Source organism: Spea bombifrons, chromosome 2, assembly GCF_027358695.1.
Source record: "Spea bombifrons isolate aSpeBom1 chromosome 2, aSpeBom1.2.pri, whole genome shotgun sequence".
NCBI lineage: Eukaryota > Metazoa > Chordata > Amphibia > Anura > Pelobatidae > Spea > Spea bombifrons.
Window position 1 is genome coordinate 67359198 of NC_071088.1, and position 117353 is coordinate 67476550.

General features: G+C 41.1%; 1 protein-coding gene and 3 long non-coding RNA genes across 4 annotated transcripts; 3 read left to right on the top strand and 1 right to left on the bottom strand.

Annotated features, from left to right (window-relative positions):
* Positions 1–1266: 1266 nt before the first annotated feature.
* On the top strand, positions 1267–3597 carry LOC128472701 (uncharacterized). The gene is made up of 2 exons (XR_008346200.1): positions 1267–1557; positions 3441–3597. It is a non-coding gene; the product is annotated as an uncharacterized LOC128472701 (long non-coding RNA).
* LOC128472703 (uncharacterized) lies at positions 3509–4038 on the bottom strand. Its single transcript, XR_008346202.1, has 2 exons — positions 3884–4038; positions 3509–3638 (listed from the first exon to the last, which is right to left on the bottom strand). It is a non-coding gene; the product is annotated as an uncharacterized LOC128472703 (long non-coding RNA).
* An 860-nt stretch (positions 4039–4898) lies between these two features.
* Positions 4899–5606, top strand: LOC128472704 (uncharacterized). Its single transcript, XR_008346203.1, has 2 exons — positions 4899–5031; positions 5135–5606. It is a non-coding gene; the product is annotated as an uncharacterized LOC128472704 (long non-coding RNA).
* A 6774-nt stretch (positions 5607–12380) lies between these two features.
* On the top strand, positions 12381–116022 carry MACF1 (microtubule actin crosslinking factor 1). Its single transcript, XM_053454613.1, has 100 exons — positions 12381–12592; positions 30040–30101; positions 30596–30685; positions 31445–31522; positions 31624–31716; positions 33948–34114; positions 34203–34315; positions 34398–34504; positions 34586–34705; positions 34795–34890; positions 35189–35316; positions 35391–35484; positions 35707–35861; positions 36145–36412; positions 36645–36773; positions 37059–37136; positions 37257–37418; positions 37518–37622; positions 37876–37971; positions 38068–38193; positions 38278–38430; positions 38520–38674; positions 38779–38905; positions 38982–39165; positions 40015–40178; positions 40265–40443; positions 40765–40903; positions 40999–41192; positions 41430–41592; positions 41870–41953; positions 42241–42348; positions 42426–42524; positions 42801–42938; positions 43183–43271; positions 43350–43485; positions 45247–49737; positions 50517–50675; positions 52587–52802; positions 52890–53045; positions 53707–53940; positions 54676–54825; positions 55053–55286; positions 55426–55620; positions 55936–56466; positions 56867–57043; positions 57159–57282; positions 57378–57586; positions 58204–58521; positions 58768–58934; positions 59005–59161; positions 59653–59767; positions 61403–61465; positions 61581–61816; positions 62193–62322; positions 63184–63383; positions 64183–64678; positions 64922–66393; positions 83851–84012; positions 84376–84546; positions 85439–85605; positions 86099–86258; positions 86535–86861; positions 88358–88442; positions 89384–89625; positions 90072–90278; positions 91371–91490; positions 91814–91921; positions 93677–93895; positions 94228–94431; positions 95382–95613; positions 96908–97134; positions 97216–97338; positions 97484–97585; positions 97702–97803; positions 97914–98087; positions 98176–98331; positions 98693–98890; positions 98983–99111; positions 100158–100328; positions 100594–100749; positions 100844–101050; positions 101228–101347; positions 101551–101720; positions 101964–102123; positions 102284–102478; positions 103534–103662; positions 103769–103912; positions 105457–105645; positions 106457–106571; positions 106793–106956; positions 107119–107281; positions 107425–107579; positions 107663–107737; positions 108264–108281; positions 109378–109495; positions 110077–110127; positions 111314–111525; positions 112019–112129; positions 113326–113434; positions 114594–116022. The coding sequence occupies exons 1-100, from the start codon at positions 12499–12501 to the stop codon at positions 114833–114835; spliced, it is 21492 nt and encodes a 7163-aa protein (XP_053310588.1). The 5' UTR covers positions 12381–12498; the 3' UTR covers positions 114836–116022.
* Positions 116023–117353: the final 1331 nt, after the last annotated feature.

Genomic DNA, 117353 nt, shown 5'->3' on the forward strand with positions numbered 1-117353 from the left:
CCAAGTGTTGAGGTACACGGTGCCTAAAAGTCACCAATACACCATAGCTGAAGAGTTTCAAACTTCCATAGGCATTAATATTGGCCCCTCTCTTCCAGTGAAGGGAAACCTTAATAATTCAGCATACCGAGACATTGTGGACAATGCTATGCTTCCTACTTTGTGGAATGTGCCCCAGCGCACAAAGCAAGGTCCATAAAGATGATTGGATGAGTTTGGTGTGGAAGAAGTTGACTGGCCGCACAGAGCCCTGACCTCAACCCATTGAACATCTTTGGGATGAACTGGAATGGAGATTGCGAGACAGGCCTTCTCACCCAACATCGGTACCTGACAAATGCTCTACTAGATAAATGGGCAAACATTTCCACAGAAACACTCCAACATCTTGGAAAGCCTTCCCAGAAGAGTAAAAACCTGTTATAGCTGCAAAGGGGGGACCAACTACATATTAATGTCTATGTATTTAGAATGCGAAGTCCCCGTTGGTGTCAGGATGTCAGATGTCACGTTTTCCATATAGTGTATGTGTGTGTATGTATGTATATATATTTACATATATATATATCATATATTGATATATATCAATTGTGTTCATCTCTATATATTTATATATCTCCAATGTGTGTTTGCGCATAAAGATACACGATAGAGAGACATCCACATGAAAGAAAAGGATAACCAATGGGGTAGTTGAAGAACATGCAGACAGCTCGTTGATAAGGTGTGTGTTTAATGGATGGGGATCTCCTGATTTCCTCACAGCTGGCCACGCCCCTCCCCATTCCTCACACACAGCGCTGGAGCGTCTCACTGCAGTCACTGGTACCCAAATGGAGCATGTATGTATGTGTCATATGTGTGCAGTGACGAGTCTGTGATACACACGTGTGCCGCTCTTTCACACATGTACACGGACGACGGGCACAGATCGGGGTGAGGCTCTTTGTACAGCAGCCCCTCCCTATCGGGAGCACAGACCGGCTCTGGAGTGGGGAGGTCTCCGTCTATCCCTGGACGTCCTTTTTATCGAACCTTCTGTAAATACCTGGATGTCGTAGCTTTGGCGATTTCCCTATTGTACATCGTGTGGATGTCTCTCTGTGGATGCACCGCAGTCACACACACTGGATGTGATATGCCTTTGCTGATGATGGTGCTGTCAGTGTAATAACGTTCTGATCTTCCGCCTGGACATTCATCTGTTATTTCTTGCTGTTCCTCTGTATCTCTTGTTATATATTGCCACTCTCGCAGGAGCGCCTGTCTCCGGACGTGACAGTGGCACTGGCTGTCTCTGGATGTCGTATCATTTGCCTGGCTGTCTCTTCATTTGATGTTGTGCCTAGACTGAATTTGCATTCTGAGGCTTGCTCTGGATGTCATATTTGTTTCCTGGTTGTAAGCGGTCACTGGCTGTCTCGCTGGGTGAGACATTGTTTCTGACAGCCACTGGATGTGACAGTGCCCTCTCGCCTGGATGCTTCCTTTCTTTGGGGGATTTGTGCACAGAACACATCACACCCCCATAGTTTAGGTTCCTTCTGTCACAAGGGGGTAAGTGACTGCCACACTAGCATGCAGGATCCATTCACCATGTACCATGTTGGGTCATATTACATATAGCGTACCCCATAATACTATATAACATGCAACAGAAAGATGAATCATCATGAAAGGTGCATTCATATGCAATGACTCGTCATCATATAACACCCACAACCTTGTCATCATATAAACATATATCGGGTGCTTTCATTATGCCATATCCAATGTCTTCTTCTCATTAAACTGTTGTAAGGTTATGTCATCATGTTAATTCCCGTATTTCTTATGGTTGCATGTCAGATCTCTTTTCCTAGCTTTTATCAGTGGGCCTTATTCAAATAGAATATGTTCAGGCGTGCAGTTCTGTAATACGATGATGTGATATGCAAAGTCAACAAGGATCTAACTTCTGCATTGCATTATGAGTTATTATAATGTATCAGACCTCTGTTATCACTGAATAACCTGCAATGAAATGAAACCACAGACCTGAGATTACATCATCTCAGTTAATGTTTTAATGCAAAATAAGTGTAATGTGATGTCATGCTGTCTTGAGGCACATGCAATTGTGGGATCATTCAAGATGACAGGTCCTCTCATAAAATATGTGTTGCTGGTGTTCTTCCTCCATCAGCTGTAAAAGAGCCAGTGTATCTCACCTGCTCACCGCAACTCACACACTAGCACGTTAATCTCAATGACAAACTATGATGTCACCGTTAATTTATGGTAGCATTTGTAACAATCCTTGAACCCCAGTTTCCTTATTGTATAAAAACATCATACCTCAATACACTGGATTGCAATAACTTAATTTCACTGCTGTCCTCAACATGTTTACCAATGTCCCCATACTCATTTCATTTTAGACCTTGTTCCCTATCATTTCATGTCTACTTTCTCATTATGATGTGCAGACCTGTTCCAAGTTAAGGGGCTGTGTGCCACCACAAAAGGTAATTAAATGTTTAGATTCTAAGCAGGCACGTAACATTGCAAAAGAAGTATGCTTATTTCAATTGACTCCGCTGATATATGTTGTAGATCTCCATGCCATGCCATGTTTCTTCCATTACACTGTTGCCTTATGCTTGCGTGGGCATTACAATTTAGGGACCATCTTAATTAGTACTTAAGATCCTCTGCCTTTAAGCACATATAAAGAAAGTCCATCTCAGCTCGCTATGTCATGCATTATGGGAAAGCATACTATAGTGTGGGAAGCTGGACAAATTTCATTCTCATTTTATTGCGAGAACCTTATATGATAATGTGGCTTATGTACAGACATGTGTAGCATGTCCTACATCTAACCTGTGATTAGCATAAACACAAAACAGTCAAGTAAATGGAACCATGGGAATCATGTGTTTATGGGCCCCACATGCTTCCCAAGCATTGTAACTTATAGGGTCCTTGTCCTAGGATCCTTTATCTTCTCCTCTGTCATCTAAGTAGCTCTTAGTCACAGCATCCTTCTTCATTACATCTCAATGCTTTGTTTTTTGTTCCACTCTTGTCTTTGCTTTTATCCATCTTAGTTGGTTTAAGTCTCTGTGAAGTGCATCTGGCCCATTTGACCTACCTTAGAGAGAGTCCTAGATTCTTGTCTCCTATACTTTTTGTCCAGCTTGTTCCTGGTATTTTGACACTTTTCATGCATCCTGTGGTCACTCAGTGAATTATGTCCCGTGTTCTGTAACATATGTCATCCCACACATTATCACTGTGTTGAGCCACATTATTTCACTTAATCTTTTACCTGCACACTATATTATCTACACATTACAGTGCAATCATCAGTACAATCATTGTGTTTGTATTAGACTCGAGATTTACAATAGTAGATTTCCTTTGCAATTGAGACCTAGTTTTCTTTCTATACCTAGAGAGACGTATGCACGCCTGTACAGCCATGTCATCCTCAGATGAAGAAACTCTCAGTGAGAGGTCATACCGTAGTGAAAGGTCCTGTCGCAGTGAGAGGTCTGGAAGTTTGTCACCGTGTCCTCCAGGCGATACTCTCCCTTGGAATCTGCCACGCCATGAACAGAAGAAGAGGAAGAGCAAGGACTCAGTGCTGGATCCTGCAGAGAGAGCTGTGGTCAGGGTTGCAGGTGAGGAAAGTGCACACTGTGTAATGGTTGCTATGATAACCTGTAGCTACTATGTTATCCCTGTAAAAGATGTTACGGCCAATAGCTGTTGTGGAGCTGTAGGTTGTCAAGTAGATAATATATTAGTTGATGAGTGCCACCTTGCAATGATAACTGGGCACTGACTGCCTACTATGTTTGGGTCTTTGACTACGGATATACTAAAACATACTTACAGTTCTCTCCATCAGCCTTCAGAGGCTGACAGTTTGACTGCTCTGCCCTCAACACTTAAATGCACACCTGTCTTGTGCAACATTTAGCTATTACAAAGCCAATAACCTACTATAGGCTGGCATTTGTGTGTGCTCAACAAAGTCTACAAAATCTGATGCTGGAGCTAAACAATTCCTGTCCTACAGCATACTACACACTTAATTATTATAAGTCCCAGCTGCTATTCATTATCCCGAGAGAGTATCTAGTGAGGTCCTCTTCTGCAGGGAGATGTTGCTGCATCTGGAGTTATCTCTTATACCCACTGGCTATATAAGGTTGATGTCTTGGGTGAGGTAAGGTACCTCCTCTTTAATGAGTTTAAGGGAGATGATGTCAGTGTGACTACCATTGCAATAAGTTCACACACGTTTTTGTGTCTTTTATGGGATTAGACTGAGAAACTTAAAAAACCCCAAACAATATAAAACAAAGCATTACTTGGAGAAGTTTGGCAGGGCAGCCTATATATGTCATACATAACTTGTAGCAGCATACGTTGATATATATTGAATGTGTAACATGCATTCCTTACCTTTGATGTCATGATCCCCTCCCTAACAATACTTCATCTAAATGATTTGTGTGTTTGTGCTTTGGGAAGGGCTGTGTATGTAATATAAATATGCATTTGTTTATACAAAAAAAAACAGTAGTGTCCTGAGGATTAAATACTGATGGGAAGCTGATTTTGCATTATCTGTTGCCATGGAAACTCCTAACCATGAGCAGCCATTCTTCTGGTTGCCATAGTAACAGAGCTCTTTTTGAGGATATCCTTGCATGGGGGAAGGGGTTCTCTGGTTCACTCCCGCTTCTCCTTGCCTTTGTTCTAGGGATAACATCCATGTATATATTTGGTGTTCAGCTTGTCTTCAGATGTGTGGGTTTCGCCCATATCACTGCTCAGTGTGTGTGATGAAGAAACATTATCCTCTGCTCTGCAGCAGCAGGAGCTCTGCAGAACCTCATACTTTTGTGAGCTAAAGCTGCCTATTTAATGCTTAGGAACATCTGCCATTTCAGTAGAATTTCCTGCTGCTTTCCGCGGCCATCAGCCTTTCCCTATGTCTGCTTGCACAGCGTTGAACTGTGGGGCAATTTTAAAGTGGCTAGGCATTCAAATTTGATACAATAAACATATTAACCATTTTTTTCTTAGCATCTAGTGAAGCCCAGGAGTATGGGTTTTTTCATAAGTATCCTGTGAGCTCTCTGGCAGTGATAGGGTTAAACAGGGAGATTATCGTTACATGATCTGAATTCATGAATAAGCAGTTTGCATCAGTCACACTTCTGAATACATTGTTATTAGCTACATTGGTTTGATCGTAGGGGTGGAGGCATGGTAACGTTGCTATGATGAGTGCTTACTTTGAGTTGCTAATACTGAGGCATCTTGGAATGGAGAGCCATTAGTGCAATAGTTGTACTTAAAAGAGAGGCACAATACACTGCTGTGAAAGTGTATTCCCAATTTCTTCTATTTTTGCATCATTGCCACACATGAATGTCTCAGATTATCAAACGAATTTTAATATTAGACAAAGATAATCCAAATAAACAGAAAATGTAGTTTTAAAATGATTGCATGTCCCTTGGTTACTAAGTAAATCAATTAACCAAACTGAATTGTAAATTGAGTTCAATTTCATTAGACACACCACGGCAAGATTATTACAAGCAGAGAAGATAAAAATGTTGTTGCGCTAAGATCAAATAATACAAATGTGTAATACGAGGCCTACCAAACAGGTGTGAGCATGCTGCAAATTGTATTGTAAGTGTATTAGCTGTACAGTGTATACAAAAAACAAAAAACTGTCTGCGCTTCTCACCTAATAAAGTTGGCAACAAATATATAAACATAATATAAATGAGAGGTTTTGTTTATATGAATTGGCCAAAGAATAATTAAGCTGACTGCCACGTCAAGGCACACTCTTAATTATTATAAGCCCTGAATCTGAACATCAATTAAATGGAACCTGTCTTGCAAAGTGAAATAGGCTAAAAGGTTTCAAAAAGCAACAATGAAGCAATCTAAAGAAATTCAAGTCTTAAAGGGTAAAAAAGCCATCACTCCAGTGAAACATGGAGAGAGCCAAATGGAGAGAATTTGAAACAGTAGGGACCTTCACAGGAGTGGCTGGCGCACCAAAATTCTGCCTAGAGCACATGAAAGACTTATCCAGGAGATCTTAAAAGATCGCAGAGTAACATCTAAAGAACTGCCGGCCTCACTTGCCTCAGCTAATGTCAGTGTTCATGATCCCACAAAAAATGGGACCCAACACAGCATTCTACAATAAGAACATACCAACAGGGAAACACGACAGGGGGTATTGTGATGGTCTGGTGTTGCTTCAGGACCTGAGCTACTTGCCATAATTGATGGAACCATGAGTTTTGTTACCCGAAAATCCTGAATATCCAGCCATCAGTTTGTGACCTAAAGATCAATTATACAGCAGTATGATGATCCGAAGCACACAAGCACGTCCACCACGAAATGGCTCAAAAGAAACAAGTCTTTGCGATGCGCGTAGACAACCTCCGCTGCTGCCGGCACTTCCTCTGGGGCTTCTATAACGGAGCGCCGGCATCACATGACCTTCCGGTGCTCATTCATAGAAGCCCTGGCGAAAGTGCCGGCAGCAGCAGCGGAGATTGTCTGTGCACATCACACATCAGAGAGGCAGAGTGGCATATAGGGGGTTAAAAGGAATATCAGGGAGGCAGAGTGGCATATAGGGGGTTAAAAGGAATATCAGGGAGGCAGAGTGGCATATAGGTGGGTTAAAAGGCATATCTGGGAGGCAGAGTGCATAAAGGGAGATATAAGGCATTTCTGGGGGGCAGAGTGCCATATAAGGCGGTATAAGGCATATCTGGGGGGTTATAAGGCATATCTTGGGGGCAGATGTACATAACCAGGGGCAGGTTGGCAAATAAAAGGAAATAAAAACATGAAATGCATTTTGTCTCAATCATAGTTTTTATTAAATATGAAAAAATAGTTTACATATGATTTAATATTTACTACTAAAACTTTTTTCTTATAGGGTAGTCCTATATTGAGGCTTTTTCTTTTTTTCCTTAATTACTATTCAAATTTTGGGGGGTCATCTTATAATCGAGCAAATATGGTACTCATTGCCAGTTATCACAAACATTTGATTGCAGTTGCCGCCAAGGGTGGCAGGACCCGTTATTAAGTTTAGAGGGACAATTACTTTTTTACATGGATGTTTTTTAAATAACTCTTTATCTTAAATGACAATTTAAAAGCTGCATTTTGTGTTTACTAGTGTTGTTTTTGCCTAGTGTTTGCCTTATATTAAAATTAGTTGGATGATCTAAAAACATATAAATATGACAAATAACAAAAATTGATTAAATAGAGAAGGGGTAAATACTTCACAGAATGTCCTTAGTCTTCCTTAGTTACCACACAACATGGGTCTTTCTGTTACATATCACAACTGAGAGCTACTTTGCATATGTATTGAATATAAAAATGTTTAGGGACTACAGATATATTTTCAGCATTGTATTCCTTTTATGTGATGTTTTTTTTAAGTTTTTTTGATGATTAATTGCAATAATAATAATGACAAGAAAAAGTAAGTAAATCCTTTGGAGCTACCAGGTTTTCTGTTCATAAAATGTGATCTGATCGACAAGTATAGACAAACACAATGTGCTCAAGCTAACGCACAAACCATGATAATCTTTAATGTCTTTATTGAACACACCCATTAAAAATTCACAGTGCTGGTGGAAATTCTAAGTGAACTCTTAGATGTAATAACCTTTGGCAGCAATAACCTCAAACAAGAGCTTCTGGTAGCTGTGGATCAGACCTGCACAACAATCAGGAGGAATTTTAGACCATTCTTCCTTACAGAACTGCTAATACAGGTCAGCCATATTCCTAGAGTGCTTGGTGTGAACGTCTCTCTGGAGGTCATTCCACAGCATCTAAAATGGGTTAAGGTCTGGGCTCTCAAAAAGAGGTATTTTCTTTTTTAAACCATTCTGTGGAAGGCTTACTTTGATGTTTAGGGTCATTGTCCTGCTGCATTACACAACTTTTTCTGAGCTTCTGACTTTATCCTGTATGATACCTTGATACACTTTGGATGATGGCTAGCTACCCAGGCCCCAAGGCAGCAAAGCATCCCTAAATCATGATGCTTCCTACATTATACCACCATTCAGATGATCTTTTCATGTGGGTATGCGGTGCTCTTTTTACGCCATACGTAGTGCTGGGTGTTCTTCAACTTGGTTTCATCAGTCCACAAAGTATTTTTCCGGTAGCTTTGCGGATTGTCAAACTTGAGGCAAACAACAGCGCAACAGCTTCTTCCTTGGTGTCCTGCCATGGTCTCCATGTGTTTTCAGTGTTTTGCATATGGAAGACTCATGAACAGATGTTAACCAGTCCCAATGATTTCTTTATTATGCCAATCCAATTTTATTGATTGGACTCCAGGTTTGCTAACTTGTGACTCAAATTAACTAAGAGATTAGCCTAGGGATTCACATACTTTTTCCTGCCCACATTGTGAATGTTTGAATAATGTACTCAATATGGAGAAAAACAAAACAATAATTTGTGTGTTATTAGTTAAAATCTTGTTTGTTCATTATTGTAAGTTAGATAAAGATTACCGGTATATCATACTTTAAGACAATTTTATACATTAATTCCAAAGGGTTTACTTTTTCTTGCCACTGTACGTACATCTCCCCAGGCTGTATATATATTTTTTTCTGAAGCCCAAGGTGTTGTGATTCAATTCGTTGTGTGATGTTAGGTGATCATGCTCCAAGGTGCCAAAAGTAAGGCCATGGTGGACACCGGGTCCTCAATATTCCTCATGTGGAACTGCACTCCCCCATAAGATAAACTAGAGGAAGGGCCAGATTTTGTTTGTCCATTGAAGTCTTCAAAAGAAATCTTCGGTGGCACAAAACATCAAAAAGTACAGTGTGTAAACAGTGTTAAAAAGAAAGCTAAATTGACCCCACAGGGTCACCTTGAAACGTTTTGGGGCCCTTTACAGAACAAATGGTCATGCCCCCCCCAGTTGACCCTCCCTCCACACCACCAGGATTTCCTCTTCTACTCATGTTTTTTGGTGGCAAAGATGAAGCAGACAAGCCATTTGGGGCATTGACAAGATGTTTGGGTACAAAGATGGCGCAGGCAATGTTTTTGAGCGCAAAGATGGTGCAGACAAGCTGTTTGAGTGCACAGACAAGCCATTTGGGCGCAAAAATGGCACAGACAATCTGGGGGCACTCCTAAGCTGTATGGGCACAAAGTTTAGCAGAGCCTGCACTGCAGACCTCTCATGTGCCGCTCACAGACTTCCACTGGGGCCGCTGCGTCCCTCTGTGTTGCTTGGGCTCTGTGCGAGCACTTCGCTTGTAACGCATAAGAGAAGCTCTGCTGGGTTTCTGCTTCCCCTGGGCGGTACAAGAGCCGTTGCTCACACGGTTTGTCGAGCAACGCACAGGTGAGCAGCACGGCGCTGGCAATCCTGCAAGGTTTTGCCCCGCATTAGAGACAGCGTGGACGGCCCACCGGGACTGGGCCTATTTTCAGGTAGGGGCCTGGAGCTGCAGCTCCATCAGTCCCTATGTTAATCCAGCCCTGATTGCGACCCTTTTGCTAGTGCATAGGGGTGTTTGCAGAATCCCCTATATGCATTTCACCTTCCTCCCACTCCCCCAGCTGTTTTCCTTGCATGTGAAATACTGCCAGTCAACTCCAACTCATCAAATGCTGAGGGCAGGGCTCTATTCAGACGCCTTGCACTGAAAGTGCTTTTCATAATTTAAATTAGAAGAGGGCAACTTGCAGAGCTGCAGCTTCTACCTTAGGCAAGTGATTTTTTTAAGAATGTGTATTAAAATAGTACTTTAATAAACATTCTTCTTTAGTGAGGTTGTTTTTTTAAGGCCAAATGCCCGAGACTGTTAACAGTCTTGTTAATAAGATCTCATGGCTGCATCTGTGTAAAAACCCAGGAACTGTCTTATATATTTCTTAGCCAATTTTAGAATGGATAAGAAGCATTTCAAAAATGCATTTAAACTCTGTTCCAGGGCGTTGGTTCTGATGTGAGCACACAGTGCAGGAGCTTATTTTGGATACCCATTAACATCATTTGTTCTCTGATCCTTCTATTAAGAATATCATTCTATAGTTATTTTTTATATTAATATTATATACTGGCAGTTATATTATGAACATGCGGTATAATCCCTCTTTATACCGCATTCCCACCCATTCTTAGCAAAAACTAGGGTGGGAGGAAAAACTGGCTTGATCTGGAAATCTCTTTAATCCCAACTAACACAGCGTGGATTTTACTGATGGTTTTTCGACAAAATGATCTTAGGAGAAAGTGGTTGGGAGTGTTATTTCATCTAAATCTGTCTGCAGATTTAGAGCAATAAGCACGTAACCCTCATGGAGACTTTTAGGTTTGCTTGCAGGGATAGACCAAATACAAAATTATGTATGTAGCTTGTAAGAGAGCTTCAGAGATATATAGGTATAATTTGCAGTAATGTAGAAGTCAGGGAAAAGAGCCTTATGTTTAGTGGAGGTCAGATTAATTCAGAAGTTTTATAGGACAATCTCTTCCAAGTGCCCTGCACCCCCTATTTTTATAGGTTACATGCCCACTTTGGATCACGGATTTTATTCAGTATTGTGAACTTTATTTATAGGGGGAGTGCCAGGAGCTTTTTTTGGGGGGGGGCAGTGATGGCACAGACAAGCTGTTTTAGGGCAAAAATGGCACAGACCAGCTGTTTGGGGCAAAGATGGCACAGATAAGCTGTTTGGGGCAAAGGCACTCACAAGCTGTTTGGGGCAAAGGTGGCACTCTCAAGCTGTTTAGGACAAAGGTGCCACTGTGGGACATGTTGCTTTGTGAAGTTGGGGGCCCGCGGGCAACTTTCGCACCAAGGCCCTGTGGTTTTCTAGGTTCGCCCCTGGTATTGGACACCAGTAGATTGTACATATTCAACACATTGTCTGTAAAATGTGCTTTGAGTCATAGAAGCCGGGCTTCTATGACTGAGCACCGGAAGGTCACGTCACACTGGTGCTCCGTTGTAGAAGCCCCGGCGGAAGTGTCGGGCAGCAGCGGAGGTTGTCTCAGCGCATGGCGCAGACGTTCACCAGGTGCATGAGAGGAGGATCCTGCAGCGCTGTGGAGCACCAGAAGATCATGTCGCTCACAGCAGCGGAGGTTGTGTGCGCACATCGTGCAGAAGTCCACCGGCTGCCAGGGAGACTTCTGTTTGAGCTCTGATTATAAGACAACCTCGACTATAAGACGAGGGGTATTTTTCAGGGCATTTGAAATCTGGGTGATCTTTCACCTGCCTTCTTGAGTAGCGCTGAAGAAAGGGCAGGCCTGCAAGGGACTGGGATAAGAGCCATCCCTGTATGCACTGTTTATGCTTGAGCCCAGAAAGTGTTCACTCTACTCACTTTTAGTTTAGTGAGATAAGTGAAACAGCCTCTTAGCAGAAGTAGTAGAGGTTAATGCAGTAAGGGAATTTATACGCATGGGACAGGCATAAAGCTATTCTGAATCTAAGACAAGACTAAGGACTGATTAAGATGTGAGTCTTTACATCAGGGAAAATGGGTAGACTAAATGAGCCCAATGGTTCTTATCTGACGTCAGATTCTATTTTTCTGTGTTTGAAGTTTAACTGTGATATGTGTTGTGTATCAGCCCTGACCTTAAGGTCTCTGTAAAAGAAATGATCCCGAGGGCCCCTATTTGTCCTAATTTCTGGTCTATTAGATATTGTCCCATTAGATGTTTGGCAGCATATTGGTCCTTGGTTTGGATGCAGGTGAGCGTGGCGCTTTACTATTTGATACTCCTCACACATGTAGCTTCAGATATTTTTTCGTATACTTTATGTATAAATAGTTATAAAAACTGATCCCTCAAGGGCCTGGTTCCACATCAAAGTTTGCCCATAGATCCAAGCGATTGTGCTTTTCCTTTGACTTCTGTTGTGTTTTTCTAGCAATAAGGCTGCGTAAATGACGTTTTTTTTTTATCAGCAAGCTGTTTTTAAGGAGAAATGTTGGTGGAAAAGCACATTTTCTTTGAGCTTCACACCTTGTGCGATTAGGTACATCTAACGACGATGAGATGTCAACTACCCCACTAAGTTATACTTTCGAATGTGGACTCATATTCCATGTTGAGCACTACTATTGTCATCGGTTTACCTGTCGACGTGTCGACGTGGTGCAGTAATGGACGCAGCCGTTCTTCGATTCCAATACTCAAGTCACCACTAGATGGCCCTCGTCTCCCAGCCTAGGTCCAGGTTGCGGTTCCGCCAATGGCCACTGGGTGTCTGTCTATCACTGACTTCCCAGGTGTAGTTCCCCCTCGACCAGCAGGGTGTCCTCCTCGGTTTTTCCTTACGGGGCGGGGACAGGAGCCGGAAGTTGGATTCACAGACACCCGACTGTCCGGCGGGTACCGGGCACACAGCTGGCGGAGCGGGCGTCATGTCGGGGTATATCCCGGGACAACTCCCGGCGGATCGGAGCCAGGAGAATGAGTTTGTGCGCGCTTATGAAGGAGTGCTAGAGAGATACAAAGGTACCGGGGCAAGACGCGTCTGAGGAGGGAATACCGAGGGCTGATGTGCTGCGCGTCCTAAAGGTGCTCGGGGACCTCCCGGCTACCCTGTTAGGTGGAAGCAGGACGAGCAAGCAAAGAGGCGACACAGCACTGTGATATGGAATAAGAGACAGTATAGCTAGGTGGCATGTGATGGGGGAGAGCCTGTGACAAGAGCGTGAGACATCGTAGCGATGTTTACTGGGGCCGGTCTGACAGCAGAGCTATAGGTCCAGCTTGTGACAAGGACTAGCCAGCCACTGAACAATAACAGCTAGTGCTGGGGTGTGACAGGAAAGAGGGGGCATTTTGGGGCTTGGGGGGACTGAGACTGTTGTGAGGTGTTTTCTGAGGCACCGTCTGCGGCTTAACTGAGACATGAGGAGGGGATTTCTGGCATGTGTCAGTGTTACTGTAAATGGAGTCACAGTCCTCCTCCAGCATAAGGCACAGTCTTCTCTGCAGTTATTATTTCAAGGGATAGTCCTTGGGGTGTAACAGTGGATAAATATGGAACGTTTCTGGGTGGGACAGTGACCGGGAAAAAGTTATGGGTGTAGTAATGACATAGATAGAAGTCTGTGATATGTGACAGCCCAGCACGCACGGCAACCTCTGTTGTTTCTTAATGATGGCTCTTTTGATAAGTTAGGGGGTATTGACAACGTTATAGCATAACACTTCCAGAATGTCTGGCCGCCTATTGTTTTATATGAATAAAAGGAGTAAGCAGGTCACATGGGTGTATCAGGGGCAAGTGTAGACAATCTTGGGTGTAACAATGACACAAGTAAACCAATTACTTTGACAATAATAATATTTTTGGGTGTAGCACTCTCCTACATCATAAAACTCTATATACATTATTATATTTATATATTGTTTAAAGCTGTTTTTACATGGGATGTGAATAGAAGATAAAGAAATACTTAAAGATGATCTCATGAGATCGGTGCCACAGGAATAACTAAACAGAATGCTTTGTGCTTACGGAAGAATTTTCATTGCCAAAGGGGTGGCACACATATTGTTTGCTCCTCTGGAACTGGGTGAGCCATTGAGGCTAGGGGAAGATGCAGTCTCATCGTGCGTTATAAGACATATTGTTTGAGAAGGTGAGTAATAACACTTAAACTGAAAAAAGTGAGAGCCCTGGAGGTGTGCCATTGACTTCAATCATTTATACAAAGTTGGAAGTCCTAGGCTGTAACCCAAGTATATCAATGCATCTCGGTATTGATCCGGAGATTTGTTTTGACAGTTTTGATGTCATAAGATGACTGTACAAGATGATGCCATTGTATAGATATAACAGAGATTGGAAGGTAGAGGCCTGAGAACAGTAAGGGGCAGTGTTGGAGTAAAAAACGCACAAGGAGGGATATGAAGCAGCAGTTCATCTTGTAACAGCACTGTGAAGTGGTTAAATTAAAGCGTTATCCTTGGAACACACAAATGTAGTGAATACTCTGCTGTATGCCTAAGAGAAATAAGGTATACTGTTATTCTTCATCTCCCCAAACCATTACTATTTGTGATGAGAATTGCAATACAAACCCCCAATGAAATCTCAGACATCCTAATGTTCATGTTGTATATGTTTCCCATTAATACATGTTTAATGATCAGATAGATGAGAAAGAAGAGAATCTTTTTTTGCCCATGCTAATAGGCTGGTAAAACATGATAGCTGGCAGCGAATGAATACTGGTGTGTATGCTTTAAGGGGGGCTCCCTCTGTTTTTAATGCCAGTATCAAATTTAAAACATTTTCAAGAATGTTGTCCCTTTTTCTCTTAACGGTTCTAATACGACTTAGCATTATTATTATCTTGGCTGAATCTAGAACACAAACTCCCCAACTCCCCTTATTGTACCTCCTGTGGTAACCAATAGAATAGTCTTAATCACACAGCCAAATGCTCGACTTATTAACTAATCAAGTCTACGGCGCAACAGAATTCATTCATTTCCATTTAAATGCTGGTGTGCAACCTATACATATATAAGTATGACTGGCTAGGAGCACATCTTTTGCTGTGAGTGGCCAGGTATTTTCATCTATATAGTGCTCTGGGAGTCTGTATAAGAACACTGTCTACATAAAGTGTTATACACAACCCTTAATGGATCTGATCCATGTATTTGTGGGAGATAGGTCCACTCTCTATTAGGAATCCTGATAGGCTAGTAAAACAAAATACTAAGGGTAACATAGGAAGATGTTCCGACTCTAGAACCAATATATTTTCTGTTCCCTGATAGTCGTTTATTAACTATTAATGATAAAATTCCTGTTCATCAATGTGATTCAGGAAAAGCTGCATACTTAAGGACACGTGTAATTTTAATAAAGTTGAGAATTGAGCTTAGAGGTGTCAGGCTGGGAGGAAGTAACGCACGAGAGAGGGTGTGTCCCCCCCCAGGATAGACGCTGTTAGGACAACCAGGTGTGTCCCAGACATAAGCTTCCTTCCTGCATCTCTTTAATCTATCATGGGATGAGGACAGACCAGGGGTGCGACTCGTGGAACGCATGGTAGAGGCATGCATTGAGGCTTGTGGGTTTTCTCCCACATACTTCAAAATTACCTTTAAAACAAAGGGTCTTTAACTCAAGCTTGAGTTTGAAAGATGGTATCTGTGAGAATATGAAATGTTTACAGAGAGTGCATTGTGCATGGAATACCTCGCCTGAAATCGTGGTAGAGCCAGACAGAATAAGGGAATGCAAAAGCAAGCACACACTTGCGTTGGTCATGGGGTTTCTGCTCGTGTGGTGATCAATCATGAGCAGATGGATTACTTGTTAATAACAAATTCCATGGATGTCTGCAATGGGCAGAAACTGTGTAAAATAATAGTTGACATTGTAAGTTTAGATGCACCAAAACATGGGCAGTATTTGGACATTTTCCTAGTGCCCACCAGCAAAAGGCAGCCAGCACTTACAGGCCAGGTTCTAGGTTGAATGGAGCAGGCAGCATCTTGGGCAACAGCCAAGATTGGAGCTGTAGCACCAGTTGTCTTTTGTTCTCCATTTATTACAAGTTAATTTGTTCTGTCTTGATGCCTTTCTCTTTATCATCATCTCTCTCTCTCTCTTTATCATCATCTCTCTCTCTCTCTCTCTCTCTCTCTCTCTCTCTCTCTCTCTCTCTATCTATCTATCTATGCTATGAGTGGGATAAGAAGCTTCCTTTTTTCCTTTTCTTGGGCATTCTGAAGACATTGATTAAGGTTGGATGGTTCAATTGGCTAAGGGTTTTTTTTTGGAACTGGCCACAGAAGCATAGCCAGGGTGTGCTGAGGAAGTGCAACAGACTGGGGATTAAATGAGCTAAGCTGTTGGCTCTCCTTTATTGGTCATTTTCTTACAAATAATGAACACCACGTGATCTCTAATTAACATACATGCGTATAAGAAGAAAAGAAAAATTCAAATATGACAGAATGAAAAAGTGCTTTTGGGCTACATTGTTTTTGATGTTTTTTTTAAAAGTGGAAAAGTTTGTTTTTTTTTGCTGTATACACAATGTCAGGCACATTTACAAACATAAAACTCATGTCTGGTGTAAAAACGTGACTGTTTACACATGTATTAGTGCTGTTATGCTTCAATGAAAATTGTGTGCTTTACTTATGACTAGAACCATGAAAAAGCACTCCCAATATAACGGTAGAAGTCAGGGATTACATGGTAATGTATGGATATAAACTGCATTCTGTGAGTATCTATCCTATAGGACTTTTCATTAGGTGGAATTTTAAAGCACTTTTCCCTTAAACTGATAAAATTATGAATTCCTGTTTTAAATTCCATTTGATTTCCTCAACTTTTGCAACAATCTGTAGTTATGGTCCAGCTTTTATTCCCTCTCATAGAAACCTGGTTTATTTACTAAACATTGGCACGCTAAATCCTAGGAGCCAGGTAGCTGTGATCCTTAATACATTAGTGTTTAAAGAATTTATCTTTTTAGTTTGATTGTTATAAAAGGCAAATGCTTTCACCGAACAGATAATTGTATCCTTCTCGAGTTCTTAGTGTTTTCACATTATAGTCTCATGGAATGCTAAATATATTCGGGGATTGTCTTTGTCTTCACGAAACGGGCTAGATTAAGATGCTTGGCTCATGGTACAGACAAGGAATGCTTTTCAAATAACATGCCTCATGGTGTTAGAGATAGAAAGTACCGGAATAGTGGGGAAAGTACACATGCAGGGAGAGCTTGAATGAAGGGTGCTGCTCAATTGAACTACTGAGCGGCAAGCGGCATAAAGATATGACAAGGATGAACATAATGAGCGCTTGTCACACTGATTATTTGCACAGAGCTCAAATGTAAACGAGGACTGAACAGACAGGAGCCCTGGACACTGGATACAGGGACAGAGAAATGATCAGACTTAGATGCTAGGAGAAGAGAATGTGCCTACCTGGGGTGTGATCATGTTTATTGTATATACCCAGTAATCTGTGAAATATTTCACTACTGAAGTATTCCAAACATCCACCCATAAAAGGATCACGCTCTGCTGTCTTGAGAACGTTGACGGGTATATTTCAGTGGTCTGATTAATATGTGTGCGACCAGTTACTCTTTAATAAGGTGTTTCTGGTTTGAGGAACTGGTCATGCTGGGGTGGTTTGTTAGGGGACTGGTTTTACTGGTGCAGCAGCTGGTTATAAGATTTTCTAGCAACTGGTTATGGGATTCCCAGCTGTTCTGTCTCTCCCCCAACTGGAATTTCTGGTGTCTACAAAATTTGCTTTATTAACCCTTCACATGTTCCAAATCTGCGAACAACTGTGTTTCATGTGACCATAAGTTACCGAGACGCGAGTCAGATGCTCGGATGTTCTCTGTGCTTGTTGTAACGTGTTTCTCAGCCTGTCTGCATTGGGAGAGATTTTATGATTCTGTGTTGGACGTGTCTCCTGAATGCCTGAGTTATGAATGCAATGTGTGCCTCCTGCATTGCAGGGATGTGTGGGACTGCTGTGTTAAGGAAGCAACAGAAGCAGGAATGTGACTATAGCCCAACCAGAAGACCATTTTCTACCGGCTAAAATACCTTACGCATTACTTGGTACTTGGCTTCATCATCTTTTCAGGATACTCTAAAACTGAAATTCCCTTGCCGTAGTAACCGCTACCTCTCGTTCTGCAACCCTTTCACTGAAAAGCTACTTTCTTACATTTTGCGTATTTTGACCCTCAACAATGCCCCCTTTCAAAGCAATAAATGTCTCCATTACCTGCACTGCAATATTGATTATGAAACTATGACCTAGTGAAAAGCCTTTATAAAACCAAGTGATCTACCTGTATACACCAGGCATGCACCGCTATACAGTGGTGTGCACCGCATGCTTGCCATACAGCATCCTGTTCCTCCTTAATGAATAGAAAGACATTGAAAGGATCAGAATCCTACAGATTCTTGACTCGCATACTATAAAGTAAGTGGCAGTGGTTGTTGTGTGCGGTTGTCTGGGTTACTCCTAATGACCCCCAAGCTACAGGTGATAATCCGGTGCTGGCCACTAATAGATTCAGAGCAAGGTTAAAAATTGACACGCAGATTAGAGAGGAAACTGCCCCAAGATCTTGCCTGGAAGCAGAGGTTTACCAAGCTATTTTGAATCAGAGGAAATGACTTTCAATGTCGACTATTATTCAATGTCAATGCAGGACAATAAGCTATTAAGAAAAAATAAAGGCCATGTGCCAAAAAAAAAAACTTTGCACACAGTCACAATAATGTTCTGTTAGAAGTGACAGTATTAGACCCGCATGCTTACATTGGTCTAACACAGGGGGCTGCATCTCCTGACACCGGCCTGTATGATCTGCATAGTTTAGGTATCAGGTTAGGTCCTATCATGTATACACACACAATGGCTATTCTTTTTTGTCGTGCAGAAACATTGATAAAAAGATGTAGCAGTTGGAGGCATGTTGATAATGCACCAGTAAATGCATCCTCTGTTATCAGGCTGTGCGATGTTTGATTCTTTTAGCTTTATGTTGAAAATGACTCTAATATAATAAAAGGCTACATGGCTCGGAGCTATGTGTTTTAGCATTGTGGGCAATTATGTTAACTTCCTCTATTCCTAGTTTTCTGTAGGAGTTAAAATTGCTACCAAGATTAAAAAGCTATTAAAGAGCGAATCTGAAATGAGAAGGTCTGTTGCATGCTGGGATACATTGTCACGTCAGTCGAAGTGATAGGAAATCTAAGTGCATGTTCACAATGAATAATGAAGTGAGGGAGTTAGAATTACAGCTACATTAATCAGACCGCTAAATATAAAAAGGTAAAAAAAATAATAATAGTTATGAGAATTAAAAAAAAAAAGTAAATATCAATCAGTAAGTAAATGGACTCCAGGGATGGCACCATGACATCATAAAGGGTACTATCTAGTTACAAGAGAGATCCTTGAGTGTTTTAAAGACTTCCTGTTAAAAAAAAGTCTAAAAATAAAATATAAATAAAAAATTGTAAAATTAAAAAAATGCTATGCAGAGAAAGTCGGTACACAAACCTGGAAAAGAGGAATAACGGTTGAACAAAGATATGCTACAAATGGCAAAAAAGCTCTGGCCACGAAAGGGGATATGTATACATTTGGGTAGCGCAGTGAATGTATAGCATACATACGATTAGTGGATTTTATCATCCACGTGTCTCACCCGTGTTAATACCAATGAATTCTTCATGCTTTGGCTTTGATGATTGATGGTTTTACATCAATCCCTCAAGATTGTAAGCTTGCCAGCAGGGCTCTCTCCACCTAAAGCAGGCATGTCCAAACTTTTTTCGAAGAGTGCCAGATTTGATGAAGTGAACATGTGCGAGGGCCGACCATTTTGCCTGACATTTTCTGAACCATTAAAATTAAATGCAAATTAACTATTTTATGCAAAGTTTATTGAAAACGGCATACCACATCTATCCCTTTCTCACTATCTCCCCTCCATACCCCCCTTCTCACAATCTCCCCTCTCCCTCCCTACCCCCCTTCTCACAATCTCCCCTCTCCCTCCCTACCCCCCTTCTCACAATCTCCCCTCTCCCTCCCTACCCCCCTTCTCACAATCTCCCCTCTCCCTCCCTACCCCCCTTCTCTCAATCTCCCCTCTCCCTCCCTACCCCCCTTCTCTCAATCTCCCCTCTCCCTCCCTACCCCCCTTCTCACAATCTCCCCTCTCCCTCCCTACCCCCCTTCTCACAATCTCCCCTCTTCCTCCCTACCCCTCCTTCTCACAATCTCCCCTCTTCCTCCCTACCCCCTTCTCACAATTTCCCCTCTCCCTCCCTACCCTTCTCACGATCTACCCTCTCCCTCCCTACCCCCCTTCTAACGATCTACCCTCTCCCTCCCTACCCCCCTTCTCACGATCTACCCTCTCCCTCCCTCCCTACCCCCCCTTCTCACGATCTACCCACTCCCTCCCTACTCCCCTTTGTAGGTCACTTACCGTCAACTCCTGTGTTGGGAGCGTGAGGCGTTTGTCTCGGGTGCCGGCGCTTCACTGCTGAGTGCCGTCATATGCCAGCGCTCAGCGTGAAGCGCCGGCACCCGAGACAAACACCTCACACTTCCAACACTGCACTCTGGGCAGCGCAGAGGCAGGCGGCGGCGGCAGCGGTGAGCAGAGGAGTCCTGGATTTCTGTCAGTCAGGGGGGCCCAAGAGGTGCCGAGCGGTCGTTTTCAGCAACCGCTCGGCACCCCTTGGGCCCCACTGACTGGCAGAACTCCAGGGCCCGGTCGCAGTCGCGACCCCGGTAGTTCCGCCACTGCCTACAAATTTCTTCATTAGATGCCCTTGTGGCTGTGCGTGCCGGCGCAGGGAGAAGGAAAGCCCAAATCTAGCGACGTCCGAGATCGCAAGATTTGGGCTTTCCTTCTCCCTGCGCCGGCACACACAGCCACAAGGGCATCTGATGAAGAAATTGTGTAGGGGAGGGCAGGGGCGTACCTAGAGTATTTGGCACCCGGGGCGGATCCTGTATGTGGCACCCCCCCCACACACACACTTCAAAACTACCTGGCCGAAACTGAATATGACCCCCCCACACACACCATAAAAAAAATCTAACACTTATTTAAAGTAAGTAACACACCAAAATAGGACAAAACAATTAAATAACAATATATATATATATATATATATATATATAATTGTTAACAGCAATCACATTCCTATCATGCCCAGGCATACCCAGATTCCAGGAGGCACTCGCAGACTTGGCATGATAGGAGTATGATTGGCCTATCTACCCCTTCTCGCTCCCTTCTGCCCTATCTACCCCTTCTCGCTCCCTTCTGCCCTATCTACCCCTCCTAACTATCTACCCTCTCCCTCTTTGAAGTTCACTTACCTTTCAGGAGTCCTGCGGTGGGGGTGCAAGGCCTCTGTCTCCCAGCTCTGCCACTGTATGGAACAGTATAGAGTGATGGGAGTTATGATGTACTTTAGAGCATAATTATATAATGAAAAATACATTGGAAATGGTACAGCATAACACCCATCACTCTCACACACTTACCAATCCACACACACCAATCCACACACACATACCAATCCACACACACACCAATCCACACATACACCAATCCACACACATACCAATCCACACACACATACCAATCCACACACACATACCAATCCACACACACATACCAATCCACACATATACTAATCCACACACATGCCAATCCACACATATACCAATCCACACACATACACCAATCCACACATATACTAATCCACACACATATACTAATCCACACACATATACTAATCCACACACATATACTAATCCACACACATATACTAATCCACACACATACACCAATCCACACACATACACCAATCCACTCTCACTGTATGCTTTCTTACCTTTCCTCTTTTCTCGTTACAGCTCCTTTTCCTGCTCTTCGCTCCTCTTCTTCTTCCGTTCTTCTGTCTTCTTCTGATGGCACGGGGGTCAGAGGGCACGGACAGCGGTGGGCGCGGCTTCAGTGTTGTGCGCCGGGATCTAACAACAAACCCCGGCGCACAACAGCTGTTGCCGCGCGGATCGCAAGGGAGCGGTATCGGAGGTCTTTAACAGACCTCCGGCTCCCTTGAGTGATTTTAAGCCGGGTTCAAGGGAGATCCTTGAACCGGCTTAAAATCACTCAAGGGAGCCGGTGGTCTGTTAAAGACCTCCGATACCGCTCCCTTGCGAGCCTGCTCCTCCAGCGGCGGACATTACTGTCCGTCTCTGGAGGGGTGCCGGCAAGTTGCCACCCCTCTGATGAGCGGCACCCGGTGCGGACCGCCCCCCGCTCGGTACGCTACTGAGGGGTGTGTGCCGGCGCAGGGAGAAGGAAAGCCCAAATCTCGCGCTTTCCTTCTCCCTGCGCCGGCTGATGACGCCAAGTCCCGTGGCTCACTTGGGGGCCGTATCAGTCCGGAACGCGGGCCGCAATTGGCCCGCGGGCCGGACTTTGGACATGCCTGACCTAAAGTATCTGTTTGTCAGTCTGTCAATTCTTGTCTTGTCTTCCCCTTGAATATATGTATTGTATTAAGCGCTGCGTAATTTGTCGGCGCTATATAAGTAAAAGATTAGAATAATAACTAACCTGACACAGTGTTTGACAAATGCTGCAGACAGTATTGTTGACGTTCATAGACTGTCCGGCGTAATCTTGAGTTCATGGATATTTTAGATGGTAAACCCAATAATACTTTTCTAGATATACTATTTAGGATAAACATATGGTATCTAACAGTAACATCTCTAGTAAAATCCCTGACACTTAAAACCGCTTTCTTATCGACACTATTTTCCAAGCTTAGAGAGCCTGGATGACCTCACATTACAAGGCTTTCAAGGATCACAGCCGAAAGCGAAACGAATGCATTTTAGTGTCGCTTTCGGGTTCATGGTGCCAGCATGTATATAATTGAGTGTTCTTATTTCTTATGAATCTTATTTCTGTCTAACTTTTTTAAATGGGAATTGGGACAGTTTAAAGAGTAATAGACTGTTCCTTTAAATAATGGAATTCGGCAGAGGAAGTGAAAGCATAGACTCCACGCAGGACGGGGAATGATTCATATAGAAGTATTAATAAAAAGTATACATTGCTACTTGGGGGTTGGGAGGTATGGCTAATGCCCGGTTGTTCCTGTTACTGAATTGGAATTAATTGCTGGAACTGAGGCCTGTGTAGGCCAACTGATATCTTGCATGTTTGAGAACACAAGAATAAGTTGAGGTTTTGTGGAGTACTGTTTCTAATGAAGGGGTTAATCATGGAGTTGCTGTTTTTGTTTTTTTTTATATGTGGCTAAAGTTCTCGGCTGTTTAATCCACACAGCAGGCCTGCATTTATGTGGGACACAGAGAACCTGACTTTGGCACCTAGTAATTGCTTTTAGTGTTTGGTAGGATGGCTAAGCCTGCTGGGAGTTGTAGCCCAGCAACCACATGACACTTGCTCTTGGCCAACACTGTGGCATCCTACTGTGCCCCAATTGGGAATGCGGCAGTCTCCAGCATAGGGATTACTATGCCAGGTTCTTTTTAACTGTTGCAGGGGTTGACAAATTTGGAGCCAACCATAAAAATCAGGAGTCAGCTTTTTGTTTCTTCTCCAATCATGTTTTAAAATTTTCATACATTATCCAACCTGGTACCCGGGGTTTGTCGAGCCTTGCCATACACTAACGTACATTTACACACTAACAGACAGTAACAGACACACACTAACATCTTATGCTACACCGAATGATGGCAGCCCTGCAAAAGCCTTGATGCCAGGAGGCGGTTTGTAGTCGCCCAGTGAAACTGTGTAAATAAAAACAGTCTTCTCAATCATTAATAGGTGTCAAAGTAACAACCAAATATTAGTAAAGACCTTCCATTGAGCACATCTCTAACCGCTCCCACTAAAAATAAGTATCTTTGGCTGTTGGAAATGCTTTGACAAGGAATAGATACAAAGAAACCAGTATAAGAAACAAAGTAATTCACTAGCCGTAATGATTTAGGATCCATGACACTAAGATGTTACCCCTTCTTAACATGTTGCACTGGCAGAGCTGTATAAACAAATGAGATGAAGGGGTTTTAACTCTGTATTCGTCTAAACTTTTTGTGTCGGATGGCTACTAACTTTCATTTAATTAAGACATTTTACAATTAATGCATGATTTGAGAACTCATTTTAAATGTAGACCTTTTTCTGAGATTTTTATTTTTTTAAAAAAAACCTAATGGTTTTATGTGTTTTGTTTGGTTATTTTTTTAAACTTTGTTTCTAAGGGTTAGCGTGTGTGTGTGTTGGTTGTTCAAGTCCTACTCAGCCATACCCACTTATAAGCTAGCAGCTAGAGACGCTTGATTTTATATTCTGTGGTTGATCAATGGATTTCATGGATAAAACCATTATTGAATTTGTTGGCAGGATTAGTTCTGACGATTACATATTCTTACTTGCCATTGATAATTTTGGTTAATTATATTCTGGCAAACAAACAAAGTTATATCAATAAAGGGCTGAATATGAGACTTCACTGTAGAGAGGAAACAATGGCTGATGACTTTTATTTGGCAGTGAGACTGTGGTACCACAGTGTGAATATGAGACTTTGCTGTAATCCAACTGTCTGATGGCCATGTTAATGTCTTACTCCATCCTGAGTCTGCCAGCTGTCTGGGAGCAGGTGAGGAAATCCAATCCTATAGCCCCCTCCCAGCCCCATCATAGCATATGCAGCCCCTTAATGTGCACAGTCTTCTTCCAACCTCAAACTCCTAACACAGGGGAATGCTCACAATACTGCGCCATCGGAAAGATAGGATGCTGATGCGCGGAGGTGCATGCTTTTAGTTTCCCCCCAGCTGACCGGGATACAGCATCCTAGTTTCTCTAGTATAGATGTTTGCTTTGTGTCATTTCAAGTAGGCAGCGATGTTTATGATCCGTTTGTTCAGAGGACACTGATACTACGGCTGGAGGGTTTGACTGGCTGGGTTAGTATAAAGTTCAGCACGTAAGAGTGAAGTGACTTCCTTGTGTATATCATGAGCAGACAAAACCTGTCAATTTGAATTATAGGTGTCACATTTTGGTGTAAATCAATTCTTGATAGCTTTATATATCCAGGTGCCTTGCACAGTTTCTGTGTGTAAAAAGGACCGGTATTTATACAGCAGTGGGGGAGGAAGGGCTGCTGGCTACCGGGATCATTCACCTCTAGGTTACAGAGGTACAAGCAACTCACTAGGTGACCACTAATACTTCACTGCATAAAATGACAATGACTGTTCCCAACTACAAGAAGTTCCTGCAAGATTTAAATAATCTCCGAGGTATGTGTGTTCTTCACTTTGCCTGTTCTTGTTATATTGTAAATGCATTACTGTTGTACTTGTTGGACAAATCCTTTAATTCTTAGAGGGTGTACTAACACTACTGGCTACGCTTTTTGCGATGTTTTGGTCACTTGTGTGCCTGCAAGGGTATCTCCTTGATTTCAAGTGCATCTTGCTATTTTTGTAATAATACGTGCTATGTGTAGTTCTACTTGATGCCGTTTACAGCATATACTAACATGATTACATTGCACTCTGTGATGCAGCTGGTTCTGTGTCCCAATCTCCAAAAGGCTTCAAATATAGCATCATGGGTAGATGAGTACACGCATGAAACGTAGAAATTAATTCAGAAGTTATTGTTTGACTTTTTGTGAGAGCTATTTCATACATATGTTCCTTACAAGCACAGGACAATAACTAAAGAATATACAAGTATGGTGGGAGTTCCTTTTAAAGCTTAAGTTGACATTATAAGTGAACAAGTAAAACCTGTAAGTTCTTATTTCTATAAATTCAAATTCCTATTGTGTGGCACTAACCTATCATCATCATCAGACAGTTGAGTTTGCTTTATAGGACTAGTACTTGTCTTATATTGTAGGCCACTGTTGTATATGTTTTTAGGACCTGTGTGTGCATTGGTGCAGTGTATGGCTTGGTATATGTCACCAGTAATTCTGTACCCCCCTCCTCCTTCTGCTTATCCTTTTACGTATATGCAATGTTCAGTATACCTATGCCTTTTCCATTACTCCCTCCCCCCCATATCACACACATTCTAATATCTGTGTTGCTTCCTGCTTTTCCTCCCAAGTTCTCCTCTACAGTGTTCCTGTCTCCTTTGCTTCCCCTGCTCTCTTTTGTGCGATAGGCCTCTCTGCTGTCTCTCGTCACGTGCTGTGGCAGGCAGTGCAGAGCAAGGTGTCCCTGCATGATAAGCGGGGAGCTCCTCTCGCCATGCTTCAGATAGAAACATTATAGCTAGTGTTTCAGAATTGTCATTGCCCTTGTATATAAGAAAACATTGTTTGCGCTGTTGCCAAAGAGAAGTGTTGTTATTAAAATAACGAAATCTGCGTGCCATAGTGCAAACTTCAAACAGGTCCCAGTATACTCCATAATGAAGTTTTCTGCTAACGTTCTTATGCTCCAGTCTGACTTTACCCGTTTCACTTGTTTTTCCTTGTCATTATCCCTCAGTAACCCTCTAAGCTCATATACTTGTTGCTTTCCTTGCTTGGGTCACCTTGTGCACATGACCTTCTATTTGATGTTTATATATTGTTTGCTGACCTGGCATTCATAGAGTATACCCCCACGGTTAGCCTGTGGTGGGGGAGGGTACATCTTTCCCCTCAGTGACCTCCCAGACTCGCTCTGTTAGACCTAAGAAAGCCTTTCATTAGTGCTGGCCGCTTTTCTTGCTGTCGCCAGCAGAGAGTGCTGCAACACACCTGTTACCAGACTATCATTGTCTATGCTTTATGACTGTATTTTATCAGCTTTGAAGGTGGAAACCCCTTAGTTCTCTTGTTAATTCTCATAAGTGTTGGTAAAGATACTGGTGATAAAGGATTCTACAGCATTCAAATCCCAAAATGCAAAGTATTGGCGCTGACAACTCTGCACTTTGCCACACAGCAGCTTTCTAAATATTTGCCATTGTTTTTTCTTTTGTATATGTTAATGTAGGACAGGGCTCGACAAACCCTAGGTTGCCATGGAAGAGGGGGCTGCAAGGCCCCCATTGAGGTCACATAAAGTGCATTAATTTACCCCAAGGTAGAAGAAAGGCAGCAACATGGCAGGTCTCTGCAAGGCAAGAGAGGGGCGAGTATAAGAAACAAAGTATGTGTGTGTGGGTGTCAGACTTAGTGTGTATGTGTGTAAGTGTATAGTGCCAGAGTTGGTGTATTTACTGTATTGTAGTGCCAGATTCAGTGTGTGTGTGCATGCTTGCGTGCGTTCATGCGTGCACAGGCATACCCCACGTGCACTGTACAGATGTACTGCCCTGCAATCGTCGGGTCATAGTAGAGTAGAGGTTGTAGCCATATTGGTGTCAATATAAAAAAACAGATGGAATAAGTATCTTGTGATAATACCTTTTTTATTGGACTAACAGAATTTTGGAATGACAAGCTTTCGGGAGCTCTTCTCCCTTTTTCAAGTCTAAAACATCCATTCTTTATTAAATGGATTATCATTGATATATTTGCCAAATACTTAATGCATTGTTCAATACTTTATTACATATATTTTGTGAGATATCTTTATCTGTAGGATAGTACATTTTTATAAGTTATCTATGTGTACTGAGGACAACATATGATGATGGATTAGCACATTAGGACAGGGGTAATATTAATAAAACCTTAAATAGATGGGGAAAAAAAAAACATGATTGGGGGAAAATGGCTCCTACGTTTTTTGGCTGCCTCTTGGAACCAAGCTAAATTTGTCGACCCCTGCTTTTAAAGCCTTCGAGTTTTGTATGTTCTCTGCAACAAGGACTTTGTTTGAGGCAGATGGTCCTTTTTCTAAGCTATGGGACAGGCACCGATATATCCTCATTCTACATAATACCTCTGAGCTGTAACCAGAACGTAAAGTATGATATGAACCATGGACGCCAGAGAGTGATTTCTAGTTGCCATGGCGATCAGGGTTTATTGAGCTCTGGATTAAAGTCTCTTGGGCAATGGTAGACCTCTGAAGGGCCAGCATGGGTTGGCAGAGCCTCTCACTGAGCCCCATGGCAGCCTAGCATAACCATCATTGTATACGACCATCTGATGCCGTTCGCTTGGATGCCTCTTCACCAGCTGGGCACCCGCGTTCCCACTCCCATCACACATCCTCTACCCTGCCTCCGCACTCAACAACAATACCATTTATTGTTAATGGGTGAGCTTTTTGTATAATGCATATATGTTATAGACGCCCTCCTTCTGTCTCCTCTGTGTAGTTACACTGCTGCATCTATAATATGCATGCTGGGGATGGCCTGCAAATCCTGTGGGCAGGATGGAAGTAGTTACTAGCGTGAATGTTTATGTACAGTGCAGCCCAGGCATATCTAAGGCCTCTTTTTTAACATTAACGCTGTAAGAAATTGGTTGTGTGGATGGTTCAGTTTGAGGCGTTTGGAAACCCCAGGCCTAAGTAGTCCTACAGAAATCACACAACAGGAGGAGGTGCACGCTTGCTGGAGAAACAGTCTGAGTATTTAGTGGTAGCAACTGCTAGACTAGCACCTCTCAGCCGTTGTTTCCCCTTTAGTACACAAAAAGCAATAAACGCAGTTCAATAGTTCCAAAATTGCCCCCCCCCAACTAATTCTATGTGAGCTACCAAGTGTCATTTTATACCAGAACTTGTAGGGTGTGTGAGTGATTGTATGTTATGCCTGTGCAAATCATGGAGCGTAAAGCACACATTACAGAGTTTTTTTTTCTGTTTTTTTTTAAATACTTTGGTTGTTTGCAGCCACTAATATACGTTAAGCTTGTGACATAGTATGTGGTCAGATGCCCTGCCTGGACGTTTGGGTTTCTCACAGCTATGACGTGAGCCCATACTTACAAGGATGGAGGTTTACAAGTATCATTTATACTGCATGCTGTGAACAGTGACTACATTGTTCCTCTTCTGTCTCACTTAGTAGTGCTGCTTGTTTAGCAGGATCTAGGTGTCCATGAAAATTGGGGGTAGTTACATAAAAGGCAGAAATTGGGCCATTGCCAGATGTTTGGGCTTAAATGGTGCTCACCGCACACAGGGCCTTCAGCTTGGGTTGCTGTGACTTGGGTTGCCCTGGTAGCACTTGAGTGTTTAATGGGAAAGTGTCACTGTCTGATGTCAGAGGGACCTGGGTTTTGTACCTTGCTATCAGCTCAGTGTGCTGACAGATGGATATGTGGCTTTTGTAATGCTGGAATTTCAGCATGTGACAAACTGGACAGTGGATTGCAGGTTGCAGTCTCCCTCCCCCTCATTTCTGTATGGAGAAGTGTCAGCGCTCGTTCTTGTCTCTCTACTTTACTCGAAGCAAAGTCTGAGCTGGGAGAACTAAGGTGGAGGTGAGGGGAGGGGAGAGCGAAGTGGGCTTTCTTGGTATGTCCCAGTTAGTGAGGGGCGGGTCCATACCTGAAGATGATGTGGAGTTTAGATGGCCTCAGGCTGCTACAGCTTCCTGACTCGCAACCAACAGTTCTCCAAGAGGGAGCACCCTTCATCTGGCTGGGTACGGCTTCCTTGCACCCTAATAAGAAGCCCCACGTGCGCGCTCTCCCGTGAGCTATTTGCAGGATGTGGGAGGAGCCCGTGAGAAATGACTTGCTGTCACCAGATCCTGTCATGACCGGTACCCTGACACGGAGCCAGGTGCAGGGACTTTCTACTATGCGACAAATGGTGGACCAGCTTGCACCCCGTACCCACCTGGTGTGTCTGATGTGCTGCATGGGTCAGTAAGTTCCCATGAAGGGTAGAGATGTAAGATGGCTGTCTGGTAGAAGTGCTGTTGTGGTTTCAAAAGTTCTCACTCTGTTACTTCCCCCACCGAAGTCTGATCTTAGTATATTTAGCAATAATCCGTTTGCTGAGCTAACATCCGCAGGATGAAGTTGTGTATGCGTGTTCTATGTTGCAGGTAGAAGTTTTCTAATGTAATGTGTGCAGTCAGTCCTTTAATGTGCATCTAGTGTTCTGGTGCTGGACTAAAAAGCATTTTGTGTGATACAGCTGCCCCTCAATCAGAAAGTATGTCTAGTTTTCCTATCTTCCTTCTAAAATCAATCTGTATTTCTGGATTATGCAGGCTGTCTGTTAATCCTGGCAGACACTGGGTTGCACTGGGAATTTTGTTGGATTATGGTAATCTCTTTTCTGACGGACAGGAGACTCTTTTATCTAGGGTGAGAGGTCAATTGCTCCCACCTTAGAAATAAAAGCCATTTTTTCCCTTTTGTTCTCCAAGTATATAATCATGCCTCAATCTTCCTGCTATCCCCATTCTTTGCAGATGAAAGAGATAGAGTCCAGAAGAAAACGTTTACCAAGTGGGTCAACAAACACCTTATCAAGGTACCTTCACCTTTCCTAGAATTTGCTCATTTGAGCAGGGTCCTCTATACTTTTTTTTTTTTTTTTTTTTTAATAAATCAACTTAAGTTTTGAGTTTCTTGTTACTTCCCGTTTACCCGTTGTACAGTGCTGCAGTACGTGATGGGGCCATATAAGACAACAAATAAAATGGTTTATCAGAAATCATATTGCATCACATTTATTACAGCAGATTCTGTAGCGCTGGGAGGAATTGAAAATGAACAATAAAATTGACTATATACAATTTGTCAAGATTAGCGCACGTTGGGACATAATGATATATCACTTTATCATGTATGCGTTTCTTAGCCCCACGTACATGTATCTTTTGTTTTTTGCTCTTGCTTATTTTCTCTAGCATGTTCTACTACACTTTCAGTCCTCCTTAATAAATCGTTTCATCAATCTCATACAATCATTTGGTATTCTCCTGTTAAACCCCCACCCATGTCTCCATATTGTTACTTGAACAGGTTCGCAAGCACATCAATGATCTTTATGAAGATCTCAGGGATGGACATAATCTCATCTCCTTGTTGGAGGTTCTGTCCGGGGTCAGGCTGGTAAGTAACTCTTCCTTGCTGCCCTTACATGCACGGTTAATAGACCATTCCCATATCCCTCACAGTGTCATTGCCATATCCATCAGAACAAGGACCCAGAGGCTCCACGGAGCCAGCGACTCAACCGGGTGCCATCCCGCCGCCTTCTGATGTGGGAGGAATCACAGGACAACCCTGACGATGCTGTATGTCACCAAAGCTGTCACTCTGTCAGATAACCTATTCAGGCCCCAAAAAATGAGTTTTTAGGGGTGTTGCAGTGGGTTATCTGACAGCCTGCACATTGGGGAAGGAGAGTGATGTGTGCTGTTTAATGTTCAGCATGAGGGGACCACACTAACCATGTTTATAAACTCACGTGTGTGCCAGATGACACTCTGCATGTGTTGAAATGTAGTGACTTGGTGCTGTATATCTGCAAAAGGAGACACTGGGTGTGGAGTGTCTTTTAACACACAAAGTTTTTTTACAGCACTACACCCTTCCAATAACCCCCAAATATTCAAATATTCTCACTTGTTTCCACTCTTTGGAACCCACCAACATGTCTTCTCATGCACATTCCTCGTCTCTGTTGTTCTCCCTCTTTTTCTGCCTTTCCCCCCACTCTGTGTTCCTTCCGTTAAACGTTGTTACCTTTAACTTCCTGGCCATCTCGCTCACCGCTTTTGTACTATATCCCTCATTTTTTCTTGTCATGTTTCTGGCTACTTTTGATCCTGTACATGTCATTATCTCAGTTGCCTTTTTGCTTTTCAGCCCAGAGAAAAGGGTAGGATGCGTTTTCATCGTCTGCAAAATGTACAGATAGCGCTGGATTTTCTCAAGCAGCGTCAGGTAATGGACCTCGTCTACTGGGTCCTTAGTATAAACAGCAATGTGACGTTGCCTGCAAAAGGCCAGCATTACCATAATGAACCTGATATTTGTTGATTTAGGTAAAACTGGTAAACATCAGGAATGATGACATCACAGATGGAAACCCAAAACTGACCCTGGGACTGATATGGACCATAATCCTTCACTTCCAGGTATGAAAATGGCATATGAATTTAATAAACTGTACTGTAAATTATGGTTAGGGTTAATTTAGCTGACTCAAGGAGTTTGGAGGAAAGGCGAGTGATTAAATGATGACGTATAATAAAATATGAATTTTACTAAATGTTTCATCATCTGACACTAAGCTTTTGCACTGTTTTTTAGCTGGGAGACTATACCATATATTCACAACCTAATGCTAATTTTTACCTGGCATCAAGCAGCTGATGCTATTGCAATCCAGCCCTGGGTACCATACACTTACTATGTCATCTCCCCAAGTGGCTGGGTCGAGGATTGAACCCAGCTGTGATCGGTCTAGTCTGCTAGACAGTGTGATTGATATTTAGTGACTGTGTGTGTGTGTATAAATGTGTGTTTGTATATACACACACATATACACACACACTGGTAATGGTGCATGACATATAACAATTTGAAACCAAAAGGCGAGGTACCTGCTCTAATGAGCTTACAATCTAGAAGGATGCGAGGATATATCCAAGTTCTTTTGATTTTCCCATGTATGTTTCCCATGAAATTGTTAACATTACATTTTGTTGACTCTTTCTGTGTTTTCCCCATTTTCCCTGGCTTCGGCAAGGAAACTGATATAGAGTAGACTCCTGGCAGAGGTTTATGCCCAAACCTTATGTAATATGTGTCTAAAAAATATAAAAATATCTGCTCAGTTGTATTTTTCGTAACAGAACAGAAGGTAGCTGTTGTTCATTGTATTCTTCTATTCTGCTGCTTTTTACATTTGATGTACAAATAGCATTCAGTAACGCTTTGCAATGTAACATTTCTTGTTAAAGCTCTGCACTGCTCCCCCCATAGAGGCTAAATTTGCCTGCTCACTCCGTTTTACTCTACGTTCCTTTTCCTTCCACTAACCTCGTCCTTATTCCCCCACCCCGTCTATTCCTAAGACTCCCTCCTCATGCTGGGTGGGATTTATCTACCTCACGAATACATCGGAGCTGCATCCAATCAGCTCCAGGCTTGGTGTAAGGTGGCTGTGATCTGTGCACTGCAGAGAGATGCAGGGAGATGTCTGAGTCTGTAAGATGTCTGTCTGAGGCAAGCGACGAACCCTTGGATGAAAGGGGGATGTGTGGCCCTCCCTCTCTGTGGACATGTCTGTGCTGAAAGCAGAGACTGATGCTGTGAGGGGTGGATTCTGTTCTGTGCTGGATGCCTGGGTCAAATGTAGCACATCACGGCTCTAAAGACATGGGGAATACTGTCAGTTGTGTTAAAATGCCAAAGGAGCCCAAAAAGGAGCTGCATCCTGGGAAGAAAAAAAGACGTTTTTGGAAGAAAAAAAAGGTGCACAGTAGAGAGCAGCAGGTCCAGGGGGCTTCACAGAAGGAAAAGAGGGTGGAGGTAGATAATAATAATATGGAAGGTAAATGTATGTCTGCTGAAGATCTTGTGAGCTCCAGTAGCCATCCCGAGGAAGATGGCCAAGTGATTCAGGTTAGAGAAACATTGCACGGAGAGGTGCAGAGAGCTTATCTGCTGAACCCAACACTTATCCCAGGATCTCCACTAACTGGAACCACAGTCATAGCCCGCATAGTAGAAAACCCAGCAGACAGCCAGCAAAGGTCAGTCAGTGCCGTGGTAGAATTCGGCTGTGCGGGCAAAAGCAGAGCAATATTGTTACCTGTAAGGGGTGAGGAACAGCAGAAAGCTATGGTCACGGAAATCTGCCCCAGCACAGTCACCAGCTCTGGACTTTGCTCATCTTTCATGTTACCGGTGGAAATGGCAGAAGACACCGCAGCAAAAGGGAGTGTAGCTCCCACACAGCCATGGGGGCCTGATCATTCTTCCTCAGGATACTGCATTGCTAACTCTTCACAGCCAGCGCAGGTGGGACCTGGTCCTGACACCTTTTTAGTGGAGCCCTCTCCATTGTGCACATGTTACATAGATGGTGTGGAGCAGAGCACAGAAGGAGGCATTATTCCTGGTGCGGATACATAGGAATTAGTTCATTATAACCAGTTTCTGAATTAGTTTCTTCAGATTCTGCTGCTCTTGCAGATGTCTGCCGAACAAAACTACAGATCTGCATGTTGAAGAGTTTTTGTGAAAATGTTCAGGATGCGAAGCTGCTGTGAAACATCACACTTTCTATATTTATGCACCATGAGGAGAAACTGCTTTTCCAAGTGTTTGTAGTGATTGGATTTGTGATCTCTTCCTGCAGATATCTGATATTTATGTCAGTGGGGAATCTGGAGATATGTCTGCCAAGGAGAAACTGCTCCTATGGACGCAGAAGGTGACAGCTGGGTACATTGGGCTAAAATGCACCAATTTCTCGTCCTGCTGGAGTGACGGGAAGATGTTCAATGCACTTATTCACCGGTACAGGTAAGCGATCCCGGTTCTCTGGATCTTGGAGAGTTTCAATGGACACTAATTTTGAGATCAGGTCTTCATGCAGTGTCTTTTTCTTCAGACCTGATATGGTGGACATGCAGAAGGTGGAAGTCCAGAGTAACAGGGAAAACTTAGAACAGGCTTTTCAGATAGCAGAAGTCCTTGGAGTCACCAGGTTGCTCGATGCCGAGGGTGAGTGCTTTATTTTCTGTTTTCCCTTAGCTTTGTTGGCATTTGTGCATTTGTAATGTTACATTGGTTTCTCACCCTGTAGATGTGGATGTGGATTCTCCCGATGAAAAGTCTGTTATCACATACGTGTCTTCAATATATGATGCCTTTCCCAAAGTCCCAGAGGGGGCAGACGGTGTCAGCTGCACGGTATGTTTGGTATTGGTACTTTCTAGCAGTGGTTGGGACATCAAGCACACAGAGCTCCCTGACAATTACTTCTTGCTGCAGGAAGTGGATTCACGCTGGCTGGAATACCAAGAGAGGGTTGTCTCCCTAATGCAGTGGATCCGTCAGCATGTTCTTCTGATGTCTGATAAGTCGTTTCCGCAGAACCCAGTGGAGCTAAAGGTATGGCAAAGCATGCTAATGTATAGAGAAGGAATCTTACATCATATGCAGGATGAGAAAGGTGCTCATAGATGTCTGATTATTTCTAGGCACTTTATAACCAGTATGTGCATGTGAAGGAGACAGAGATCCCAGCTAAAGAACAAGAAAAAGGACAAATCCAAAACCTATACCAGATGTTACAGGTTAATAAACACATTTTCTTGCAAACAAAGCAGAGCATTTTCTTTTGCAACCAGTTTGTTTAGTTATTTATCTTTCCTTGCTTTCTGTACCTCTTAACCCCTTCTTGTTTTTTCGTTTTTTTCTCCGTCCCCTTGCAGTATTGGTTTGCTTTTAAAGTGTTTTATTACTTTACTATAATTCTCATTGTTTCATTTATTTAACATACCTCTGTTTTTTTTCACTTGGTGTTATCGGTTTCATATTCTGGTCTGGTTTTCTCGTGTTATGTATGTATATTATAACTCTTCCTCAATTTAGGCCTGGATTGAATTTGGCCGGATAAAGCTGCCTTCATCATTTCACCCAAATGATGTGGAGGAACAGTGGGGGAAGCTGATCCTTTCTATGCTGGAAAGAGAGAAGGTCCTTCGGCCGGCTGTAGAGAGGTAATTGTGCGTTGCTTTTCGTTGAGTGTTTGTTGTATCTGGGCATAGAGGTCACGGATTCTTTGCTTTCACAGGTTGGAGTTGCTACTTCAGATTGCCAACAGAATTCAAAATGGGTGTCTGAGCTGCGAAGAAAAATTAACATTGGCAAGGAATACACTACAATCTGTAAGTTGCTTTGGGGAGTTCATTATTCTTATTTTCATTTGGAATCTGTTTGCAGTTGGTGGACACTGGTCTCTAAGTGGGGTATCTGATCTGTATCAATTGATCATGTTTCTCTTGTTTAGAACATTTAAATTGTTTGCGCTACGTTTGTGACATGCGGTATATCCCCAGCTGCTGTTTTCATGTGTTTTTGAAGTAAATAACATATAGACTGTATTTTAGGATGCAGCCAACGTTGAATGTGGACAGAGGGTTCAACAAGAGACAGAAGTGGTACAGTTCTTGCAAGAAATTGAGTTGCTCCTCTGTCAGCTGCAGTCAGATGTTCAAATCCTTCGAGATGAGAAATACTTCCAGGTGGAGGAGCTGGCTTTCAGGTATTTCTTCAGCGTTATTGAATGTGTTTGTTGTAGGAAACAGTTGCGAGTACATTAGTATCAAAAAACTAATTCGCCATTCAAATTAAATGAAGCTTATCCATGTTTGTCTTCTCAACCTTGGTTTTACTTGCAGTTTCTCAAACTTTCGAGTACTTTGATGCAAGAGGGGTACCTCAGAACCAACTTGGTTTCATATGTAAATGGTGGATGACACTTACTTTCTGCTGTTACGGATATTTGTGAAAGAAACGCTTTAGCTTCTGATTTTTATTTCCACCAGAGTTCTACGGATTCAGGATGAACTCCTTACCCTTAGGCTGGAATGTTCTAATCTGTACAGGAAGGGGAACTTTACCACCTCAAACCTACAAACATCTGTTTCTTTAAATACGTCTTACCAACAAAGCCTTCAAACTTCACACACTTCTTCTGCATCTTGGTTCCGGAAGCCAATGAGCCGTACGGAGTTGATTGCTTTGTCTTCATCGGAAGATGAAGGCAGCCTGCGATTCGTATATGAGCTCCTTGCTTGGGTGGAAGAGATGCAGGTATGGAGGTGGAACAGTGTAAGGTTTCTTGGTACTTGGGTTGTAAGATGCAGACAGGATAACGAAGGGAATTAAAGTAGCTTGATTGTGGCAAGACAATAGGTCCTGCAGATGTGAGTAAAGAAGATGCAGTTCTTTTGGAATTCAGTACATTTTCGTAGGCCGTGTAGTTTTATGCTTACGCAATCAGTGCTTTTAAAGACTGGTTACTGTATTTGCGTGCGTTTCTTAGATGAAGTTGGAGCGAGCAGAGTGGGGCAGCGACCTTCCAAGTGTTAAGGCTCAACTTGAAAATCAACATCTAGTGCACAGCAGTGTGGAAGAGCTGAGCTCAAGTCTTGGAGAAGCCAGAAGTTATGAAGTGAGTGTGTTAACCCCTTAATGTACATGTACGGGCTTTGTCATTAAGGGGTTAAAAGCAGATGTATGTATACATTTTGGTTTGTTCTGATTTCAACTCAAACAGTCTAGTGTTTCTACATTGAGCTCAACCACTATGCAATACTATACTAGGTGTAATAAGAGTTTCTTCATGGGGACATGCCTCTCTTTTGCTTACCTGGCAATTAGTGTTTGGAATGGACATTCTTACATGGGGTTGTTTTGGTGTTTGCTGTATATTATATGCTGCTCTTTTTTTTGGCAGGCTAAAATGTCACCAAATTTCCATAGCAGTTACCGAGAGACCCTGAATAAACTTGAAATGCAATACTGCAAATTAAGGGTGAGCAAATTTTGTAAAATCAGTACGAAACCTCACAGTGCTTTTCAAATCCAGTCCAGCTTAGACTGGCAGTGACATTTGGCTCTGTATAAAATAACTGAAAGGTGTTCCCTTGCGCAGGAAACATCCAGTTTTCGTCTACGCCACCTGCAGAGCCTTCATGACTTTGTGTCCAGGGCAACGGCGCAAATCATTTGGCTAAACGAGAAAGAAGAGGAAGAGCTGGCATATGATTGGAGTGATTCAAATTCAAATATAGCTTCTAAGAAAGATTACTTTACAGTAAGTAGAAATAATTGAGCGTGCCGTTTTACTGCACAAGCCTGCTTTAAGCTATATGGTCATATGGCGGCTGCATCACCTCTCTATTTACTGTCACAGGAACTGACACAGGAGCTGGATGATAAGCAGGATGTGATTCAGTCCCTACAGGAAACAGCCGAGTTGCTATCGCTAGAGAATCACCCTGCAAAACAAACAGTGGAGGTACAATGAAATGGAATCTGCGTTATGTGTTATGATCTCTGTCTGCTGAAAGTAAAGAGTCACACTTTCTAACTTGTGCTGTGTGGTTGCTCTAGTGTATATGACCGTAAAGTCCAAGATAGAGCCCTTTTGTCTGTGTAAACATTTGGTGAAAGTAAATTCTTGTGCATGCAAATTTCTTATCATGTAAAAAGTTGTCTAAAATCTACTGTTTCTCCAGAGTGCCTTTAACCCTTTGATGTGGTTTTTTTAGGCCTACAGTGCTGCTGTTATGTCCCAGTGGCAGTGGGTCCAGCAGCTTTGCCTTTGTGTAGAGCAACATGTGAAGGAAAACACTGCATATTTTCAGGTAACTTTTGTTGTTGTATACTGCCAGACTTTTCTCCTTTTAGTGGTGTATCTGTTGTATCTCTGCAATGATTGGCCACTTGTTTTCTTCTTACAGTTCTTCAGTGATGTACGGGAGTCAGAGGCTTACCTGCGAAATCTGCAGGATTCAATCAAGAGGAAATATTCCTGTGACCGGAACACAAGTGTTAATCGACTTGAAGACATTCTGCAGGACTCCATGGTAAGAGACTTCAAATTTCTCCTACCAAAATTTTTCTTTCTTTTTGTAACCCTCATATATTTAAGATGTTTCTTTTCTACTTAGGATGAGAAGGAGCAGCTAATTCAGTCCAGGAGCTCAGTTGCTAGTCTAGTTGGAAGGTCCAAAAACATTGTCCAGCTGAAACCCAGGAATCCAGAGCATGGTCTCAGTGGCACATTGCCTATCAGAGCCATATGTGACTATCGTCAAATAGAGGTATGGGTTTGTGAAACACTCCTGCCAAGGAAATGGACAAAGCTTTTATTGTGCTCATCTTCTGATTGGTAATATGTTGCTGTTCTTAGATAACAATTGCAAGGAATGAAGAATGTGTATTAGAAGATAATTCCCAGAGGACAAAGTGGAAGGTGATTAGCACTTCAGGCAATGAGGCTATGGTGCCCTCTGTCTGCTTCCTCATCCCACCTCCCAACAAGGATGCAGTAGAAATGGCTAGCAGGTAAATCAAGTTTATTTTCGGATGTAACACATTCTCGGTGACTCTGTTTTCTACACCTGTGCAACACTACAGAGATAGCTTCTGATACTACTTGTTCTGTGCAGGGTGGAGCAGCTGTATCAAAAAGTGATGTCTCTGTGGCACCAATTACACATCAATAATAAAAGTTTGCTTTCCTGGCACTACCTTCGGAAAGATGTGGATATTGTGCAAGGATGGACAGTGGAAAAAGTGAGTGGTCAATGAGTCTTGATTGAGCACCACTGGTGATTTGTTAGATCGACAATTAATGCTCTTCTGTCTTTAGCTTAGGGTTCTGCCTCTGGCAGAGCGTCTTCAGACACTTTCACTCCTCCAGTCACATCTGGATGACTTCTTGGAAGACAGTAAGGACTCGCAAATTTTCACACAAACGGATCGGCTAAGCATGGAGCAGGAAGTGGACAATTGTAAAGAACAGTGCCGGAAATTTGTGGATCTGATAGAGACTGGTGAGAAATGTGAATCAAGATTGCGTGCTTTTAAAATGTATTATCTTTTCGGGTTGAATCTAACTTTTCTTGTATGGAGTCATGTAACCTTAAAGGACCTCACAGGTTTCTTTAAATGGCAGTTGCTAATCATCTGACTAAGGAATCTCTGAGGTCCTGAATCCTGAGTTACTCAAAATATACCCAGCTTATCACTAAGTCTCTTACTGTCTCTGGGACCATGATAAATGATAGGGACCCATGATAAATGATAGGGAAAGTTTAGTAGAGAACTGTTGTAGAGGTCATCTGTATTCCATAGATAAATTGACTGGATTTCAGTCCTATTAACAGACCCAGATTTGTAAATTTGGGCCTGTTTACCACATCCTTATGCCACTTTATAGCTGATTGCTTCCTGATCAATGGTAGCAGAAGATGATTGTGATTGTGTCAGGCTCTTTATATACATGTACATGTGTTGCAAGAGGACAGTGGAATAACTATTTTCCTAAGGGCAATATCCAAGTACCCTCTGACTAAATTTAATTTAATTTTCAGTCTGTCCTGTAATGGCAAATGTTTTTTAGCAGTGTCATTAAATATCAGGTCGAGATCTGGTGTCCGAAATGCTGTGGTTAGAATGGGCTTCATTGAACATTGGTTAGTGCAGCTGCATCACCAGGCAAGCTTGAATTAACTTAGTATGTTTATTTTCTGTGTTCTGAGCTCACACTTTTTTTCTTGTATTTACAGGAACTGTTTTATTGACTACTGTATGAAGTTATTTTATGTTTAGAATTCCCCACTTTAAGTTGTGATTTTTGAATAACTTTATGTTCTGCTGTTTGTTTTTCCCTTTCTGTATAGAAGATAAAGATGAATGTGTAGCTCAATCCTATTTATCGGAGCTCCAGAACATCCAGTTGCATCTGGAGGATTGTGAACAGCGGCTGGTGAAGAAATTACAGAGTCCATACAATAGTGATGCTGATGCTATGCATGACAACGCTATCCTTATATCAGAGCAAGAGGTCTGTGCAATCTTAGAATTTTATATATTTAGAATCCTCTTCAGTATCAAATACATAACCGTAATTATTCCTGTGTTGTACCACAGAGGATGCAAGAAGAGTTGAAGAGATTAAAATCCGAGTTGTCTATGGTCTCTGAGCGGTGTGATCATTTCCTGCACAAGTCACCTTCTGCCTCAAGCACCCCAAACGTCCGCTCCCAGCTGGATCTAATTGTTGGGAAGATGGAGAATGTGTATGGGCTGTCGTCTGTGTTTCTAGAGAAGTGAGTATGTTGAGCTAGACAGCTCCATAGAACATACATAGCGGTATACAGCTTTGTACGCTGGTAGTGCACAGGGAATAGGATGCTTAAGTGATTGTCTTCTCAGTACACCACAGCATTTAGTTTTTCTTTTTTTGTGGGGTTTGCTTAGTGCCCCCCTTGTATATTAAATCTACTTTATTTAACCATGATTACCGAGAGTGATGTTGGGCTGATTTACATCAAGTTTTATACATTTTAGGCAGCCCCAAAGACTTCCGGTTAACATCTTTTTTTTCTGCTTATTGTTCATGTATGACTTTGTCTCTTTTCATTTGTCAGGCTAAAGACAGTAGATGTGGTTATCAGAAGTCTGCAAGGAGCAGAAGCCCTGGTTAAAGGATTTGAGGCAAGATTAACTCAGGAGGACTCTATTCCCGCAGATCCTGCAGCTATTCAGTGCCAGCAAGATACACTGCAGGTATGCTATAATATGATACAGATATAATACAGATAATACAGATGAGCTGCAGAAACTGCTTTATTAATTGCACCATTCTCTTTAATATAATGCAGTTATGGCTTAAAGAGGCAGAGGAAAAAGAGTGCATAATCCTTGCCCTTGAGGAAGATATTGCAAAGTCTAAAGGAGTGAAAGAGCGTTTGCAAGAGAAGAGCCAGGAGCGCAGTCTAGATGTGGAGCACTACCAAGAAAGAACAACCAAGCTCCGGGAGCGATGGAGTGGAGTGCACACTCAGATGGAGACACGGTATAATCGCCTCGTCTTTCACTCTTTCTTTAATCCCTTCTTGCTTATTGCCAAATGCCAAACCATAAAGTACATTTTCATTTACTGAGCGAAAATAAAGTTGGTGTATTTTGTAGAAATGCAATTTTAATACATGAGTTATACATTTTTATGTAGCTGTTTACCCTTTATAAAATAACCTTTTCTCCTCCTCATTTGCGTTATCTAGATCATCCTGTCTTGTTTTTGTTTTTTTAGCCAAATGGAACTGGCTGGAATACAAGAAGTGCTTAGAAATTACAGAGACCGCCACAATAGTCTCATCCACTGGCTTGAGACCACCAAATCACAGCAAGAGATGATGAAGCTCGGACAGTCTGAGGACAGGAGGGTCTTATCGGAGCAGCTGAGCCAGCAGACGGTAAACACGATATAGGGCTATCATTTTATCTCATTATTTGTTCTGATACTTTCATGTTGTTACTCCATAAAGTTTTTTCTGTTATCCCCTTCTGTATCATCAGTCGTATAGTTTCATATTCTACTGTTAATATTAGTAAGGTGTCCAAAATCAGTTTCCTTAAAGAGTACATCATCCTGCTTTATTTCCTCTGCAGATTATCAAGAGATTGCCGACATGCAATTCCATTAATTGGTTTAACATTTGTTTCTTTTATTTGCTTATATTTTGCCTCCAGGCTCTAGTGACTGAAATTGAAAAGAATCAGTCCCGCCTGGATGAATGTCAGTCCCTATCCCAGCAATACTCTGTGACTGTAAAGGTGAGTTTGAGAATCTGATGGTTTCTGTGCGTGTGCAGAGACTGAAATTTGATTTCTCCTTATTAAAAATATATCTGCATTTTTCAACTTGGATAATAAACATCTAGCGTTTTTATTTTTAATTGAGCCTGCAAGATTTATCTACTCTTTAACCTAGATATCTCATTGCAAAATGGAAGCAGAAATCAGCAATAAACAGATTGTATGGTCACTTTTGCTGTTTACCAGACATTTTCACGTGTCATGCGAGAGTCCAGCAAAGACATAACATTTTTTTTGGGGTGCAGGATTATGAATTGCAGCTGATGACGTACAAAGCATTTGTGGAGTCACAGCAGAAGTCACCAATGAAGCGCAGACGGATGTTTTCATCCTCTGATGTCATTACACAAGAGGTAATTAAATTACATTCCTGCTCTGGTGGTGTTTTCCTGTTCAAAGTAAGTTCTAATAGCATCTCTACTTTGCGCAGTTCATGGACCTCCGCACTCGCTACACGGCCCTTGTGACTCTGACTACACAACACGTCAAGTATATCAGTGATTCCTTGAGGAGGCTCGAGGAGGAAGAGGTGACAGTTCTATTTCAGTCCTTCTTTTTTCCTTGTGTTCACTCCTAGCACACACTTTTTTCGCCTTCTCTTCTGCCACTTTGATAGAAACGCCTTGGGCAGCTGTATTTTTACTATTTTTAAGTTTATTTTTCTAAAATTATGATATATTTTTTGTGGTGGGTAGGGCCATTCTTCTTGTTTTTACTTTTTAATACATCATAGCCTTTTAAAAACCATATGATTTCATATCCTAGATCACTTGCATTCTTAACCTCTTCTTCTTCATAACTGCAGAAACTTCTTGAGGAAGAAAAGGAGAAGCACGTTGAGGGTCTGAAGGATCTCTCCAGCTGGGTGTCTGGCCTGTCACAGGTGCTATCACCCCCCCGAGGTGATCGGGTTGATATAAGGAAGTCCATTTCTGAACAAAAGGTATGATAAACCAATTAGTTTAAAATGCCACCTTTTTACACTCCTCAAGCCCTTAATTGTATTATGTCCTCTGTACTTTGTATAGTATGCCTCTTTTAATCCATCCTCCATTACATAGTCTCTCACTTTTTTATACTGATCCATAATCCCCAAATTTTAAAGTTTGAATTGGTTGTATCACGTCCAGAATAATAGTCATAGAACCCTGTCCTAAAATTTCTTTTGGTTTCATTTCTTTCCACAGGCTCTCCATGAAGATCTTTTGTCTAAAAAGGAGCAAATTTTGGATTCTGTGAAATCCATGCAGATCTTCTTGGCCAAAAACAGTGATAGGTAAGGGCTTATGTCCAGTTTCTACTGACTCTGTTCGCCAAGCTTGAAATGCCCAGCAAATCCCTTCTCTGTCTACAGGTTGTCAGCTGGGGAAAAAGAAGACATCTCAAAACAGATTCAGGAATTGAAGGAAACCTACGACAAGTTGTGTGAGGAATCTGATAACCAGATACAGCAGCTACATAGCCATCTGGCACAAGAGGCAGAGCAGAAGGTACACAACACTTATACAGATTTATATGCATATAATTTAATGTATTTTTTTATGTACACATGTATATGTTTTCTGATATATTTTATATTATGTGTAGACATGTGCTAGTCCATACATATTCTATAATGTGAAAAGTCTGGTCTTGTTTTGTATGTTCTAAAAGTACTTCTTCTCATTCTGTTGCCTGTTTGGAGAGCGAGGAGTAGAGGCTACATCAGTTCAACGTGAACAAGACAGTTAAGTGTAATGATCTTTAAATGTTCAGTTGATAGCTAATTGATCTTTTCCCCTCTAAAACTAAATCCCTGTGAATCCATAATTTACCCAAGTCTACGTACTTTTCATGTTTGGGTGTTGTATCACCCATAACATTAATATCATGATATAAGCCATGGCACTTCCTACTCACTCTAATATTTATGTCCTCCGGATGAAAACTGAAACTCATTTTCAGAATAGTTTGGAAAATTTGAAACAATTGACCCACTTTTGCAATAAAATCAACGCCACAGTTCATGTTGAATTGCCAATATCTTTCATTATTATATGATATTTGGTAATCCAGTAATTACAGTAGATTAGCAATATTTTTGCTTAGTAAGTCATACCGAGTAGTCTTGTTAACAAAGCTGTTGGCGCACTTTAATCCTCCCACTCCTCACAGGCTACTCTCATATCAGTTTAATACTGCCTGGACCGAATGCTGAGTTCATGTCTTGTCTCTCATTCTAACCCCATACGCCTGAGTTGTTTAAGACACTTAAGTGTTTGCACATTTGTCTGTTTTGCTTTTAACAAAACTTGTTGAAAAGAGGAGCACCATTAACCAAAGTGGAAGGTCACTGTTTGTACTGAGCACGATGTGTCCTCTTTATGTCGTAAAAAAATAACTGGCTTCCCTGCTTATGAGTTTAACTAACAGTCCAGAGTGTACACTTATACCCCGTGTTACAAAAAAAAAAAAAGGAATGGAAGATCCCCCACATGTGGGGTTCCTTGTCGCAAACAGTGCTGGCATGCTGGACGCTAACACCCAAGCTTTTCCCGTGTGTTTTACCTCTCCGCATAAGGTTCTCTTGTTTGTTACGTTGCAATGGCTCTCGCCTCAACCTTGGTAAGTAAATATCCTTCTTTCCTTTCTTTAATAACATCTCTCGTTGTGCAACGTTAAGATGTTTCTTCCTGTTTGTTATGATCTGGGTGTCTAATATAATAATTTAATTCACAATTAATAAAATAAAACTAACACGATCATAGAAATTGGTTAGAGGAAAACGTAGTCCTGTCTTTTAAGGTAGAAAAGAAAGTTGGTGCCTATAAGTTGCATGGAATTTGCGGAAAAGGTTTTAGGGTAAAGGAGGGCTTCTGCTGATGATGGTTTTTGGTGATGGGTTAGCAGGGTACCTGCTGATATCGGTTTTGGTGGTAGGCTCAAGCAGAATCTATGGGTGGAGTTCTCCAAATCTTTCAATGCTTTCTATTTCAGTCTATTCACCAGTACTACATTTTTTTAGAGCTTCTATACTAATCAAGATGATTTCCCTACAAAGAACCTTTGGGGTCCTGCTGCTTTCAGCTACGCACCTGGGTGTATAATGTCTTGGCCTAAAATTTATGCTCATGTAGTCAATGCTTTAGCAATATAATGCATGACAGAGTTCTTTACTGCTTTGTAGCTATAGTTTTGTGTAATTTGGGCGGATTTCAAATTGTTTGTGTTTGTTTTGGGTTGAGCCTAACTTTGACCTTGGCTTCTTTCAGGAGGATCACATAATAGCTGGTGTAATAGACCTTGGTTGCATGGAAGTCTTCTCCATATTCCATGCTATGCAGAGAGGACTCATTGACCGCGAAACTGGCCTAATGCTTTTGGAAACCCAGACTGTTCTGTGCGGTTTGATTGATCCCAAGGCAAATGAAAGACTGACATTAGAGGAAGCTTTGCAGAGAAATCTTGTTGATAACTGGCTTTTCTTACATCTTCAAAATATTAGGCATGCTCATGAATTAGTGGACATCAGTAAAAGTGGAATGCAAAACCTCTTTTCCATCACCACAGCAATACAAGAAGATAAAATACAACAAAATGTGGGTCTGAGAGTCTTAACGATATGCTTTGCAACAGGAAGACTGAAGCTGACATCCAGAAACTACCTTGCAGATATTGATAATGCCTGTAAGGATGGGCTCATTACTAGAGAGCTACAGCGAGAATTGGAGGTCTCTTCTAAATGTCTTATTGATCCAAATGCTGCAAAGAAAGTGACATTGTCAGAAATAATGGAAATTTGCATTGTTCAAGAGTCCACAGGACTTAAACTTCTTCCAGTTAAACAGCTCACAGGAGGTATGATGTGCCTGAGGTCTGGGAAGAAAGTCAGCATTTTCAGTGCAGTTCAAGAAGGCTTAATTGATAGACAGGTGGCAATCAGACTTCTAGAAGCTCAGATGTTTGCTGGTGCAATCACTGATCCCAAAACAGGACATAGATTGACTATAGAGGAAGCAGTGGAACATAAATTAATGGATCAGGACATCGCTTGTTCTCTTCTTGTGCAACAGCTTCAGAATGGAGGCATTATAGACATAGCAACCGGACAAAGAGTGACACTGGATGAAGCAGTGAAACACAGTCTTGTCTCGTCCAAACATGCTTTACTTGTTTTGGAGTCTCTAGGGATTTTCAGGGGCCTCCTTCGGCCTGAATCAGGGGAAGTACTAACCATTGCAGATGCTATTCAGGAGCAAGTTCTTTCTGAGGAGGTGGCTATTAAGATTCTTGAACATAGACAAAGAATTCATGGTCTTTATGTGCCAGAAAACAGAGAAATCCTGTCTTGGGAAGTTGCTGTCCAACGTGGTATTTTAAATGAAAATGCTGCCAGTATTTTACAATCCACAGTGATTCCTGACATACCAGCCATCCATACAGCAGGATATATGAAGAAGACTGGAGTCCAACCCGCCTCCGCATCTTTGAATAGCAGCACATATCCTACTGAGAGCAATGTTTGGGATATGCACAGAAATCAACAAACTGAATTTAATAAAAAAATTATGAACTTCAGCTACATAAATATTCACAGTGGACTATTGCTTATCAACAGTAAAGAAATCAGCATTTCAGAATTACTCCCAGAGGCCTACAGAAAACATTCCATTTCTAATTCTATTTCGGTTGGGAAAGAAACGTCCAGGAAGGAAGATCATGTTGAAAAAGACACAGTAGACCATACAAATCTTAAAAGAGCGGATCAGCAAGAAACATGGAGCAGTGTATCTGTGGAATCAACTCATCCTAATACAAGAGAGCCAACAGCTCCTTCCTTTCAAAAGTCTTTAGAAAACCAAAGCCAACAAGTCATTCAAACTAATTTCAATGAGGACAAGCCATTACAACACCCTGAGAGGCCACTAGTGGGGAGTCCTTTTAAAGAAGATCCATGCTTGCAAGATATGTCCAACTCTTTCATCAGTGGGATTGAGAATTCTAATGAAACATCACAAAGTTCTGCTAATGCATATGTAGTTGATACCCAGCCACAGACTCTAACAATTTCTCAAAGAACACCTTCATTTTCCCCCAGGGAAATCATGCTGAACTTGGAAAATTCTGTACCAGAGGATTCTGACAGAGGAGATTCGAATTTTAAAGAGCAAGATGTCTCAATTCAAAGTATTTTGAATCACAAGGGTGCTGCACAGCTGGTGGTAGAACCCATGCCTTCTGAAATAAAATCAGAAGACCTGGAATTAAAGAGTGTGTCAAAGGAGCCAACTAATTCCTCGAATGTAGTGAGAGATTCTGGTGCTGCTGGTAAATATAATTTTGGGTTAGGAGAAGAAGATACGTTGACTCTCCTGACTGAGCAGTTGATGCACGGTGGTATAGTTGACGCAAACTCCAATCAAAAGCTGCTTCTCAATGAGGCGGTTGCTCTTGGCACAGTTTCTAGTCACACAGCTCTAAAGCTCATGGAAAGACTTGGTCTGTTTTCAGGTTTCTTTGACTCAAAGACATGTGAGGCATTAACCATTCCAGATGTAATAGATGAGGGGCTTATGGATGAAACACTTCTACAGAGGGTCTTTACATCTGACAAAGCAATTAGTGGTATTGTCGATGTCCAAAGCAATACCCTTTATTCTGTGCATGATGCCCTGATCACTGGCTTGGTAGATGAAGATACCGCCAGAAGAATTTTAGAAGTTCAAGTGATCACTGGTGGTATATTTGATGTCAAGAGAGGTAAGAGAATATCGGTTACCTTGGCCTCCAGTCTCAATTTGGTGAAGTCCTCTGACCAAGATGACCTCATTAAGCTGGAGAAGGCTTCCAAAGGAAAGAGCACAGATAAAACAACAAAACAAAAACTGATTAGTCTGCAGATTGAAACAAGTGGAATTACAGATCCACATTCTAAGAAAACCTTGTCTGTGGTTGAAGCCCTTAAGAAGGGTGTTATTAGCAGAGAGGACGCTATTCTTCATTTGACCAAACAAATAGCTGATGGAGGAATACTTCACAATTCATCAGGAATGAGGTTTTCGGCAAGTGATGCTCTGAAACACAAAATAATTAACCATGATTTATTTAAAGGTCTTGCTGAGCATGAATGTCTAAAGCAGTTAGAGCCAGTCATATCACCTGGTGAAGGTCTGAGAGCATCTAAAAATCAAGACGAAAGACCCCTGACAGTTCACCATAATGTAACAGCCTCAACGCATTCAAGTATGGCCAAAGGCAGCCAAATGATTCCATATATAGATATTGTAAAGAAATGTAAAATTGACGTTATTACTGGACAGCGATTTCTAGATCTTAATTTCCTCTCAGAAGTCAAGTTTACGGATCATGCATCCTCAGCAGATGCAGTAAAACACCCAAGTCAAGACTGTAACACTAGCACAAAACTTCAGTTTGAGAGTTTGGGAGCAGACACTGTAATGACAGGAGGTAAATCGATTGCTCCTCTGCAAGAGTATATGAAAGATGTAGATCATGATTCATTAGAGGTTGATTCAGCAAACAGTAAGCTGTACAATGTGAGAAATGTAAAGCTTTTGGAAAGTCCATCGGCTGATTTAACATCGCAAAAGCTACTTGTGAGACGTGAACCAACTGCTTCTCCTTTACTTTTTGCAAAACAAAAGGGAAATGTTTTTGATCTCAATGACGTGACTGAAGAAATAAATGGCACACCAGAAGTTTGTAAGGAGAACATAATAAGTTCTCCAGGATCCGTGCATACATTAGTGCAAACTAACTTGGGGAGTGTGTCCTCTGAGGACAGATTGCATTATGGGCAAGGCGCACTTATTGAGAGGACAAGTCCATATGACAAACTTTTGCACTCATCTGAAACCAACAAAACTCTGTCTCAGCCTGAAACCATCCAGGAACAACGTTCTTTAAATTTGACTACAGATGATAGCCACCAGCTTGATAAATCCTATCTCCAGGATGCAGTGTGTGGCGTAGAAGATCATGTAAGCAGGCTTTCAGCATTTTCAGTACTTGACACAAATGATTCACAGTTTACTGAATCCGATCCTACTAATCAGATCCCGGAAGTCTGTGAAAGTTCTCATATCTCTGAAATGGATGAAAACCAAAAGAATGCCACTCTTGTGGAAGAGGTTTCAGTTAAAAATAAAGGGAGTGAAAACCCAGTGCCTAGTGCAGAGAATGAATTTTCATGTATGGGAGATGTCACTTTAGCAGCTGAACCGATAGAAACGGATCTAGAGAGAAGTGTGATGGAGGAAGGTTTCTTTGATGAAACTCCAAAACCACAGCCGTTATTCTCAGACCAGTTTGCTGTTGTACATGAACAGCTACTTAACCAAAGCATGACGTGTAATGGAGAGAATTCTTCTACAGCTAAAACTTTAAAGGCTGTAGAGCTTTTGTCTTCAGATAGTACTCTAGGCCAGCTGGATACGTCAGCAGTTAACAATGTCCTTCAGCAAGTGGACAAAGAAAATACAAGCAACACAGTTCAGGATCCAGAGAAAATAACAGAGTCTCTTCTTCAGAATGTAAAAGAGTCCAAGGATAACAGCCAAGTAAATGATAAATCTTCATTGACTGAAAGTGGACCGGATACTGTTGGATCCAGCTTAAGCCAGCTTCCGCCACAACTGACCAGAACCACTCAAAACAGAATTCCTCTACCTACCGGAGATAATGTTCCGCAAGTTTCAGAACCACTTCATACTGCCAGAAAGACGACAGAGGAAACGCCCAAGGTAAATACGTTTATTGTAGACTACGCCACATGCATTTACAATGTCCATTTATAGATTTCACCATGAGTTTTGAGATTAGACATGCCAAGGTCAGTAGTTTGTTTTACAACAAAATGTTTTAATAAAAAACTGTGTAAAAAAAAATGGGATGTCATACATCATTTACATAATATGCACCAAAACAAAAACACATTAGGTGTGTATTGCACTATTGCATTATCGAAGACACACTGCCAGAAAATTGAGCTGCAGTGGAGTTTGTAAACACATCCAAAGAATAATTTGTATTGCTTTGTGGCTCACTATAAATTCCCCATTTAAAACATCTTCCAAAAAATGTTTCTTTAAACCAAACACCATCCCAAAGTGGCTGTTTTGTGACAACACTGTTGTTCATATAAGCTTTTTTTTAAGATAACAGTGAGCATCTTAAAACTGTAATAGCCACCTCTATGGTATATTTCATGATTATATAGAACATGTAAGAAACTAACATCATAAAGTTTCACATTAAAATTAAAATAGTGTGACTTTATAAAGGCATATTTATTTACACAATAAAATTCCACATGGAGAGTACATTCAAGATGGAGCCACTAGCACCCTGTCTATGTCATTGACATGGAAGCCTGTGAAACAGGAAAAAATTCATGGGTTTTTCATAGAAACATTCTGCATGGTATAGGGAAGCTGGGGAACTTCAATATTTAAATTTTAACACATTGCGTTAAAACAAGAATTTTGAAACTGACTGTTCCCTTACGGTCTCTTTAATTTAGGATTCTCATGCTTCTTCCATTAAACAAAGTTGCCTTGAGCACGAGGAGAACCTTGTGTCTTATCTCTCTATGCTGCGGGATATTGAAGTGAGACTGGGCCCCGTTTGCCCTGTTCCATTGGAGCTACAGGAGGTGCAAGAGCAGCTGAGGCAGACAGAGGTAAAATGCTGATATTAGTATTACATTGATGATATACATTGTGGTATTCTTTGCAAGTACAGAAAAGTTGCCCCCATGTATCATGCCTCCAATGGTCAGTGCGACTAGTCTCATTACTGGATACAAAGTTGTACACTTATTGTAGGAACGCCTTTCCCAGCTTGGGCAAAGTGACAAGTAACATCATTTTCAATATCGGTCTCTATTTCTGATTCATGATTTTACATTATTATATGGCAAGTGTGTTTGGACCTTCTGTTCAATATTTTATGTAGTTATAAGTTACGTGGCACACATGCTTGACTTCACTCGCAACTCTTACTGATGTTTGTACGATTACACATCCCGTTGGCTATGCCAACCACGAGATAAAGCAGCAGTACGATCTACCTCCTTAACTGTGCTACGCACAAGTGCTTGTTATACCATTTATCAATCCTGTAGTCTATTTCCCAAGGTGTCTTTAGGTTAGATCTTTTTTTTCTTGTTTTTTTTTTAAAGGGTCTACTGTAAAAATGATGGTTACATGTCAAGCTGCATGGCTTTTATGTTACTGTATTTAATAGTCATAGCGGTCACACGAGTATTCACAATATTCATGTTAATAAAGTTAACACGGCTCTCTCTCATGATATTGCATATATAGCAGTTTTGTTGTATTTGGTACATAAGGTACAGATGAGCTTTATCTGAGTTTCTACATTAATTTTATTTATATATTACCATCAGGTGGGCTACATGAAATTATGACATCAGACCACTGACAGGCAGTTTTTATTACAGGCCTCAGTAGAAGTTAAGGATTTACGTTGGGTGCCAGTTGTGATGGCTTCACACCTTTCCTCCCATGTAATGTCTTAAGAGGTTATTCTCCACCCTAAGTTACCAAATCTCAATTTTATACATGTGGATAGGTCTCACATTCAATAAATGAAATTGTGAGCAGAATTATAAGAAAGGACTAAGAATTCAATCTAGTAATTACTTTAATTAAAGATCACAAAAATTACATAAATCCGAAATTAACATAGAATCCCTATTAACCCCTTAATGACAAAGACTGTACATGTACGGGCTCAAAATGCATTGTTTTCAATGGGTTTAGAGACCGCCTATTGTCCTTAAGGGGTTAACGCTTACATGCATAAAAAACAAATAAACATACCAGTCAGTCTCAATATGAAGTCTAGCTTCTGTCTCTCGGTCTGCCCCACATTATAAGCAAAGATCTGTGTATATAAAGGGTATTATAACTAGACCTGCGTATCGCTACCTCAAAAATAGTACTAATGGTCAGAAAAAAAATCAGGAGAGGAAAATTACCACCACGACCAAGCTGTTAATCGTTTTTACAGAATAGCAAAAACATTCTAATTTTTGTAACTTTAAAAAAAATCTTATGTAACAGAAAATACTAGTTCTGCATAGTTAAAGCCTTAAGCTTAACTTCTACTGAGGCCTGTAACAGTTTGGTAGCATAGAATATTATGATATATTCTGAATAGCATTCTAGACCACTTCAGTAGTAGTGTTTTAGGAGCACATATGCTGCACTGATGAGAATGAGTTGAAAACAAATTAAAACACACATGGTTCTGTTCATTAAACCCTGAGTTTTGTAGACAAGGTGAAACCTTTAAACGCAATGAATTCATTGCTGTATGAAAATACAATTTTCAGCAAGCTTCGGCAAGAGAGGACTAGATTGGACCTTCATAAAGGAATAGTCAATGCAAAACCCGCTAGTTACTGAATACATGTTAGAATACTGAATTGAAAAACTGCCTGTTGTATATGACCTAAAAAAGCTTTTGTACTTTTGAAAATATGTAGTTGTTAACTAATCATCTCATACCAGGCAATACTATGATTATTCATGACCATGGCTTTCTAAAAAAATTATTTGTGCAGATCTTGGACAAAGAACTGAAAGACCTGTTGTCTCCGGTGAGTCAGGAGTTGGATTTGGTGAAGCAAATCGTCTCTAGGCAGCCCCGAGAAGTCCCAAAACAGCTCCTGAGGGCTTTAGAGAAAGATGCCAAGAACCTGGAAAAATCACTGACTTCTGTCAGAGACGCGTCTGAGTCCAGGGTCAAGCAGCTTAACTCTGCTCTGGAGATGGCAAAGGTGAGTCTTATTCTGAGGTGATTTAAGTGATTTGTACTTCTTGGGTGCTGTATATTGAATGGAGCTTATCTGCTTTTCTACTTGCAGGCTAAAGTCGTAGCTGAACACGAAGGCTTGGAAAGCAAACTTAAGTCTCTTTTGCAGTGGGTCAAAGACGCCACAGATTCTTTGGACAATTTGAAGGCCAGTGATGACTTAGCGCTGGATCCTAATGCGTTTAAGAGTGATCTGGAGATTGTGGAGGTGATTACCAAAACCCAGATTAATGGACCGCTGTCTTGTCCTTTTCACTGTCATTTGTTATAATTGAATGGGGAGCTAATTAAACTACACATAATACAGGGCCAGCCAAGCTCTTACTGCCGCTGAGGGACAATGTGGATGGACTTTCATGTATAGTGAAGCGAAAGAGCTGAAACACTCCTGCTAGCTCCTCTTTCAGCGCTCTGGTGAATAGATCTCCGTGCTAAAAGTACAAATACATACAGTTGTTCTATTACTTGCCAGAGGGGGAGATTACAAGTCTCTGCTGATGAGATATAATCATGTAGAGGCAAGAATATTTTGGCATATGTATTTGCTACCAGTGTCGTTAGCATGATAAGCACTAGACTTGTGCATTCGGATTTTTACAAATTGCAAAGTTACTGAATTTTGGTAAATTTGGCGCTTCATGTTAGGTCACAAAAACAAGGCTGGTCCCCCCAGGAATCAGATGAAAACAAAGCAAAAAGTTCATAATTTTCATCCTGAAATACGTAGGCCCACATTCACTCACACATTCACTCACACATTCACTCAGACTCTCGTTCTTCACTCTTACTCTCCCCATATATACGGACTTAACCCGGCAGGAACTCCTGCCACAATGTGAATAACTCTGTTCCCTCATTTTCTGTTTCAGAGCTTGAAGCAACCTGTTGCAGATACCAGACTAGAACTGGACAACATTGCCTTTGAGATTCAGCTATTTATTTCAGAAAAGGCTCAGGATTTGACCCCGCAACAGAGCCGCGTTCTGCTGCGTCTCTTGAATGAGCTGCAAAAGTCCTTCAGGGGGTTGTCAGAAAGGCTGTTCGCAAGAGATGAAGTGATGCAGCTGCGGCAGCGGCATGCAAAGCACAATGCTGAAATAAAGGTTAGACAGCATGCGTGCAGTTCCACATTACTCACGTGCGCTGAGAAGGAAATGTATCCATGCACAATCTCTTTTTGTCCTTCTTGCCTCGTGTGACCACGTGTGGCGTACAAAAACCTGGATGAGTTTTTGTTCTTTTGCTTCGGATTTTAGGCTTGAAACATTTTCTCACTAACACATTGGAAAGAAATGTGTGTTCAGTTTGACTGAAACCCCTTGGGTACTACGTGCTCTCGGAGCCTTGTTAATGTTGACATGTTTGTATTAACCTTGTCTGTATCGGTCATGTTGTCTGTCTGTGTTTAACCTCTTGTTTGCTTTGCTTTTCTAGGTTTATCTCCCCTAACAGTGAAGAGTTTCTCTCACAGGCCAAGTTGTTGAGCTTGGTACATGCGTACATATCCACTCTTTGCAGATAAAAACTATGACTTGCGTAATAGGGAATTGTAGACAGGACACATCGTGCTCAGCCTTTATCCAAAAATTGCTTAAGACAGAGGAATAGGCATTGCATGGCTCAGACTCCAGAATGTGGTGAACTCTACAGTACTTGCAACTTAACTTAATCAAACTATGTAATTATTTTCGATTGTCTTGATTTGCAAGGAAATGTTCTTTGTTTGGGTTTAAAAAAAACAATTCTGGAGTCTTGCTTTCTGTGCCGTTTCCTTTGTTTTTTTGTCTGCTGTAAGTTCATTAAGAATATCCATGTTTCATGTAAATTATTCCCTTTAGACACTACAGGAGCAGAAAGCTGTCTGTACTCAAGGACTAGAAGAGCTGAGCTTATGGACAGAATGCACAGAGAAAGCTGTGAGCGGTCATGGCGCCATTCAAGGGAATCAGGATCTGTCTACACTGCAGGACCAGCACAGAAGCATGCAGGTAACGTACGACACTGACCACATCTGCCTTCGGTTGTATTCTTCACATCCGGCTCATTACTTGAGACATTTGGAACAAAGGTGGTGACCAGCCTATTAACATATTTTGTAATAAAAGTTGTCAGTACTACAAGGGTAAGTTTAGAAGTCATATTGCCCAGATTTTTTAACAGAGGAAATATAAAAAATGACATGAGCTAACTGTATGAATTGTACTTTGCCCCTTAGAATCTCCGTAAGGATGTAAAAGCTCAAGGTGATCATTTTGCTAAGGTACTTAAAGCAGCTGAGGATTTCCTAGAGGAGAACAAGACAAAAATGGATCCAAAAGAGCTAGAAGCCTTCCAGAAGAAACTTCAACAGGCAAAAGAACAATATCATGGTTTACTTGAGAAGACCGTAGACGCAGAGAAGCAGCTAGAGACTGCAGTGAGCACAGCTGTTCTCGAAGAGACCAAGAAAGTAAGACTGCTGAGAGCAGATCAGTTGATGCCTTTATAATTCTTGATTATTTCTGTCATAGTAAAATTATTTTCTACCACTACTTTCTTGGCTTGGGGGTCTGGGTTGAATGTTGACTTTTTTTTATTTTTTGTTGTAGTCTAAGACTGCGGAAGAGCTGAAAGTGAACTTGGGCAAGATTGAATCTCTCCTGCATCAGGTTCTCCCTACTATCTCACAGCAGCCAGCCACCTTGACCGATGGAAGAGAAACCAGTAAATCAGAGATGTCCAATTGCGGTCCTGCTACAGACCAAGCCATCGACCTGATTAATAACCTCTATGAGCGGAAGAAGGTGCAGACAACAAAAATGGGGGTTTGGGGTTGGCAAGTGTCAGAATCAACGGCAAAGGCGGTATACTTTGGTGGCAGTGATGGGATTGTTATTCAGATTGTTGTCCAAATAAACCTTAATAAAGAAAATGAAAATGCTATTTTTTGCCAAAAATTATATTCCTTAATTTTAGACCAGACTCTACACTAAATCTACTACTATTAGTAGATATAATATTAGTAGACAAGAATATTGTGTTCTTAAGATGTATAACTTAGTAGATTTGCCATTGCTGGTAGCTAATGATGTTTCTTTATTCAATGTCCTTACCTGTAGACCCAGCATCAGGAGATGTGGGCCCAGCAGCAAAATTTTATCTTAACCATTCAGTCAGCGCAAGATTTCCTGGACAAGCATGGCAGCTCCCTTCCAACAGAGGAGCGGCAACAGCTGCAGGACCAGCTGGCCCGGCTAAAGGACGAATACTCAACATCTCTATCCCAGGCACAGTTACAATTGAAGCATGCTCAGAGCCTTAAAGATGAGCTGCAGAACTTTCTTCATGATCATGGAGAGTTTGAAAGTTGGCTTCAGCGAAGCGAGGAGTTGTTAAACAACATGCAAAAGGGCAAAGTAGACTCGGAAGCTGTACAAAACTTGCTCCATCAACAAGCAGATTTTTCTGAGGATGTTATTTCTCACAAAGGAGATCTGCGTTATATTACCATTGCTGGCCAGAAGGCCATAGAGGCAGAGAAGGCTGCAGCCGACCAGTGCAAGGAAGATGTTGAGGTGGCAGTTGCAGGAAGTCTAGTGAAAAACAAACTTGAGGATGCCTCAAAGAGATACAGCGCTTTGCACTCAAAGGTAATTGTATATTTAAAAAGGTGCCTTATGTCTCAAGATACCGAGACCCTATCTGATTCATTTCTAGTGCATACCAAGCTGTGATCATGAAAATGCAGAAAACTTTTAATTTACAAAATAAATTCTGGAAAGCCTTTTGTGACTGGAAATGTTATTTTTCCCTCCTTAATACATTTCATATACATAGCTTAAAAGTTTTCCCTGCACCAAGAATTATTTTGTACCCTGTATGAAAAAAATAATTTAAAAAAAAAAATCATTATACCAGTCTTTGCGACACATGGAAAATTAGCTGAAAAGTAAAAATACTACAGTGTATCTTAATTGGTTTACTGGTGTTTAACATATGTGTTCTGCTTCCTAATACATTTTGTAAACCTTTTTGTTTTACCCATCACAGTGCTCAAAACTGGGCTCTCATCTGAATTCTGTACTAAGTCGATTCCAGCAGTTCCAGGAAGGGTCTGATGCGACGTTAGCGTGGCTGCAGAATACAGCATCTGCAGTACAGAATATCCTATCTGAGCCGGTGGCATCCAAACCAGACGCATTGCAAATACAGTTGGAGAAGGCCAAGGTATAACTGCCTGATGAGTTTGTTTGTTAGGTGCTTGCGTTTAATGGTATGCAAAATACATATTCTATTGCGGAAGTGTAAAAATTCACCCCCACCTTTCCCACTGTTCTAACAGAGCATGCAGGGCGATCTTGCTGAACGTGAGGTGCAGGTGGAGAAAGTTCATAAGGCTCTACGGGCACTGCTAGAGGTTCAAGAAGACCCATCTCCAGACTGTGAGAGCATCCAGGCCACCGCAGGTCTGCATGAACCTAAAATTATGGAATTACACTACAGGATATCTCCAGTGTATCTTTAAGTATTTAAAGTAATAGTACTTTTTTTTTTTTTGCAGATTCTATAGACAGTCAATTTCAAGATCTCTCTACCAAAATGTCTGCTCATTCTGATGTACTGCAAAAATCAGTAGCACAGTCTCAGAGTGTCCAGGAAGGCCTGGAAAATCTTCTGCACTGGCTTGAGGGAATGGAGAAGGCAGTTGAAGACCAAAGACAGATTCCTATGTCGTCATCATCCATTCAGGAATCTCTCGCTACGAACACGGTGAGACACAAAACTAATTACTGTCCTTTGCCAAACAAGATACTCCTATATACTCAACTGAAGTTACATTTTAAACTATTAGTGTAAAATATAAGTAGCTCTCTGTTCATCCTAGGTTTTTGGCTGAATTAGTCGTACTTGCAAGCCTCTCCTTGGCAGAACAAACTATTCTTTACTGCATACATATACATTTTAATATGAAGTTCATAAGCAGACTTACGTTGCTCTTCACTTTCATCCCAATTCCGTTTACATCTATCTGAAAAAATGCAGTATTTTACTTTTTATAATACTGACACATTTTTGTTATTTTTTATTCTCAGTGATGGCCTTTTTGCAAAAAAACCCTCCATCTAACTGATTTCAGTCTGTTAATGAATCATACCCGAGAACACAATCGAAAAGTTACCTAAAAACATAATCCAGGCCTGACCTGACATCTTTAGCAATCTGAATGACATGCTATATTTGCATAATAAGTATATGTAGTAGTTTTTTAAAACATTTTTAGGATCGCAAGTTTTATGTTCAATCAATAATGGATGCTTAATGTGACTGTGATATTCAGACCCATCTGACAGACCATTTTGGTTCCCTGCATGTATGTCTGTTTCCAGAAATTGAGACAAGATATCGGCAGTCGGAGAGGCAGCCTTGATGCCACTGGAGAAATGGTTGCGAAGTTCATGGAAACGGCAGACAGCGCCACAGCCTCTGCCCTTCAGAGCAAGCTCTTGGATGTCACTGAAAGATTCAATAAAGTGTGCCTAAGACAGAGCCAGCAAGAGTCTGCGCTGAAAGAAATATTACCAAAAGTGGAAAAATATGAACAGTTATCGGACAACCTAAAAGATTTTAGCGTAACCAGATTTCAGCTACTGGCCTCTGGAAACCAACCAGACAAAGACATCGCTCAGTTTTCTGAACAAATCCAGGTTTGTTTCATGTACCATACAAACGTATATGTTTCATACTATGTATTTTATTACGGGTCTTTCAAACACATGTGTACTTTATCACGTGTACTCTAAGTTGTTAGAAAATGTGTGTGATTATTCTGATAGAACTCTACAGAAGCAAGAATGTAGGTATTTTTCTCCTTTTTTCATCCCCATCCACCATTTCATATATAGGATTTGTGGTATTTATTGCTAAATACAATTATTTTTTTTCATCAATAGGAGCTGAATTTAGAGATAAAGCAACAAGAAGAGCATCTTATTACCTTGGATACATTAGCAAATGAGCTAAGCACTTACCCTGTTCTTCTTGATGCCACTGAGCATTTGCAGAAGGTTCAGGCGCTAAAGAATGACTTCTCAGAGCTCCAGAAGGCTGCACGAGAAAGGTAAGCCTGAGTACTGACAGGTTTTATCTGGTTACCACGAACTATCATTAATAATTGTTTGCTCTCTCAGGGAACGCGATGCATTGTCCTGTCAGGAAGAATTAGAACACTTCAAGAAGTTGGTTGGAATCATGAGAAAATGGCTGAAGGACAATGATGAAAATGTCCCAGCCGCAGAAGACTCCCTTGGAACACAAGAGATCCAGATCAGGCTACAGAAAATACAGGTAACTGATCTTCAGAGACAAAGCACAATACCGTGTTCTTTACATAGAAAGAGTTCTGTGTCTGTATGGATGCTGCTTTTTCTGAGACGGTTCATTCTGACGGTATAAAAATTTGGTAACTTTAAAAAAGATAATTATACAAATGTTTTAGATTCTTCTATTAATAATACACTGCTTTCCTGGTTATACTAAGACTGAATACTTAAGAATTCTTATTCAGAACAGTCATTAGTTGTAAATGTTCCAAATCTGCTTGTAGGTTGTTATTGCTTGTAAAATATTATTCTAGATAAAAACTGGCGTATTTCCTTCCAAACTGGAAGCCAATCCATTCTAACTATATTCTAGAAAAGTGCTTAAAATGGACTAAGTAACGTGATTATATGAATTGGGGCAAATGCATTTTGATTTAATTTGCATTTGAAGTTAACTGAATTTATGCCTTATTCTGTCCTTTTATTTTTTTTTTCCTTTTTATTGCGTCCCTTTAGGATCTTCTTCAGGAATGGAAAATGAAGGGTCCTGACATGGAGGCGATCACACAGAAGGGATCCGAATTAGAGAGACGTATTATGGAGATCACTGCGTCAGAGAGCCAGCTGCGAGGTAATGAGCCCCTTACGCGCCCTAACAATGTATTCCTTTGGCTTCCTATGGCAGGGTGTGCACACAGACAACACTCACGCTCCATCCTCATCCTGATCTTACTACTACTTCGCTTCAAGTCTCCTCATGGTGTAGTTTGTCTTCAGACAAGTACCTGGGCTTTTTGACTCCCTTCCCAGTCTTCTCACCACTCTGCTTCCCACCCCTCCTGGATTTGTTTATTTCATAATCTCTCCTGGTGCAATTTTCCCATTCCCTGGTTTTACTATATCTGCATTTTCTGTGTCTCTTTTCAACTCTATTTTTTTTGTCTTTACTCTTATCGTTTCTTCTTGTCCTTTGCTCTTGTTCTGACACGATCCTGCCTGTTCTTCCCTCACTGCTCTTTAAAACTTTGGTCTTCTTTCCTATTCTTATTTTCTGTCACCTCCTTTTTAGTTTGACTTTTACCTTTTTTTCCTTTACCCACCACTTTTCCTGCAACATGAAAAATATATATGTAAGAATCGCTTCTCTATATTATAGATTTTCTAAGAAGGGATACAGGCTTTCATACTGATGGCATGGTCAGTTGCGCTTGGGTTCATTGCTCACAGTCTAGAGACAAATTCACCAGATTCCACTCCTGATAATGACCACGTACCTGGGGCTTCTTTCCTATTGATGTCAGGGGGAATCACTGTGCAGGATAATAAGCTGTTTGTTTTCTTGGGCACCACAAAAGTGACACAAACCTAACTTGCCTCACTGTTCTCAGAATAAAAATTAGGCGTGTCTGCCTCTTAAACGTTATATTTAAATTTACCCACAGTCCTTTTAAAACCTTTGCTTGTTACAGAAGCCACACTTTTGTGCTTGACTCTTGTAGAACTCTTACAACAAGTTTCTGTTTGTTCCAATGGCTTGGGCTGCTGTCACGCAAAAACTGATTGTATCTCTGGCTTAGTGCTGCTATGGGTGTTTTTTTGTGTGGAATTCACTGCTTTGAGTTTGTCCTACTGCTTACTCGTGTTGATATGTTTATAAAGTATATGTACGTGGAGCAAGCTCCCACGTGTAACCTCAGTGGAGGGCATGGTAGCAGCAAGAGCTGGGTCTTCAGAGTAAGCAGAGGATATGTGAGGAGAAGGAAACCAGAAGACTGAGTTAGACAAGAATGGAGGATCATGAATCACAAACAAAATAGAGGTGTTAAATCTGACTTTGAATAAGTTGAATAATATATTAACCAGAGGCTGGATGCATGAAGACCCTTGGAACTTATTAGAATTCTCACCTCTTAACACCAGCGGGGGGAAGCATCCAAGTGTTGCTCAGCTATATTATTTTCTGGTCATCTACCATGTCACTTATGAAACTGATTTGCAGGTAGACAAAGAAAGTTTTACCTAATGAATTGGAATACCCTATAAATTATTGGATTTAAGGATGCTGTAATAGTACATATGCAGATAAGCAGTGGTGCTATGTGAAGATTGGATAGAGATGGTGGTGATTGCTGCCTTTCTGTTATGGGTTTGATTTTGAGAGTGGTACAGGGTTATAGTAGCCGTACACATATTTTCTGCGTGCGTTTTATGTCTGCAATCTTAATGTGGTTGTGTTGTTACTGCTTTGCCTCCTTGTCCTGCTCAGGTTCTGTGCTGATGGCTTCATTGAGTCCTGTAGGGAATGTTAATGGATACCATACCTGCCAAGGTGAGGATGCAGATCTACTGTGTTCCCTGTGTCATCTCACATATTTTAAAAATACGTATATATGTGTAGAGATATTGCACACAGGCCTGTCATCTGAACACTTCTTTATTTCCAGATCTGACTGGCATCCAGTGTGACTTATCTGAAACCAGTCAGAAATATGAAGATCTTGGTCGTTTACTGCAAAGCCGTGAAGAGCGGCTGTCCTCAGCATTGGAAAGCATGCAAAAGGTTAAGCAAGAAGCTGACTGCATGCTGAGCTGGTTGGAGTCTAAAGAGGATGTCATAAGTGCAGTCAAAGTGTCTCCTACAAAGACCGAGATGGTGAAAGCCCAGGCTGCACAGAACAAGGTAAGGGAACAGAAAGCAACTACATTGTCAGCTGCAAATATAAATTAGAACAATTTTAGTGTTGCTTGTCTTATAGAAACCCTTTTAGTTATTTTGTAGACTTTTTAGAAGATGGTTTCACAAGCACATAGTTGCTTTATGGAAAGAGTGTACAGAAATACATTTCCACAGGTTGAAGCAGACAATCTCAATGCAAAAATAACCATTTTTTGCCTTACTCAATGTTTTGATTTCAAAATGAATTTCATTTTGGAATGTTAAATTCACCCTTGCACATGCAGTTGCTATAAAATATATGATGTAAAAATTATGCTGTGCAGATACTCTGTGTTGGCATGTTGTCAGTTGGCTTCCACCATCCTATTTTCCATTCCAGGAGTTCATATCTGAACTGGAGAAGAGTTCTGGAAAAGTGGAAAGTCTGAAAGCTTCCCTGAGAGAGCTGCTAGAGAAGTATCCAAACTCTCCAGAGGCAGAAACCTGGAAAAAAATGCTGGAAGATCTTAGTAAGTATCTGGCAGGCATCAAGTCGAACGAAAGAGAGCCCCTGTGTTTATACAGTATATAGCCACTATGTACCTGTGAGGTAATGCACGGTGTAAAGTCTAACACACTTGCCTGTCCAAGTTGTACTAATAGGGAGGGAAAAAGCTCAGACTTTCTGAAGCCAGGTTCGCTATTAAATCCCTGTAGGACTTGGTGCCAGTTTGATTGTAATGGTTATATGGGACTGGAAAGGACAGTGTGCGTACAATTCTTTAGTTAAATGGCATTTAGGCATCAGTCAATAAAGTGAAGGTCCAGCTTAGTGTCAGAAAAGTGGTACACTGGGTGGCTTCACTCTACCCTCCTTCACTTGTGCAGCGTGTGGCCATTTGTATCCATACTGTGCTCAAACAGGACTTCTCCGAGAGCGGCAGAAAAGATACCCACTTGCCTCTGGCCCCAGCCAACCTGGCATTTGCCCAGTTTGCCATATAGGCACTCTGGGGCTGGTTCAGCTTCTACCCAAGTTACCATCACTAGGAAGAATAAGGAGATTAACCACAAAACCCAAATCATTTTGAAAATCTTACCGCTGGGCTAATGTTACGTTTTCTCCATTTCTAAAATGAAAAAAGGCCATACCTCAGTGCTACCTCAGACTGATCCTCTGTAAAATTAGAGCCCTTTAGCTGTTGACGTGTAAGGTTTATTCATAGCACGAGTGCCAAATTTAGTCAAATAGGACTTATTTTATCAAATTTCCCATGGCAAAGGTGTGTTAAGCTGTCTTTGTCACCGCTTTTAGCATAACTATGTTGGTGTATTTAACCATTTAATGACAAATGAAGAGTATACAGGTGTTTTTTAACCTTCCCACCTAGACCAAAAATGGAACAGAGCCAATCAAGCAACGTCAGAACGTCAACAAAAACTTGAGGAGTCTGCCAACCAGCTGGCAACCTTCCAGACTGCAGCGTCCCAACTGCGCCCGTGGCTGACAGAAAAAGAGTTAATGATGAGTGTTCTTGGACCCCTTTCTGTTGATCCCAACATGCTCAATGCACAAAAGCAACAAGTTCAGGTAAAGGGGAGCATCTTACTGGATGAGGCAACAGTCCCTAATAGTTAACAGACTCTCTGCATCTACAGAAGGATTTATCCGTTTATGCACAGGACGTTTCTTGTTTAACTTGCTCCACCAGAGAGGTTACTTGACTGGGGCCCAGAATTATTTTAAATATGAGAAATGTGGTAAACATGCCCCCTTATCTGTGTAATGTACAAGGGGTGAATCATGTGGGCTGACATATGTGCCATGGGATGTTTCTGGCCGGTAAATGCCAGGAACATAAAATTAACAAGATGAACCCTTTAAATATAAATGGGGCCTATGTAGAAAGTGTAGCCTGCAACTAGATAAACAAATCCTTGGAATACTGTTTTGAGAATTAATGTATGTTTTTGTATTTTAGTGTTTCTATGATAAGATCGTTATAAAATCCATCATGTTTCTTTATATGGTGGTTTATATTTAGAACAATTGTCATGGGTTATGGGAGGACACTTTCTATCCCTTTTTTTCTTGTTGATCCTAAATGTTCTTACTTGCCTCTTAATATTAACTTTGCTAATGTAAATTTTAAACGGTATGTTATTCATAAGTAGGGTAAAGAAATAAATCCACTTGTTTAATGAAAACTTTGATCGAAGAAGAGAAGTCAACATATTCAGTTGATACAAACCATGACTTTGAATCATAGAACCGTTATCCTCTTGTGGATAGAAGCTACTGATTTATGTAGTTTGCTCTGTTGTGTCTTGATTTTGTATATTCAGCCCTGTCACTTTGTACAAACACTGCCATGTTATTTCTATTACAGTTTATGCTAAAGGAATTTGAAGCACGCAAAGACCAGTATGAAGAGTTGAAACATGCAGCTTATGGGATTCTAACCGGTCCAGGAGATGAGTCTCCTTCCACCAACCAGGTGGAGGAAGAGTTCCACGAGGTCAGCAAGAAGTGGACAGAATTGACTAATCGCTTGAATTCAAGGGCTGATCAGATTGACCAGGCCACCGTGAAGAGTACCCAATATCAGGATGTCCTTCAAGGTCTAACAAATAGAATTAAGCAAGCTGGTCAGAGGCTCGGAGCTCAGCCAGCCATTATCACTCAGCCTGATGCTGTGAAGCAGCAATTGCAGGAAACCAGTGGAATTCGCTCCGACTTGGACATTCTAGCTCAAGAAGTTACAGAAGCTCAACTCCTTTGCAATGAATTGTCTGCTCTTGTGGGGGAACCATATCTGAAGGATGAGCTTCAAAAGCGACTAGACACTGTTGCTCTCCCCCTCAAAGGAATGGAAGATTTGGCTGGTTAGTAGCTCTGTGCTTAAATTGGTACTATGAAATTAATTTAGGTAATAAATGGAATCCTGATTTTTATCATAACATATCATTATTAGTAAATACGTTGAAGCTTTGATTAGTCTATAGGTTATTTGTGTACAGCTCATGAATGTCTCTAATATTTCTCTAACATTTGGTATAGTACACACCTGCTGAAAGTTTCTGTGGTAAGTAGGATGTTATATTAATGTTGAACATTCTACCTTGTAGCGGATCGTGTGAATAGGCTTCAGTCGGCACTCGCCAGTTCCCAGCAATTCCAGCAGATGTTTGATGAGTTGAGAAACTGGTTGGATGAAAAAAAGATAGAGCTAGCCAAGTGTTCTCCTGTGTCTTCCAAACTGGAGAAACTTCAGACCCTTTTACAGGACCAAGAGGAATTTCAGAAGAGTTTGAACCAAAACAGTGGATCCTATGAAATGATTATTAATGAAGGTGAGTCTCTACTGCTGTCATTACAGCCTGGAGAAGAGAAGACTACCCTACAGAATCATCTAACAAGCCTAAAGGCGAACTGGGAGGAACTGGGTAAGAAGGCAACAGAAAGACATAGCAGATTGAAGGATTGTTTGCAAAAGGCTCAGAAATATGGACGACATGTGGAAGATTTGCTACCCTGGTTGGAAGATTGTGAGGCACAGATGAAGGCAATGGAGGTGACTCTTGACCCAGTCCAACTTGAGGCCCAGCTTCTCAGATCAAAAGCTCTACAGGGTGATATAGATAAGAAACGTTCCCTCCTAGAGATGATGAACAGCTCGGCTGACCTTCTAATTGAGGCAGCAGAAATTGATGATGATGAGATTTTGGAACAAAAGGCCCATATCAACCAGAGAGTGGACAGCATCACAGAACAACTACATATCAAAGCTGGGTCTATTGATGAAATGGCAGTAAGACTCAGAGAGCTAAAGGACACTTTTAAAAACATTGATAAGAAGCTGGAAGGAGCGAAGCATCTTCTAGAAATCTATGCTGCTCTTGGTCCTCAAGCATGCAGCAGTAAAAATCTGGAAAATATGAGATCACACCAAGACATGCTTACAGCTTTAGACACTCAAATCCGATACCTGAAAGATCTAATCCAAGGCTTGACAGGAGATGCCCCTAAAGGCTCTGATGTGTCCACTCTCATACAACAGGCAGATGATGTGCAACAAGACTTTGAGAATGTAAAACGAGAGGTCAATGAATGCTGCTTGAGTATGGAGAGTAAGCTACAAGGGATTGGACAGTTCCACTCTCATGTTCGTGACATGTTCTCCCAACTTACTGATCTAGATGATGAATTAGACAATATGGGTCCTGTTGGACGAGATATAGATTGCCTAAAGTCCCAGACTGAAGCTGTCCAAAAGTTTATAGACACACTCCAAGGCCTAAAATCAGACATTGAGAGCTCGGAAAAAAAATGTAGAGAGATGTTAGAAAATGAGGGTGGCCCGGACCTCATAGGGCTAATGAGGGAGCTTGGTACGCTAAACAAGCAGTGTGTTAAACTCACAGAAAGGGGCAGGAATCGTCAAGAGCAGCTGGAATCCACGCTACAGCGAGTGGATGATTTCAATAAGAAGTTGCATGAGTTGAAGCACCAGATCATGACTGCAGAGGGCAGCAGTACCCTTCAGGGTGTGGTAGGCACTGAAGTAGATACAATCAAGCAGCAACTGAATGATTTCAAGGTAAGAACATCTAGCTTATTTGATTTATTTATTCGTTGTACATACAGTAAAGTGTGATCAGTGATTCATTGATGAAATAGAATACAATTAAAAGATTTGAACATCCATTGATCTCAACTACATTCCAGCTTCCAAATATAACACTCATGCTGCATAGTGTACGACTATCTTAATAGCTCATAGTGTAGAAATATGTGTTTTGGATGAATTCTGGTTGCCAAGACACCATGGCTTGTAAGGTTTTACTGTTGGCACCTATGCATTGTGCATTCTTGTATCTCCACTGATGATACATTTAATCCTGGTTTCTGTAATTTTCCGTGTGTAGTTCATTCTTGCTTAGGTAAACATATTTATGCGTCTATAATATATAAGAAGATTTTTGTAGCCCTTTACAGTCAGAGAAATTAAAACAACAAACTGGTACAAAGCAGAAAATGGCCCTGCTCTTTTGCGAACAGTTGGAGGGGACTGCTTGGATAGGGATGAGTTGGGTCAGGATGATCTGTAGAGGTTGTTGGCTTCATTAGGATTCTGTCTGATGTTAGAAAGAAATGTGTGTTTCTCAAAAAAGGTGGGGTGAAGTTCACGTTCAAGAGAGAGAGTCTGATGAAAAGGGCTAGGGCAACCCAGAGAAGGGCAACAGCACGTGTGAAATCCTGGATATGGAAGTGAGAAGAGGTAATGGCGGTAGAAGAGAATACACAGGTGGTTAGGGGTGTACTTGGATAAGTGTAGGGGGGTGCAGAGTTGTTAAGGCTCTGTAGGTCAGGTCAGGTTTGAATTTCAGTTTGAAGGGTATGGGGAGCAGCAGATGAGGAACAGTGACAGAGAAATGTTAGTCTAGCTGCAGTGGTGAAGGGTAGATTGGAGCAGTGAAGGCCAGTTAAAAGGGAGTTGAAATAATCCAAGTGTGTGGATTAGTATTTGGTTGTTTTTTGTGTGAGGAATGGGCAAATTCGTCAGATGTCTGTCAGGTGAAGGCGGTAGGATTTTGAGAATGATTGTGACATGAAGGAGAGAACAGAGTCAAGTGTGACACCAAAGCAGCGAACCTGGTCTGTTGGTTGGATGGTGGAGTTGTCAACAGTAATAGAGATATGTCAGAAGCTGTGAACAGAGGGAATGCAGGGATAACCATAAACTGTCTTTGAGATGTTGAGCTTCCATGATGCAATTCCAGAAAGACAGCCAGTAAGGCGACTTAGGAGACAGGGTGAAAGATCAGGAGCGGAAATGTAGATTAGGGTGTAGAAAATGAAGATAGGAGTTGTCCAAGGGAAGATGTGTAGATGGAGAAAAGTAGAGACCCATGAAGTGAGTCCTGAGCAACACAAACAGATAGTGTTGGGGGGTGGAGGGCAAATTCCATTGAATGAGACACTAAAAGTGTGATCAGAGAGGTAGGATTTCAGCCAGGAAGGAGCTGTGTTATGGATGCCATAAGCTTGAACGGTTTGTAGAAGGAGAGGGTGGTCAACTGTGTCAAAGGCTGCAGAGATGCCCAAGAGATAGAAGTAGTGAGAAGTCAACTTTTTTAGTGGCAAGGAGGTCCTTAGTAATTTTAGTGAGTGCAGTCTCGGTGGAATGCTGTGGATGAAACCAGCTTGTAGAGGGTCAAGCAGGGTCAATAGAGCAGATGGTGAGGTGAGAGGACAAGAAGGACCATAGAAATGTGAGGAAATGTTGGTGTTTGTGTGAAAGGTGAGGGGCAGGAGAAGGTTGTAATGGCGGGTCCAGTGTTAGATTCAATGTCTTCTCTAAGGATTGGTTAGTGATGGGGAGGGTTTGAAGGAAGGAGAGCAGGGTATGTGGGGTGATGGCAGAAGAGAAGGGAATATGTGGACTATGGTGGAGTTGTTAAGAGGAAAGAGAGATAAAATGTGTCTGAGGAGTAGGGTTGAGGAGAACAAATAGGGGCTCATAGTGAGGATTAGTGAGTGGGACACAATGTTTGGGTGGGTTACCTGTTGACTGCAAGGCGAGATAAGGTTGCAGTCCCTGAAGTTTCACTGAGGTGTAACTCTTATCTGTCAACTTATGATGAGGCCACCACAGCTACATTTCCAAGCAAGCCACTTTCCAGGTGAGTCCTAAATTTACATGGATACCACACGTGGTCAGACAGAATCATTCCATATAGGAGGGCAGGTGTTTCACACCCTGTCTGAACAACAACTGCAATTAAGTGAGACAAGAGTCAGATACACAGACAGACAGACTATGTGAGATAATGTTAGCTGTGAATTGTTCTGGTATTGTGAAGTTAGGTTGTCTGGTTCTTGATTTGGTTTCTAACAGGAAATAACTGTTAATGGTTATTTGAATGTTTTCTTGCTATTGACCGTACTGTGGGCTGCTAAAATTAAAAGTGCTTAGAGAGTATTGTCATTTTGTTTTCACAGCACTACAAAACCTTCTTGGCAACAATGAGTAAGTCAGGTTGTACAGTTCACAGCCTGGCGACTGATTTCTGGAAGTCGAGAGTAGTCACTGAGCTCATGGGAAGTGTAGACAATCGCAGGAAGAGAATTTGATTTTGCATGACCTACAGACATGCTTTGTCAGATACAGGGCATAGAGACCCATATTTGTGTATATGACTTTCCATGGATGGAGGTGTTTATACCATGGCAGGAAGTTATGATTTCTCTGGCCAGATGAAGAAGTAATAACATCATCGTGCAGAGGATACTTGGGCAATAAATCTCGCCTCGTTTCCCTCAGGTGCCTGTATGTTCTCTTTGGAGAATCAATAAATCAAATTGAGTGAAAATTAGGCTAACAGTGTATGAAACACAGGCCAGAAATTAAAACCAGAGGATTCCCAACATTGTGAAGAGGAGGTAGCTGTGCAGTAGACATGTCTGTAGAGCATACATTAAAGAAGTGGGAGTCTTATACATCCTTAACACAAGAGAGCTATATGAAAACTTGCATTTAGGTTTTAAGTTCAGATGCAGCTTGTTCACTGTGTATTTGGTGGTGAATGGGTGAGTTACTGTGGAATAGCTTGAGTGAAATCAGTAGCTGAAGGGTGGCCTTCGTTTCAAGTACATAATGAGGCTGCCAACTTGCCTCATTTGCAAGGTGTTCTATTCATCTAGCCCCAAGTATATTAACCTTTTAGATGTTGGCCAACCTGTAATGATGTATATAAAATTATAGCTTGTGTTGTAGATCCCTTGATTCTCTTTTTGTGATTTTTGAATAATTTATCAGATCAAACAAGTCACTGCGTTCTTTTACATTAATTCCTGTCTTTGAGGATCACATCCTCGCAGAGGATTGTAGCAATCTGTGAGTATACCCAGGTTATAGTAATGCTACCCTTCCTTCATCCCTCTTACACTCCTACTAGCTCATGACCTTTAGTAGAGAATTTGTCATGTATTTCTCGTTTCCAATAAAAAAAAATATTTTGATATTTTACTGTGGTGCTACAACAAAGGCAAATCATACTATGTTCCTTAGGGTCACCTGTCTTCGGCAAAGGCAATACTTGAACTAAATCCTTGCTGATAGTAGTAATCAATAGATTAGCAACTGCTTAACCACAACTCCAAATATCCTCGGCCACAGTGGTAATAAACTGCTTCCTGGGGTGCGTAGCAAACCAAGACACCGTGGCAGAGAGTAATTGCTTGGGCTATCGTGTGCACCTGCCCAGTGGTGGAACTTATGGAGGGGACAACAGGGCAAAAACTACCCAGTAAGTACCCTGGAGTCATTGGAGTCTAGCTCAATCTAGATAGGATTTAGAGAGAATGGGAATTATAGGTACATATGTCCTCCCTAGGCCTTGATAGACACCTTGACCATACAAAACTGCTAAATTACGCTAGTCAAGGGATGAAGTACACATTTAGAATTTTGAGTAAATATTTATGTTAAATCTTTATTAATTTTCTGAAATTCTTAAGATTGTCAGAAAAAGTATAGAAAACGTATAGACTATAGAGTATAGAGTGATAAGGCCCTGCCTTAAATCTGCATAGTGGTTCTGGGCACTCGTTCTTGAAAGGACGTTATGGTCAATGACAGTCTACAAAGTTAGGGGAATGGAACCAGTTTAAAAAAAACCTAGAAAATCGTTTACACTACAAAAAAAGCATTGTAGAAGGCATATAATATAATTGTACAAATACATAGGGGATCAAATAAAGCGCTCTCAGATTCATGGCGGCTGGTCTTTTGGATATTGCTCTACTCTTAAAATTTTCAATGAGTAGCTAGAAGGTTGGGAGAAAATGTATACAAGGACTACAGACAAAGGGAAAAAAGGTTAGCTAACTGCCTAAATGCATACTTCTGTTCAGTCTTTACAGTGGAAGGTCAAGGGAAATCGTTAGAAAAGAGAAATTGGCAGACGTTTAAAGAAGTTAGAGGAAGATGTTCTACTGGAACTCTCCAAAGTAAAAATGGACCAATCCATGGGATACACCCAACTTTATTAAAACAGCTTTAGATTCTTCATTTGCGAAACTGTCAGCAGACCTATGTAATCAGTTATTGACAGTGGTTTCAGAAGGTGGGAAGTTGGCAATTTTGCCCAAAAAGGGTACAAGGGAAGACTCAGCCAACTACAGACCAGTAAGTCTTAAGTCAGTAGTTGTGAAATAAATGAAAAACCATGTGAAAGGAAAATATTGTTCTAATTACATGTTTGGATTGGGCAGCCAGGGGTGTGCAGTGGAGGTAACCGATCTAGATTTCAGTAAGGCTTTTGACACTGTCCCTAATATTAGACTCATAAATAAAATTGCACTGTTTGGATGTTAAAATAGTTGAATGAATAAGGCAATGGTTGAGTGACATGAGACAGAAGGTTGTAGTTAATGGTGTATATTTAAAAGAAGGTCTTGCTACTAGTGGGGTACCTCAGGGATCAGTGCTGGGACCCATCATTTTTAATATTTTTAGTGGAGATATTTATAAGTGGTTAAGTATGTGGCAGCTGCAGTTTAAAGTTGATAAATGTGAAATAATGTACTTGGGAACTAAAAATTCCAAGGCAGAATATAGCATTAGGGGCACCGTTCTATCAGCGACAACAGGGACTTGTGCAATAAACTGTTGGGAAAATCAAGCAGGGCATTAGTTCTGCTGTTTACATATCTCTGGTCAGACCTGCCTAGAGTATTGTGTAAAGTTCTGCAGACCTCAATTCCAGAAGGAAATTGACATTTTGGAGGAGGGCTACTAAAATGGTGAATGGTTTTCAATGCTTAAAAATGATCATTAAAGACTAAAGGAGTTCCATATGTGAAGTGTAGATGTAATAAACAGATTTAAAAACATTAAGGGATTTAACAAAGTACAGGAGGGAAGTTTATTTCAAATATGAGAACAAGGGGTCATAGTCTAAAACCAAAGGGTCAGAGACATTTTACTTTACTGAGAGGGTGGTAGATAAGTAAAACAGCCCCCCCCCCAGCAAAAGTGGGGGCCGTGATCGAATTTAAACATACATGGAACAGGCATTAAGCTATCATGAATCTAAGTCAAGACCAAGGGCAGAATGAGGTCAGAGCCTTTACGCCAGGGGAAATAGGCAGGCTGGATGGGCCAAATGGTTCTTATCTGCTGTCAAGTTCCATGTTTGTATGGGTTGTCAGATTGTTCTGTTTAATTTCAAAGGACTTAATTTGAGCCAGAATAGTAGTGCATTCATTTGGGTGCGGTTACAGAATAATATTTCAGGCACTACAATACCCTGATGTTTTTTAAACCATTTGAAATGGAATCATTTAGTCTTGTATTCAGTTGTCCCCTCGCTTAGATCTACAGATTCCATTTTACCAATAGTTACTGGGAAAGATGACATTACCAACATCTTTCACTCTCTGAACCAATGACTCAGCGCTTCTGTGAATAACTCAGCGCTATGGTCTTTTCATGAGGGACAACCAGAGACATTTATCCTTCGGATATGCAAAAATAATCACTGTTCAGATATGCATGAAATTATAAGTGGGTGCGTAGTATTTACATCACACTGGTCTTCTACAAGACATATCACGTAAGGTCTGGAACTCTAAGCCAGTCAGGATGGAAATATGACGGCAGAGCTTTGCCTATTCCTTGCCATGCTAAATTCACTCTTACCCATGTTATTTTCTTGAAATATGCATGAAGATGCAGTTGTGTTCACGAAGAGTGTTGTGTGTCTGGGTGTGCTGCGGTATCACAATGTGGATTCCTGACACACCCAGCTCCATGCTGCCGTCAGTAGGTGGATCAGGCCCAGCGGAAGGCTTGCAGCTGTGTGGGAGCTGTTTATAGCCTGGCATATGGTCCATGATTGTGGCAGACATTTCTCGAAACACTCGGGTTCACGGTTAGACAGTCGTCTGTGCTATCCCTGGAATTTGGTGGGATGCGTGTCTGTGATATGCTTGGGTTTAGTAGCAAACTAGAACCTCGGTACCTACAAATTGTCTCTGAGTGACAGATGCCTCAATGACTTCCTCCTTTCTCTGCTGCTGCAGAATAAGTCCATCTCTTGTGCATGGTTTGTATGAGGCATGCACGTCTGCACATTACTGGTGATCAATGAGATTCACAAGCCAACGTGTATAGAGTGTGTATTAGAACTTCCAAATGCCACACGGGAAGCTCTCGGGAGAGTAATTCAAGAACGTGTCCTTTTGTTTATTTCAATACATACGGTATATGACTGTAGAACGTGAAGGCAATGGGTTTTCACATACAGCAGCGGACAGATGTGTACTTCACTACATACAGATTTGTCAGGCGTTTGGCAGGCAAACTTTTTCTTCCCAAGTGGATCCTGCAAGACAAAAATTATGTTTGTTTTTAGAAGCCACCCATAGTAAATGCTCGAGTGCCCTAACTCCTACACCCCCAAGGCCGGTCAAAGTTGGGTGTCACATTTGGTTGGATACTTCACTTGGCTGTTTATGTGCAAAAGGACTTTTGTTTGTATTTTCCTTAAGTCTGGAAGAATAATGTGGGGATCTCATTTGCGATCTATCATTTCCATGCAACAGAGTGGCATTTTTTCTCTGGGACTCTGAAGTCAGGCATTGGATCCATTTATAAAAGTACATTTTTAGCTATTGTATGCAATGCCCAAGCAAGATCTTATAAACCGTCCATAAATCCCATTTGTTAGCCTGAAGCTGTGGGGTATGGTATGGAATGCCAGACATACTAATGGTGTGTCCCTGTGTGTGTGTGTGATAGTGTGTCCGATAGTGTGTCCCTGTGTGTGTGATTGTGATAGTGTGCCCGTGTGTGTTTGTGATATGCAGCAGTATTGGGCTCTCCTCCTTTACAGAGTCCCCTCATCTCCTCTCCCTGTGGATGGCATCCACGTGTGCCCGTAATTTTGCTCCCCTGTGCCAGGCAGACTGGGCCCTATTCTCACCATAGTAATAGCTTCCTGCCACCTGCTGCTTCACTCCCCGTCTACGGCCTACCCGATAAACACTGGGCTTAGCCGAGTGCCGTGTGACCGCATCCCTCTCCGCGCTTATCCTGGCCCTAGACCCGCCAGCGAGATCATTGAAAGCAGGGTGGGTGCCAAGCGTAGACGGCCGTAGCCGGTCCACAAGGCGGTGCCAGCCCTGTAGGCGGTGCCGGAGGCGGTGCCAGCCACGGGATGTGTCTCCGTCTCTGCCCGATCCTCTCAGACCGTATCCACCGCCCCTGGTGCTTGAAGTGGAGAGAGCGGATATCTGTGATTCAAGTACCCGCTTGAAGCAGCGGGTCTCCCGGGCAGCAGCACTCTTCTCGGGCCAGGATACGTGCCCTGCCTGCCCGGCTCGGTGAGAGCGCAGCCGCGGGGAAGAGCTCTTTGTTCGCACAACTTTGTTTTCCCGACGCTCGTTCCGGAGACAGGTCCCCGTTATCTTCGGTCTGCTTGATGGGCATTGTCTGCGCGGGGAACCCCCTGAAATAGCGAGGCCTGCTCCTCAGCCTTCCTTCAGCAGCGGGGGTAGCCTTATTCTGAGGGAGGACTGTGCGGTGTGAGTTTGGCTTTATTTAGTTTTCACTGCCTGGACACGAAGCAGAGAGAGGGTAAGGGGCATATTCTACACACACACCACACTCACTCACATACCACACTCACTCACACGGCATGCTGCAAATTCAACACAACCCCCTTTGTGTTGCATGTGTGAGGTAGCTGTGCTAGTGGCACAAATGGGGGAGAGTGAGCTCCATTAGCTTTATTTAACCGGTTGATGAATAAACTGTGCATCACTATTGTAACCCATTATAGGAAAGGGTATTGGGTTGATACACTTAGCAGGGAAGACATGGTTTGATTTCAGTGTTGTACAGAGCAGTGGAGGATTATTTCATAGCACACACATACACAGCTGATGGAAGGCTGAGTGAGGGTGCTGTGTCTTCAGGACACAATGCCATGATGTGCCTCTCACAGGAAGCTGCACAGTTTGCCCGTATTAAAGAACTTCCTGTCTGTGAACTTCCAGGAATATCCGCTCACAGGCTCATTTCAAATAATAACACCCACGTCTGGCAGCTCCCTGCAGCTGGACCAGGGCTGGGAGCGAGAAACAGGCGAGTAGGATGCTACTCTCACACTGGGGACAGATTATGCCTGTATTCGTTGCGCAGGATTGTAATCTGAGAGCCGTACAATCCAAGTTTGCTTTTATTCAGTTCTGAAAACAGTCTGGTTGTCGTTTGGCATATATGTATATACTGTACCTGTACTTGGCATCATCAGCAATTTCCTATGGTCTACTGAACTTGACCTTGTAAAGCATTGCCTGACAATAATGGGAATATATAAAGCTCAAAAAATTGTTTCTCTCGACAAATGTGATTTCTTTCGGATATAAAGGATATAAGGATTTTTTTTAAAACCCAAAAAACTGTGAAAGATGGGTAAACCACTTAGCCGCCCAGATTGTTTACGACAAAACCCATCTTGCCTGGGGAAGGGAGAGGATGAGGATGGTTATATTGAAGACTGCTATGTGCCACAGAGGTCTATTTATGATACAATGAGGATTAATGAGCAGATTGACCAAGGATGCAAACAGCCATCCAAGAGTACAATGGAGCGAGGAGAAATATGCACTTTATCAAGCAACGGGACTCTGGGAACACCTAGTCCACTTGATGCCAAGGCACAGGAAACTAAAAAGCTGGATGAGCGAGTGATATTTGATGCTCTCAAACTCAGTAATGATACATTAAAATCTGCACCCGTTCCCCCGCGACGGAGGCCAAACCCGGACCGTAAAGAAAATGTCAACCGCAGGTCCTGGAAAGCATTCATGCCTCCCAACTTTCCTGAGTTTGCAGAGCGTATTGAGGCTTCACTCAGTGAAGTGTCAGAGGCAGGCACATCGACCCATTCACTGCATGACAAGACAGAGTTCAGCCACCTCCTCCCTGGCAGTGCCAAGCATTCACCTTGTGAGCAGACTGAATCCATATCATCCACATCAGAACCAAGCAGAACCCCCGTGTTACTTCCTGCCGTACTGGGTAACCCAGAGCATAAAGGTGACCAGAGATGCCAGCACGTCCAGAGTTTTGATTATTATAACGACAGTGAATGTGACAATGATCCTTTGTTAGAGCAGGAAAACACAGCCAGCTTGTGCACCCGTGCAAAAACTGGGCATAGCTTTCCTAGTGCCACATGGCCTAGGGCATTAAAGAGTTTTATAAAAAGCAGCCTTGTTGACGGGCACCATAAAACCACCGACATGGCTTATGAAGAATGTGTTATAGAAACTTTACCCTTATCTCCCTGTTTAAGTGATGAAGTGTTGGATGAGTCACTAAATGTTTTGATTGTGCCAAATTTGAGGGAGAAGACAGAATCTGAACTGAAGTTTGAGGAAGATGAACGGTTAATACTAATGGAAGCAGAAGGGCGGTGGGAGGGAAGTTTGGAATCATTAAGGGAAGAAAGTGCCATTCTAACATGCGACAGCAGGGGCTGTTTGCCAGAAAAACTGAAAGATAGAGGGTTAACTATAACTGCAGAAAGGACGCTGGATACAGCAGGTTGTAATTCAGGAGCCCGCACTTCCTTCAACACTGATAAAATAAGCCCTCTGCCAGTTTCAAAAGAAACAAGCGAACAGTACAGCTGCCCCACAACCGTTGGTGCACAACCAACCTCGAGAAAGCACTTAAGTAAATTGGGCAGCTATTCCGACTCGGATACAGACTCTGACCAGCTGTTTATGGATTTGGAGGAACAGTGTCTGGCAGAGGACGAGCTCCACAGGCCAGGTCCTGAGCAGGATGCAACACTAACAGAACCTGTGAATGTACTGCATGTATCTGTGCCTGCTACGTTACAGGATACCTCGGACATCTTAAATGAACCAGAGCAAGGCAGTGAAACTGCCCACAACTCTCCTGCCATGCAAACATCGAGTACTCCTCAACCAGAAACACATTGCCACACAAGTGAGGCAGCTGATCAGAAAGAGGTATTGTGTATAACCAGTGAAACCAATCGAGGAATAATGACACAGCATCTAACAGTTACTGAACACGATGATAGGCAAACAAGTCCATGTTTGGCAGACGTTTCAGACTCACATGCAGTTGTGTCCTTCCCTGGTAGATCTCTGGCTAAGATAGATATTTCCCAAGATCCTGTGCTTTCACTGGAGTTTCCTGAATCACTGGTTAATACATGGCCATATGAACACTTGTCAGCTAATGTTAATGACTTCTCTGAAGGTAGCCAGAGCAAAGAACAGTTAGAACACCTTCTTGAACCACAGCTGACTAATACACAGGACATGGTTGATTCTTTTACAGAAAACCTAGAGTCAGTATTTCAACCTACTCATGCCCGCTGTGAAGATTCTAACTCACCTGTACCTGACATGCAGAAAAACACATGTATGCAGAGTCCAAACCCCTCTGGTGATTGTTTGACCTTTTCTAATGATGGTACTAATGCAAGTTATACCTGTGGTGAGGTTGCAAGTGAAGGTGAGCTTGCAGAACCGCACTGTCTGGTCTCAGCGTACTATGTTGATTCAAACTGTTCAGTGACAGAAGACGTGACTTTATTAAACAATCTCCCTGGTTCTCACATTTCTTGTGTGGGTGACATTTGCCATGATAACAGTGGGGAAGCAAGTGACCAAACAATTAATACAGACTCACTGCAACATGGTGCAGCTAAAGTAAATGGAAAAGAAACATTGGTTGTCGACAATGGAATTATATGCACAGGCATCGAATCCAACATGCTTATTTTTGAAGAGCTGTGTACAGTGAGCTGTCACACGGAGCAAGGCCCTGAAGCCTCATCTGTGGCTAGCAGCATGGCTGTAATGGAGGAACAGGTTCTCAGAGTACGAGTAGGGGGACTGCATGAAGAAAGTGTAGAGTTAGTTGATGATAAGCTCCTCGGGTCTGGTGTTAGTAATGGAGACTGTATAATGGCAACTACTAGTCACGCAGAGGACACCTTGCCATCTGACATAATTGACTCTATGGTGCAAAGCCCGAATGTGCTACCTGTTGAAGGGAAAACTTTGCCAGCATCGTCTCCTGTGGATGATGGTATTGGAACCATGACACAAGATGTTTCAGAAATACCAGCCTGTGATTATCTTTCAAGCTTAGGGTCTAGCACAGCAGAGCTGCCAGTTTTGGATACTGATCTTGACAAGTCTTTAAGCACTTACACATTTGCTAGCTGCCAAGATCTTGCCAGTTTAGCTGAATATTCTGGAGAAGACCCCGACCCAGCTTCTAGCAAAAACATCCCAACTACACCGCCACAAGCCAGTTTGTCTTCCTGCAGTCTTCACTTGCCTTTTGAAACTTTTAATGAAAACTGTGTGTTGTCAAAGAGTGACCCTGTTCCCACAACCGCAGCACTTAAAGAAAGCCTCCAAACTAATTTCTCACCACGGCCATATGAAAGTCACCACAAAGACAATCCTTCAGCAATGCAGACAAAAGCAGAGGAGTTGTGCCACTCTCCCACTGTGGTTGAACCACAGATACCACTTCCCTGTTTTCTTCATAGCACTGACAAAGAGCCTGCAGCGAAATGTCTGTGGACACTTGAGCCGTCTGAGAGAGAGGATCAGACTATGGCAATAACATCCTCCGCGGACAGTAGTCTGGTGGCAACTGGACATGCAAATGCCTGCGTAACATTAAGTCCTGATCACACCTCTCAGAGCACAAGTACAGAACAAGTATGTAGCACTTCACCTGTCCAAGATGACCTCAGTATTGTGCCTTCTGGTGCAGCAGACCATCTGTGTCCAGATATAGAGGTATCTATTTTCTCACCTGTTTGTATTCAATTATGTTGAAGTATGGTTTATGTGATATAAATCGTTTACCGTGCTGTTTGTTATACTCTTAATGTTGTGGGTGTCCCGCATGTCGGTATTTATTTATATATATGACAGCTAGGGATGCGGTTTCTGTGGTTTCCACTGAGGCCTGTATTATGCATCTAACACTGCCAATTCAGTCTCCATCAGAATTCGCACTAGAGAAGCTAGCTGTTCTGTAGTCTTCCTTGTTTCCGTTACCATACAACTTTGAAAGGTCAATAAAATCAGCTTGTACCAACGTGGAGCACTAACTTTAAAAAAAAAAAAAAAAAAAGGGGGAGTGAAAAAAACTAATTCTGAGGACAAAATAGATAAAATGGCGGCTCCCTTGTTTTAATATCATATTAGATACTGCTTATTTTCGTTTATAGATATATACAAAGGCATCCATGTACCAAACTACAAAAAAGGATGGTTACCATAAAAGTGACTAATCCGCAATACATTGTTTCGCGAAGATACATGATTTATCGAGCGCCTGTTAAGTTATACATTCTGATTAGCATGATCTGCAGAAAAAAAAGATGAGACTTTGTGATTACATAACTGCAGAAAATACTGCATTCCTTATTAGCATACAGTTTGTTCACCCAACAGTTAATTATAGATCACTAGTTCAGTGCTTTTCATAGCTCAATGTAGGCGGAGAGCTCCAGCACATCCAGCACAGAGAAATCTGCTGCTGGAAGAATTTCTACGACAAGAATGCCATGGAATTTTCTTTAGGACGCAAGATACTGTGAAAGCTCAACAAGGAGTTTTGTTTGATGGGGTATTTCAAAGTATGCCCCCTCCTGTTGCTGGAGTTCACCGTATTCCAGTTGGGTCCTTGAATTTGAATGTAAACTAGTGATAGTACGTGGAATGTCGGGAGCTTGGTCCCCCCTTGCCTTGTTAGGAGGCTGTTCCCTTTCTCTGTGAAGCACATCAGAGTTGTAATGTGAGCCGACTTCTTCTCCAGCGTCGGAATTTGCTAAACTTTTTCTTTTCCTTTGGCGAGAGAGACCCAGACACAGAACATTCTTTCTGAACCTAGCGTTGAACAATAAATTCTGAACCCACAAAGGGCACTAAGCATTTGAACACAATTGAAGTATCCAGAAGCTTAAAGTTCTGCTGTCCCACCCAGTTTGTAAAACCACCTCCTATAGTCTGTCTTCCAAACACATTCACATAATATCTGTAATTCTACCACATCTGTTGGTAACATGATTCATTCATCTACCTCGACACATAGCACATCCTCATTATTACCATGAGGCTGTCCACCCGCCTGCCTTCATATTCTTACTCTCTGGAATATTCTTCCATTTAAGGACCTGGGTGCCAAGGTGTTAAAGCACTGTTTACTGAGTACCCATAGCATATTGCACTTCTAATATACATTCATTTTGTTTCACAGATGGGTTGCTAGGTATCAATGCAGTGAAGATTAGTTATTGAGAAACATTTCAGCGCGTTACTGTAATTCAGTAACACTCACTTACTCGTAAGAGACTGTGATTCACATACATACGTGTATAATAGCTATACAGTAGGTAGATGTGTCTGTTCCTGTGAAAATATCATTGCCTGGGTGCTAGAGCCAGCCTGTGGTGGTATCTCTAATATGATTGGATAGGCAAGAGTTAATTGGATTGATAGTTTTAAAGGGACGTTCAAGACCAAACCTACTGCAAGTATGCCATCTAATCCGAATAATAATTTTTGCCTCACGATATACAGGACTTTTTTTTTGGGGGGGGGGGTTAACCACGCATAAATCCCTACAATTTAGGAATAAAAGTGGACACCTCCTTTTGTTTATATCTGCTTTCCAGTGCTGGAAATCTGTTCTCAAAGCCTCCCTTGTATTAATCTATTATGTGGCATCCACATACCCCCTTATCCTGCTTTTAATAGCTCGCTCGGTATCGCCCTAGACTCCGGCTGACCCCCTCCTTCTCATTGCTTAGATGCCTTTTAGTGAAGTAAAATAAGAGCTCGCGGCTATTATTCTCTGCATTCAAGTAATGTGTTCTTCCTTAAATATATAAATATAAATATATATATATAGGCTTTATTTTAAAATTCTGGTTTTCTCCTGTGAAAATGTCTTTATCATAGAGATAACTTTGTTGTGAGGGAAATAATGCTCCTAGGACCTGTTGCCTAGGGTGATACGTGTGATAGACAGCCTTGGAGTTATCTAGTGGTAGAATTGACACAGTTGTGTCCCTGCCTGTGCCTCTTAATTTCATATTAAGGCTTTCTTGTCTAAACTAACCCCTGCTGATATTAACTGGGTTAACTTCCACACACTTGGATAAAAGCGTGTGCTAAGAGTATGCTTGCTCGGCCAGCCCTGGCTGGCGAGGGATTCTGCAAGTTGAGCCACAGTTCATGTCGATGGGGATTTATGTGGACAGAAAGCATTGTGATGCACAAGTTGCCTAGCTCTGTAAATCTATTAAATCTTTCTTTGACCTGTATAACACTTACCGAGAAGCTCTGTGCAATACGGTCCCAATAAGTCCTGTTCCCTTGCAACTGCATCCTGACCTGCCTGCTGTGCTTCAATACAGTTTGCACAGAGACGGTACCTCCTGCCTTGCAGGTGCCTATGGGCTTTCTAACCCAAGAAGCATGGAAGTCCTGCCTGATCGGTGTTCATCGTATTCCAAGACACATTTTTTTTAACCTCTATATGCGTATAGGGGTTAAAAACGTACGTACGGATCCAGACACACATGTGAATATGCTCAGTTTGTGATCCTCCCAGATGCCGCACAAAGCTACGCTAGGTAACACGTGTGTTTTTTTTTTTTTTTTTGCATGCTTGCTCTTTATAAAGTTGATACACTGTTTCTCCCATTGTTTCAGTTGACAGGCCCCTAGTGGATAGAATAATGAAATACTCCCAACTGTTCGCACTTGTCTTGGATAGGTGGTGGTATTCCTTCTATAATGGTGTTGCTGGTACCTGACTGAAACCTGATTTTGCCCAAATAAGCACACGTTTTAATGTGTAATAACCTCTAGGGGTGTATCCGGTTCTGACCCCTATTTTTGCCTGACTACTATATTTTACATACATTTCTGGAACCTTTGTGTAGATAACTGCTTTGGGGGCAGGTACTTGTGAATGTGTATGTCTTTGTGGAAACCAGTTAAGAAAGGTGAACGATCCTAGTAATATTCCATTCTTATGAGCACGAAACACAGCATACTTTGCAATATATCTGAATTAAGACACCATCTTGAGAGAATAACAAGTGTCCGTGATCAATCGTGATAAAGTAAAATGATAGGTTACCACAGCAACTGAGCAGCAACATGGTACATAGTATCTGTAGAAGAAATGGGGTGTCCTACGCAATGGCAAAGAGTGATTCAAATGGAGTTCTAGAGTCAGTAAATGTGCCGGTTCCATGCTGGCAATCATATATAAACTATTAGTAACTTTAGCCATGATAATGTTGCTGAATAATAGATAAATAATATATAAATACATTCTAAATACCCTAAATGCTTGCCGGGTCCCGTACCTGCCCTGGACAGGGGTAGAAGAGGAGTTTTCCGGCATGTGTTTCTTGGAGTACGGTTATTGGGCTGTGCTGTTGAATAACGTACAAGTTCTGGTTAAGCAAGAACATTTGGCAATCCGTGTGGATTATTCCTAGCCCAGCTGGGGTATAGTTGAAGTGAATTCACGTGAGCGGGTTTCACATCTTGCACGTTTTTTTTCCTGGATATAGTACACGGTATAGCCTTGTATGTATGCAGAGCTGGTTTACAGCGGTTTTCCCTTGGATTGCAAGGAACCAAAAGTGACAGCCATTGTTATCCTAAGAAATACAGAATGCATAACTCAGTGCTCAGATTTAGTGGTTTTTCATTTAAACAGCATTTAAAATGAGATCCTCCTAATTCTCAGTCGCCGGTGTACAATCCTGACTATATAATCTCTCCCTGCTCTTATGTTGGCGGCACTGGGGGTCTTATTTTTCCCTCCGTAGCGGTCTTTATGTGCTTTGAATAGCCAGTGTGTGGACGATTAAGTGTTAAAATCTCATGGTCCTCGTTCTTTAATTCACACACTGGGCCACTGGCATAGCATGCTAATTAAACTGACACGTCACAAAAAAAGATCTGAAGAGAACAAAAGTAAACCGCTAAAAATAAATGTACCGTATATTCTAGGAAACGTAAATGTTGATGTTTGTATCACACGGCCGGTTTTATGTGGCAGAGGCTTAGAAAGCTCTGAAGGTTTTTAGAATACCTTTTTGTGTGTGTGTGCATGTTCTGAGGAGCCTTCAAAATTGCTGGAGGAATTTATGTAATTTCAGTGGTTGAAACAGAAAATCAGTTGGAGGTCTTTGAGAATATTATGTTTAAACCCTGTTTCAAGCACATAGTAGACTACAGGGGGAAAAAACACTTTAAAGCCACATTATCGTTAAAAATATTACTGAAACTGTAGAAATCAATTGTTAATTCTTCCTGATCGTGAGTAAATTTGGTTGGCACAGAGCGTGTAGGTATATGTATAGGTAAACGACCTATACATTTCCGCTCAGAATGTTATTGGAAGCACTTTAGTTGATCATATCCCTTTCACTTTCTATTACCAATTTGTGTCGTTTTATCTGCACTTCATGTATTGTTTTTCTGCTATTTTATAATATGATTGCTTTCTATTTTAAGTTATTAAATTGCTCATACTTATACCAAGAAAATACACTGCATGATGATATACGTGCATATTTTCCTGTCACTGCAGTTATAGGTATCTGATGTTTGTGAATTAAATCTGTCATCCAGCTGCTTTTCTAGTAGACCTTGGCCATATAATTTCTTTCTTTTCACCACTTTACCAGTCTTGTTATCCCACAAAATAACCATAGCTATAAATATGATGCATTATTGTTTTACTATGACTTTTTATTTGCCAACTTATTATCTGAAACAAGATTTTATCTCGATAAGACTGATCGCAGCTGCCAGTTCAAGAAAAATAACCTCTCGCAGTTTTAAAATATCATGTAGTATTTTGAGGCATTCATCTAATCGGTTATAAAAGAAGATGTTAACAATGGCTTCTTTCAGCAGTTTGATTTTTTTTTTCCAGGTTTTTCAAAAAGAACACGTGGATTCCCTTCAGGTCAGATTGCAGCAGGTTAATGGACTTGGACAGGGTCTGATCCAAAGTGCTGACAAGAACTGTGATGTTCACGGTCTTGAACATGACACAGAGGAGCTGAACACAAAATGGAACACATTGAACAAAAAGGTGAGCTAGTCCACCGTGGCCATTCTGTGAGCCAGAGAGGAGTAGGCCGCTGCAAAGCGAGTGAAGGGAACCCTGTATGTTATCTGAATTCTAACATTCTGTATTAGCCAAAGGAGGATTGACACCTTCCATTGCACAGAGATGTGGTGGGAGGATTTAGATTTAATTTTCTAGTCAGAGAGACAGCGTGTAGGAGTTGAGATGAGACCATCTGACTCGTTCAGCCTGGAAATATGTCTACAAGCTGGCTGTTTAATCAAATCCAGGAATAAATGGTGCCAGTCCTTTCTCTCCCAACCCCCCGCAGCCTTGCCTCATGCAGATGTAGAAATATTCCTGTAAGTGATCATTTTTGTGACACAGGTGGCAGAGCGTGTGACACAACTGCAAGAGGCCCTACTGCATTGTGGGAAATTCCAGGATGCCCTGGAACCACTGCTCAGCTGGCTCACCGACACAGAAGACTTGATTGCCAACCAAAAGCCACCTTCTGCAGAGTACAAAGTGGTGAAGGCTCAGATCCAGGAGCAGAGGGTAAGCGGAAACAAGTAAACAAAACATGTGGTTAGGTAACTTGTGAAGTAGCATGAACCACTGGACTTTAAAGTATCTTTCATAAAAAATGTAAGAGGTAACACAATATAGATTATCCCTATATAAAAAAGAAATTCTCAAAGGTAACGTCCAATGCACCCATTGAAGAATGCATATTAAAGTGTTCTGCATTCTATAGAAGAAGCTGCAGTCTACAGCCCCCTCTGCTGTCCAAACCTTATGACATCTTTTATTTTTTTCGCATGTGTACGGGGGATCTTGCTATAGAAATTTGTTGCCCAGCGCCTGCATTCACTCTCACACGCTCTCTATAAGGATCCCTACATTCTCTGCTAAGCTCTTCTTCTTCTATCTTTTATGTTCTCTGTTCATCTTCAATCTGCTTTCTCTTCTATCTTGTCAATATCTTTGACATAACCAAGTGGTAGAGCTTGCAGTGATGTCCTCTGCCTGATCTTCACCGAATGAGCCGTCATTTTGCCCTCACGTGCACTCATGGCAGTATGGTGGGGCTTGCGGTCATGTCCTCTCCCTGAGCCCTGTTCAGCACGGAGAATAGCTCGGAGACGGGAAAGTGGCAAATTGATTTGGGGGGATTCTGCAGAATACCCCTATCCGTTAACAAGAGGGACACAAATTAAAACTAAAACTGGCAATGCACCTATCATATCCATTAGAGAGCATACTAGGGCTGGAGTGTTCCTTTTAGGCTTTTATTACAGGCTAATAAAATGGACGTGCACGTAAAACAAAACTGACAATAGAAAGTAAGAGATTTGCCTATAATTGTTCATACTATACATTTTAAAATGTGTTCAAAAATACCTTAGAATCCCTTTTTTCCAAAATGCTAATTTTCTAATGCCTGCAGCTTCTTCAGCGGCTCTTGGATGACCGAAGGGCCACAGTGGAAATGATCCAGGCAGAAGGAGTCAGGATTGCCGAGGGTGCAGAACCAGCAGACCAGGAGAAAATAAGTCGTCAGCTGGACATCCTTGCCGAGAGATGGTCTTCTCTGCTGCAAAAAGCTCAGTCCAGGTATGACATGCTTTCCTGTGCCATCTCTTGCACTTTGTCTTGTAGTCCTCCATGCGCAAATCTGGGAAGCAGCATACCGTTGATGCTGGGCTCAGTCCTCAATAGTGTTTGGTGCAATTGTGGTGTCCCAATTACCCCCAGCTACAGTTTTAGTCTAGTAAAAACCACTGATTAGGCCAGAGTTTAGCGACTACCTTATGGATATATCATTTCTGGCGTATCAATTCTCCGAACGTCACAAAACTTCCTGCACGATGATATATCTATTATCTTAATACTACAGTCAGTTGCTATGACTCATTAAGCCAAGGTACTATATGTATGAAGAATCTTTTGTTTATGGTTCTCAGTAGTATCAGCAATATTATCATACTACCTGTGTGTGTGTGTGTAAATATTTCTCAGTTTCTTTTGAGGTTTGCAATATTCAAAGGAGAGCTAGACTTTCCATCCAGTGTATCGTTAAACGACTACGTTTCTTTTCCCTACACAGGCAGAAACAGCTTGATGACATCTTGGTTCTAGCCAAACAGTTTCATGAGACAACTGAGCCCATATTTGATTGGCTCTCAGCTACAGAAAAGAAACTAGCAAACTCTGAGCCAATGGGCACACAGACTGGAAAGATTCAACAGCAGATCACGCGTCACAAGGTATGGGAGTCTGCAGATCTGAGCTGGTGATTGGACATAACATTGTTAGGACTACCGGAAGTTTATGTCCTGAGTGATGGTTACGTAATACGCTGTCATCCAAATCCATTTTGTTGCTTAAATAATTTGACATATAATTTGCTGTTTTCATGTGTATATTTTATTTTTATATTTTTGTTTTCATCTCATTCCTTGGTTCTTCTCATTAATTTTCATATTATTTTTTTCCTTCTGTTGCTTTGCATCTTTTGGTTTCATTCCGCATGCGATTCCCAGAGCTTGGAAGATGACATAACAGTCCACGAGACTGCTGTGCGTCAGGCGGGCAGACTTGGGGACTCCCTCTCTGCCCTGTGCTCCCAGGCTGAGCAGGACAGGCTGACACAGAGGCTAGATTTCCTGCAGTCTCGCTACAGTGAGCTGCAGGATCTGTGCAGCCGGAAGGGCGCCCTGCTCGGGCAAGCTCTCAGTAATGCCAGGCTCTTTGGGGAGGACGAGGTGGAAGTCCTGAACTGGCTGGCTGAGGTAGAGGACAGACTCGGCTCGGTGTGTGTGAAGGATTACAAGCTTGAAGTCCTACAGAAGCAGCACACACATCACTTGGTATTCATTTTATGTTCATTTCTTTTTTTGTTGTTTCTAATATTTGTGTTTATAGTTTCTTGTGTTTACATCAACCCAAGCAAAGAGAGGCTGTGCTAATTATTAATGTTAAAATTAACCTATAGACTTGATTGCGGATTGCTTGCAATGTGACCATGCCCGTGGTGTGGACTTGACCTGAGCCATAGTAGCTGGAGATCTCATGGATGAGCACATCATCTGTGCTAAGATGAAAATGTAAAAAGAATTGCAAGAAAGCTGTTTCTTTGATCTCGACAAATTTGTTAATCACCTGTCAAATATTTTTAGCGTCAAGCCTGACCTGGCAGTATTATTAGTCACGCTAGACAGTGCCATTAGTAGAAGCTATGCTGAAACACAAAGGTTCCCTTGGTAATTAGCCCAGTTTGAGGTGAACCAGAAGGACATTGATACAAATAACGTTGTTGTAAACAGCCAGGTACTAAGTCAGTGGCACCAGACCACGCCACTAGCAAAATCTAGAGTTCCTAACAGGAGATTATACATTTGCTAAAAATATGATTAGTAAATGGCCTGTATTTTAAAGCACACTTTATAATTTCATTTTAGACTCTGATGTATTTCTACAAGAGACACATGCTGTGTGGTCCCTAGCACTGTCCCTCTCACAGGGGAGTTTGTAGTTGTGGTTTCAACTTTAGTACTTCACTATTCATTATAAAGGGTTAACACCGGGACATTTATCCAGCAAGAGCAGCACTATAATGCATCATTTAATAAAATTTAATAAAAGGGTGATGAGATTGAAGCCCTCTCGCTGGTCTAACTGCGCGTTATATAGGGTTAACCAAGCTCTTCCTGCGTCAGTCACTCGCCGTTTGGCTCTTCATAATCTAGTGCAGGAGTTAAAACCACGACTCTACCATTAAGTGAATAAATCCCGATGTCTGCAGTAGCATTTCTTTTTCCCTTTATCTTAATTTAAAATGAACGGACATGGAAGAAAATCAAAGTTTTCCTCACTGATCCATGAAAATATACTGTTTCTGCTGTGGATTAAAAAAGCTTTGAAATATCGCCAGGTTTAGACAGTAACCAAACGGCATATTCTGACAGTAACTGGGTAGCAACAGAGTTCCAAATGTAAGAAGTTTCAGGTTCAAGCAAGGACAAGGTAGCTCCAGACTATAGTCAGGTCAGACACCAACCACTTCTTTGCCAGCTGCTGTAAGAGTGTAGTTTAAAAAACTAATTGAGAATAAATGTTGTCATTGCCCAAAAAGAGCAATGCTGGATTACAGTACTAATCACTAGTGTATGTATACATTAGCCAGCTTTTCCTATGTTCTATGAATACATTAAAATAGCCGGCAATTCTTGAGTAACCACTAGGCAGGTCCATGGTTTGCTTGGACCCTAACGCCATCTGTCATTTGTAGGTAGATACAAACATGAATTGCAATTCCAGTTTCTAATTAAACCCAATGTTCAGCTATGTTTTCTGTATTGCCCAGGCCCTCGGGGATGATATTTCAAACCGAAAGAAGAACGTAGACCAGGCTGTGAAAAATGGCCAAGCTCTGCTGAAGCAAACCACAGGTAAAGAAACCCAAAGTGATTGCTGCACCCAGTATCTGAGGCTGGAGTTGGCAAGCTTTGTCTTTTACATTTATTTTCTCATCGTACCCAACCACAAAATTAATAAATGGAAACCTCAAAATTGTAATTTATGTACAGAATCTTTTTTTTTATAGAAACAGAATTGCCCCACTAAAGGTTGTTCTGTTCAGTATACAGTGTGATGGTTAATTTTTCAATAATAAGTGAAATGCATAATTATTTAGTATGAACAGTCTTGGTGTAACACTAGGTATATATTTTGGTAGCTAAGCTATTTTGTTATGCTAGGACGTGGGCAATAAAGAGTATTGTTGGAAATATAAACCAGCCTCTAGGATAAAAAAATGGAAAACTCTTAATATGGTGTCATCTTATTTAAAACAAAAAAACATGCTTTTGGTGAAAAGGATTTTTTGTCATAATGGGGTTTATTCCCTGAAAGGGGTGTTTTTAGGAGAGTTGAACACTTTATTATTTTCAGTATTATGGAGCCCCAACCTAGCAAGCTCTTCCAAGAGGAGAGTGGGTTGGCCCTGTCTAATCACTCAGGTTTTGAACTATGCATTATGCAGTGTCATCTCTGTCCTTTTGCAGTATACACTTGACAGGGTTGGCTCTTTATCCATGCACATAACGTTAGTGGGGACATGTCTACAGAGCTCCTGTTATGTATTTTGTCAGCTCATTTGAGCAGGGCCCTCTTCACCGCTTGGTTCTATAATTCCAAATTGTTATGAGATACATTCTTTTATATCCGGTTTATTCTTTGTACGTCACTGTGGGATATGATTGCGCTATATAAATCATTAAATTGTTTTTTAATTATATACAAAGGATAGCATAGGCTGCTGTAAATTTGGCCGCGTTTATTTGCACAATTCCTAGATGAACAATGTTGTTTTTTTGCTTTGGATCTCTAGGGGAAGAGGTTTTGTTGATTCAGGAAAAATTGGATGGCATTAAGACGCGTTACTCTGAAATCACTGTGTCTAGTGGTAAGGCTCTCAGGACACTGGAGCAGGCCTTACAGCTGGCAAGCAAGTTCCAAACCACCCACGACGAGTTGACCGGCTGGCTAAGGCGGGTGGAAGAAGAGTTAGTTCAGAACAGTGGGCAGCCGCCAGCTGGGGACCAAATACCACAATTCCAGCAGAGGCAAAAGGTGAGGAAAACATCTGCTCTCCCTATTCTATTATTCAATCAAAATCTGCATTTTTCCCTGTTTTTTTAATATACTCCATGAAAAGGCAAACCCGGACTTTTAGAGGGACCATTTACATTTTAGGCGCAAACTTAATCAGATTCTCCATGTCTTAGGAGTGAAGCGGTAAAGATTTCCTTTATAAGAGCTGTTAGCATGTCTCAACCATTTTAGTACTATGGCAGCCTATGGGATTGGTTTCTAAGATGAACCCATTATTATAAACTATAGGACTGGTCTTGAAGCACATACATTATTGGAGATCTCATTATTTCTATTTACAGAAATATTACTTTTTGATTTATTATTTTCACTCTGTGATGTTAAAGATTGTTTAACTAGACTTAGTTGTATAATGTTTGCAAGTAGCTTGTGCCTCGGTTGATAATAATTCTGTGTAATATCAGGAGCTAAAGAAAGAAGCCATGGAGTACCGGATAGTCCTTGATACCATAAATGAGGTGGGCAGTGCCTTGCTAGAGCTGGTACCATGGCGGGCACGGGAAGGGCTGGACAAACTTGTCTCTGATGCCAATGAACAATACAGATTGGTCAGCGCGACCATTGGACAGAGGGTCGACCAGATAGATGCAGCAGTACAAAAGTCACAACAGGTAATATTCCACATGTATGCTTGGAACCATAGTTCACTGGGTTTTTTTGTTTGTTTTTTTTTTGGCTTGCCTTTGAAACCACATTCCAGCCTAAAACTCTTTAGACTGACAACTCTAATACAGCCAAAATGGCCAGAACATGAAATGCATGTTTTCCCAGGCGTTTGTCCCAAAAACCACATGAAGAAGAGCTAGGGCTGAGAGACCAGGGTCACACACCAACAGCTCTAAATGGTACCAAAATGTGCCAGGTTGTGCTTGGACTGTGCTACTTGTGGGCCTTTATCCATTAAGCTGGTTTTCTCTTCAATTTAGCTATTCATTATGAAGGGGAAACCCCATTAAGTATCTTCTGCAGGAAGGTTTAGCTTGACCCATTATAATCCATAGCTAATGACGTGAGACGAAATTCAAGAAAGAAAGGCCTACCGGCATTTACCCTAATGCATAATTATGTTTGCACACATCATAACTCGCCTGTAACTCAGTTTAGTTCATTTGTTTCTTGGTGTTCCTTCACCAGAAAATAGAAATGGAAGATAGCTGAGTTTTCATAAAGAGCTTTACTGTTTTGTGCATCGTGTCTAGATGACCTTATCAGTTGCAGTGTTTGCAGTCTTGTTATTTCTGGTGGCCATCTGTGTGTTTGTTTTTTCCACTGAAATGTAGACATTGCATAAAGGTGCTGTAACTGAATGCAGCGTGAAAAACTTCATCCCTAGTGCTGGCGAATGCCAAACCCCTCCCTAATTTTTCATAAAGGGGTTCCCTTACTTGTCATGTGACAGTAATTTAACTTTAAGATGAAAAAATGCATTATTAATAGAAAAATTGTGCAGCAGCTCCTTTACACGCAAGGCTGTTGTGTATGGTGAAGTGTTGCTGCGTTCAGTTTTATTGCACTAGAAGTTAACTCTTGTGCTTGAGAAACTGTAGCCCTTTTCTAGACTTTGTGTGTTAGCCTCTCCGTTCCATGTGTGGAAACACTTCTAAATTGACTTTGCCTACATGTGTATTTTCGATGTGTTGTGTTATTTTTGTGCCTGCTGTGTGCTTCATCGTCTTGCCCCGTCTCTGCTCCCTTCCTGCCAGTACGAACAAGCTGCTGATGCAGAGTTAGCATGGGTGGCTGAAACCAAGAGAAAACTTCTGGCGCTAGGTCCAGTTTGTTTGGAGCAGGACAAGACCACAGCCCAGCTACAGGTGCAGAAGGTATGACTACTGGAAATATACTGTCCACGGGTGATGCGTGCATGGAGTTTATGGGGAGCAATTCATTTAGGCAATTTATAAGTTGCATGCAAATTTCAGAGGTACAAGCCACAGAAGGTTTAGACACACTGGGCTAAATGCATAGGAAACCTCAGGAAAATAACTCTTAAATAGGGGTATAATGTGTCTTGTGAAGTTTTAATGAAAGCAAAAAAAATAAATAAACAATGCATGAAGTGTAATATACAGAGGAGGTGAAATGATTCTCTCGCTACAGACATAGTTGCATTAGCCATGCTAATCTCTGCGGTGTCACTTTACAGGCATTCTCTGTGGATATCATTCGCCACAAAGATTCAATTGATGAGCTGCTTAGCACACAAGAAGAGATCCTGGGTACATGCGGGGATGAACAGAAGGCTGCTTTACAAGTAAGGACAGATATAGAAATAATTTAAAAAAATAAGATTCAAACAAGAATGGATAATATTATCCATGTTTATTTTTATCACTTTACCAAATGCAAAGCGAGTGAACAGAAGAAGAATCTAAATTAATATTTGTTGTGACCACCCATTGCATTCAAAACAGCATTAATTCTTTTAGGTGCGCTTGTAAGTGTATAGTTACGTGTTTGATTAAACAGTTATACCAAACAAGTGCTTATGATCATCAATTTACTATGTAGCACGATCATTTACCTGAAACAGAAACAACCATGTAGGAGGAATAAAACTGGGTGAGGAACAGCCAAACTCACTAACTGAGAATGCTAAAGACAGTTTAATGCCAAAAGTCATACACCATGGCAAACCTTGATTTAATTTAGATTTTTCTTCTGTTCACTCACTTTGCATTTTGTTAAAATGAACTATTAACAGGTCTGTTTTTGAAAGCATTTTTTTTTGCACCTGCCTAAAACTTTTGCACATTACTGTGTATACAGTGCCCTCCACTAATATTAGCACCCTTGGTAAATATGAGCAAAGAAGGTTTTGAAAAATTGTCTTTATTGTTTAACCCTTTAATCTTTTCTGTAAAAAAAAAAAAAAAAAAAAATACTCTGTTTTCGTGGATATTGCAAACACAGCACAGATTTATCCAAATAAGTTAAACATATTTGTGACACATGGCAAGGGATCTGAGGCCATTTCTCCATACAGAATCTCTCCTTCAAATTTCAACGTCGACGCTGGTGGACTCTCCTCAGTTCACCCTATAGGTTTTCTATTGGGTTTAAGTCAGGGACTTGGATGGCCATGGTAGGACCTTGATTTTGTGGTCAGTAAAACCATTTTTGTGTTCATTTTGATGTATGTTATGGATCATTGTCCTGCTGGAAGATCCAATCACAGCCCATTTTAAGCTTTCTGGCAGAGGCAGCCAGGTGTTCATTTAATATCTGTTGATATTTGATAGAGTCCATGATGCCATTTATCTTAACGAAATGTCCAGATCCAGCCCCAAAACATTTAAGAGCGAGCACCAGACCCACCTATGGTGTTTATTTCCAGAAATCTCTATTTTGGTTACTTCTTACCATAGAATCTCATCCCATTTGAAGTTCCAGTAGTGTCTGGCAAACGGAAGACAGTGGAGTTTGTTTTTGGATGAGAGTGGAGGCTTTTTTTTCTTGAAACCCTTCCAACCATCTTGTGGTGATGGAGGTGACATCAGTTTTGGATACTTTCTGACTCCAAGAATGCCTGCAATTCTCGAGATCTCTTTGCGATTTTTTGCCACTTAAACCATCCTCTTCCTCTTCAAAGGGAATTTGGCCTATGTGTTACCTAATATTTATACCCCTGTGAAAAATAGTTAAACAATTTCCTGTTCCTACTCACTGGGGTTATACTTATTTTTACTATACTTTTCTCATATGAATTCATAGGGCTTCCAATAATTTCACTTTTTTGTGGATAAACCTGTGTTGTGTTTGATATCCATGAGAGCGGTGTATTTTTTTTTTATTTATTTTTTTTGAAGAAATTATGAAAGGGTTTTTTTTTAGTATGTTTTTCTCTTTAGCATTGTTAAACATGATGGGTAAGCATGTTAAGTAAACATATCGTGTATTTATAGACTAAGGACATTGTCGATTTATGTGACTAGTAACTTTCTCCTAGCTTGCATTTGCCGGTGTATTAATGATGACGTTCTCTTGTGTTTTTCTGCTCTCCCGCAAGGAAAAAACAAAGATTCTCTTGCAGCAGTATGAGGATGTGAGCCACCTAAATTCTGAGCGCTATGCCAGGCTAGAAAAAGCCCAAGGCCTTGTTGGGCAGTTCTGGGAAACTTATGAAGAATTAAATCCATGGATTGAAGAAATGCAGGCCTTGATTTCTCAGCTGCCACCTCCCGCGGTGGACAGTGAGATACTTCGGCAGCAGCAGGAAGAAATACGGGTAACTCACTGGGTTAACTTCCAGCAGTTAGTTGTAAAATAAAGTTATTTATAGCACTTTCCAAATATCTGTTTAATTTCCCAGGGCACTGGAAAGAAATTAGACCAGCAATATCTCCTACACTGGAGACAGAAAATATTTTTCAGGCCTCATATTGACCTAGACTAACTTTTCTTTCCGTGTTATGGATGACATAAGCATTATCATGTAACAGTTATTCAGTTTGGACAGTGGGCTACTGTCTGCTCCTTGGCCTTCCACAGAAGTAGCTGTAATGACTTTTTGAGTGTAGGAAATAAATTATGTGTGTTTTTCCCTGTTTTTAAATGCAGCAATTAAGAGAATCGGTGTCCGAGCATAAGCCACATATTGACAAGCTTCTAAAGATCGGGCCTCACCTCTGCGAGCTGAATCCTGAAGAAGGTGCTGGTGTTCAGGAGAAGTACAGCACTTCAGAGAAGATGTACCTTGGCATTAAGGAGGACGTACGGAAGATAGCCATGGCTCTTGATGATGCTGTGGCACAAGCGGCTCAGGTATATGACCTTGTGCGGGATATTTGCATTATTCCACTGAAGTAGTTATAATGCCTTTGCATAACTAAAGCTGCATATACAGTTTTGGAACAGTCCTGACATTTAGGATATTTCAATATAATTGGTTAGCAATTTTAACACAATAAAGGTATTTATGATAACATTTTCATGATACATTTTGTGATAAAACATTTGATCAGATGCTGTCTTAAACCCATGGTAAACTCATGCATAAGCCTTTAGTGAACATTCTCCGTCATTTAAGCAAGTTCTAGCCAGACCTGTGAAGTCCTGCAGGAGGAAGTGCAGGTGTTTGTTTTTTTATTTGGGATAAGTAGGGAATAAAATGTGGAACATTTTCAGTGTTCTCTGCTTCCTTTTGCATGGTTTTGCATTTGCTTTACATTTTTGTTTTATTTTTTAATACCTTTTGGAGTTTTTGCATGTGTTTTTTTTGTCACAAAACATTGCCCCTCCCTAGTCTAAACACATTAAAGGTACAGAAAGTCTTCCCAAAGACATTGAGGTTATATCAGGGTACGTTTAGCAGAGACATAACGAGTGCTATCTGCTTTCTCTGTGATCTGTTTGCCGTTGCTTCCACATCCCCATACTCCAGATGTTTGTGTTTTCACTATCATTTTGGTCGTGCTATTTGCATTGTTTAGATGTTGTGGTTCGTGTTGCACTAACTCCCCGTCATCTCTCCTCTCATGTCACGTCACCTCCCCTTCCTTGTGGAATGTGTTAACTTTGTTGTGCTGCCACGATAACACGTGCCTGTCGGCTTGACTTCTCTGCATTTCAGATTGGCGAGGTAAGTGGTAACCTGCTTGTTTAGTTTCTCATCTCATAACCTCGCCACTCACTGCTGGGGTGATATTTTCGTGTCATGCGTTCCAGTTGAATCCTCCTAACCCAAGTCAAATTCTTCCTTCCGCCTTTTCCAGTTCCATGACAAGATTGGGCCCATGCTGGAGACTCTCGAGGGCATGGCATCCCGCCTATGTATGCCCCCACTTATCCCAGCCGAGGTGGAGAAGATTCGGGACTGTATCAGCGAAAACAAGAACTCTCTTATGGAGCTTGAGAAATTGCAACCTTCATTTGAGGCTCTTAAACATCGAGGGGAAGAGCTGATTAGCCGCTCACAGGGAGCAGATATGGATCCAGCTGTCAAAGGTTGGCAGGTTCTTTACCTCATGCTGTGTGGCAGATTTATGTGTTCAAACTTGTCTGATACAGTACCTTCCACTAACTATGTGGCACCGTTGGTAAATATGAGTAAAGGCTGCGAAAATTGTTGTTCAACCTTTTGATCTTTTTTCAAACAATACAAAAAATATAATCTGCTCTCATGGATATGAAACAATTGCAAACACAACACGGTTTTATCAACAACAAAAAATGCGTGGCACAATTATTAGCACCCTTTTAGTGAATATTTAGTCCTAGCTCCCTTTTGCCAAGATAATAGCTCTCAGTCTTCTCCTATAATGCCTGATGCGGTTGGAGAATACATGGCAAGGGATCTGAGGCCATTCCTCCATACAGAATCTCTCCACATTCCACAATTTCAAGGTTGACGCTGGTGGACTCTCTTCAGTTTAGTTTAATATCTGGTATTTGGTAGAGTCCATGATGCTGTATATCCTAAGAAAAACTTCCAGGTCCTCTAGCAGATAAGAAACCCCAAAACATCAGAGCCACCACCATATGTACTTTTCCATATGGCCAAAAAGCTGTTACTGCCGAAAAGCTCTATTTTGGTGTCATCTGACCATAGAACCCGATCCCATTTGAAGTTCCAGTAGTGTCTGGCAAACTGAAGACTGTTGAGGTTTTTATTAATTTATTTAAACTTTTTCAAACAACTTGTGGTAATGGAGGTGAAGTTATTTAGATATAGATATATATATATATATATATATATATATATATATATATATATATATATATATATATATATATAGAGAGAGAGATAGATAGATAGATAGATAGATATATATATAGATATATATAATTTTTTTTTTTTTTTTTTATAAACCCGTGTTTTGTTTGCAATTGTTTGCTATCCATGAGAGCAGAATATTTTAATAAAGACAATTATTCACATCTTTCTTTGCTCATCTTTGCCAAGGGCGCCAATATTATTATTATAAGAGCACCGTAAATGATGAGATATGGATTCAGGCATACAGATGATTCCGACGATGGTCGGTAAAATTTTTATCATAGTCCTTCAAATAATTCATTAAAAAGCTTTCCACCTAAGAAACATAATATAAATCCCTTAAAATGACAAAAGACAATGGCATTTTGAAAAAACATAGCCTTGTATTTTTCATACATTTTTTTTTATAAAGTGGCATGCCTTAGCGTTTTTTCCCACGACATCAAGGTATATCAATACAGATTAATTGTGTCATTTTTAACTATATACAAAATGCCTTTCCTCTCCTTGTTACTTTTTCAGACATCCAGGATAAATTGGACCAGTTAGTGTTTTTCTGGGAAGATATCAAAGCTCGTGCAGAGGAGAGGGAGATGAAATTTCTTGACGTGCTTGAGCTTGCAGAGAAGTTTTGGTTGGATATGGGCTCGATACTAACTACCATCAAGGACACCTATGATATTGTCCATGACCTGGAGAGTCCTGGTATAGACCCGTCGATGATCAAGCAGCAGATTGAGGCCGCAGATGTACGCTGCTTCTTAAAAATTTATTTACGCTACATTTTGTTTAATTTTCCTGTGGACTAATCTGATATTTCATGCTTTTAGACTATTAAGGAAGAGACTGACGGACTTCATGAGGAACTCGAGTTTATTAGAATCCTTGGAGCCGATCTGATTTTTGCCTGTGGAGAGACAGAAAAACCAGAAGTGAAGAAAAGCATTGATGAGGTGGAATATACATTTGCGTTTTCCTCTTTGATTTCTTCCACTGCCCTGTTTATGAGATTATGTACCCCAAGCTCTCTTTTTCTGGTGCCTCTGCTTATACGAGCTCTGTTTTCATGTCTTCATTTTGTTCAATCTTGTTTAACAGATGAACAATGCTTGGGAAAACTTGAAGAAAACGTGGTCTGAGCGTTTGGAAAAGCTCAGGGATGCAATGGCCGATTCTGTCCAATATCAGGACACTTTACAGGTTAGCCACTAGATCAGTCATGATATACCTAAGTAAATACTGTCTGGAAATAAACTGGTAACACGTGGAGATATTTCTGTATACGTTAATTACTAGATCTTCTCTCTGTATTCTAGGCAATGTTTGACTGGCTGGATAATGCAGTTATTAAACTCTGTGATATGCCACCTGTTGGGACTGATATTAATACGGTGAAAGAACAGATCAATGAAATGAAGGTGAGATGTGTTTTCCCAACTATAGGTAATGTGCAGTGTGTTTGGTAGATTGCTTGCATTGTTTAGGACACGCGCCTAATGCTTTCTTGTCTGTGGCCCTGCTTTCCTAGGAATTTAAGGTGGAGGTTTACCAGCAGCAAATTGAAATGGAAAAGCTAAACCACCAGGGGGAGTTGATGCTGAAGAAAGCAATTGATGATACAGATAGAGACATTATCAAGGGGCCCCTGACTGAACTGAAACATCTGTGGGAAAACCTGGGAGAGAAGATAACACACAGACAGGTAGAGGACGTGCAGAAGTGGGACGCTTGCACATATGTGGCAGGCGTTTGGTTTCATGTGTTCATATTTACAAATTCTTGTTCCACAGCACAAACTGGAAGCTGCCCTGTTAGCGCTGGGTCAGTTTCAACATGCTCTAGCTGAAGTAATGTCCTGGCTGACCCATACACATGAGCTACTGGATGCCCAAAAACCCATCAGCGGAGACCCCAAGGTCATTGAAGTGGAACTTGCAAAGCATCATGTAAGTAGGGAGAAGACGATGTCCTAAGATTTTGATGGATAGCCATGTCACCTAAAATGGATGGTAGTTAGAATAATATTTAATCATGCAGACTGACTTGGCAATGGAGAAAACACCCTGTAATTAACATGAGATTATCCAGAACGTTTGCACATTTAGTACAGCGTAAATTAAGGTTTATGCACGCCTTAAAGCCGCCACATGCAGAGAGTCCAATACAGAAACGGTGTTTCCAGTATAGAAGAAGAAAAAAACGTGCTCTGCATGCTGTAACTTTGTGTTTGCCCATTAGTGTCTGAATCATTTTAGACACAATTACATTTATTGATACATTACAATATTTATATGTTATCACTTCTAGGTGCTGAAGAATGATGTGCTCGCCCACCAAAGCACAGTAAAAACTGTAAACAAAGCCGGGAATGAACTGGTGGAGTCCAGCGCTGGAGATGACGCCAACAGCCTGAAGATCCGACTTGAGACATTTAACCAGTTATGGGAATCTCTTCTCCAGAAGACAGAGGAGAGGGAGCAACAGCTGGACATGGCTCTACAGCAGGTTTGTGCTTAAAAAAAGGCATTACAGTTTCTTATTGATGTTTATCATTGGATTTGATCTAATTTCTGGCTTTTTTGTATCTGTCCAAACAGGCTGAAGGCTTCACTGGGGAGATTGAAGAATTCCTCCAGTGGCAGAATAGACTAGAAAGCCAGCTCTCTACAACGAAAGCCACCGGTGGACTTCCAGAGACAGCACGAGAGCAGCTACAAGTGCACATGGTGAGGACCTTTTTTCTTTTTATTGTGTGTTCGTACACTTATTGATTTAGCTTGGTTTGCAAGGAAAACAGTCTAGTTACACGGATTTGTAAATACGTTTACTTTGCAAAGCTAACAGGTCAAGAAATTATTACACGTATAAGTGGATGTGGTGTTATTGCCTGTGCAGGTAAGTTTACTAAACTGTGTGCAAAGGGGCCAAAAAAAAAGATTTGGACAAATCTTTTGGTTCGTTTTTGTCCCATTCGTTTTTGGGCAATACATTTTGTTCCCTGCACCTTGGTCCGGCTGAAAGGAATTTGTTGCCCGTTGCCCACATTCACTCATTCTCGTTCACTCTTTCTCACACACTCTTTAAATGTTTCTCTACTTTTTCTACTGATCACTTCCGCTTCCATATCTTCATCTTCTCTCTGTATATTCTATCTTCGTTCACATCTCCGCGGACATAACCCAGCAGGAACCGCCAAATTTTTGCCCTAACTTGAACTCGGGGCAATATGGCGAGGCTTGCGGTGATGCTGGTGGGCCCATGAGAATTCTCACCTTTTTACTTTAAGTTCATCTGATTCGTGGGGTGTTTGGCCTTGTTTTCAGGACTTTACCAAAATTCTATAAATTTGCTTTTCGTACTAATCCGAATGCGCAAGTCTGCTAAACGTCTGCACTTTTACTGTATTTCTTTAATTACCTAATGGATTTTCATTGGTATATAAAGAAATTTGTAAAAATTGTTTAATTCCCTGCCAATTCAATGTCTTCAGTGGTAATTTTTAGGAGCGTCAGGTCGGCATCCTGGTTCCCATTTGCAGTGTTTCCATTTTAATTCCATCGCTACCTTTCCCTGCATGGAATGCCCAACACCTTTGCAGACATAACCTGGCAAGAGATGTGTGTGGGAAAATCTTTGCATTGGACCCACATGCATGGGACTTTAGTGACTTCATTCAAACCTTGCTGCAGAAGGCAGTAAGCATCCAATTCTCAACCTATAATGTATCATGCCTCATTACACTTGTTTTTTGTTTTTTTTTTTTATTTCAAAGGAATTGTATGAAGATTTTAAAGCACATGAGGAACTCTTCAAACAACTACTAGACAAGGGGCATATAATGCTTCTGAGCAAGGACGATGCAGTGGGCTCTATCACAGAGCAGAATGTGTCTTTACTCAAACGAAAGTGGCAGTCCATTGCGAATAAAGTAGAAGAGAGAAAGGTGAGCACAGGGTGTGCAGTGTAATGTCCTGAAGGGGCAGATCAAGATGTGACTGGATTTTATACCCTTTCTTCCTTTAAGAAACCATGATTTATCTGGCCCAGGCATCTGATATTTTGTAATGATCGTGCCATGTATAATCAGTCTCTGCAGAAATCTGACCCAAACATTGCTATTCAGAAATCAGATCCCTAATCAACTAATCAGTGATGGTTCACTGCTCTTACCCAGCCATATGTTTTGCTTGACAAATATTTTTACTCAGGTGAAACTTGAAGAAGCACTTGTTCTGGCAACAGATTTCCAGAATTTCTTACAAGAGTTCATTAACTGGCTAACACAAGCTGAACAAAGTCTAAATATTGCACCTCCCCCAAGTCTCATCTTGGACACCGTCCTTTTCCAGATTGATGAACACAAGGTTAGTTATTTAACTTGCGAGTAATATCCCCCTCTTGTTTTCTTTTAAATTAAATGTTTAGAATTATATTTGTGCTTGTTTTTAAACTTCTCAGATTTTTGTGAATGAAGTCAACGTCCATCGTGAGCAAATCATAGAGTTGGACAAAACAGGGAACCAATTAAAGTTCCTCAGCCAGAAACAGGATGTGGTCTTGATAAAGAATCTGCTACTTAGTGTCCAGTCTCGATGGGAAAAAGTTGTTCAACGTTCAGTGGAGAGAGGGCGATCATTGGATGATGCCCGAAAAAGAGCCAAACAGGTATGTTTTAAAAATTAAAAAAACAGCAATGATATATATATGTGTGTATGTATGTTTATGGTCACATTACTTTGTTGGCTGTTTTCTCTTAGCTTAGGCTGTCAGATCCGACTAATAGGTGTCATACAGCTCATGAATGTTTCTTACTTTTTTCATGAGTCTCTCTGTAAATTTTAGTTCCATGAAGCCTGGAAAAAGTTGATTGACTGGCTGGAAGAAGCCGAGAATCACCTGGACTCAGATATGGAAATCTCCAATGATCCAGACAAGATCAAACTACAGCTGACTAAGCACAAGGTAAGGTCATGTTCACCGTTACTCCTCTGCGTGTCATATCTGTTCCGTACAAGGTGTGACAGCATTAATCACATTTAGAGTATAGGTGATTATGTACCTAGGTCAGCGAGTGTTCACCTGTAATTCATAACACATTACTGTCTAGGTTAGAGCATGTTTTGTTCATTTGCGTTAATAAGTTGTTGTTCTCACATACACTACAGGAATTCCAGAAAACATTAGGCAGTAAACAGCCAGTATATGACACCACTGTCAGGACCGGACGTTCGTTAAAAGAAAAAGCTTTGTTGAGCGATGATGTCCAGAAACTTGATCACCTCTTAGGAGAAGTGAGAGACAAATGGGATACAGTGTGTGGAAAATCTGTGGAAAGGTAATTTTTAAATTGATTCAACTAAGCTACTGGTTGGAAGTTTGCATGGATCATTTTTGGCTGTCATGTGTTGAGCGGTGGTAATAACTGTATTTTAATTACGTTTTTTTTACCTCCAAAGTAATTAAGACTACTTTGTTTTGGACATTGTGTCATTGACTTTGTTTTCATGAAGTCACAGATGTTGGGCTTGTTCAGCTACTGGTTTTCATTTCACAAGGCTCTATGTTTATATCCTTGCAGGCAACACAAGCTGGAGGAAGCTCTGCTTTTCTCAGGCCAGTTCATGGATGCTCTGCAGGCCCTTGTCGATTGGCTCTACAAAGTGGAGCCGCAGCTAGCAGAAGACCAACCTGTACATGGAGATTTAGACCTCGTGATGAATCTGATGGATGCTCATAAAGTAAGAATATACTGACGGAGACTTGTGTGACGAATTGATGGGAATTATTAATTACATTGTTTTTTTAATGCTATGAGTTAATTACACTTTAAATGCTACAGTTGTTGATGTCCTTGTGAGTTAATTACTGGTATAGGTGCTAATAACTTGCTATTTGCAGGTTTTCCAAAAAGAACTTGGCAAGAGAACCAGTAGCGTTCAAGCCGTGAAACGCTCTGCTAGAGAACTACTGGAAAGCAGCAGAGAGGACACCACTTGGGTCAAAGTTCAGCTTCAAGAACTTAGTACACGATGGGACACCGTCTGCAAATTGTCAGTGTCCAAACAAACCCGTCTTGAACAAGCCCTGAAACAGGTGGGGAAGCATACATTTTAATAGTTGCAATTAAGGATTGTTCAAAATTTACTGGACTAAAAAAACATTACAGTTTATTAAAAAAGCACCTACAATAAAATTGTTAACTGTATTAAAAAAAAATGGGTTTTTATAGAAATCGGTGATCATATCAGTAGTTTTTATACTGGAGATTTTTTTATCAGATTAATTTGGGGTTAGTAAAGAATTTTTTTATTATTCCATTAGTGAATTGGGGTTTGGGTTAGTTTAGTAAGTTGAGTGATTCGGTGTAAGTTTAGTTAGTGAAAAATTTTACGTTGATATTTTAGTCTTATTGTTTGATGGACATTAGCTAATGTTCCCTCATACAGGGGGAATTTGCCTCCCATTTTGGTTTTGGACTGCCCTTTGGGTAGGATCAGGCTGGTATGATGAAAATTTTCCTCTGCAATGCACAAGAGAGCTAAACTTTGAGATGCTCCCAAGCGGTGACGTACTGTAGGACAGGCTGTGTAAAGCGTGCTAGTATGCCTGTAGGTTATACCTGAGCTTGTCTAGTTTTCAAAGGGTTATTGTGTTGAAGAAATGCATTGTGCTACTGAAGTTAGTTTATGAAAAATGGAAAAAAATTAATCTTACCACAATCTTAGCTTAGATTGGCAGTAAAATGTCTGCATAAACGTCCCAAAACACTCTGATTTATTTTTCTGAAGTCTAACGCCACACACACAGCATATCAGTGTAGTTTGGTGTATAGTTTGCATTGCTTCATATTTGGCACGTAATTGTAAAATAGTTTTAAATCCTTGGCATATGAGGAGTTTCCAAAATCAAGACAGGTAAATTAATATATTAGAACTATTAGTTCATTGGCACAGTGTGTATAATTAACAATGGGTAAAACAATTTTTTGTTAGCGTTTATAAATAAGAATGAGAGCAGAAAAAATGAATTAGTTAATAAAAAGATTTCCAAAACGCTGAGACTTCTTGCCTCCTTGTGTGTAGGTCCTAGTGTAAGATACCTGCATCCTTCTTCGGTTGTTACTTTATCAGTGTGTCTTTACGTTCCAGGCTGAAGAGTTCCGTAACACGGTCCATATGCTGCTGGAGTGGCTTTCCGAAGCAGAGCAGACGCTGCGTTTCAGGGGAGCGTTACCTGACGATGCAGAATCTTTGCAGTCTCTCATTGATGTTCATAAGGTCTGGTTCTAAAAGCATTTACGGAACTAAACAATCCATGCTAGAATTGTAGATGTTATCCACTAGTCACTTGTGTTTACTCAGAATATTTATTTTCATTTCCCAGGAGTTCATGAAGAAAGTGGAAGAAAAACACATAGATGTCAATACTGCAGTCAGTATGGGAGAGGGGATTCTGACTGTGTGTCATCCAGATTGTATCACCACCATCAAACACTGGATAACTATTATACGTGCGCGATTCGAGGAGGTCAGTCTACTCTAGATACTGTATAAGATGGAACAGAAGTTGTACAAAATCTGCTTTATTAGTCTGCAAACAGAAACACAAGTGATATGCATACACAATTTGACATTTATGATTTATGGAAATGTCCACCAAAAAACAGTAATATCAGCAGGCTCTTTGGTTGCAAAATTTAGACCTTGCTGTGTGGTGTCTGCAAGCCCCCTTATATATTTTATATTTCTGTCGTGACTTTAACATTTTTTTTTCTCCGAAGGTGTTGTCACATTTTGGCAATTTTTCCTAGTATATTTGGAGTATTGCTAAGGGAATACTGGATGTTCTAGGCCCTGAATCCTTACATGCTACATGTAGGAATTGTGATAATCTTTGCTCACGTTTAAGCACAGGCATAACATATATTTGTGTGTTGTATGTATATACACATACACACACACACACTACTATACAAACGGCTTAGACAGGTGTGAAAAAACACTATAAAGTAAGAATGCTTTCAAAACTACAATCGTTTATTTTTTCATTTAACAAAATTCACAGTGAGTGAAGAACAATCTAAAACAAATCAACAAATCAAAGTGTACCTAACAAGAATTAATGCTGTTTTGAAGGCAAAGGTTGTTCACACTATGGATTATTTTAGATGCTGTCTTATTTTAGGGTTATCTTGCCATCAAAAAACTGAAAATGCTTCCAAAGCGCGCATAGAAGGAAAAAGCCCAGTCTGGGGAAAAAAGTGAAATAAAATAAAAAAGAGTGATAAAACATTTTTAGATACATAAACGAGAAAACGTAAAGCAAGCATTAGTTAATTTAAAAACAAAAGGAAGGTATGTAGAAGAGGATAAAGGTCTAGGTGACTGCCTGTGAATATTTGTGTTAGTTTTTCCAGATGAAAATGAAGGGACCTCAGAGTAAAAAAAAAAATAGTTTGAGTTTATCGAGAAAGGGGTTCCACTTCATCTCTCTAAAGCATAGACAAATAAGTCAATGGAAAAAAAAACAAATAAATAACAATAAGTGTAAATTAAAGTGCAACTTATAACACACCTCGTGAAAAAAACACTCTAAATTTCGACTCAAATAATACAAATAAACATTAAAAGTGTAAGCGCACATGCCCCAATACACAACCTTAGAGTATATCTGTTTATATATAGATATACTTGCATAGTACTTGCGTAGTTTAGACCTCTCTTTTAGCCCTGTAAATTGAGACATGGAGAGATCATAGTGTAACCCATAAATGCAGTTATGATTGTAATGGGGTATAGAAAAGACTCACATGAGATAGAGCCGTGAACAGGATGCCTTCCTTCTGAACCCACTCCAGGCAGTATCCACACAGTTCTTTTCTCTGGATTCTTTTATTAAAATAAGGAGAACTGGGTAGAAAAACCTATATTTCCCCAAATATAAAAAAAAAATATACAAGGCTATCCTAGATGGAACTAGGTGGACTAAGAAAGTAGGCTGCATAGTTCTTATCTGCCGACACATTCTAGGTTTCTACGTAATATGGTCTGTTTTACTTATTATGTTTTAAGGTGCTAACATGGGGGAACCAGCATCAGCAAAGGCTACAGACTGCCCTCTCTGAGCTACTAGCCAATTCTGATCTTCTGGATGAGCTGTTATCTTGGATACAATGGGCTGAGACTACCCTAATCCAAAGAGATCAGGAGCCAATGCCTCAGAACCTTGAACAGGTCAAGGCTTTGATAAGTGAACACCAGGTGAGTTTGCCCCAAAAAACCCAAAAACGGCAGTAAGTGAGTTGTATTGTTTCTTATATTTTATGAATCAATAGGCAAGATGTTAATGCTGTCTATAGATTGTGAATATTTTCACGTAGTGTTATTTTAGTAAATAACAGACTGAAAAATATGTGTTCATGTTTCCATTAAGATTACCTGTTATTGAAACTCAATGTCTTTAACAATAAAGTCTTTAACAATAAAAATCATGCGATTTATCAACACCTGTCCTCCTGAAACATTGTTTCCTTATAAAGTTGATGAGAAAACACCCACTTTTTTACTCACGTTTTCTCGCACCCACTCTTAATCAAGCTGTCTCAATGTCATCTTCATTCTCTGCGCCTGTGTCCCTGTCTCCTTTCCCGCAGCTCCTCCACTTTTCTTGACTCTCCTTGATCTTCTTTCTTCAGTCCCTTCTCCCCATGTCTTTTTTTCTTTGTCCGTTTTCCCATGAACCTGGCCTCCCGGTGAACTTCCACAAAAGGGCAGAGCCTCTTGGCGCACCCTCTATCTCAACGGGAGAAACGGGGGAGAGGCTGCCCCCGTGACTGCTGTTTTTCAGAAGTGCTCCGGGAGGCTTGTTTCAAAGAGAATTGGGTGAAGAATGAAGACACAAGGAGAAGTGCGCAACAAGGAAATTTGGTTATAAGTTGTTTTACTTTTAAGTCGCAGTTTCCAAGGCCTTCTAGACGGTTAAGGAAGGGCTGGCTGCATAAAATTATACTGTAAATGTAACACTGTTGCTCAGAAGCTGTTAAACTAAATCTCTGTATGATGTGTCTGCAAGGCATTCATGGAAGAAATGACTCAGAAACAACCAGATGTGGATAAGGTGACAAAGACGTACAAGAGGAAGACAACAGATCCCAACCATGCGTCCTTCAATGATAAATCACGAAGCAGTGAGTCCTGGCTCCCTCCCCGTGTGCTCTGTGTATAATTGTGTAGTGTTATGTTCATGACAGATCTCATGCTATTTCTGCCAGTAGATCAATAATCTCTGTGTGCTGTGGTATTAATTGAAGGCTGTTAGTGGAAGTTCTAGTCTTGTGTTCCAGGATTGAGGCAGATACACTTATTATCTAGGATAATGAATATATGTAACGTATTGCTGTCTTGCCAGGGAAAGCATCCACACAACCCACCCCTCCAGCTCTCCTGCCTCTCTCTCAGTCTGAGACCAAGAACCCAAGAATTAACCAACTCTCTGCACGATGGCAACAAGTTTGGCTCCTAGCGCTTGAGAGACAGAGAAAACTCAATGATGCTCTTGATAGACTGGAGGAGGTAAGGAGTCACTGATGCACATGTATATGAAAACCAACTCATTTAGTTATGATATTTGGTGGTTTGAGATTTGTAATGTCTAATTTCCTAGTATTCTACGTGACTGAGATTGCCTTACCACAGGATAGACTGTCTGAGCTAAGATTTAATTCTGTTTTGTAGCTGAAGGAATTTGCAAACTTTGACTTTGACATCTGGAGAAAGAAGTATATGCGCTGGATGAATCACAAGAAGTCTCGAGTCATGGACTTCTTCAGAAGAATCGATAAGGACCAAGATGGGAAAATAACCAGACAAGAATTTATTGACGGAATATTAGCCTCCAGTGAGTAAACTTTAAGACTGTACAATGTTTCAGTATCATAATGAACACACATACAATGCTGGATACATGTATTCAATTATATGTAACTTAAAAATTACTTTTTGCATCAATACTGCCCGCATTCTGGTTACTGTTTTTCATAGAATTCCCAACAACAAAACTTGAGATGACTGCTGTAGCTGATATATTTGACCGTGATGGTGACGGATACATAGATTACTATGAGTTTGTTGCTGCCCTTCATCCAAACAAAGATGCCTACAGACCAACTACAGATGCAGACAAGATCGAGGATGAGGTAACATTTGAATCCCTTCATACTAGGCCAACACCTTCTGTAATCCTCCCCCGATTCATTCACATGGCCTTTCCTCCCTACAGGTTACAAGACAGGTGGCACAGTGTAAATGTGCAAAGAGATTCCAGGTAGAACAGATTGGAGAGAACAAATACAGGGTGAGTACATAATGCCTGAGAACTGACTTCATGCCCCTGTCAGCATCAGTGATTTGTCATAGATGGCTATATGCAGGTCTGGAAATTCCACTAGTTCACTGGGCAGTTTTTCATTGTACGTGACTTTGAGAGTTGTAGCCATTTTTCCTCCTCGTTAGTCCATATAATATTTTCCAGGCCTAGCCTTTGATATGTCCGCTGGTAACATCGGTTTTACTACGTTTACAGCTGACATTGCCAAGATTTTTGTAGCGTTTTCTGTAGTCTGTGGCGCTGCTATGTAATCAGTACGTCTGTGTTTGGGGATCACGTGCTTATAGTCAAAGAACACACCTGATTATTGTATTCCAATGTTTTTCCCGATGGTATATTAATATATGAGTGTGTAGACGGTCTCCCTTTTACCAGTAATAATAATACCAGACGTCATCCCTTTATATAAGCACTATACATTTTTATGGTCTGTGTATTTGCTGTTTGTGTTAAACTAAAGTACTCTTTCTCTCTCCCTCTACTTTTCACTTAGTTCTTCCTAGGGAACCAGGTACAGTGCATCCTGATGCTGCATCTTGCTTCCCATATAATCACCTGCTTACATACTGAACAATCGCTCTCCATCTTTTGCTGTGTTAATGTGAAATTTCCACGGTTACTGACGATTCCTTTGTGCTGTTTACGGCCAGTGTACAGACCTGACGCATGAAAGAGCACGTCAATCCAGGCCAGCTCTGAGCTCGCTGCCGCAGCGTCTGTATATCTGTGCCTGAACAGATGTGATGTAGCCGCGTTGGATGTATGAATAGCTACATCCCATTCATGGTGGTCAGTGCAGCTGATGGTTGACTGGGTCCTCTTGTAAGGGATCTAAGATAGTTTAACGGGCCTTTAGTACGCATGGCTACAGTTTTGTATCCACAGTACAGAAATAACACAAAAAAAAGTCTGTTTAAATTGACATCTCTTTTTTATTGGCTACCGGAGTTTTAGGACAATCCAAATATTTTTCAAATGATGGTCTTTGACCCGTGTAATTCCAAAACCAAAATCAACACATGACTGCCTGTCTGCTCTAAAAATGCAGGTTTCCAGGAGCAGTTAAAACAGATAGCTTAAGTTTCTATTACGCATTTGAACTTTAGTACGTATTTTTGTCTATACGCAAAGCGGCCCCTTGTGATGGAGAATAGGTGAGTGGTGGCCTGTCCCGCAGACCCTACAGGAGCCCAACAGCCTGACAGCTGCATATGCATGAGGATGTAATCATGGTGTTCATGCCAATTTGCTGTGATTTAGTAAATGGGTTGCGGTTACTCTTCTGGTACAGAGACGGTGCGGGGAAGACTAACCTCCATTTCCATGACTAATGTATCCACGGGACATGTGCTGTGTGAATGCTCCTTGCTCACACCCGATTCCCTATAGTCTGAAAAGCCTTCTCTTGCCTACTAGTAAAGCAACAGGCGGTTGATGGTCTTGATTTACCAAATATATGTAATTTTTATTGATATCTATATATGGATGGACATATCTAGATATCGATGTATAAACACCAATTAATCTGTCATGGCGCATGAGTGGGCAGATGTTTCCTGGACTTAATTATTGAAGTCAAGTGACTGACTACATCCTGGCTTTTACAGTTTGGAGACTCCCAGCAGTTGCGATTGGTTCGTATACTGCGCAGCACAGTGATGGTTCGCGTTGGCGGAGGGTGGATGGCTCTGGATGAATTTTTGGTGAAAAACGATCCTTGCCGAGGTAAGAATTTCCCCAAATGCCGAAAAATCATTTTTATCCGGAATTTTTTTTTTTTTTTTTTTTTGGCTAACCCTAATTTTGTGCACAGCTCACATTTATTTGGGTGGATATTGTGCGTTCTTTTATGCAAAATGTGTCAACAGCACATCTCAGAACATTGCTACAGCATGGATAATTATATGGTCTTTGATAGGTACCCCAAATCACTTTAATAACGTTAAATTGGGGCGAAAGAACATTTTAGGTTTGTTTGAAACTCTTTATCATGATGTCAGATGGCTCTGGACAGTTTGCCACGTACAGTCATTGACTAGCCAATGCATGCGTCTGAGCTGAAAGGCACGTGTGCTGAATTATGGAGCTGTGCTTTTCTTTCTCATTTCTGGTGGTAGGGTTTTTATTGCACGTTTAAACCCCCCATTTTGTTACATAAATGATGTTGCTTGATATGGCTGCATTGAGCTTTACCTCACACCACCTGTAATGGTTGCAAGCATTGGCTGAAGACAGCTGAACACTTTGCATGTGATCTCTTACCTACATTTCTCCCCCTGCAACTCCTTATTTCTTTCTCCTCATAGTTCACCATCCAGGGAGTAAATTAAAGAGAACGGATTCTGTCTCTTCACTAGGTTTGAATTGCCAATTCTTGCTTTGTAGAACATGCTTGTTTTTATAACCCGCAGACTTTTGTCAACATGAAAACACTACCTTTTTTCCAAATGCCGCTCTTTTTTTTTATTTTATTTTTTTAACTACCTTTAAATAACCTTTATCCAGTACTAACTCTACTTCAACTTTTTTTTGCAATCTTACCACCACATCTTTTGTGATATGCTCCTGTGTTCTCAGAACCACAAACACCGCCCTAGCTTTCCAAAGACCTACTTGATTATGTGATTCTCATACAAATTCTAACACAAATCCCAGGGTCCTGTGCTTCGTGTGCTTCTGTTATAGAGCAATACATGGAATGTTTTCTGCTCCTCTCCCACTGCTCATCGTATGTGTGCTTCGCTTACTAAAATGCAAACAGGTGCTTTTATGTTCTGTGCCGACACATGACACTGGTTTAAACTGAAGCAGTTACCTACCGGCATCCTATCAAGTAGGGCATTCGCTGGGAGATATCTCTATATATTTCAGATGCCCAGTCATGCAACCAGTTATTCATTCCTGGTTTGTGGCTCGTATGCTTATTACTATGCACCCTTTTTTCTTCCAAGTTTTTGTTTAGTTCCGAAGGAAAAAGTGGGCTAGTTAATTAGCATATAGGTATATTAAAAAATTTTTTTACGATTGCAGGAGTAACTCGGTCACACATTGGTGCTACTCTATGCAACTGTTTCAGCCGCCACCTGTGTTTCGCCCTGCAGAATGGCGTCCTAAAGCAGTTTTCTATCACGTGTCTCGATCCTTCCTTAACGCAGGCTTACGTTTGTCAAATCCATCCTTTCAGGCCACTTGGTCTGAGAAGATATATAGCCTGCCGCTAATGTATTTGCTTTTCAGTGTAGGAACCTTGGCATTCAAACTTGCTGAGCTGAGTTAGTCCGGAAGAAAAATAGCTAAATAGGTTAATGACCGGACTTATGCTTACGCTGCGAGGACCCAAATACATAACTGGAAGCTTACTGCGATGTTAACCATAAATAATTTGCTTCTTTTGCTTTATCATGAATAAACAAAATATAGCTGCTCTTAATTGGCTACAGCTAAGTAGTAATGTGTCGTGTTTTGCAACAAAATAACTTTGTGTTTCATGTTTGAACATTATATTTTCTACCGGGGGCATTCATTTTAATGCATTCTCTCTAGCACGAGGAAGGACAAATCTGGAGCTGCGGGAGAAATTCATTTTACCAGAGGGGGTGTCCCAAGGAATGACCCCCTTCCGCTCACGGGGTAGACGGTCTAAACCCTCTTCCAGGACTGCTTCCCCCACGCGCTCCAGCTCCAGCGCTAGCCAGAGTAACCACAGCTGCACATCCGTCCCATCTTCACCGGCAACTCCTGCCAGTGGATCCAAGGTAAGACATTTGGGACGCCAAGGATAACACTTTCATAAAGTTTAGCGCTCCTTTCTTGTGCTGTTTTCTGTAGCGTATGTGTGTCCCTTTTACAAAAAGTTTTATCCATGTTTAATATTTGTTCTTTGGCTTACTAATATTGTACACCTTGCTTTATACCGCAGGTGCCAATTTTCATTTATTTTCCAGTTTCTCGATTCCAAGGAACATGGAGATATAGAAAGCTTTCCAAGGTCCTAAACATGTCCAACTCTTTAGAGCTAGTGCTAGCGTTTCTATCCCAGCTTCAGTCAATAGTTTTGGAAGCTGTCTAACATTACAGAATAGTTTGTAGAAGAACAGGCTTTTCCCGTCTCCTCCTAGCCTTTTGTTGTGATCAGTTTTCTGTTTTGTTTTGTTTTTTTTTGTTTTGTCTTCTGTCATCTCATTTCTTCCTTTCTTCATCTTCATTCATTTGCCTGACCCAACTTGTGTGCCCCTAAACCTCTCACAGACGCCACTACAGCCCTCTCGCTGTTACGAGAAACCCTGGCTTGTAAACAGCAAGGCAGGCACACCTTTTAGGTGCTGCGAATTCCCAGACTTCCAGATCCCTTCACTTGAGGTAGAGTATGGTATTCGAGTCCTTGGAGATTCAACACTCTTCCCCTCCATGACCTGTGCTGCTGCTAACAACCTGCTTCCTCATTATATCTACCATTTCTGAACTAATTATTGCTTTGTAAATGGATGGTGAAATCGCCACTTACGGTTTTAGGCTATGCTACGACCTCTGATTACTTTTTTATGAATGTTTACTTTTTCTTACTAATATTTCAGAAATAAGGCATGTCACTCTTCCAAAGCTGGATTCGTCAGAAGCATATGGTGTTCTACTAATGTAACCATGGCGTGCTCTACTGTAGAATGATGCATGATTTCAAATCAATGTTGCCTTTTATAAAACTTAATTCGTACAGTTTGGAGTTTTAATTCTGAAAATAACTTTGCATGTATCACATTGAGATTAAAATCTGCTACCAAATAATCTTGTAAACGTTAAAAGCTGCTAAAAGAAAAACCTTTTGATTCAGAGGACAGCTAGAATCAAATCATGGCCATTGCCACAAAATACATTATGTTCAGCTAATTACAGCCCTCTGTCTGTTATAATATAGAGGAATAGCACTTAAACTACACCTATTTATAGTTATAACAATTATACATGCGGGTATGATATTTCATTTAAACAGAACATAATTTGAAGCATCACTGACCCTGTAGGCCTGACCCCCCCCCAGGCGGTTGCCATATGCTGTGTTATTTCCGCCCAATCTACTAGACAGATACCCTGACTCCTTATGGCACGCAATAGAACGTCGGATTACCCTTTCTGACGCTCTGATTAATGAAAGTCCACGGAGGAATGTTTATTAGCATAAAGAATCTGCTCCGTGTGATATTTAAGCTCAATTTATCACATGGCTGAAGTTCCCAGTTTGACAGATAAAGGTTTATAGGAACCAAATAAGATTAAACCAGGGTTTTGTCAATGCTCCCATACATCATTGTATAGAGCACAGTATTTTATGCAAAACGGAGATTTTTCTTCTCATGGTGCTTCCCCTTTAAGTGGGGCCATACTGAAATACCCATCTATTTGGACTGATTAGGTTTATGAGCCATATAATTGAGTCATAATGTGGGATATGAGGTCATATGGTCAAAGACCAAGATATCAGCCCTGGAAACAGCTGGTCCTCTAGCTGAATACTAATCTGCAAACTACTATCTATAAACATATTTTGTGCACTTTTTAAGGTAACGCCAGCCCAAAGCAGCAAAATGAAGAAGACGGCAATTCACACAAGTAGGTCGTCCCTCACAGGAGAGACATCCACTCCTTCTGGTGCCAAATTAAGTCGATCTGGTGAGTAATGCCATAATGCACTGCGATATTTTAAAGCTGAGCGTCCTGGCCCTTGACATGGATATCCGATGATTCCAGTTATGGTTTGACAATATGTGTAGTTTGGCGGAAAGAAGAGAGAGGGGAAATGTGATTGAGTAATGTGATTTGATAAAATGTATTTGAAATGTATGAACAAGATGTCATAATCCAAAAACTAGAGGGTCAGAGTAATGTCAGTCTCCCAACAGAAGTAGTAGAGGCTAAAACAGTGAAGGAATTTAAACATGCGTAGGATAAGTATTAAGCTATCCTGAATCTAAGACGAGACTAAGGTGTTATTAAATCTCAGTCTTAACATTGGTCAAAATGGGTAAACTAAATGAACAGAATGGCTCTTATTTGCCGTCTATGTTACTTCAACACACCTGCTCCTGGAGGCAGGGCTCAAAATGTAGTATTAAGCTGCTTTTTAAAGGTCAGTGTTAAACTAGCACGCAATACAGGAACTAACATTTTAGTAGCAATATTGGCTACCACCTCCTTGTGGTTTGAAAGCATTAGAAATGCTTGAGAAATTCAAACCAACACGAAAAGGTTATTTTTTTAGGTGAAAGAGCCCTTAAAACATATCAATTCAAGTGAACATGAAGACAGCGAGTATGTGGGCATTTTTGTCATATTAAATTAAGTTAAAAAAAAATGTATGAGGCAATGATTAGAATGATCAGCGTTTTCAGAGACTACATACATTCTGTGTATATTTTTGATTTGAAGCAATTTTCCTAAAGATAGAGTGGTATTTTGTTTCCTCTGACCAGTCTAAAATGAGCCACCACAGGTAAGGTAGAATGCATTGGGAGCCCATAAATACATGCTTGCACACAGGCAGATACAGAGTCAGGGGCTAGAATGCTCAGATCTCACTAAAATAAATATGAAAAATTGTTTTGTTTCTGTATGGGGCCCACATCGAAGAAAGGTATTCTTCTTGAATCCCATTAAAGCCAACATTGCATCTGTTGCAATGCCTGGGTCATCTGTGGAATTTTAAGATTAAGTACGGGTTTTGCCTTAATCTGAAAGAAGTGGGCATGTTGGAACAAGTGGGTAATATCTGATTTTGCAGGATTCTGTATAGGGTTAACTATTTCCATTTCTTTCCCCTTTTTTATGTCAGATCCTAAAAAGAGTACAAGCCGTGCAGGCAGTCGCACTGGAAGCCGTGCCAGCAGCAGAAGAGGAAGTGATGCTTCTGATTTTGACCTTCTGGAAACACAGTCTGCTTGTTCAGACACCTCAGAGAGCAGCGCTGCAGGAGGACCGGGGAACTCCCGTAGGGGACTGTCCAAACCTTCCAAGATCCCCACAATCTCCAAGAAAGCTTCCAGTACTCCTAAAACGCCAGGCACTAAGAGATAGTCCCCCCTCCACCCAATAGCTCGGCACAAGAATGGGGTGAACCTTAAGGTTTTCTATCAGAAACTGTACATCTGGATGTACACTTCTTCTACCGTGAGAAATTTCTACGTTCTACATGTGTAAACCAGAGAATTGTTTATAACTGCCTTATTTGTTTTCTTTTTGTATGTTACTACTTTTATGTGAATATACCTGTAGATACAAAGCCTCATTGTGTGACTTCCTTGGGAGATTCAGGGAAACAAAAAAAGGTGGCGTATACATGGATATTTGGATTCTGAGGGGTTTGATAATGCCTATTTTGTTTGATTTTTTTTTTTTAAATGGGTTTAATATCCTAGAACAACACTACTAAATTTTACTAGCGAATGCCCTCATTTGTATATGAACAGTATGTTGATAAACTGCAGAGAAGTATCATGGAGTGACAAAAGATTCTTTTTCTTAGAAGATGTAATCCTTCTGAACTGACAGCACTTGCACATCGTACTCTGACATCACTTTAAACTTAGCAAGATTCTTTAACGCATCTGCCGTTTTAAAGGACAATTAACATTGTGCATCTGGAAGCAGCCCTACATGAGACAGTAACTCCAGGCCATGGTGCAGCATAGAACTGTGCATGCTTTTCTTCTGCCATTTTGCTCTCATCCCAGGTTCAGCTGATTTCTAACTGTAAACATTTGTTTTATTTATCTGCATAGGATTTTCTTATTTATTATTTAAATGGTCATTCCACTTAGAATTTGTGTGAAATGTTCATTTCTGTAGACAAAAACTCAAGTTGTGTGTTCATATAGTGGGATTCACCAGCACCGATCCTTCCTGTCATGTGGAAGCTGGTGCCCTCTGATGGACTGACTCCGTGGAGTGGAACAGGATGGGGTGGTAGTTCTATTCTGACCAGGCTGCTGTGTGATTTGCTCAATTAGTTTGCAAAAGAAATTGATGCTGTACCAATGAACTGTTTAAAAAAGTAAATAAAACACATTTTGTATTAAAAATGCTTACAGTAATACCACCAAGTATCCATTGTGTGATTTGTCTTTTATTGGAAGGACCCAAAGTGAAACCCTGACCAGTCTCAAATATATGGTACATTGTCGTGGAGTGATGGCCTACTGTTTGGTGTTCTTATGTAATTATGCAAAACTATTATGCAATACATTTTATTGAACTGCCCTCAATTCTAGCCTAGTCTCTTTTTTTTCTATTTTCCGCTTGAGTCTGTGTTTATTCTCCCTCCATTCCGTATGTCTTTTTCTACCCGTTCTCAACTGATCTGTCTTAAGTCATCATTCTTTCCCCTAGGCTTTTTTCCATTTTACAAAGGAGCCCATCACAAAAATAAGGTACTCCTTTAATGGGCCTCACCAATCGTGTGGTCACTTGTGGAGATTGTGCTAGGAGACTTTCATGGTCAAGTAAAATGGCATCATTTGACCACAACTATTCAAACCTCACATCAATTGTTTAAGATACGGATTTCATTATGAATGTATTCAACATGGTGCAGCTCATGATGTACACTATATGAACAATAGATATGGGGACACTTTACCTTGTCATATATGCCCTCTGCAGGCCACTCAAGTTCTCCATCAACCTCGTCAAACTTTGTCCTTATGGAACTTGTTTTGTGCATAATTAATGCTGGAACAGGACTTCCCCAAACCGATGCCATGAAATTGGAAGCATACAATTGTCTTTCTATGCTGTAGCATTAACATTACCCTTCACTCAAACTAAGGGGCCTAGTCCAAGCCCAGAAAAACAGCCCCAGGCAGTTATCCCTTCTCCGTCGAACTTTACAATAAAGCCTGAGTACAGTGATGGTGTGTTTTACGCCACTCCAGCCGACGCTTGACATTGCACATAGTGACCTTCAGCTTGTGTACAGCTGCTCGGCAACAGAAACCCATTTCATGAAGCTCTAGGCGTACAGCACTTATGCTGGCCTTGCTTCCAGAGGCAGTTTGTAACTCTAGTGAGTGATGCTAGAGAGGACAGGAGATTTTGCAGCTGCCCTGCTCTGAGTATGTGTGATTTACCACATTATGACTGAGCTGTAGTTGCTTCCGCTTCTCAATAATAGCACTGACAGTGGACCAGGAAGGATCTGGGAGGCAAAAATGTCCCCAAGTGACTTCTGGCTTCGGCTTCAGTGCAACCCATTCTAATGTTTAGAAATAGGACCCCTCATTAGTTTTCCATTGAACTTGTTAGCAATGGAAACACCTAATTTAGGGTGTCCACATACCTTTACTCAAATATGTCTGTTCAATCTGGAATCCTCTTCACTTAAATTTGGCATGTGTTGTTTTTTTGTACACTTTTCGTGCTATTCTGCGTAGTAATGATAAATCACTGTGGGAAGATATGTTGGGTGGTATTTTTCACTGTCATGTTAACATTAGTTCCCCTTTCACTTTTCTTTGTCGATGATATTATCGCACAATGCGTGGATGTTAAAGCGAAATTCAGTGATTTAAGCATTTACCATGAACTAAATCCCAAG

Bases quoted from the DNA above. Each gene is read 5' to 3' on its own strand.
- MACF1 (XM_053454613.1), top strand. From the start codon at position 12,499: ATGTCGGGGTATATCCCGGGACAACTCCCGGCGGATCGGAGCCAGGAG. The intron at 34,891-35,188 runs GTTAATAAACAC...TCCTCAATTTAG, and splicing joins ACCTATACCAGATGTTACAG to GCCTGGATTGAATTTGGCCG. The intron at 58,522-58,767 runs GTTTGTTTCATG...TTTCATCAATAG, and splicing joins AGTTTTCTGAACAAATCCAG to GAGCTGAATTTAGAGATAAA.